The sequence below is a fragment of the Saccostrea echinata genome, unplaced genomic scaffold (genome assembly GCF_033153115.1).
Source record: "Saccostrea echinata isolate AGI-Se365-2 ecotype Australia unplaced genomic scaffold, CSIRO_AGI_Sech_v1 ptg000002l, whole genome shotgun sequence".
Lineage (NCBI taxonomy): Eukaryota > Metazoa > Mollusca > Bivalvia > Ostreida > Ostreidae > Saccostrea > Saccostrea echinata.
Genome location: NW_026889751.1, coordinates 21,778,945 through 21,881,261, shown reverse-complemented (window position 1 = coordinate 21,881,261; position 102,317 = coordinate 21,778,945). Strand labels below are relative to the sequence as shown.

Sequence of the window (102,317 nt, the reverse complement as noted above, 5' to 3'; positions counted from 1 at the left end):
TGATACATTATTTCTTAATAATATTCTAATGAGAAAAATTTTAACTTCAATCTGTGTCCATCCCCCCTTAAAGAAAAGGATGTTGAAATTGGTGCATATGTACTGGAAGTTGTGTGGAGGACCGGAAGTGTAAAGCTGGAGTCACAATTGAATTATCTCACAAGTACGGAGCTTTGTATGAAGTTTGGTGGAAACATCTTCAAAAATAGTTTTTAATAAATGAGTTAACGGAGGGATAGACAGACAGACAAACAAAAGACGAAAACGTCAAATATTATTATATGTAAAACGATCCGCTGGCAATATTTTAAAAAAAATGCTAAAGAATCTCTTGCATATAAATAAATGCTCCATGTTCCGAGTTTGCTCTGAAATGGAACAAGTCGATAGCTATATCAGTATAAACTATTTATAGGCTTTACTGCCAAATACTGCACTGACACGTCTCTGCATAATTTGATACATGTATTTGAAATGGAAAACCTCCTAAGAAAGTGTTTGAGTATTTACTTGTTGCATGAGATGTGATAAAAGAGCCTTTTTACGAGTAAGTGCTTGAAATTGTTATCTTGTTCATTCATTAAAAAAAACCAAAAAAAAAAAAAAAACCAAAAAAAAAAAAAAAACCCATCTGCATGTGTTACATTTCCTGTAACTGTTGATTGTTTGGATTATAGCCCAAGAGTTATCTACTCGTATGTTTACATTACAAGTCTGGGTGAACTTGACCTGCTTATACAAATGCGACGGAGTTCTGGGTTTAAAATTTCCAACAAAGTTCACAAAACTATGCTGCGATTACATAAGCACTTGCACAAAAAGGTCTAAACACTGAAGATCAATGGAGGACTTTTTCCAAAAACCCAAGAACTATAAAATCAACGAAGGATTCCGTTATGTCGAGGATAACCTTTATTGTGAGGAAATTCGCGTTTGTGATCTATTAGATTCTGAAGTTTCTGGACAAACTATTTCATCCCCGATATATGTGTACAGCAAACGACAAATCGAAACCAACATAAACAATTACAAGACCGAAATACAGAAATCGGGGCGGAGCATGCAGCTTAATTACGCAGTTAAAGCCAACATGAACCCCTTTATTCTGAAGCTAATGAAGAAACACGGTGTGTCTTTAACATTAGTAAGTGGTTCTGAGCTCCGCTTAGCTCTAAAACTTGGATTCGGACCGGGAAGTCTTGTATTAAATGGAAATGGGAAGCTCGATTGGGAGGTGGATCTAGCGTGTAAATCAGGTGTCCTCGTTAATGTGGACAGTCTGTTTAACCTCAAGCAGATCATAAGAGTGTGTCAGGCGGGGGGATATGTGGCCCAAGTGTTATTCCGAATCAATCCAGATATTGATCCGGTATAGTATTGCTTTTTCCCTCTCAATTTCTAGACTGTAGTGTAACAAAATGTACGAGAGAATTTCGTCTACAGGAAAATTTTAAATGCTTTCTCAAATCATTCCTTTTGCCTTACAAAAGACATGACTGTACATTGTACATTCAATGTTCATTAGGAAAAAATACATATCAATTCTCACGTGCAAGAGTTATTAATGGTCATTTAAATTGATTTGAATAAGTAAATCACCCATTGTTAATCTTATTTGTTTAACTAATTATAGGATGTTCATTCATATTTATCAACGGGACAGAATGGCTGCAAATTCGGAATAACGAGTGAAGAGCTAGAAGAAGTATTACAAATTGCGTGGGAATCAGAGAGAATTCGAGTTGTTGGTCTTCACTGCCATATTGGCTCTACCGTTCATGATGTCGAGAATTTCAGGTTCATATACCGGTAGTTGTGCTAGTAGTTTTCATACATTTTCACAATTGGTCAATTTTAACTGATTTTTATGCTTTTTAGACAAAGCACTCGTATACTTGTGGATTTGTTTGAAAAATTAAGAAACCGATTTCATGAGATGACGATTTTGAATTTGGGCGGAGGATTGGCTACTCCTTATAAAGAACAGGTAAGATATGTTTAAAATCATGTAATGTTAAATTACAGACAGCACACCGGAAGCTAGTATTTATATTAATTGCAAGACTGGATTACGCAGACTTCGTATCATGCGGCCGGTGTCGCATAATTTACGTTCCGGATACTTCGCGTTCCGGCCGGAACCTTAAAATCATAATATTGGTTCCGGATTTTACTGTAAGTTTGGTTCCGGCCATGGCTGCAATCTTCGAATCGCGGTATCTCTCAATTATTATCTGCCAGTTTTCATTCTACACTGAACCATAGATTCTGAAGTAGTATTTTCCTTGAGGATTAAGCATGGCGCAGCGGCATGCCATTTTCATGTGGCGCAATGTTCTTTTTATAAGACGTCATGCCCTTTTTGTACAGCCATTTTTAAAAATAAATGAATGAATAGCCCAAGTAAAGATCGTGAAATATACGCTTTCTGATACATATACACCGAATAAAATTTGGTCGCATGAAAGGCTTTGTTTATCTAATGCATACAAATTAAGTCCCTTTGTTTATTTAGTGCATGTCAGATGTGAATTTCTCGCTTGAATGCACGCAGACCCGGTATTTTCAGGGTAAAGAGGATAGAAGATAAACTAGACTGAGATTACAAAAGCCTAAAAAGAAGCACAATGTCAAAGATAAATTTGATCAGTAAATTTTAATTTTATAATCTGATAAAGTAAAGAATTAAATACAAAATGGTATATATGTATTTACGGAGATGCATTCTCTGTTTAAATGATATTACAAGTGTTGCGAATTCCACAATGTCGAGCCTCGAATACATGGCTTCCATTCCTCATAGATATTATCACTTGGCATGAAAATATGATTTATATTCCATTAGAAATAAACAAACATAAAAAAAAATATAATTGACTGATGAAGATAGTTATATAGTTTTTGTGATAAATTAACAATTGCTGAGAGTATTTTCAAACATAATTTTGCCGATATATAGATTACCATAGAAAACATAGTTACTATATGCTTGTGCCCCCTCTATAAAAACGTCTGATGACCTTTTTTTTTTTTTTTGCTTGTCAAGGAATTTTTGGTAGTTGATAGTGCCCCCTCAACTGAAAATGTATGGCTGTGCCCCCCCCCCCCCAATTGAAATTGCTTCCTACAGGCCTGCATGTACAAGGTTGTTTCTTTTCCACTTTATTACGCGTACGAAGAAAAATTAATTAATTTATTACGAATAAAAATTAGATAACGTTTCGGGTTACAGTTCCTGTGTATTTTCAAACATCTTTTGTTACTAGGATGTTTCTTTTTCACTTTATTACGAAGATAAAGAAGCCCGGAACTAAAATTATGGTCATAATTAACGTTCCGGGTTACAATTGCTGAGAGTATTTTCAAATATTTTTCTTACTAGGTTGTTTCTTTTCCACTTTATTACGAAGATAAAGTAGCCCGGAACCAAAATTATGGTCATAATTAACGTTCCGGGTTACAATTACTGTGTATTTTCAAACATCTTTTGTTACTAGGCTGGTTTTTTTTTCACTTTATTACGAAGATAAAGTAGCCCGGAACTAAAATTAATGTCATAATTAACGTTCCTTACAATTGCTGAGAGTATTTTCAAATATTTTTGTTACTAGGTTGTTTCTTTTCCACTTTATTACAAAGAAAAGGTAGCCCGGAACCAAAATTATGGTCATAATTAACGTTCCGGGTTACAATTGCTGAGAGTATTTTCAAATAACATCGTTACTAGGTTGTTTCTTTTCCACTTTATTATGAAGACAAAGAAGCCCGGAACTAAAATTATGGTCATAATTAACGTTCCGGGTTACAATTGCTGAGAGTGTTTTTAAATATTTTTTCTTACTAGGTTGTTTCTTTTCCACTTTATTACGAAGATAAAGTAGCCCGGAACCAAAATTATCGTCATAATTAATGTTCCGGGTTACAATTGCTGAAAGTATTTTCAAATATTTCTGTCACTAGGTTGTTTCTTTTCCACTTTATTATGAAGATAAAGTAGCCCGAAACCAAAATTATGGTCATAATTAACGTTCCGGGTTACAATTACTGTGTATTTTCAAACATCTTTTTTTACTAGGCTTTTTTTTTTTTCACGAAGATAAAGTAGCCCGGAACAAAAATTATGGTCATAATTAACGTTTCGGGTTACAATTGCTGAGAGTATTTTCAAATATTTCTGTCACTAGGTTGTTTCTTTTCCACTTTATTACGAAGATAAAGTAGCCCGGAACTAAAATTATGGTCATAATTAACGTTCCGGGTTACAATTGCTATGTATTTTCAAACATCTTTTGTTACTAGGTTGCTTCTTTTCCACTATATTACGAAGATAAAGTAGCCCGGAACCATAAATAATGTTCCGGGTTACAATTTCTGATATTATACTTTCATGTAAATTAGTTGAAACTGATTCGTCGAGAAACATTTGTTAAAAAACACGATTACCCGCTGAAGGTGTATTTCTTGTGACAAGACTTTCTCTAGGATACCAACAATTTTGACCTTGACCTTGGAGTTTGAACTATTGAAAAAAATTAACTTTAACCTTGGCCATAACTTTTGACATTTGATGCTAGGGCTTTTATATTTCACATGTATATTCCATGTGACGTGTCCTTTCCCTGGGTATCATTGATTTTGACCCTTTGAGTTTGAACCACTTTTTAAAAACTCTAACCTTGGCCATATATAACTTTTCTTGGGCTTTCATATTTCACAGGTAATTTCATTGATACAAGTCCTTTTTTGGAAAACAACATTTTGATCTCTTGACCCTGACCTTAGAGTTTAACTTGCACTTTAGAAACTTGACCCTTCACAAAAGACTGCCGTACGGGAGCATCAGTGTTTCACAAACACATTTTGTTTTTTATTACTTCTCACTTTACCTAATGTGTTTATGTTAAAGCGTTTGAACTTTTTTTTAACTATTAATTTAAAACAATTCCAGAATTTAATGTGAGCATGTAACCCTGTCTTTGACACATATATAATCTTTCAATTTTAGTCTTATAAGTTTATTATTATTTATTAATTGCTTTAGACATATATCTTATCGCATTTCAACAATTATAACAAACAGTGCCAAATAATACATAATGGCATTGTATGGTAGTTTTTATAGATTACACAATCGTCATATATAATGATTTCATGGAGAATTACCATATCATATAAGAAAAAACTGTCTCTCAGCTTAAAAGCATAATGGATATATGTCCCTAAGTTACAGAGAACATGGACGTTGTGAGCACTTAATAATTGTACAAAGAAGGTGGGCGTGTTTGGTGTGTGATCTGCAGGAATAAGGTGTACGAAACATTTATGATTAAATGTCTACGATTTGGTCGGCTGACCACAGCTGGACATACTTTACAAAGTTACGCACATAAGAAAATGTTACATTTAGTTTGAAAATACTTTGTCAAATTTAATATATCAGTCCGCCTATCTTAATAATTACTACATGTAAAACTTAGTAACGCTTCACATAAATACTAAACACCTACAGGGTATAGTTAAATGCAATTACAAGTACATGTATATATTAAAGTATCAATAGGTTGGAAAGAATTGCTTTCGCTTTCGGTGCAACAGAACCAGAATTTATCTATTTGAAAATAAATCAGTACATAAAATTAAACTGACAAAAGAATTGATTGTTTGCACAAAAAAAATATTAACGCTCTATGCGAGGATCGAACCAAAAACATTTCTTTTCATTGCACTGGACTGGTAACGAATACTAATAAGCTATCACCGCTACATACACTTTATGGTTTTTAAAGCGACAATGAAGCACCGCATTTACACATTGGATTTTTTTTGGGAAAAAGTTCATTTTTTATTGTCTCTGGGTCTTCTCTCCATTTTTTACAAATGTTAGTTAGTTTCTTTGAATTAAAATGCACACAAAGTTCGTCATATTTTGCTGGCATTACATTAATTGTTAAAAAAATAAATTTTATCCGAGCAAAAAAAAAATCCACAATTTTTTTTATTAAATTATTACAGGAAATTGTTTTTCTTCATATTAAATGCTTTATAATTTTCCGCTGAAATTAATGTCTATTCACACCTTTGCAGGTCCTTCGCCCACACATCTCCTATTATGTTCATTCATGTATTGTGATTTAATTATATATTTGGCTTTACAAAAACGCAATGGGTGTTTGAAAAAATATATATAAAGATATTAAAATATTATCCAATAATTTTTTTAATCGTTAATATAATTCTTCTATTAGCATTACCAGCTGATCAGGGTGCCCTTCGCCTAAAACTCATTTAAAATTGCGGAAATGACACAGCGATTCGCATGACTGCATATTGTATCGATAGAAGGGAGTCATAAAACAACAAGATGGGTATGTCAATGTAAACAAGTTTCACACCTTCGCGTTCTTTTGTTTACAAAGAAACAACATAATTACGTATAATTCCTTGAATTATATTATAGTATTGGTACATGTACATGTATTAAGACCGTATATTGGGACTTCTTCTAAATCGATATACGTTTAAATCCTGCTGCATCGTATAACCCGTTAAGAGAAAGAAAAAATCCAAATTATTTGTAAATATTAATTATAAATAAAGTTTTTAAAAGGGTACTTGGATGCCCGGAACGTTTATTATGGCCGGAACCAAACTTACGCGGGCCGGAACGTTTATTATGGCCCGGAACCAATATTATAGGTATTTAGCGTTCCGGCCGGAACGCTAAGTTACCCGGAACGTAAATTATGCGACACCGGGCATTCTGGGAGCTAGGTACAATCACAACTCTGCCTGCCTTTGTGAAGGGTTTTACTGATCTAATTTACAATGTTGAAGTGCATTTTGAAACAAATTACCCTTCCAGCCAAACTCCTTATACTTTTATTTCATTTAGATTATGGTACCAGAAAAGGTTAAACATGAGCTCCATCTTGAATTTGACAACTGTACGGAGCCAAATAAATTGAAATTATATGAAGACCTAATCAACAACAGGTATAATTTGCTTCGTATCACTATTATCATTTAAGGATGGGAAATACTGAACCATAATTATATCTTATTTGCAGAATTACTCTTCCCACATTCGTCAGTATGCTTCAGTCATTTTCTGGTAGAGAGACGACAGTATCGAAAATACGACAGTACCTGCACAAAGAGGTGTGTTATTATAGACAACCCTTTTTTTTGATGTACTATACACTGTAAATTTGGCTTTTATATTTTCCATTAAAATTTATGTTAAACCATACCTTATTTTTTTCTTTTATTTGTTGCAGATGGTTGTACCTAAACCAGCAGATCTGATTAATTCTGTTTCCGATATTTTGCCATCTGATACTATCGCTATTCTAGAACCTGGACGTTCAATGGTTGTCAATTCCGCCATTCTTCTATCGCGTGTTCTAGGAACGAAATTATCAAGAAAGAAAAAGTAAAACCATCATATAGTGGCATATTAAATTCATGTAATGCTATGAATATATGTGACAAAGAACTCAGTTTTATTTAATTACTCTAAGTTTTACGTTACAGTTACATCGTAATAGATGGATCGATGACAGAGATAATTCGGCCATGTTTATATGGCGCGTACCATCACATCGAATTAGCAGAACCTAGTCAAGTAAACGTTTGTCATCAGTCAGCGTTAGTTTGGGACATTGTTGGTCCAGTATGTGAGAGTGCCGATTTTCTTGGCAAGGTTGTGCTCATTCTTATGAAATGTGACCTGTTGTGTTATATATGTTTGTTTGGTCCATTTACTTGTTTGCTGGTCTATAAAATTAAGTAAACATTAAAGTTTGGGAAGTTTGATTTTAGGGGAAAATGTGGATCTGTGTAAGAAAAATAAAGATTACGCAGATCTGTTGATAAAAGTCTAGGGCAGTTGAAGTAAATACATGTATGATATATATTGTAATTTTTTTAATTATGAAAAAAGAAATCTTAAAGTGTACGAAGACTCATTAATCATTTTTACTTTGACAGGACCGTAAGTTAGTCACACCACATGAAGGTTGTGGCATCGCAGTTTTTGACACAGGGGCGTACTGTAGCAGTATGTCATCAAACTACAATATGAGAGTAAGTACATTTCCCGAAAAAAAAAAATGAAAATCTGGCATATCTTAAAGAATAATGTTTCTTTCAGTCTAACTTCGTGTTTTGTTTCCGATTTTAGGTTCGACCAGCGGAACTTCTCATAGATGGCGATAAAGTTGAAGTCATTCGAAAATGTGAAACTTTTGAAAATATGATGCACTGTTATGATGTGTGTAATACTGATTAAAATAATAATTTTGACGAATAAAATGCACGGGTAAAACTGTGTTACCTTTATATTATATTCATGTCAGAGTTGCTGGCCTTGAATTAAATGTTCATATATAACGCCACTAACCAAGAACAATTCAAAACATGCAACCAACTGCATCATTGGTCAAATCACGATTTGTTTAAACACTTTCCACGACTACGTGTAATAGCAAACCACCGAGAAATTAAACTTATGAGAAAGGACATTTATAACTTGTAAAAAATGGTTTGATAATTCTGGAAATGGGTAGTAATTCATCTGCTCAAGGATCTTCGCAGTCAAATGTCAAAAAGCAAGGCGTACAACGGGAACCGGACGAAGAAGACGTAAGTATAACGTCATATTTTTATTCCAGTGCATGTGGACGAAAATACCAGGGGAAAAAAATCAACACTCCATTTATACGAAGAAAATTTCATTCACCTATCAAGAACCTTCAGGGGACATGTGCATTTGAAACAAATAATATAATCATGATTTTAACATAACAGTAAATGTTTATACATTTTTTTCCCTTCATTTCCTTTACCTTTCTGGTCACAGGTAGACGTTCCCGAGTTTCCCCCGGACGAAGATTATCCCCCACCCAAACAAAATTCTCTGAAGAAGGACGACATTTACGAACACTGGAAGTACAAAGATGTCCATCAGCATGTCAGAAAAGTATGACAAAAAGTCCATCATGCCTATTTACATGTAGATAAATTTTTCATATCCCTGGGAGGGAGGGAGGGGGCATGTCGCTAGGGAGCTAGAAAAGTATATTCAGCTTCACAGTCACTGATGAAAAGGTTTTCATTTTTACTGCTGAATTTTGTACATATACTCCAGGACCTCCAGATCGTGGCACAAAATTTTGTATTTGTTAAATAACGACAGATACTCACAATATTTTTAGCTAATATGAAATAATTAATATGTTAAATAATATGAAAATTTTCTCAAAGTAAGGAGGAGAGGGACTCCGTGGCCCCCGCTCCCCCCTCTCAATCAGCAACTCTGCTTGATTGCAATATCACCATTTTGCTTACAATCTTTTGCGAACAATTCATTGACCAATCAAAGTTAATCTAATCACAAGTACCATTTTCATCGGCATTTAGTCATCGTTATTAGTCTTGCTGTAGCAGAATATATGTACGTTTATAACCAAGTTTTAATGACTAGAATTCTTTTCCAGATTCCTGGTAAGATCGACCTGTCTTTCCAGCAGCTCCTTGACTACCTCGTGGTTCCATTCAGGACTGACATGCAGAAGGTGCGCGCGCTGTTCATGTGGCTGTGCGTCCAGCCAATCACAACAACCAAATACAAAAATTTGGAAGGATACCCTCCAGAAGATCTCGCAAAAACACCCAGAGGATTCATGAAACTCATCAAGGAGGGAAAAGCCTCATATGCCTCACTGTTTGCCGTACTCTGCAGGTAAAAATCATGAGCTTAAATTGTGCAAAAAATCAAAAGTTAAAAACTATTCAGAACACGTGCTTATAAATTTACTTTTTTATCTACTTTTAAGAGGGTAATATTTTGTAGAAAATCGGGAATAAAGTGCGCGATAATAAAAGGAGTGTGCAAAAGTGCTGGATACGAAGTAGGAACCTCAGAAACACTGAAGGACCTCAGGTCCAAATGGAACGTGGTTTGGGTCAAGGACAGCTGGAGGTTGATCCATCCATTGTGGGCGTGTCAAACAGTAATTGGCAAATCAGGACTGGACAAATGGACTGCCTACGACGACGAAGAGGAAAACACAGAAGGATGGACAATACAGAAAATCAACGAGTTTTTCTTCCTCACTGATCCGCATGACTTCCTGTATTTCTGCTTCCCAGACGACCCAAAATGGCAGCTCTTGACGGTTCCGTATGACCTTAAACGCTTTGTCCGCGTTCCATTTCTACAAGAGGCATATTTCGGACTTGGTTTGAAGCTTATCACCGAACAAAGCTGTATCTTACACGATATTGATGGGGTTGTTGAAATCGCGTTCCGAGTTCCCGATGACTACCCAACACAAATGAACTATGACCTACTTTTCAAACGTGACGAGTCTGAGGTTGACCTTGACAATAAAACACCACTGAACAAATATGTCATTATGAACTATGATGATAATATTTGGACTTTCATTGTTAGATTCCCAGTTCCAGGTGTGTATAAACTATCAATTTTTGGTGGACATGTCGACCGAGAAAATGTTCCATGGATTGCCGATTTTCGCCTTATTTGTGAAAATCCGCGAGAAAATTGTGTACCTTTCCCCGACGCGCCATGGATCGGTCTTGGTTATTCATACGAGGCTCAAAAGGGTGGGCTTATTGACCCCTCACAGAAATCAGGACTTCTCGTCATGAAACCTCATCAAGAAGTTCACATTACAATTATGACAGAAACTTACCTTAGCATTAAAGTCAAGTTCTTACACATCCTTCTAAGTGAGAATGAATTAAAGGAAAGATTTTATTGCAAGAAGAACGTTGGGAGGATAGATATTATGGGTAAAATTCCTCAACACGGAGACTACTTAATCAAAATTTACGGTAAGCCTAAAGATGTGAGAGGAGAGATGAACAACATCTGCAATTACATGATCTGTACGGAGGACCCAAGACCCTCAACCAAAAGGAGGAAGGGCTGGGAGGTACAAACATAAGTAATGTAAACAGGCTTATTTTCGCCCCCGTGTTTTTTTTCGCCCTAATCACACTTACAAACGAATGTGTCCTGTTTTTAATCCACCCATACTCCGTTGTTGAGCTGAGTTCATTTTGAATTTGCCCACTGACGACGATGGCGAAACGGACAAAGATAAAAACGGGGGCGAAAGTATTCCTTGTATGCAGTGACAAGACATTTATATCTTGTGTTGACCAACTTGAATTAAATTAATATACCTAAATTCATTGCAAAGAATGTAAGCAACAAGCGCTTTACACTTAAGTTTATGCTTGGTAAAAAATTACATTATCTATGAAATTTCTATACCTTTATTTAAACATTTCAATGCGTTCTGTATGTTACAGAATGCTCGAGAGAAGCTGTTGAGAAGGGGGGTCAAGGAGGCCACTGCAGTGAAGGACATTGATCTACTAAAGGTGACCATTGATAAGTTTGTCAATGCAGGATTAGAGGACCGCGGGGATTACACGAAAGCCAGCACTAGGCTAGAGTTTTTGGAGGTCAAACAAAGTAAGGTCAATACATGAATGTTTAACCCTTTATCATATGCAACTATGCACAATTCGCCAATGACATCCTGTTCGCGATAATTCACGTTAAAACTTAGATTTGTTTTACATGTATAATGTCGTCTTAGTTTTAGTAGCTCAGTCGATAAAGATATTGCTCTTAGGCTAATACGCTGCTAAGATGTTGTTCATTAAATTGTCGTTTAATTAATGGTCAAAATTTGATTTGAATCAATATGTGCTCGAAAAAAAAGGAAAGGGTCATAAAAATCTGTACGAATATATGATATGTTAAATTAAAAGATGGTCATAATTAATTTAATACTACAAAAAAAAAAAAAAAAAACAAAAAAAAAACGTATTTTCATTTTTATTTTATTTAATATTATTTATTTAATTTATTTTAACTCTCTTACAACAGCTTTGATAAATGCAATCAACAGAAGAAACGATCCTTGCTTAGTCAGGGCGATCTCGATGGCCCGGGGGTCGGGATATGTGCACCGCCTGACCACACTGATTAAACAAGCAGAAGATCTTTTGGCCGAGTTACGCCGTCTAAAGGGGTTCCAGCACCCGATTCCAGACCTCAACAAACCAATCATAGCGGAGTTGATGAACTACCAAAGCCCACTTCCGATGGTCCATGACGTCATGATTGCCACCTTCTTGTTGCTAGGTGAAAAAGAGGAAGATCTCAAGGTTATTTATTTCATCTGAAAAATGATTGGGGAAAATGTAAACATTTGAAAAATATAGTTAGTTGTTTTAGTTATATTTCTCTTTCCTCATCCTGAATTATTATGACAACACTGTGATTTACCTTTTTCAGTTTTGGGAGTACATTCAAAATCTGATGAGAAAGACCGGAAAAAATAGTCTTCTACACAGGTTTCAAAGGTTTAATATTGATGATGTACCAGAAGAGGTGAAAACCAAAGCGCAAAATATGTTTATGAGGTTTACTGAAGATGACGTGAGAAAGACCAGCGCAGGCGCAGCGTCTTTCTTTGTGTGGGTGAGTGTTCAGATAAAAGCATTTTGTTTTAGTAAAATAATTCTGTGATATTTTTTGCACACCTCATCAAGAACCTTTAAAAAAGTAGAATGTTTACTAAGAGATAATTTAGATATTTTTTTTTAAAAGAATGAAATATTTTTAGCAAAACCTTTGGTACTGTAGTTAACTATAAACTATAACTGTAAACTGTAGTTTACTTCATATTTTTGTTAGGGTTGATCAAAATTATAATTATTTTTGGAAATACATGTTACGATTTCTGTTCAATTGGATTGTCAATTATTATAATTATTTGAGTGAATATATAAAGGATACACTTGCAATTGAAAGAAAAATCACTAACAGTAGAAATGGTGTTTTTTTTTTTCAATGTAATCTTATGACAAAAATTGCATTTAATATCAAATGTAAATTAAAAGATAATGTCCACTGTGTAACAATACTTCTAGTACTTTGATTTCCTCTCTTCTTAGATTCAGAAGGTGATGAAAGAGCCTGATCCACCCCCTGAAACAGTAGTGTCCAAAACCAAAAAATCCAATAAATGACGAACAGATCATGCAATATCGAACTATTCTGACATTATTCAGTATAACATTACAGCGTGTCATGTTTCAATTTTCGTTCTTCGATTCCTTGGGTCTTAAATGTTTATTTTTGTTCATACTTATTTAAAAGCTGTACATCCATTACAAATTCATCTTTCCTTATTGTAATTTAATTTTTATGATGAAATTTAATGAAAGACATTTCCAAACATTGAAGAGTTATAATAAAAAAAAGCGAAATAAATCATTGAAAATCATCTGAACTTGTTAATGTGTTTCCGTATAAGTTATTAAACCTATGAATGTTTATGTACGCATTGTAACATACTTTTGTATTTTAAATGAATTGATGAAAGGAAATCGAATGGAAACAAGTATACCCAATTTCAGGACCTAGAAAAAAAATCATTATCCACCTGTCGATTAAATTATTTAAAAAACCAGATCATCAGAAGCTGTACAGGTTGATAGAAAATTAGAAATCTATACCTGAAATCGATTTTTATGACAACACATATCTCAGTTTCCGATCTTTTTTTCCAAACTCGAGCTGAGTTGTGCAACACTTCCGTCGTGAAGCACTTCCGGTCTGATGTCAACCCTCTATATGTGACGTCACTTGATTCCCTCTTAAGTAACCAAGGTAAGTTGTTTGGGCACAGTTTATCATGTTCCTGGTCCGTTCTATTATTAAACTTATTGCTGCGCTTAACATCTGATTAACAATGTAATAAACAACGTCGAATAATTCGAGAAAAATTACAGAATTAATATAGTTTAATGTCGAATTTTTATTTCATATAAAAAGAATTTTCAATAATTTTACTAAGATTAATTAATTTTACTCTTACGTAGCACATTAAGAGGGATTGTTTATATTGTTACTCCAAAGTAGTTTTAAATCACTCTTTTCTTAGGAAGACTTGCATCTATTTACTTAAAATGGACATGTCATGATATATATGTATAGGTGAAAACACATGAATTAACCGAGTTTTAAAGTTTAATACTATTGATGCAGATATCAGTCAATTTTTGGGGGGACATCAACGTCTACATTTTACCCCCATCCCCCATCCAACACACAAATGCTAAATTTGGGAATCTTCCATTTTATATGATACTGCCCCTTGTAGTAAATTGCAGGAAATGAACATATACTTTACTGTGCATTATAGAAATTCAATATATTCGGAAATGTGGTATAACTTTGGAAGGAATATTATTACCGCATATTAATTTTTCTGGAAAAATAAGAGATAACAAAATCAATTTATGTAAAATAGTAATTTTTTGTCAACAGGTTCACGAACAAACTAGGCGTCATTTAATATTTATCAATAACATTGTTCAACCTGAGATTGGGTAAGTTCAAGTATATGTTAAAGACAGATGATACAAACAAACTTTTAAAAAAATCATGAAAATACTAGTAACAACTAAAGCCATGTTTATATGACTAAAATGATAAGTTATGCCGCATAGATTTTAATGTTTCATTCAAAGTTTATACAATAATGATCTATAAAGTAATGAAAAGTTGTATACATTTGTAAGAGTGACAGTAAAAAGGTAGAATTTTGATCACCAGAGAAAGTTTAAAATTTAAGAAATTTGATATTTGCATCATTTACAATCAAAATAGGTCCAAAAATATACATCAATCTAAGCATCTATTTATTTATTTATTTATTATTTGCTTGCTGCATTTGTCCTTGATAAATATTTAAAGCAAAGCTGTTAGACAAAATACTGAATTTAATATGTTTAAATATAAAGTAAAATGTATATATGTTTGCTTAGCCACAGATATGGGTATTTCTTTTTCCAAATTTCTCAATAATGTTCTATAAAGTGATAAAAAGTATAGATTTATTTCGGCTACGTCGAAATTTGAACATCATGGAAAGCCTACATCTCTCAATATTTTAGGAATTTGATATTTGCATCATTTACAACCAAAAGTCCTATTTTTTTTTTTTATTGTAGCGAGGGTATTTAATATGATGTGTTTCATAAGCATTATAGCAGTATTGCCTGTCCTAAAATAACTTCAAAGCCGTGCTCGATCTGTCGCAAAGATCTTTCTTCTAGATCGAGATAGGGATCAGCCAAGTCAACACAATCGATGAAAAAAATAGTTCAAACCAACCAAAACTTAAGAAAATTGTTAATTGCCCAATCGATTTAATTGAAAAGCTAATAAACCCCATTCCTTATGCTACAAAGACATAGAACAGTCAATATTAACAGTCGGCTTTACAGAATAAAACCCAAGATTTACTTAATGTCTCAAAAGTCAATAAAAAAGAACAACAAAATGATAAAACCCTGTACCAAGTCAATTAAATCCCTCAATCATGATCATTTAAAAACAACAAAAGACATACATAATTGATAAAAGATTATTGTTTTTAAAGAGAAATATATACATTGGAATTAGTGGTACATGTACATGATCCAGTTTGTAGAGGGGTAAGCATGGTATTTCTTCTACTTAATTCTTGGTTCTGAGATGTCGGTTTCAGAGTAAATATTTCATATCTAATATTTCATTTTGCATATGGTTGAGTACAATTTTTTGGTTGAAAATTACTCTTTTTAGTGTTAAAATTTCGGGACTATTATGGGAGGCGGCGCTAGTAAACCTGCAAAACAGAACACGAGTCCGGAGGAAGCAAAGCCTCGGGGGCCCACTGAAGGCGTGGGTGGGTCGTCCTCACGGAAAACGGCTGAACAAGGTCCACAATCTCTGGGACCCCCACAAGAGGAGGAGGCAGAGGAAAAGCTCGATATCCCTGACTACATTGACATCCTCCAAGAAAACACTGATGATGTGGTAAGTTCCGGTAAGGAAATATAGGGATGGATCAAAGTAGGTGGATCTTTTTCCAAGAGAAAGATCGATTGTTGAATAGATGCCATTTATCTACATATTTCAGTACCTAAAGTAAAAGTATTTAGAGTGAGCAATGGAGGGATACATGAAATATTTTTCTACCTTGTATGATGCATATCACGTTTCTCCAAATGTTCAAGTAATTTTTTCAATGATAGAAGATCTAATTTGATAAGACTTTGTTCTTTAATGTATCCCGTCATATTGGTATTTATTAAGATGATTATAATAAAAGGTAAGCGAGAACACAATTCGTAATTGGCGAATATATCCATTAAAATTATAATCAAGGTACCTGTATGCATGTTTATTTATACATGGATATATCAAGCTTACATTTTAATTAATTTTTTCTACGGAAATAATGCCAATATACTGGTACCTGTATTTTGACATCAGTATGAGACATGTTCATACACTTATTGATAGGTTTCTTTACTTTCTTAACGTAGGCCTAATATCATAATACTAGTATTAACATGTATAAATATTCATAAACATCGTCAGTAACTGATATAACCACAACAACAAAGTCCTTTTGTAAAAAATAAATCTAAAAATGTTTGCAAAGATGTTCCATAATATTTACTGATTATCTTTTTAAAATACCTTAAATTATATTCTTGTGGATTGTTTCAGATTGACATACCTGTTGTACAAGATGGTTATCCTCCTCCGAAACCGGCTTCAAACCGGAAGTCAGACATCTTAAGAGCAGCTGATATTGCCGAGGGAGATAAAAGAGCTAAAAAGGTGATTTATTTTAAAAATGTACCATGAAAGAAAGATTGTGGTAATCACCTTTTTTTCTTAGATACTGCCATTGATATATTCAATTTTAATTTTAATTTCGACTACATATCAGGGAAAACTTTCAGATTAAACCAGAAGATGCAACTACGTTTGAAGATCTCGCAGAATTGCTAACGAAAGGAATGTCACGTGACGTCCAACAAGTTCGCGCGATATTCTCCTGGGTCATCGGACAGAATGTTCAAGAAATAAAATTCCCTGAAAATATGATAATCAATTCCCCAATGCAGATCCTGAAACGCATGAAAGAAGGAAAATCATCATATACCACGATTTTCACCCTACTTTGTCGGTAAATGTGAAGCTTATTTTGATAAATTGATTTCAAGTGTAAATGCATTTGATTATTTATACGGAGCACTGTATTATTTTAATCATAGAGCAGCGAAAATTCCTTGTGCCATTATCCATGGGTTTGCTAAGAGTGCTGGATATGAAGTTGGCCAAACAGAACTGGAAAATCTCCGGAACATGTGGAATGCAGTTTACGTAAATGGCGGATGGCGTTTTGTCTTTCCCTTATGGGCGTGTAGGGTAGTGGTTGGACATAGCACAGGAAAATGGACTCTTGTGGAAGCAAAAGGTTTCTCTCTCTTAAAGAAAGGCGCTATTTTAAAATCTTGTTTGTAATGCCTATGAACCAAATGTAAGATATTTAATCGTAAATATTCTGAACATTGTGGAGATGTAGAGGTGAATGGTATGCGTAAGCTAATACTCTTGTTTTGAAGTCTTTATCGTTGTCAACCTACAGTTGTTTGACATGTATGTACTACTAAATTAGCTATTGTATTCTAAAGGTAAAGGAGTTCGGGAGAAGATGCCAGCGTCCACAGGAGAAAGTGTCAGTACACTTAATGACTACTACTTCCTGCCCGATGCAGAGGAGTTCGTATTCCGATGTTTTCCGGACAACCCCGAGTGGCAGCTACTGAGAAAACCTATCTCAAAAGATGAATTTGTAGAGATGCCATACTGCCGACCATCTTTCTTTGACTTTAAGGTAAAGATTGTAAGTAAACCCAAGTGTGTTCTGATTTCTGAGGACGGGCTGTGCAACATATGCTTAAAGAGTTCCATCATCGAAGACATAATGATGACGTATGAATTATTCTACAATGACGAAGAGTCGGGCTCCCCGATTTCCTCGGAAATTCAGTTAGACAAATACGTAGCTGTACTGAACCAGAATGGTAAAGTGGCTTTCAATATTCGATTTCCTAGTCCTGGAGTTTATAAAATTGACGTTCACGGGATTTTAAAAGGGGATGCTATGTCATGGTTGTGTTCATTCAAACTCATATGCAAAAATGCGAGGGTGGACATTAAACCTTTCCCATGTAATCCGGATGTTGGATTTGGTCCAAATTTTAAAACTGAACTCGCAGGACTGAAGGCTGAAACACACCATGATAGTTTTATAAGCTTTCATAGCAAACGGGAAACGGAAATAAAATTTACAATGACAAAATATGTGCAAGTACAAACTAAACTGGTTCACCACAATATGAAAAGTCACCAGTTGAAGGATTTTGTCTCCACGAGGGTGGTAGGGAACCAACTATGCATTGGACTGGCAATCCCACAGAAAGGGGAGTTTGGTTTACAGATTAACACGAAAGGGAAAGAAGACAGAGAATTTCAAAATGTTTGTAACTATTTACTGGAAGCGCAAGAAGGGGAAAGGAAACACCGAACCTACGAGGTATTCATTGTTATCAAATAAAAAGTTACTGATAGATAATCAGCTCCAGGAAGTTTACACCATTCATGTTATTTGCTCTCTCTCTCTCTCTCTCTCTCTCTCTCTCTCTCTCTCTCTGCGTATGTTTTATACTTTGGTTACAAATACTATGTTAGACCTAACATTTAAATGTAATATGGCAGACTGCGTCAGAGAAAAAAGCGAGGGCTGAACTAAAGGGGTCGCTGCAATCAAAAGATCCGATTGTTATCAAGCGTGCAATTGACCAATTTGCAAAGTTTGATCTGGACGATAAAGGGGAATTAAAGAAAGCCAAAGACAAGATTGAATTTCTCACGCTATCAAAAGGTTTGTTGGTTAGATATAGAAGGAAGTCACGAAATACATATAAAACGTTCGTTTCTCCCACTAATTTAACAGATATATTAGTTTTATGCGTGGTGCTTGTTCAATCCAATGTCATTTCAAAGTTTATCACCACTTGCACTATTTTCACAAATAATCTTAATCTAAAAGTAAAATAAGCAATAAAATGAACAAACACAAAAATTCTCTTTTCTTGAACAGTTATTTACTTTACAAATTTCTGTCTCCTAATAAAATTTATGAGGAAGAATTGTTCTGAGCTGAACGGGTACTTGTTCAGTCCTGTGCCATTTTTAGCTCTGATATTTGAAAATAAAGAACACAACACATGCAGATATTTAAAAACAAACAGAACACACAAACACAAAGATATCACGTTTTAAAAACATCATATATATATATATATATATATATATATATATATATATATATATATATATATATATATATATATATATATATATATATATAAGGATTTGTCTCTGAATATAACAGGATTAAGGGACAGCGTTAACAGAAGGAATGTTGAAGCTCTGGAAGAAAGTCTCCATCAGGCAAAATCTTCAAAATTCCAACACAAACTACAGTCCCTCATCCAGAAAGCCGAAGATGTGTTGATGGATCTACAGAAGACAAAGAAGTACGCCCACGAGATCCTTGAAATGAACCAGGTGACCATTACGGAATTGCGTAACTACCAGACTCCAAAACCCATCGTGCATGACGTGATGAAAGCCACGTTTACGTTACTAGGAGAGCGACAGGAAATGTTGGAGGTATCAGTTGATGGTTATAAAACAGAGGGTAGGGAGTGGGGAGTGATTTTTTTTAAAACAGGGGGTTGGTGGGGGTATATCTCTTGCTTTATTGAAATTGGGTTTTTCCATACTAATTACTGAACCTTTTATAATATATGGTAATCAAATGTGTATATTGAAGGATTGGAGAGATGTCCAGTATTTGATGAGAAGGACCGGAAAAGGGTCCCTGATGAACAGGATAAAGAAATTTGATAAGGTCCACGTCGAAGAGAACTGCGTTAATTTGGCTTCACAGTTTTTGAAGCCATATGATGAGGACATGGCACATGGAACCAGCGCCGGATGTGGAACATTTTATGTTTGGGTACTTATAAATGATAGCATTTCTGTATGATATTATCATGATCATAGTTTTCTTAAATTTAATTCGATTTTATTGTTAACCAACAACCACTGACTTACAACTTGAGAGGTTATTACCTTTATTGTAACTTTCAGGCAAACAACATAGTTTCTGATTTTACGAAAGCTGAACTTAATGATGCTCGGCATCAGGCACCTAGGAGTCGTACAAGACATCATTCAAACATAAATTCCTCCGCGGTGGGTCCCAAAAATGAGGAAGAGGATGAAGGCGTGGTTAGTGATCACGGACAGTCCGGTCAGTTCAGTGACGAAAATGTTGACCAATCAGGCGAAAATCAAATTCAAGAACTAGACGATGGGTATCAGTCGTGATGTGCTCAAATTAATAGTTATATACTAATAAGCCATTAAAATAGAGATGAGGTAATATGAATTATTAAAATGCAGAAGTATTTGTAAAAAATTTTTCAAGATTAGAAATAAAAGTAATAGCCACATTTGTGTTTGGTTTCGTTGATGCATTGATAGATTAAGAGAAGTGTTTAGAGTGTTTCTGGAGCACATTTTTGTGTGGATCTGACTTGAAATGGCATGACATGTATTTAAAATCCAATGAATGTGAACTGAAGAGGAGTAATGAAGGGATAGGCAATTAAACATAATATTGAGTATACCAGGAATACACACTCTTAAATACTCGTCTTGAGTCATGAATATTTATTTAATAAAAGTCCCTTTTCTAGTCAATCACTCGTTTCTTGGAATGTATGATTCAAACAAATATTACGTCAATGGATGGTTGGAAACCGTCCTTTCTCCTGCAATAAACATCACAGACCAGGTGAGAATTTCTTCTCTCGACAAAATTCATCCAACGAAATTTTGATATTGGAAGTTTTTTGAAACTATAATTAAAAAAGATTTTTCAGTGTCTAGATGGAGCCTTCTCGATATTTAAACCAATTCTTCTTAAACAGTTCTTCTCCACGACAAGAGGATAGGCGGTGAAAACGAGACATTTGATTCAGTCCTGAACAAGCAAACAATTTTTTCCCTTCAATTTTGACAAATCAATCCTTGTTAAAGAATTGTTCGCATTAAGGATAAAGCCACATGGGTTGCGGAGGATCAACGTCTACAAATTTAAAAGGAAAGGGGGTTGACGAAAAGGAGGATGACTATTTGAGAGAACCAGAAATTGACTCGGTAATTTCCGTAATTAAAAATTTGTATGTGTTTGCAAAAGTGTAGCGATTAACTTATATCAATGATTTAAAAATGTAATGTTCTTAGACCAAATTGTTGATGTCTCAGTCATGTTTTGGGTTATTGATAAAATGGGTGCATGAAAGCAGTCTGGAATCAAAGGAGTATACGTGTATTCCTTTCGAAGGAAGTCATCGGGATAGTTATACTCGGGTGTTTATTATTCCTCAATTTTCAATGCAAGAAACGGTACTAAACGTGCAAAACGTAGTTGGAAGCCTCAAGAATAAACTTTTCCTAACATATTATGTTCTAATAAATGCTTCCTTAAGCAACAAATTAAATTTACCTCAAAAGAAAACAACTTTTCCTTTCCTATCAGAGATATAGAATATTTTTGAGGACTATTGAGAAAACGTTTTCATTAACTCCATATTTTGTAACTTTTTGTCTCTCTTTCCATCTACGTTTCTGTACATCTTACAGGTAGACTTAGAAGACATAGTAGTGGGGTACCCGCCACCAAAACCAAGTTCCAACAGAAAAGAACATATATTTACTGAACAAGATAAAAATACTGCTGATGCAAGGGCAAATCAGGTATTCTTTTTTATCTTCTAATCATAAAAACGCATGAAACAATTATCTCGCTTAATAAATTGTCAAGTTTAAAGAAGATATTTAACTATATAATGTTTAATTGAAGAAGAAGAGTGTGCATGTATAATCAGATCTTTAAAGTATTTTATATTATTTCTACTACGAACTAATGTTTAATTTTCAGAGGGGTGTCGGGAGGGTGAGAGGGAGGGTAGTTCCTTGCAGTCTTTGAGGTAGAGATGAGACACAGAGACATTGTATCCCCACCATTTTCATTAATTTAAAAACGTAAAAAAATCACATGAAAAGCTTTTTGAATAGAATATGTAGGCAAAAAGATAACATTTTAAAATCTTACTGGGATTATTTATCTGGCCTTGTATTCTAGATGTTGAAACTCCTAGTTAAATGGAATCTTTACTTATTGATGTCAGAATGTAAATAGATCACAAATAAATGTGGCAAATTTCTATGTAATTCTTAATATAGGTTTTATGCTAATGTTACTAAAATTATCAAACATATTAATATGATTTTTGTAGATATTTAAGAAATATGTATTATGTTCTCATTGTACATTTCTTTAACACAGTTACGGCGAATGTCCCCTTACTGGGTTTTCAGGGAACTTCGATACGAACAATTCTGAAATGTTAAAGAATATTATCTATTCATTTTTAAGCAAGAGTATACCATCTATTAGCACAGATTGTATATGTATAGTGAATCCATAGTAGTAAAAAAGATGTATTGATTAGGGATTTTTTTTTTAGCTTTTTAATTTTTACTTTGATTCAAATGTCTAGTATGTGAAGATTTAAAGTAAAATGACTATTATCACCCATGAAAGTTTTAGCTAGGAATAGATATTAAAATTCAAAAGATATTAAAGATGTTGCAATTTGTTTCTCTCCTTTATAAAATAATCACCAAAGGCAATTTTGCAGCAATTAAATATCCGTGTTCTAGGTCAAGAGCAGGTATACATGTAACTAACCTTATATCGATTGGTTTCGATGAAGAGTGGGACAATTTCACCTGTATTCCATAAATACTTTAAGTGTTATTTGTTCAGTGGTGTGTATGACAACTCTTGTTGTTTAGATAAATGTTGAAGATTATCAGACCCTTGATGACATAGCACGTGCACTGACGGAAGGATTAACAAATGACGTGCAAAAAGTGCGAGCTATCTTCACCTGGATTGGTTTACAAGGGTCAAAGAGAAACCAATCGAGTAAACACGGCAATAAAAGCCAAGATGTAACTTCACCCCAAACCATTGTACAACAAGTTATACAAAGAAAACTCTCATACAATTTCTTATTCATTAGCCTGTGTAGGTGAGTTATGAGAGATAGCAAGAAAGACTGTTAAAAATTGTATTTGTGTATATAAATAAGAAGTATACAAATGATACATGCATATATATGTATTTCATAAATTTCAATTTCCAATCAAGGGCTGCCAAAATTCCATCTGTACTTATACGTGGATTGGGGAAAAGTGTGTCCTATGAGGTTGGTGACAGAGATGTTGACAATCTGAACAACTCATGGACAGCAGTATTTGTAGCTGGAGGTTGGCACTTTGTGTTTCCACTTTGGGCTTTCTCAGTAGTAGTTGGTCACTCGAAGGGTACATGGACTCTGGTAGAAACCCAAGGTATAAAATTTTATGATAAGAAAGAAACAAAAGCGATTGTTTTCTACATTATACTGGATTAACTGTTTATCTTTATTAAAAATGAAATTTTACTCTCTTAAATTGATAAAAATCGTTCTATAGACATAATTAACGTAATGTGCATTTTGAAAGCAACCACTATAATATTGATTAAACGATTTAGGCAAAGGTGCAAGAGAAAAAGAAGAAAAATCATCAGGTCAAACAATCAGCCATATAAACGACTATTACTTCCTCACAGAGGCAGAAGAGTTTATCTATAGGTGTTATCCCAATGACTCAAAATGGCAACTTCTAACGCGGCCATTCACAAAACAGGACTTCATAGAAATTGCATATTGTAGACAAGCCTATTTTCAGAATCACTATAAAATTACAACCCCAACTAAATGTAGCTATGCATCTGCTGGTGGTGTATGCGATATTGGTATGAAGAGGTTAGACAAGAAGGAATGTTCTTATGCATATGAGTTGTACTTTAACCATGAAGTATCAAAGACAACTCTTTCATCTGAAATACAGCTAGACAGATATGTAGCCATATTTAATGAAAGATCCTCTATGAGGTTTCGTGTCCGGTTTCCCATTGAAGGTATATATAAGATGGAGATCTTTGATGACTACTCGCTTCTTTGTGCATTCAAACTTGAATGTAACGAAGATGTTAACTATGTAAAACCATTTCCTTGTAATCCAGAGTCTGGGTTTGGTCCAAACTCTCTAACAAAAGACGCAGGGCTCAAGGCACAGTCTCATAAGACTGGCTTCATCAATATCAAACAGACGAAGAATTTCACTATGAAATTTAACATTACAAAGAACGTGTTAGTGCAAACAATCTTGATACACAATAATATGGAACAAGAGACGCTGAAAAAACACGTGAACCATAAGATAAAAGGTCAGGAGCTGTACATTGATCTAAATTTGCCTCAAAAAGGAGAATATGCTCTTCAGATCAACACAAAGGACAAAGATTCCGGTGGTTCATTCAAGAATGTCTGTAACTACCTTTTGACCTCAGAAAACATGAACAAAAATCGGAGACCTTACGAGGTAGGTGGTTCTACGATCATTCTGGATATAGTTCGAAGAATATTGTATCATTATTTCCCAGCCATTATTCTTTATTCAAAGAATGCGATCGAAAAAAGAACTAGGAAGGCATTACAAGATAACACCTCTTCCTATAATATAAGTGCTCTCCAGAAGGCTCTTGATGACTTCGATAAGGTTGATCTGGAAGACAAAGGAGATCGCCAAAAGGCAGAAGAAAGATTGACATATCTGAGCCTGCGTAAAGGTACACAGATACTAAATTTGAAGCATTAGTAAATTTTAGCTACTGTTAGATTGTGATTGTTTAGAGTGTAGGCAGACAAACAGGGAAGTTAATATATTTTAAAGATTATTCAAAATAATTTTAAAATAATGCAAGTAAAAAAAAAAACCTATCAATCTATGAAAATTGGGAAATAAGTTAAATTTTAAAAGTAAAAATGTATATGTGTATGAAACAGAACTGAAAAATGCAATTGCAAGAAGGCATGGTGAGAAACTAGAAGAAGCAATAGAAAATGCGAAATCGTCCGAGTATGTGTCCAGTCTTAAGAAACTGATTGAAGAAGCAGATGATTTGTTATCACAGCTTCGAAGGCTGAAGAGATTTGCTCACGAGGTTCTGAAAATGCAACAACCAACTATATCTGAAATCCACAACTATAAACACCCAAAACCTATGGCTTATGATGTCATGAAAGCCACATACATCCTTCTAGGGGAGGAGGAAAGGCGTGTTGAGGTGAGTACAGTTGGCATTTATTCATAATTTTTTTTTAAACAAGATCTTACTCATGTAGATGTATAAGTTTATCTTATGGAATACATGTATTGTTTAAAAGGAATGGGAACAGATACAGGCGTTGATGCGTAAGACGGGAAAAGAAGGGCTGCTAAGGCGCGTGCGTCTGTTTGACACTGTCCAGGTGACCGAGAACATGGTAAATCACTCCTCTCAGATACTCCGACCATATGACGAAGAGAGGATACGAGCTTCCAGTGCGGGCCTCGGAACATTTTACAATTGGGTAACGAAGACTCTTGTTTTTCTATTTTCTCTATTAAGTGATTGTCGACTTTAAATGATCTCTTACTTGTTTTGGCAATGAATTTATACATGCACTTTATAATTTTACAATAATTTCAGGCGAGGAATGTTATTGAAGAAATAAGAAAATAAGAAAATTCGAGAGAGATCGAGAGGTCCAGGAAAATGTACCTAAAACAAAAATATAGTCATTAGCAAAGTCATTTACACCGTACCTACTTCAAATTATGCTAACAAGTGTATAGAATAACTACACCAAACACATACAGTTTAATCTTGTATTGCAATAAATGTCTACTGTAGAAGCACACATTTTCTTGGGGATAAAATTTCGTTCATTTGTCATCTAAAAGGGTTTCGTGGGCATTTAATTTCGTTGTTTCAAAAGGAACCATATTCAATATATAGTCAAATAAAAATTTCGTGTGGGATTTATTTTCGTTGATAACTCTTAACAACGAAATAAACGAAATTGAATCCCCCACGAATATTTCTTCTTTTACAGTATTTACCGTATTTTTATTGATAAAATGAAATTGTAGGAGCTAACGGTATACTGACAAAGACGACATATAGCGTAGATTTGGATACGTGAAAGCTTGACATAATGTTATTGCCAGGAACAATATAAAATAAGTAAGGCTGATAACACATACACGGGTTATCTTTCTTTGTGATCTTTAATGTATTGAAAATAACAATTATCAATAAATATTAGTACAAAGTTATGCTTAAACACAACAATAAACACATGTCAAAATTAAACATCAACAAACTTCCTTGTCAAACTGATATGAAGAATTGATTATGTACAGTTATATAATAAAGACAGCAAACTGATCAGGTAGAAGAGATTAAACTAAACCATCTATTGATCAAGGTTTTGTCTTTTCATTTGTATGACAAGCTTTTTAATAAACTTTAATAAATTATTAGATTTATTTATTTCAATGCTTGAGACATAGTTATTGTTTTCTTTTTTTGAATTTTTCTTCGGATGAGACAGTATAATGGTTGAAATATTGCCGAATCGGCGTTAAACAATAAACATTCAGTCTAAGCTTCAGAGAAGTATTGTTTACTGGAATCATTTATCATAATCAAGATCGTTTTGATAAAATGAGCAAGCCCTGATGATATGTATAACACTACCACAAATCCATGAGGTTTATCAATCCTTTGAGAACCACACTTGGTCGCTAAATGATATTTGTATTGACTACTTTTACTTTATTCAAATTCAAATTAGAACGTAAAAAAAAAAACAATGCAATAACAATATATAGGGTTATTGAACTTATATTGGTGAATATTGGCACGAGTTGGCTGTACAATCACACGATCTTCAATCACCCTATATTATTTGGCATTAACATTTCCCATTGATAGATATTTATTATTTTAATTAAATAACCCAAAATTAATGAGGATTTTTCAATATAGGTATTCAAATTAAAACTTTCTAATATCAACTTCTTCCTTGTAAGTGTTCAATGTCACAACATTTCAAAGACCCTACCAAGCGTTATGATTTACTAATTGAGGTTTTTATTGAGATTAATAGGTAATAAATTATTAACTAATAATTTCAATTTTGAAAAAAAAAAAAAAAAAAAAAAAAAAAGAAACATTTTACCTAGCATGCTATTAATTTGCATTAATATTGTCGTTGAACGATTTACCAGAAGACTTTTTTTGTTTTACAACGGGGCGTTCGATATTGAAATGTTGAAATGATATTTTTAATGCTAACAAGGACTCAAGGAGAAACTGCTCTACACAGCACAACACAAAAACTAAAGCGAGTCACCAGCGTGGCGCAGTGGTTAGAGCGTTTGCTATAGAGTTGCAGAGTAAGGAGTTAATCCTTACGTCGCGTATTCGAATCCCACTGGACGTGGAGACAAGTCCTTCGAATGAGGCCATACAAATATGGTCCCGTGTTTCAATAGGTGCAGGAGCGAGAGAAAAAATTCCTCACTGCTCAATGGCCATGAGTGCAGAGCATACAGCCCCGCGCACTTTTTAAGCTCAAATGGTTTTTCGCAAAAATTAAGGTCACATATTACAATAATAATAATTCACATTATCGAACAAAAGTACGACAAATGAACCCTGAGATACATTTGATATCTTATGTCAAGGGTATACGCCCTTAAAAATATTATCGTAAGTATTCAAAGTCGCTGTTGTAAAGGCCGGTGAGTTTATCAATAAATGGTGCGATGTAACAAATTTGATGATTCTGCCATAGGTATTTAAAGATAAAATCAATCGGGCTTTCTTTGATACTATTTGGTTGCATTTTTTAAACTTACATCTTGAAGATAATATTCTTCTAAGTACTTCGATAATTTATCATACTCGTCTCGATTTTATCGAAATGTAGTGCCGAAAAGGGACATAACTGGAGGTGGAAACCATGTCAAAAGGTAATATAATATAACATCGCCTATCTTTAAAATATGATAAATTGTTATGATTGAAAAAAAAACTTTTATATTTAAGGTGTAATGTCCCTCTGGTAAGAGAGATAACTTTACAAGGAAATTATTTCAAGCAATGTAATGAATTTCCTTACAAGAGTTTAATAATGAGGACCATTATATAGTCAACTCATTCGAATCTGAAGTAAGTTACAAATATTGGTTTCTATTTTCTATTGCCAATATTTTTGTTAATTACTTTTAATAGTTTCCCTAAAACATTTATACTCAGATCCTTTAAACTGTTGAAATTGAAATATTTTTATCTCTTCACATATAATTCTTTAAATTGTTATATAAATTTCAGATGCAGAATTTTTTTTATAATCAATTAATGAATATTTTTTCACTAAAAATATTTTGAATAACGATAACTTCTGCAGATGGAATTTTATTTTACAAGCACAGAAAACAATGTGATATTCTGATTCAAAAAGCAACGCTTCATTATGTTTTCTAATGTGAATTAGATAGGAATGATAGTAAATACTATTTTCATATATACCTCAAATTTTTAATGTTATGTTGAGATCTATTCACCATATCAAATTTTCTTCATATCATGATTAGACATAATATTCATTTTTGAAAAAGTAAGCAATGCTTCATGCTTCAAACTATTTTCCATTTGAATCTAATGCTATTGTTGTTGATGAAAATCAATGTTGGGAATTTAAAAAAAAAAATGGTGAAATTCGTAGCAGAGGTATATTTCACCTTAAGAATTGAAACTTTGTAATTTTGCAGTAGGACGGTGCTTTCTTGAAGCTGAATTTCAGATACTTACTTTGAAAAAAATGCCATTTTTTGTTTTTTGGGGGGTTTTTTTGTTTGTTTTTGTTTATTTATTTTGTTTTAACATTGATAGCAGTCAAACAGATTAGAAATACTGTGTTATCAACTTGCGCTTCTTGCTGAGTCATGTAAATGTACATAAAATAGAAGCTACAGTTACTGTGTCTAGACAAGAAAATAACGGGTCATACATAGTCAAAAGAGAATCTTCAAGAATTGAGCATTACAAGAAAGGCGAATCAGTTCGAGAGTTGAAGATGGAAAGGATTGTAAAATGAAACATGATATCCCTAATTAAGTAAAACAGCAATTTTATTTTTTACAAAAAATATATAATGGACAAAACTGAAGAGCTTCGCTCTAGCAAAAAGCTATTTCTTTCATATGAACGGATACACAGACGGCTGCTTTGGGCAAGAAACCACAAAACGATTGGGAATACCGGGGTAGTTATATTTCCAGCCAAGAGTACATCCAAGTCCTACCAAATATTATTTGTGAATTTTGTTATTTATTAGTGACATAAAGAGAAAATAAGATAAGAAAAATAACCTTTAAGTATATTTTGTTGTCTCGTTACATAATTAATATCACATTGTAACAATGTGACTTTAATTTGTGCAAAAAACCACGTGAGCTTAAAAAGTTCGCAAAGCTGTAGGTCTAACATTTGCAGCCCTCCACCGGCGAGTGATGGCATCTCAATATGAGTGAAAAATTCTCGAAAGGGGAGTTAAACAAATCAAAACTAAAGCGCTATCAGCCCCTTCAGAAAGACGTATGATTTCTTAATGGCATCCGTGAAGGTGAATGAAAATGCTAATTTGAGATAAAATGTTTTTATTGTTGGCAATATAAAAATTATTATTATTATTTTTATTTAAGTAATGTCTTTATGAATGAAACGTTTAAAATGTTTCTTATTTTGTAAAACTATATATACATGTATATTAAATAATTCTTAAATTCATGGGTTTTCCATGTTTTAAGGATCCGTTTTTCCTCTAATGTCAATTTTTAATGGTTAATTGACACATAATTACTGAATGTTTTCATCAAATCATTTGGGAAAATGTAAAATGTCGATCCTACTAGCTATAGAGTACAACACCATGGTAAATAAAGCGAAGAGTAAGTGAGAAAATCGTCTAAGAAGCATTACAGGTCGTTGAGACCCGGAAAGTCTGTTACCTCGTCTTTAATCATTCAATATTAATCCTTATTCTCATCCAATTAAAACAAATATTACGATACTGGATAGCTGGAAACCGATACTTCTCCTGAAATTTACATCACAGTCAAGGTAAGAAACGTTCTTCTAAAAACATCTACATACTGGATATTTCTTAAAACTGTAAACAGATTTCCGCACATCTATATGGAACCTCCCTTTATGGATATTGAGACAAATTATATTTCAAATAAACAATTTCAAATGACAAGAGGGTAGGCGATGATAAAGAGTTATTTCGTTCAGTCCAAGACAAGTAAAACGTTACTACCTGTTTAATTTTGAAAACGTTACCCTAAAAATGTTACTCCCCGGTCAGTTTTGTACTTTAGCTGAATAAAAACACCAATGAAACAAAAACATTAAAAATAAATGTCAATATGTGATGTTAAATTACTGAAAAACGGTGGTAGATTGTGCTATATTAGACATTAATAACCGAGCAGCAGATTTATATAAGATAATTATTACTGCAGACTGTATTTAACTTTCAAAGGGAATTGGAAGAGACTGGAGGTAATTCGCATTGATGAGATAGAAATGCCTCAGAAAATTGTTCTCCCATCCTTTTCATGAACATCAAAATCCCAGCATGAAGTTTAAAATGTAAAATGGCCATTATCACGTCTGAAAGAAATATTTTAGAGATTTTATTTAAGAAAGGTATTCTCTTCCGTTATTATTATTATTATTTAGTCATTATAGACAAATACAGTTGCAGCATTTAGAATAAGAAAATTGAACTTTCTTGATCTTTTTGGATGGCATTTTTTCAGTAGTGACGTTAATCTCTCTATATTTGTATCACTGAAAACTAGCACATTGTTATTTACTAGAATTTGATTTTTCTCTGGCGTTTATTTTCAAGAAAGTTTATATCACAGTTCATTTGTTAGAATAAAATTGAAGTTTATCAGACCATGGACGATTTAGCACATGCTCTGACAGACGGATTAACCAATGACGTGCAAAAGGTGCGCGCAGTCTTTACCTGGAGTTGGATCGGTAAAAAAGACAACAGGGGGTCGTAACATAAAAGATACTTAAGGTAGTATGGGATACCTCCACGTTATGACGTATTTCCGTTTGAAGTATTGTTTTGATTTGCAGGAGTGCTTATTATCGGGTCAAAATTTGTAGATACACCGTTGAAAAGAACACTCTGAAGCCTATTTCAATGCAAGTTCTCACAAGTCGGCATTTTAAGTAAAAACAGACAAAAAATCTCAAGTATATAAATTTACTTATAATTGTACAACGGACATTTAAAAAAGCAAACCCCTGTAAAAGGTAGTTTCAACATTGCTGCTTTTGAACACTTTTAAGCAAAAGCTGTATTTCAATTGTTTGAGTAACTGTACAGCACCTTGTGTGCGGTGAGGCATGGATAAGTGCGATTACTTCACATTGTGCTGAATTATCACCAATCAATTATCACGTTAACCAGAGCTGGACTTTTTTGTTATTTAATTCAAGAAGTAACTGTTTGGTCACAAATCAGCTACCTGTTGTATATAGTCCCAAAACGTTCAGATGAATGCAATTGCTCTGAACAAGACACGTCCTGGAAAGCGATTGTCCATGCATTGTTTTCAAAACCGCTCAAAGTTGAAAACTACAAAGTGCGATTTTTTTATGGTTGGGAAAAAATGCTCATCATTTCTAAAATAGCACCCAGGTTTTTTCAACCCTTGGAAAATAAAGAAGGATAACTCTTCCGCTCGGATCTTTTAATTCAAAAAATTTTTAATGCATTTTATATTTTCCATTTATATATATATTTTCAATTTGTTTATTTCACTTTGCTAACATATTAAGATACATTCTTATTGTAGACTTTCATGAAATGTTATCCGTCTGTTTTCAAGAAATAAAGTTTTCCCAGTTTTTTACGCTTATTTTTTGTTGAAAATTAAAAAAATACTAAGACATATTTCTTGTCATTTTTGTTTTTATAAACACTTTATATTAGCAAACGCCTGTCTATAATATTAAGCTTATGAAAAAAGAATTATGCAAGAAAAAAAATCGTTTTTGTATTTCTCATTAAAATAATAAAAAAATTATTAAAATTACACTTTAATATACTGAAAGGTGGGGGTATTTCAAATCCTTCTAATTTGGGTACATAAATATGTAGGAGAAGTTTCGTTTGGTATCCCATACCACCTTAAGTCTAAGACCATACTTCAGTAAGACATAAGTACGTTTTTTGACTTAAGTCCGTATCATAAAGGATGCTAAGAATTACAAATCTTAGCAAAACTTAGGCGATCAACATAGGTGACTTAAGTAGGTTTTAGACATAACATTAACACATCATACAGAAAACTGTTAAAATAACTATAAACAATCAGTACGTATTTCATTTGCTACTACTTAATAAGATACACTAATACCTCTTCAAGTGAGTAAAGAGTCATTATGTCCTGTTTATACAAGTATATAGCAATATAAACATGTTCATTAAGCAAAAACACATATGTACATGTATGTACATATTATAATTATAAATCGAGGACAGGTAAAGTTGATAAACACACTTAGAAACTGTGAGTAGTACTCAGAGGTCTGTGAATAAAGACATTTAAACACTATTCACAATAGATGTTAAAAGTAAAGTTTGAATACACAATTATTGCACGAATGGCGGCGGCTTATATATTTCTACAAAGTGGGAGGAAAAAAAGAAGTTTTAAGACCAGAGAAAATCTACATGATTATGATGACCAATCTTTGATAGAAAGGTATCGTTTAGACAGACATCTAATTGAAAATTTGTGTGAATTGGTCAGAGATGACTTGGAAAGACCAACGAAGAGAAATGAAGCTATCAGTGTTTCGTCACAGGTATTGACTGCATTGAGATTTTACGCTACAGGTAGTTTTTTCAGCGTTTTGGGCGATTCCCAGGGGATGTCGAGAATGACCGTTTCTCGAATATTTGATGATGTGTCATGTAGCATCAATAAACATGCGGGTGATTTTATCAAGTTTCCTTCTGTTAATGCAGATAAAATCTATGTTATGCAAAAATACTATCAACTGTCTAAATTTCCCAATGTTTTGGGATGTATTGATGGAACACACATCCCTATAAGATCACCTAGTAAGGATGAACATTTGTATGTAAATAGAAAATGTTTTCACTCAATAAATGTTCAGGGGGTGTGCGACGCCGATCTGAAATTTACAAACATCGTCGCAAAGTGGCCAGGGAGCAGTCATGACTCATTCATATGGACAGACAGTGCTCTTTCAACAAAGTTTGAATCCGGTATGTAATAATATACATGTACTCTATTCCTGATAAAAACAAAATGTACTAGAGCGTATTGCCTCGTGTATTATATATATATATATATATATATATATATATATATATATATATATATATATATATATATATATATATATATATATATAAAATGAAACACTTTTATATGAAAAGCACCATTAATTATTATTTATAAAATTGAATGTATTTTTGATAAAAGTTTTATGAATATTTCATTCTTGTTTAATATTGAAGAAGGGATTGTGTTAGAGAATTTAATAAAATTTAATTTAAAATGTCATTCTTTGAAGAAAAGAAACACACACACTTTATGAATAGTATTATGCAGGGACATAGTATCGTTTATCATTTTTTAAAATGTGGGCGCAAAATCTCTATTTCAAGGAGGATGGTGGTGTTGGGTTCCAACTTTTTCAACCCAATATTTTTCTAAAACATTAAGAAATTACCATGACTAAGGTATGATACAATAAAAAAGTAAAATGTTCTGTTTGAAAAGAAAGTGTGTGTGTGTGTGGGGGGGTCCTCATGCCCCCCCCCCCCAATACTACGTGCCTACTTTTTATACGTTATTTAACATTTCACTCACAACATGATATATATTTTATAATGTTAATAGCGGTATGAATATTTTATATAGGTGAAATTAGCGAGGGATGGCTCTTGGGTGATTCAGCATATCCACTTAGACCATTGAATGATGACCCCATATTTACAGCCTTCTACTCCCTCGGAGCATCGCTATAATGCTTATCACATGAAAGCAAGAAACTCTGTTGAAAGATGTTTCGGCGTGTGGAAGGGTCGTTTTCGCTGTCTGGATAAAACTGGAGGTCCTCTGTTATTTCATCCTTCGAAAGCATGCAAGGTATAAACCAATAGTTTTATGGAAATATGAAATGTATACTTTTAAAATCCAATTTTATGATTTGACAAAATCTTCAAATTTTAGGTGATAGTAGCGACAGCGGTTTTGCACAACATGTGCATCAATCACAGAATAGAGTTGCCTGAGTCCGAAGTACTTCATCCACAGGATAATGATGACCTATGCTATAATGGTGCAATGAATGACAGAAGAAGAACAAGGGAAAGCGTTGCCTTAAGATTTATTTAATTTTATGACATAAAATCCGTAAAGCCTGCAGGTACAATATAGTACTTAAGCACTTTTTGAGAGTCACACACCATAAACCCCCTGGAATGCCTCTCTACCTCCAGATCAAATCTTCTCTGTTCCAGATCTAGTCTTCTTTCTTCTAATTCCAGCCTTTTTTTTCTCTACCTATTAAAGTATAAGTAAAAAACATATGACAATAATAACTTGTATATTGTACTTGCTTTTATAATTGTACTCGTGGAAAATAATATTCATTCAGAAAAAAAGAATTATACAGTACTGATATTTTCATCAAATGTACCTCTAATCTCTCCCTTTCTATTTCCACTAGGTCGTGTGCCTCATCATTTCCTGAAGATCTTTTCCGTTTCCTGGAAGTGTTCTTTGACGTGGATTCTATCACACTCTCTTGTTGGTCGCTGAATGGAAACAATGTAAATTAAAGACACTTATGATATTTGTTTGGGAATAAAAGTATATTGTGTCATGGTGAAAATTCATTTATCTTATAAATTTAAAAACACATTGATTATTACCTATCAGCAACAAAAGTTTCCTGAAGACTTGTATTGGAGGAAGATGGGCCAGCTGTATCTATTCCTCCAGGAATTCCTTCTGTTGCTGTCTGTCCCATTGTCTCCAATACTCTTACGTCTGTCGCACTCGGTTCCACTGCTGAAGATGGCCCTCCTCCTGTTTTGGTAGCCTCCTTCCTCGCATACGATAACCTTTTCTTTGAGTCGCTGGAAACATTCCTCCATTTTTTCTTAACATCTTCGGCCGTTCGCATCACTCCACTTACCGAGCTTACCTTCATTTTAAAGATTTAAAAAAAAAATAACTTCCTAAATTATGATGTAAGAATATGTATATAAACATAAAATATAATTCTTAAATTAAAAAAAGATATATATATATATATATATATATATATATATATATATATATATATATATATATATATATATATATATATATATATATATATATATATATATATATATATATATATATATATATATATTTCACATGTATTTTGCTACAAAATGTTTGGAAAACTATACGGCATTCAAAACACCATATTATGCATATAACTGAATTTTCCGTAATCAGCGTTAATAGAGAGAGAGAGAGAGAGAGAGAGAGAGATTTACCTTTGATACCACACTGGCCCATGCTCTTTGTTTTGATGCGTTTGTAGAAGTGTTGTTAAACGAAGAATTAAGCACTTCTTTATGATTCTGAAATTCTTCTATCAAAGTTTCGATTTTCAGACTGGAAAAATTTGGTTTTCGAGCCATTATCTTCCGTAAACGAGAAGCAAATCCCAGTGAAAAAGACCGTGGCAGATTTGTCCCTTGGGACAATTGTGACAATAGCCAGGCGTGATTCAAGACATAAAAATATTCAGTCTGTGAGTACATATCACACTCACATGTAATAACCAACGCTACTTGATGTACTTTCATACTGTGTAATTTTTTAATTCAATACATAAGAATGACTTAGCTAAGACCTTGCTTAGTTCGCTTTATGTTACGGTATAAGACATACTTAAGTAGTACTTAGACAGGTCCTAAAAATGTGCTTAACACTTACTTAAGACCCTACTTAAGTCAAAAACTTAGCATGCTTTATGTTACGACCCCCAGAAACTAAGATGTCAATTCGCCCACCATCATTGTACATTAAGTTGCACAAAGAAATCTCTCGTACAATTTCTTATTTTAAGCCTCTGTAGGTGAGTTTAATTAGATCACATAATTTATAATAGAAAACTTACGATGTACATGTGAATGATAAAAGTGCGAAGCGGTTTATAAAAAAAGCGTAAACTGTTTCAACCCACTTTATACCTTATAAATTGGGTAGCTATTAATTTCATTCCTTATAATTTAATTTTGATTCATTTAGTGTAAGAAAAACGCTGATTGCCCTTAAAAATGACTTCAATTTGTACAAAATTTAAAAGTAACGTCAAGCGGATCGATACGTTTTTGACGCAAGTCATTGTGACGTAGGCAACCCAATTTATACGATATAAAGTAAAAAATTTTATCCAATCAAATACGGCGTTATAACCAGGATTAAATTATTATTGTTTCAATTTCAAGTACATAGACGTTCGAATGACAATTTGAAAGGAAGTGAACATTTGTCAAAACAAAAGAATAACAGCAAAAGGGAAACTGAAAACATCCCAGTCTCGAGTGATAAACAATGTTCACGCATTTACAATGAATCACTATTGCCACTATATGACCGTGCGATATTTGTTTTCAAATATTCAGAATAAACAGAATTATATACTTTTGATACGAAATCTAATCTAATCTAGCTAAAACCATTAGGTAAGGACTTCAACTTTATTATATGTGTAATTAAAAACGTTACTAAATCATTTTTACAAATATATGTACATTGTATAAGTGAAAAAAAAATATTTTGAACATAAGTTTGACTTAACTAATTAAGACCTAGCTAAGTCCACTTTTTGTTACGGTTAACGACATACTTAAGTAGTACTTAGGCAGGTCCTAAGATTGCACCTAAAACATAATTATGACCTTACTTAAGTCAAAAACTAAGCAAGCTTTATGTCACGACCCCCAGGACCCTAAGTCTTCGTCACCATTTATGAAATAAAAATCAAAAGTTTTTCATTCATCAGTCCATTAGGTGGACTTTTGTATTTCATGGTTTCATTTTGTAATCTTTAACAAATTATTATCGACCGAAGCAGCGCCCGATCTATTTGTGATTGTGTTGGAATGTGCACATAGTAATTGAGAAGTTATTTTTTTATTGCTTTGAGTGAAAAATTATTTATTAATAACATACACAAAAGTTACAAATATAAGTTTTAAAAATGTGTTTAATATGAAGTCTGAATGGTTGTTATAATGTTTCAATTTGTTTTTCATTCACCATTAACTATTAATTAATTCATGATTTTATAAAAAGTTGTTACTCGATCTGCTCCCCAAAATGGGAGTGCGTTATATATATATATATATCTATATATATATATATATATATATATATATATATATATATATATATATATATATATATATATATATATATATATATATATATATATAAAACGTATAAGGTTTCCGGATATGAATTACAGTAACTAAAATAATTGAATAAATTATAAGAAGTTTAAGAAGTAGTGAATTTGTTTTGATACTTTTATACCTTTTCTTGGTGAATTTTTAGAAATATGAATCCATTAATGTATGTATCACTAATAAAGTTTTGATATACTTGTATTTTCATTATAAATTGCTGAATACTTCACAAGGTTTCTCTCAATTGGTAAAATTGAGAGTTTCGACCCTTGCAGGATAATTACAGTATGGTAAATGACGCAAAGTAGTAAGTGAGGAAAAATGGCAACATGATGCGGTTTGGTGAGCTCCTAATCTTATCTTTAATCATATTTCCAATACACCTTTGATTAGGTAATGATATATTGCACTCATTACGCGATCCATAAATGCGTATTTAAAATCCAGTGAATGCGTATTGAGGAGAAAAATTGAAGAGACAGGCAATTAAACATTAAACTGAAAACCCCAGGAATACACACGCTTAAATACTCGTCTTGAGTCATGAATATTTATTTAATAATAGTCCTTTTTCTCGTCGATAATCATTCGGTTCTTGTGCTGCATGATTCAAACAAATATTATGTCAATGGATGGTTGGATACCGTCCCTTCTCCTGCAAAAAACATCACAGACCAGGTGAGATTTTTTTTTCTCTTGACAAAATTCATCTAACGAAATCTTGATATTAGAAGTTTTTGGAAACTATAATTAAAATAGATTTCTCAGTCTCTAGATGGAGCCCTCTCGATATTTAAACCAATTCTTTTTTAAGTAAACAATTCTTCTCCACGACAAGAGGGTAGGCGGTGAAAACGAGACATTTGATTCAGTCCTGGACAAGCAAACAGTTTTTCTCTTCAATTCTGACAACTCAGTCCTTGTTAAAGTTTATTTTTATGAAGAATTGCTCGCATTAAGGATAAAGCCTCATGGGGTGTGGAGGATCAACGTCTACAAAAACCGATGATGGTCATGAAAAACCCGGGGGAAGGGATAGTCATGAGAAGCCAAAAGGAAAGGGGGTCGACAGTAAACCTAAGGAAAAGGAGGAGGACTATTTGAGAGAACCAGAAAATGACTCGGTAATTTCCTTAATTAAAAACTTGTACGTGTTTGCAAATGCATAACAGTTGAAGTACCTAATATCAATGATTTAATAAATGTAATGTTCTTAGGCCAAATTATTGACGATTCAGACATGTTGTGGGTTATTTATTAGATGGGTGCATGCATATGAAAGCAGTCTGGAATCAAAAGAGTACGCCTATTTCTTTCAAAGGAAGTCTTCGGGATAGTAATACTCGGTGTTCATTGTTACTTAATTTTTAATGCAAGAAATGGTACTAAACGTGCAAAACATAGTCGGAAGCCTCAAGAATGAACTTTTCCTAACACATTATGTGCTAATTAATGCTTCTTAAAACAACAAATAAAATTTACCTCAAAGGAAATCAACTTTTCCTTTCCCATCAGAGATGTAGAAAAAATTTTTTGGGCTATTAATTTCATTTACTCCATATTTTGCAACTACCACGTCTCGCTTTCCATCTTGTTTTGTAAATCTTACAGGTAGATTTAGAGGACATAGTAGTGGGGTACCCGCCACCAAAACCAAGTTCTAACAGAAAAGAACATATATTTACAGAACAAGATAAAAATACTGCGGATGAAAGAGCAAATCAGGTATTTTTGATCTTCTAGTAAAAAGAATGCATAAAATAATTACCTTGGTTTAAAAAATTGTCAAATTTGAAGAAAAAATATATGTTACTACAATATACATATAATGTTTAATTGAGGAAGAAGAATGTGTACAATCAGATCTTTAAAGTATTATACATTATTTATGCTACCAACTTAAATTTCAGAGGGGTGTAGGGAGGGTGAGAGGGAAGATAGGTCCTCGCAGTCTTTGAGGTAGAGATGAGTCACATATAGACATTATATCCCCACCATTTTCAGTGATTTGAAAATTTCATATAAATTGCATGAAAAGCTATTTGGATAGAAAGTATCAGCGAAATGATAATCTTTTCAAATAATACTGGGATTATAAATCTAGCCTTGTATTCCAGATGTTGGAAATCCTGGTTGATTGAAATCTTTACTTATTGATGTCAGATATGTAAATAGAACAGAAGTAAATGTGATAAATTTCAATGTAAATGTTAGTAAAGGTTTTATGTTTTTTTTACCAACTTATCACATATTTCAATCTGATTTTCGTACCTAATTAAGAAGAATGTGTTATTTCACTGTACATTTCTTAAACACCATATACGGCGCATGTTCCCTTCCCGGGTTTTCAGTGAACTTCGATATGAACAATTCTGAAATGTTAAAGAAATATTATTTATTCATTTTCAAGCTAGATAGAATACTAACTAGTAGTGCAGATTGTATATAAATAGTGAATCCATTTTGGTAGAAACACGTATTGATTAGCTTTTCATTGTACTTTGATTTAAATGTCTAAGTGAAGATTTAAAGTAAAATGGTTATTTTCACCCCTGAAAGTTTTATCTAAGAATAGATATTAAAATTTAAAAAAATAAAAGATGTTGCAATTTATTTCTCTCCTTTATAAAATAATATAAAACCAAAAGGCAATTTTGCAGCAATTAAACATCAATGTTCCTTCTACAGATCAAGAGCAGGTATAACTAACCTTATATCGATTGGTTTCGATGAAGAGTGGGACAATGTTATCTGTATTCCAAAAATACGTTAAGTGTTATTTGTTCAGCGGTGTGTATGACAACTCTTGTTATTTAGATAAAAGTTGAGGATTATCAGACCCTTGATGACATAGCACGTGCTCTGACGGAAGGATTAACAAATGACGTGCAAAAAGTGCGAGCAATCTTCACCTGGATTGGTTTACAAGGGTCAAAAGGAAACAAATCGAGTAAAAACGACAATAAAAGCCAAGATGTAACTTCACCCAAAACCATTATACAACAAGTTATACAAAGAAAACTCTCGTTCAATTTCTTATTTATTAGCCTATGTAGGTGAGTTAGAGATCGCAAGAAAGACCATTAAAAATTGTACTTGCAAATATAACTTAAAGGTACACAAGTGATATATATGTTCTAAAATACAATTTCAAATCAAGGGCTGCCAAAATTCCGTCTGTACTTATACGTGGACTTGGGAAGAGCGTGTCCTACGAGGTAGGTGACAAAAATGTTGACAATCTGAACAACTCATGGACAGCAGTATTTGTAGCTGGAGGGTGGCACTTTGTGTTTCCACTTTGGGCTTTCTCAGCAGTGGTTGGTCACTCAAAGGGTACATGGACTCTAGTAGAAACCCAAGGTATAAAACGTAATGATAGAAAAAGTAGAAAAAAGAGAGATTATTTGTATGTTATACTGATTAAACTGTTTATTTTTATTTAAAATAAATGAAATTTTACTCTCTTTAGTGAAAAAAAGTCGTTCTATTAGACATATTGAACGTAATATGCATTTTGAAAGCAACCACTTTATTTGTTAAATAATTCAGGAAAAGGTGCAAGAGATAAAGAAGAAAAATCATCAGGTCAAACAATCAGCCATATAAACGACTATTTCTTCTTCACGGAGGCAGAAGAGTTCATCTATATATGTTTTCCCCTTGACTCAAAATGGCAGTTGCTTACAAAGCCATTTACCAAACAGGACTTTATAGATATCGCATATTGTACACAAAACTATTTTGAGAATCACCATAAAATTACAACACCGACTAAATGTATCTATGCGTCTGTTGGTGGTGTATGCGATATTGGGATAAAAAATTTAGACAAGGAGGAATGTTCTTACGTATACAAGCTGTATTTTAATCACGAGGAATCAAAGACAACCCTGTCTTCAGAAATACAGCTTGAGAGATACGTTGCCGTATTCAATGAAGGGCCTTCTATGAGGTTTCGTGTTCGGTTTCCCAGTGAAGGTATTTATAAGATGGAGATCTATGGTGACTATTCGCTTTTGTGTGAATTTAAACTTGAATGTAACGAGGATGTAAACGATGTAAAACCATTTCCCTGTAATCCAGAGTCTGGATTTGGTCCCAATTCTCTAACAGAAGAAGCAGGGCTCCAAGCACAGTCTCATAAGACTGGATTCATCAATATCAAACAGACGAAGAATTTCAGTATGAAATTTAACATTACAAAGAATGTGTTAGTGCAAACAATTTTGTTACACAATAATATGGAACAACAGACGCTGAAAAAACACGTGAATCATAAGATAAAAGGTCAGGAGCTGGATATCAATGTGAATTTGCCTCAAAAAGGAGAATATGCTCTTCAGATCAACACAAAGGACAAAGATTCTGGTGGTTCATTTAAGAATGCCTGTAACTACCTTTTGACCTCAGAAAACATGAACAAAAAACGGAGGCCTTACGAGGTAGGGGTTTTTACTTTCATTTTAAACATAGATTGAAGAATATTGTATCATCATTTCCAAACCATTATTTGTTTTACAGAATGCGATCGAAAAAAGAACTAGGAAGGCATTACAAGATACCACATCTTCCAATGATATAAGTGCTCTCCAAAAGGCTCTTGATGAGTTCGATAAGATTGATCTGGAAGACAAAGGAGATCGCCAAAAGGCAGAAGAAAGATTGACATATTTGAGCCTGCGTAAAGGTACACAAATACTAAATTTGTAGCATTAGTACATTTTAGCTACTGTTACATTGTGATTGTTCAGTGTGTAGGCAGACAAACAGGGAAGTTAATATATTTTGACAAATTATTCAAAATGATTTTATAATAGTGCTAGTATATAAAAAAACTATCAATCTATGAAAATTGGGAATTAAGATTAAAACGTATATGTGCATGTTTCACATCACTAGAACTGAAAGACGCAATTGCAAGAAGGCATGGCGAGAAACTAGAAGAAGCAATAGAAAATGCGAAATCGTCCGAGTATGTGTCCGATCTTAAGAAACTGATTGAAGAAGCAGATGATTTGTTATCACAGCTTCGAAGGCTGAAGAGATTTGCTCACGAGGTTCTGAAAATGCAACAGCCAACTATATCTGAAATCCACAACTATAAACACCCAAAACCTATGGCTTATGATGTCATGAAAGCTACATACATCCTTCTAGGGGAGGAGGAAAGGCGTGTTGAGGTGAGTACAGTTGGCATTTATTCATAAATTTTCTTAAAACCAGATCTTACTCATGTAGATGTGTAAGTTTATCTTAAGTAATACGTGTATTCTTTATTAGGAATGGGAACAGATACAGGCGTTGATGCGCAAGACGGGAAAAGAAGGGCTGCTAAGGCGCGTGCGTCTGTTTGACACTGTCCACTTGACCGAGAACATGATAAATCACTCCTCTCAGATACTCCGACCATACGACGAAGAGAGGATACGAGCTTCCAGTGCGGGCCTCGGAACATTTTACAAATGGGTAACAATGACTCTGTATCTCTATTTACTCTATTCTTTAAGTGTTTATCGATTTCAAATGATCTCTTTTACCTATTTTGGTAATGAAAAAAAAAAATACATGAACTTTATAATTTTACAATTATTTCAGGCGACGGATGTAATTGAAGAAATAAGAAAATCAGAAAATTCTTCGAGAGATCGAGAAGTCCAGGAAAATGTAACCAAAAGAAAAATATAGACTTTTGCACATTAAAGTTATTTATACCGTCTCTGCATCACAGTATGCTAACAAGTGTATAGAATTACTACACAAAACACATGTAGTTTAAACTTGGAATGCATTAAAAAACCATTTACCATATTCTTATGGATAAAATGAAAATTTAGCAGCTAACGGTATACTGACAAAGACGAGAAATAGCGTAGATTTAGATAAGTGAAAGCTTGACATAATGTTATTGCCAGGAACAATGTAAAATAAGTAAGGCTGATAACACATACACGGGTTATCCTTCTTTGTGAACACGAGAATTGTAATCGTGACCTAAAAACAAATTTACAATTTTTAAAATGTATTTAAAATAGCAATTTTCATTAAATACTAGAACATAGTTATGCTTAAACGCAACAATAAATACGTGTCAAAATTAAACATCAACAAACTTTCAAACTGATGTGAAGAATTGATTTTGTACAATGATATAATAAAGACAGCAAACTGATCTGGTAGGAGAGATTAAACTAAACCATCTATTGATCAAGGTTTCGTCTTTTCATTTGTATGACAAGCTTTTTAATAAACTTTAATAAATTCTTTGAGTTATTTCAATGCTTAAGACATAGTTTTTTTTTCTTTTCTTCTTTTTTTAATCTTTGAGTATGCGTTATTCCGTTTAACGTGAGGTATACGTAGTGCTCACGACGGTTGTGACAAGTTTACAGGAAATGCTAACTCCTATGCATCTGATTCTACCTGTTTGTTTTCAGGGTTCCATGTTTTTACCTTGTATATTAATAGTTTCACATTTCATATAGTTTACAAGATTTATGTGACCTATATATTTATATTTATATGATATATATTACAATACTCTTAAATTCATGGGTTTTCCATGCTTTAAGGATCCGTTTTTCCTCTAATGTCAATTTTTAATGGTTAATTGACACATAATTACTGAGAGTTTTCTTCACATTTCATCAACTCATTTGGGAAAATGAAGAATGTCGATCCTACTCGCTATAGAATATAACACAGTGGTAAATAAAGCGAAGGTGAGTGAGAAAATCGTCTAAGAAGCATTACAGGACGGTGAGACCCGGAAAGCCTGTAACATCGTCTTTAATCATAATTTAAATATGCCTTTGTTAATGTGTTGATGTTATCCACTCAGTACATAATCAACAGATCTGAAGTTTAAATTCAATCAATGTGTATTGGAGAGGAAAAAATTAAAAGATAGGCAGACAGGATACCTCCGGAATGCACATTAAATACTAGTCCTTAATCATTCATTCAATGATAATCCTTATTCTTATCCAATTCAAACAAACATTACGATACTGGATAGCTAGGAAACCGATACTTCTCCCTCAATTTACATCACATTCAAGGTAAGAAACGTTCATTTAAAAAATCTAGATACTGGGTATTTTTTTTTAAAACTGTAAGCAGATTTCTGCATATCTATATGGAACCCCCTTTCTGGATATTGAGACCAATTATATTTCAAATAAACAATTTTCAAGTTCTCCATGACAAGATAAAGAGTTATTTCGATCAGTTTAAGACAAGTAAAACGTTACTACCCGTTTAGTTTTGAAAACGTTATTTCAGAAAACGGTACTCTCCGGTCAGTTTTGAAGGCGTTACTCCCCGTTCATTTTTTGGTCCTTGAAAGCAATTCTTCAATGAAGATTTACTTACATTAAGGGCATAACCACATGGGTTCCGGGGGATCAAAATCAACAAAAACCAACGATGACCGAGACCATCATCCTGAGGTCAAACGAGAGGTGAGTCCTGAGGAGTCCAAAGAAGAGGAGGTGGAAGAGGACCTAAGCGACGAGGAGGAGGATTATTTAAGAGAACCAGTAAATATCTCGGTAATGTTCCTTATCAACTTGTATATGTGTTTGCAAAAAAAGTATTGCAATTCATATCTATCTTTATCAATAAAAGAATAACTGTTATGGTCTTAGAAAAAATTGTCAATGTTTCTGTGATATTTAATATATGTTTTAAAAATATATGATTTTTGAATGCATGAGAGCTGTCGAAATACAAAAAAAGCATATTGATTGTAAAGGAAATGACCAAGAGTACACGAACTATGTTTACCATTGCTAATAATTTAACGAAAGGAATGATGCCAAATGTCCAGATTATTCAAAAGTTTCTCGAACTTTTCTCTAAACCTTACACACAAAAGGAAGTATAAAACATTTTGTACACTTACAGAAACGTATTAATTGATTAATAATGTTCTCATGTTTTCCCACCACTTTGTGTCGCTCCATCTCCGGATCTCTACGTCTTCTAGGATGCTTTAGAGGACATTGTAGCTGGGTACCCTCCACCGAAGCCGAGTCTCAAGAAGAAGAAAAATATTTTTACAGAACAAGATAAAAATTCTGCAGATGCTAGAGCCAAACAGGTAATACTGTACTTTAGCTGAATAAAACACCAATGGAAAGAAGAAGTTTAAAATAGATGTCACTATATGATGTTAATTTACTTAAAAAAGTATTCTTCTCCGTTATTTTTATTAGACATTAATGTATCACTGAAAAGTACATTGCTATTTACTAGTACACGTATTTGAATTCGTTAATGGGTGTTTATTTTCAAGGAGGTATATATCACAGTTCATTTTTTAGATTAAAGTTGAAGATTATCAGACCATGGACGATTTAGCACATGCTCTGACAGACGGATTAACAAATGACGTGCAAAGGGTCCGCGCAGTCTTCACCTGGATTGGTTTACAGGGGGCAAGCAAAATTAAATCTAAAATAGACAACAGAAACCAAGATGTCATTTCACCCCACATCATTGTACAACAAGTTGCACAAAGAAAGCTCTCGTACAATTTCTTATTCATGAGCCTCTGTAGGTGAGTTGAATTAGGTAACACAATTTATAATAGAAATCTTAGGATATACACTAGAATGGTATAAGTAAGTCTAAACATTTGATTTTATAATATTTAATGTCCAAGGGCAGCTAAGATTCCATGTGTACGAATACGTGGATTGGGGAAGAGTGTGTCCTACGAAGTAGGTGACAAAAATGTTGACAATCTGAACAACTCATGGACAGCAGTATTTGTAGCTGGAGGGTGGCACTTTGTGTTTCCGCTTTGGGCTTTCTCAGCAGTGGTTGGTCACTCTAAGGGTACTTGGACTCTAGTGGAATCCCAAGGTATGAAATTTAATTGAAGTTGAACTTACAAAAGTAATCATGTGTACATTATACTGCATTGACTGTTGGTCAAATGTAACATCAATTATTACACTGATACTTTAACTATATATAGGTATCGTTTCAGAAAGAGTAAGTGAAAGGTGCATTAATAAACTGACAATGTATAAATTAAATGATTTAGGTGAAGGTGCCAGGGAGAAAGAAGAAAAATCATCAGGTCAAACAATTAGCCAAATTAATGACTATTACTTCCTGACACATGCAGAAGATTTTATTTATAATTGTTATCCTTTGGACAAAAAATGGCAGCTTCTTGCAAAACCATTCACCAAACAGGACTTCATAGATATCGCATATTGTACACAAGACTATTTCGAGGATCAGCATAAAATTACGACACCGGCAAAATGTGTATATACGTCAGTTCGCGGAGTATGCGAAATTGGGATAAAGAAGTTAGACAAGGAAGAAAGTTCTTACGTATACAAGCTGTATTTCAACCATGAGGAATCAGGCACAACTCTTTCTTCTGAAATACAGCTAGAGAGATACGTAGCTATATTCAATGAAGGACACTCAATGCGATTTCGTGTTCGGTTTCCCAGTGAAGGTATATATAAGATGGAAATCTTTGGTGACTACTTGCTTCTTTGTGCATTCAAACTTGAATGTAACGAGGATGTTAACTATGTTAAACCATTTCCTTGTAATCCAGAGTCTGGGTTTGGTCCAAACTCCCAAACGGAGGAGGCGGGGCTCAAAGCACAATCTCACAAAACGGGTTTCATCAATATCAAACAGACAAAGAATTTCAATATGACATTTAATGTTACTAAGAATGTGCTAGTCCAAACAATCTTGATACACGATAATGTGGAACAAGAGACGCTGACGAAACACGTCAACCATAAGATAAAAGGCCAGGAGCTGGATATCAATGTGAATTTGCCTCAGAAAGGAGAATATGCTCTCCAGATTAACACAAAAGACAAAGATTCCGGTGGTTCATTTGTGAATGCCTGCAACTACCTTTTAACCTCAGAAAACATTAACAAAAGCGGAAGCCCTACGAGGTAGTAGGGTTTGCATATAAATTTCTCAATTGATACTGAAGAATGCCTTTTATTTCTTACTGTCCTTATTTTTTACAGAATGCAATAGAAAAAAGAGCCAGGAAGGCATTACAAGAGAAAGCTCATTCCAATGATATAGAGACTCTGCAAAAGGTCCTTGATGACTTCGATAAGGTTGATCTGGAAGATAAAGGTGATCGCCATAAAGTAGAAGAAAGACTGACGTACCTAAACCTGCGTAAAGGTAGCAATCACACTGCATTTTATTGATTATTGATAGATTGTAAGTTATTTTACATCCCATTTTAGAATATATCACTTAAATAGTCACCATATACCGATTTCAAATTAAGACCCATACTAGATACTTAGGGCTGTTTAGCTGTAAAGGTTCTTTATCGTGCCAACGCCTACCGTGACACGGAACCTCCGTTTTTAAGGTTTCATCCACAAGATGAATTTCATTTCTAGTGCCAGGCGCTTGGCACTGCCAGTCACTGCCTATGTTTACGTCTTAGGTTGGACGCGGCGCCGGAAAGGGAATCAGTACTTCCCTATCACGAAGCAAGCACCATACCACAAGACTACTGCAGGCAATTTCTCTGATGCGGGCAAGATAAAGATAAAGATTCAACTAATTAATTTAAAAAAAAAATACAAAGAGAAACGCAAAGGTTGCATGTTATCAAATGTGATATGTTTTCTTTTAAAAAAAGCAAACTGAAGATTTCAAGTTTTTATTTTCAAAGTACAGAAATAAATATCACCAGGTTAAAGCAAGGATACGCTTTCCAGTCATTTGAATTTTACAAAAATACCTGTATATTTATCATCTGTTGGGTACTTTTTTTTTACATTGTCTTGTAGTATAAGGGATGATATCTGTTAGGTTTTTTCACACCAAACTCTGTTTCGATTCACCTGATATGAAATTTTATTACTATGTATCATCTTGAACCCAGTCAACACCATCCTCTGTACATTCTAATTTAAAGTACTAGACAGATTGTTGGAAAGCTGTTGTTAGTAATAAAAAAATAAATCAATCTAAATTTACAAAAAAGGAAAATAAATGAAAATCTGGATGGAAAACAGGTATACATTTATGTATATTTTTGTCTCATCAGAATTAATAGATGCCATTGCAAGAAGGCATGGTGAGAAACTAAAAGAAGCAATAGAAAATGCGAAATCATCCGAATACGAAGCCAATCTTAAGTTTCTGATTGAGGAAGCGGAGGATTTGTTAGGGCAGTTGCAACGGCTGAAAGGATTTGCTCACGACATTCTAAAAATGCAGCAGACAACTATTTCAGAGATCCACAACTACAAACGCCCAAAACCAATGGCTTATGACGTCATGAAGGCTACATACATCCTTCTAGGGGAAGAGGAAAGGCATGTTCAGGTGGATGACAAAAATGAATTTCTTGAAATAAAATATTATTCGAATTGAATTATTAGTATTTTATGAAATATTTCTTGTTAGGAATGGGAGCAGATACAAACATTGATGCGTAGGACAGGAAAAGAAGGGTTGTTAAGGCGCATACGTCAGTTCGACATTGTCCACGTGACTGAAAATATGATAAATCACTCCTCTCAAATACTACGACCATACGACGAAGAGAGAATACGAGTTTCCAGTGCGGGTCTCGCTACATTTTACAAATGGGTAACTAGGATTTGCTTATCATTCTTGTAAAGATAAATAGATTTTTTTAGATGGTCGTGAATTAAATGATCATTGACGTGTAGAAAACATTGTTAACGTTTGTAAAAGAATCATTTAATTGGTATTTTTATTATTTTAAAGATTGCTTCCAATATCTTCTTTCTACACTAATTTGAATTCAGTTTAAATCAGAAAACTCACTTTCAAAATGGTAGTTTAGGGAAATAACTCATTGTGAAAATATATCATACGAAAATAATAGTGGAAACTTTGACAATGTAGAAACGTTGTCGAAATTGACGAATTTCTAATAATCGTCAAAGTTTCCACTTGCCAATTTTCACAATACTATTAAAGATCACTGTTAAATACTAGTAGATCGCTAAACTTCCCACTCGTCATTGTTCTAAAACATTGAAAATATCAAACCTATAGCCCTTCAATATGACCATTTGTACAGTAAATTGTTTTTTTTTTCAAAAAGAACCTAAGGATTTGCTTTTACTCACATTATATTTACATTAATTTCAATTTCAGGCGATGAATATAATTGAAGAAATGACAAAATAAAAGGATTATCCGAGAGACCAACAAGATTAGGAAAATATATTCCAAGAACAAAAAAAAGTCATCACTAGAAGCGCCAAGTTTGAAATGTGAAGGATATCAACACAAAACATAATTATGCACATCGAGCTATGAATCCATTAAAATAAATTTATTTACTCTTTAATACAGACCAGTTAACATGCAGGGTCCAATTAACGTTTAAAGAAAAAAACAAGATGTGATTTAGATAAAGATAAGAGAAAGCCTGGCTAAAGATCTAGATTTTTGTCAAATACAATAATAAATTAGTTCATAAGAAAGCCTGAGACACAAATAACAAATCTGAACACAGTCATTTTAATTATGATGTTTAATACAAACTGATTTACTTATCTATCAATCAAAAGTTTTGAAATTGCATCGAACCTGGATTTTTTTTTTTTTAATAAAAACCGATTCTAAGATGGCACATGGGTATAATATTCATGGATCGCTTTAAACCAATATCAGATTTGTCCGTAGATATCTGTATATAATTTATTGAACGGCTTGCTTTTCAATGGTGGGGTTTCGAATTATGCATATTAGCTACAGTGTAGACCACATCTTGGTTGGGTAAATTCCTTTAAACGCTCACCACAAAAATGCAGATGGTTATTGGTAGCATGTTATATTTCATAGCCAAAAATTCAAAGAATTTGCATTTTAAAAAAATACATTTAAGGTATTTTAATTTTCTATATACTGGAATTGTTATATAATGCATCGTGTAAAAACTTGTACTATCATTGCAAGGCATTATAGATCACTTCTGATTTCAAACCACGGGAACAGATGGAGTGGTGTCAGACTTCGGAAATTAGGGCACATCAAAAATCGTTTTCATTGAAAAAAAAATCAAATATTGACACCGATTTTTCTCATTAAAAATCCCAGTTTTGAAATCATATTCTGAAATTGTAACGACATAATGAAGATGTTTGCAAAAGTGAGCATCGGACGAGGATACATGATTCCCGGAATAGATTTTCAATGTAAGCTTTGTCGATTTATTTATACAAACCAGAAAGAACTTCAGATGAAGGCACGGAAATGGGACAAACTCAATCATCAGGTGTAAAGATGAAGAATTTTAAAGGTGATTTATTTCTCAGATTATATAAGTATTGAAGTCTGGGCGTCGTGCAGAATTTCAATAATTCTAACACATGCATATGAGCTAAATAAAGAGGAATGTATTTTCTGCATATATTGTGTAAATAAATGTTTGTTTTCAATGCATTTGTTTCTTTTATTGGTATTTAAATTTTATTTAAATCCAAACTTTATATTCTAAAAATTGAAAGATATTTCTCAATTCAGAGAAAATCCCTGACATCCATATTACTTCAACAATTATTACCACCTCAAAGATGGAACAAGGGACTGTATCATGAACACATTAATGTGTGTTTTGAATATGAAATATGAGATTAGGAAAAAATAAATTTACTCGGTTATAAATCGCAGAATATTAATACGTTTAGGTACTTCCTTATTTTTCGTGTTCAGAGCAGGACCTAACTCTTTGTCGCCATTTATGAAATAAAAATATAAAGTTTCTCTTTCATCAGTCCACTACGTGGACTTTTGTATTTCATGGTTTTATTTTGTAATCATTAACAGAGTATACGTATTTGTGAAGGTATGAATTAATAGTTCTTTGAAATATATGGAGATAACGAACAGTATTCAAGCTCAAAAGTCCATTATACAATACAAAATAGGAGCAGAGCAAACACGGACCTCCAAACATCAGAGGTGGGATCAGGTGCCATGGAGGAGTGAGCATCCCCTGCCGACCGGTCACACTCGCCGTGTGCTCCTTGTCATGATCGGGAAATAACTGAAAAATCCGTCGACAATTCAGTGTGTAAATAATGGCCTAACAATTAGTATGAAAAACGTCAGTCAGCATTTGACTCAATGATAAATTGTATTTGCTGACAAGGTCATTGTATCGACCATAGAACTTACGAAATGATGACTTTAGACGAGACAGTTGATATTCTTGTTTCATCAACTTATTTGTCAATAATTTACCTCGTTTTAGAAATTGTACATACGTAGAGCATACTCTTGCGTATCGAATCAACTGAGAGATATATACCCCGTATGCAGGTGATGAAGGTATATTGCTGCATAAGTAAGGGAAGTTGACGATTGAAAAGTTAAAGTCATCACGTTTATCATAAAGCTTGGTTGTTAGATTACCATTAACGTCTTTTTCAAGTAAAATATCCAAATATGAAACAGATGTGTCGGACTCTGTGGTATCTTTTATCTCAAGTTCACCAGGATATATCGTATCGACATAAGAATGAAAATAGCCATTGTTAATTGACAATACGTCGTCGATATATCTAAATGTCGAGTTGAACGCCGCAGCAAGTGATTTCTTCTTTTCACGTACAAGTTTTTGGACAAATTCTGCTTCATATGAATACAAAAAAAGGTCTGCTAATAACGGGGCGCAATTGGTACCCATTCCAATAGATTGTTGGAAGACCTGGTCTCCAAAAACCACATAGATATTGTCAATCAGAAACTCAAGCATCTTTTTAATGTCACCTTCAGAGTACTTGTGTGTACAATCAGAATGTCAGAATCTTTTTGATCAATTATTTTAGAAAATCGATAAATCACGTAACATCAGAACTAAATTTTTTCATATTTCTGAACATATTTGGTTGATTGAGTCACTATTTGGGGGGGGGGGGGGGATATAAAATAAGATACACATGTATATGCAGAAAATTACAGTAAGAATATAATTATGGTAACAAGAGTTCTACTGGATCTCTCAAATTCAAATTTTAGTCGAGTCATTTTAAATGCAGTCAAACCTCGTTATCTCGAACTCGATGGGACCAAGAAAAAAACTTCGAGATATCCAAAGATTCGAGATATCGAGGGTAAAATACATAAAGAATAATTGGTTGGGGCCTCCAAATCGCTTCGACATATCAATGGTATTCGAGATATCAGTGTTCGAGTATCGAAGTTCAAAGATAACGAGGTTTGACTGTACATATTGCAGCATTGACCAAACATAAAAATCATGGCTCGATGTCCAAAGATGTCAGCAATCCCAAATTAAGACCTTTTGGAAAAATGGACGTGAGGCGTTCAAAAAAATTTTTTTTTTCAATTTATCATATGCAATGGCGAACTTTTTAATTGTAAAACTGTGAAAAATAAAGCAATAAAGATTATGCATTCTAGATATTTTTAAAACAACTTACTCATTTCCTTTTATATCAGGAATCTTCACTCTAAAAGGCATCTAACTTTGTCCTTTCAATCTCGTAATAATGCTGGATATCCATGCTCTAGAAATACTTATTATTTGATTGTTTTAATACATAAATATTAGGGATGGCAATCGAATACAGAATCGCTAATCGGTTAACCGCAAGACGTTCCGACCGATTAGTCGGTTAATCGTATCAAAATATACATTTTTGTACATTTTCTCCCAAGTAGCTAGTAAGAAGACTTAAGAACGTTAGAAGTTAGAAACATTCTGTTTATCTTACCAGTAAACTGCATGTACATATATTTTATTTCAATTTCAAAAGACAAGAAAAAATTAAGAAAAACATGAAACATGCATGCTTGTAAAATCAGACATTGATAATTTTTCAGAGAAGATGTCAAACAACTTCATTTTGCATTGTCACCATAATCAAAACTATGTCTGAACTTCCACTTATTTTACAATGTTTGTCTAATAATATTATTTAAAAGATTACGACAACAGACAGCCATACTAATACACAGTGCTCAACGGTAATTTATTCAATATCATTAAAGAATTACAGGACATCGGGATACCGACATGGTGTTCACACTTCACAAACTAACCAATTACCCCGAGATCGTAATCCGAAGAGCCATTATTACTACCAAATTACTACCAAAACGCTAAATTATCAAGGTTTATGCTTAGGTTTCTTTTATAAAAATGAATTGAGTTTAAATTTACATATAATTTTTTTTTCCGAGTAAGCGATTTACAAATTTTCTAACCGATTACCATCGCTCCGACCTAATAATCGGTTAACCGTATACAAATTGCAATCCCTAATAAATATATACATGTATTTCCAATAACTCTTACCCCTAAGGCAGGAAAGAAAGAATGTGAAAAAAGGATACAAGAGGAAATGAAAATACATGCCACTAGGAATAAACAAGAAACTACAAAAATAATCTTTATTTTTATTTAGATTCATCTTTGTGTCCGCTAGGCGGCGTTTTGTGTTACCACTTTGGTCGTTTTTAGCAATCGTCAGTCACAGTTCAGGAACATGGGCACTCATCGTAAAAATGATATAATTATTTATATACACATTGTCACATAGCGTAAATCTAATGCAATTTTAATAATGGAAATATCCAACTTTTTAATATAGATACTTGTAAAAAAAAAAAAAACAAACAAACAAACAAAAAAAACAAGAAAACATCAGGAACCACTGTTAGCGATTTCAACGACTTTAAGTTCCTCACTGAGTCAAAGGAGATCATTTCCCCCCAAGAAATTCCGTGGTTTTTGTTTATTTGTTTGATTTTGTGTTTTGTTTTGTTTTGTGTTGTTTGTTTGTTTTTTACTTGAGTGTAACAAAAATGTCAGTTACGTGAAGCCATATCAAAGTTATTTTGAAATAGGATTTGGTTCTTTTCCATTAATTTCTGAACCCTAAGACTACATTTGGATATCATATTTTACATGCATGTATACAGAAAGAAAACCTTCAAAAGATCTTCTCCAGCAAAACCAAGATAAGACTAAACTATACCAGAATTATACAAAGTTGGCCTCATAATTATATCTTTAATCATATTTTAGATATGTTTTTTGGTTATGTTTTGATATTTAGGACTTATACAAATACAAATATATATTTTAAATTCAATAAGTGTGTACTGAAGGGGAAAAAGGAAGATATTTGCAGACTGAATACTTTGGCAAAACACTTAAATACTAGTCGTTGGTCATGAATAGTTATTGAATATTGGTCTTTGGTCTTGTTGATTACTATCCGAGTTGTGTATTTCAAACATACTTTAAGTCATTGGATAGTTATATCTCAATTTCTCTTGTAAGACATATTACAGCCTTTGTAAAGAAAAGTTATATCATGGAATTAAGATATCTGGAATTGGAAGGGTTTTTTTTTTTGAAAATTGTAACTAATGATATTTTAATATTGGGTTCTATTAAAACATAGTTTCCATGTGTCTTAATAGAATTCCAAGATTAAAAGATATTCTTCTTAATGTAAACAATAACTTTCTATGACATCGGTGTAGACAGAATGACAAGTAAACAGATTTTTCTTTTCATTTCCAAAAATTCAGTCCAGGGTATAATCATTTTTTCCATCAAGGATTTAAACAAATGGGTAGCGGGGGATCAAAATCAAGAAAAGCCGACGATGAGCAACTAGGGATCAAAGAAAAAGAGATCACCGAGGAGCCAAAAGATGAGAAAGACAACGAAAAAACAAATGAAAAAGAGGATTATTTAAGAGAACCAGAAAATGACACGGTAATTTTTTTTTCTTAATAGTAATTTATACATGTGTGGGCGAACATATCATAATTTTAACTTTCTGTCAAAATAAGTATTTGACTAAGTTAGGCCAAATTGTTGATATTTGGGTAATATTTTTTGGGTTTGTGCATTATGATTTAACCTCTCTGTCCAAATAATAATTGGATTTACCCAAATTATCAGTTTTAGTAATATTTTGAATTGCGTTCATTTTTTCAGTTACGTTTACTAGTCCTACACCTTTTTAACACGAGATATTGCATAGAATAAGCAGAATCATCGAAAGCTTCATGACTAATTTTTTTTTTTTGGTCTTAAACTTCTGTGTACTAGTTACTGAATTCTAAAACCAAACTCTATCAAAAACATTTTTCTTCTGTATCAAAAGTGGGGAAATATTTTGCGCCTAAAGAGAAAAACATAATTGGTATATACTAATCTTGCCATGCTCTTTTTTTCTTTACGTCTAATAGGTAGATTTAGAAGACACACTAGAGGGATACCCTCCACCAAAGCCAAACTTCAAGAGAAAGGAGCAAATTTTTACAGAACACGATAAAACTGCAGCAGATGCTAAGGCCGAACAAGTAACACTTCATAATTTCAATAATCTGCACAAAATGTTTGAGTATAAATACATATGTCACCATGTCATGTTTAATAAGTAATGTAATATCTGAAGTAGGAAGTTTAATTTAGACTCAGGCTTATAGACTACTATTGTTTTGAAATCTTTTCAATGAAAAGAACAAATAAATATAAATAAAAAAGGTTTAAAAGTTCAGCCGCACAAATTCCATTTTTCATTCAATTTTTTTTAATATTGTCTTATTATAAGGGTGATGACCAAAAAAGAAAAAAAATGAACATCTGTTTTTCTTTTCTTAATATTCTAAAGCTATTATTTATGGATCACCAAAAACCAAACTAAGTCCAAAAACATATACTAAATCCCTGCATTCGATTTTCAATCGTCGCATGTTTTATTATGTAAAGTATCAGTTAATAGATTCATTAAACATAATGATGATTCTTGCAGAAAATAACTACAGTATTTAATGAGCAATTTGCAGTTTTTGAGGAAGGAAGACTTGTCTCAGGAAAATTGTATTCTCACCTTTCTTGTGATTTTGAAAATAAATAACGCTTAATTTATTAAATGAAAGTACTATTAACTCATTTGAAAATAAGTATACTTTGAAAAATGAAATTTTAAAATAATATATCAAAGAAAGGATATTTTTTCCTGGGCACTTAAAAAAGAACTGATCACCAAAGACAAATAGAATAGAAGGATTCAAATAAAAGTCTTAAACTTCCTGGTCCCCTATGGTTTACATAATAACAGAAGAAGTCCTGTATCGACTGGTATCAGTGACGAGTGGGGCATTATTTGTATATTGAAATATATCACGTCTATTATGTTTAGATTGAAGTTGAAGATTATCAGTCCTTGGATGACTTGGCGCATGCTCTGACGGACGGATTAACAAATGACGTGCAAAAAGTGCGCGCGATCTTCACTTGGATTGGTTTACAAGGGTCAATGGAAAATACATCTGAAGAGGACGGCAATGAAAACCAAGTTGTTACCTCGCCAAAAGCCATTGTACTACAAGTTACACAAAGAGAACTCTCGTACAATTACTTATTCATAAGCCTTTGTAGGTAAGTTTTGAGGAATCATAGGAATGTTTCCTACATCTGTAAATGCCTGAATCGTACCTGTAAACAATATACGTAAGATGTAGAATATTTGGTTATATAACTTTCTAATCTCCAAGGGCTGTCAAAATCCCATGTGTACTAATACGGGGAGTGGGGAAGAGTGTGTCTTACGAGGTAGGGGACAAAAATGTTGACAATCTGAAAAACTCATGGACAGCAGTGTATGTGTCTGGAGGGTGGCACTTTGTGTTTCCACTTTGGGCTTTCTCAGCAGTGGTTGGACATTCAAAGGGTACATGGACTCTAGTAGAAACTGAAGGTATAAAACTTAATGGTAAATAATTGAAACAGGATGATATGTGCATTAAACTGAATATTTTAGATAATCTTTTAAGAACATTTGCTATGTCACATTTTAGTATATACATGTAAAGATTGCTTCAAGAATAATTTATAAAATATGCAATTTAAAAACAAACAATCGGGGTTCTATTGATCGAATAATCAATATAGGAAAAGGTGTTAGAGAAAAAGAAGAAAGATCATCAGGACAAACAATTCTCTACATAAACGACTATTACTTCCTTACGGAGGCAGAAGAGTTTATCTACAATTGCTATCCCGAGGACTCAAAATGGCAGCTTCTCACGCGGCCGTTTACCAAACAGGAATTCATAGAAATAGCATGCTGTACACAAGGCTTTTTTGAGAATAACTACAAAATTACAACACCAAATAAATGTCTTTATAGATCAGTTCGCGGTGTATGTGAAATTGGAATAAAAAAGTTAGACAAGGAAGAAAGCTTTTACGCATACAACTTGTATTTTAATCATGAGGAATCAGACAAAACTCTTTCTACTGAAATACAGCTAGAGAGATACGTAGCCTTATTTAATGAAGGGTCCTCAATTAGATTTCGTGTGCGGTTTCCCAGTGAAGGCGTATATAAATTGGAGATCTTTGGTGATGGTTCTCGTCTTTGTGAATTCAGACTTGAGTGTAACGAGGATGTAAACTATGTAAAGCCATTTCCTTATAATCCAGAGTCTGGGTTTGGTCCTAATTCTCTAACAGAAGATGCGGGCCTCCGAGCGCTGTCTCACAAGACCGGTTTTATCGATATCAAACAGACAATGAATTTCAACGTTATATTTAATATAACAAAGAAAGTGTTAGTTCAAACAATCTTGATACACGATAATATGGAACAAGAGACTAAACACGTGACCCATAAGATAAAAGGTCAGGAGCTGGATATTAGTGTTAATTTGCCTCAGAAGGGAGAATATGCACTTCAGATTAACGCAAAAGACAAAAATTCCGGTGGTTCATTCAAGAATGCCTGCAACTACCTTTTGACCTCGGAAAATATCAACAAAAAGCGGAAGCCCTATGAGGTAGGTAAAACTGCGATCATTTTTGATAGATTTTTGATGACTGAGCTTTAATTTTTCTGGACCTTGTTTTTTTCTTCGCCAGAATCCAATAGAAAAAAGAATCAGGAAGGCATTACAAGACGTCACCAGTTCCAATAATCTAGAGGCTCTCCAAAAGGCTCTTGATGACTTCGATAAGATTGATCTAGAAGATAAAGGGGATCGTCAAAGAGCAGAAGAAAGATTAGCGTACCTGATTCTGCGAAAAGGTATCACATACATTGCTTTACTAATTTCTGTTCACTGCAGGATGGTTTTATAGAGATTTAAAGAATGTATTTAATAGTTTTCGTATAAATAAAAATACAACAACCAATTTTCATTTTAAAAATATTGTAAAAGTAAAAGCATTTATATCCATATTGATATTTTTTGTATCATCAGAACTGAAAAATGCAATTGCAAGAAGGAATGGTGAGAAACTAGAAGAAGCAATAGAAAATGCGAAATCGTCTGAGTACGAGTCCGATCTTGAGAATCTTATTGAGGAAGCAGAGGATTTGTTATCACAGTTGCAAAAACTAAAGGTATTTGCTCACGATATTCTGCAAATGAAGCAAACGACAGTCTCCGAAATCCAGACTTATAAACACCCAAAACCTTTAGCTTATGACGTCATGAAAGCCACATACATCCTTTTAGGGGAAGATGAGAGGCAGCTTGAGGTATGAGCAATAAGCCTGACAATTTACAATTAAATTTCTTCACCTTACATAGTACTGGAATAGATTCTTTAAAATGTTTATGAGTAAAATTGTGTGATAGGAATGGGAACAAATACAAGCATTGATGCGAAAGACGGGAAAAGAAGGGCTGTTAAGACGCGTGCGTCAGTTCAACACTACCCAGGTGACCAAAACCATGATGCAACAATCTTCTCAAATACTTCGACTTTACGACGAAGAGACAATTCGAGATTCTAGTGCGGGTCTCGGTACATTTTACAAATGGGTAACTAAGTCGCTTCTTGCAATAATTATCTGCCTTAAAAAATGTATCATGCTTGCTTTGGCTATATATTTATTAATAATTATTCATATTTCATGGTTTTTTCATCACAATTTCAGGCGTCGAATGTTATTGAGGAAATGACGACATCAAAGGATTCTTCGGGAGACTGAAAGACTTAAGAAAAAATACACAATATGCTCAAAAGATAAACTTTTGCAAAACCATTTAACTACACTGATTAAATCTATTAGGGGTTTATAAAAATTATATTAACAAATAGACATGATAATGAATATCTAGGAATATATTAAACGCATATTTACTTCCATGATAAAGATCGAATAAAAATGCAGGGGCAAAAGATTTACTTATCAAGACAAAACATAGCATAGATTTAGAGAGAGTTGGAGTCTTTGTTCACGTTTGTTGTGAGACTGTATCTAAAGATAATTCAATAAAATGTGTTTCATGTAAGAAGCGAGTGACAAAGACACATTAATCCAATTTATGATCGGTATTGGTAGAGGTTATGTTAGAAATTGCACACAGGGAAAGGATTAAATAGAATTCTTTACTGATAACGTTTATAAATTTAGCAATAAAAAGTTTTAAAACTTATATTAAACCATATTGTTATTTATTTTTCTTTTTTATCATATAATATTAATTTAATTCCGCATTTTTGAAGTATAACGTGGAACAGGGTCTTTCAGATATATAAGCAATTCCTTGTGAAATTCAAGATATCAATTAAAGAAGAAAAATAAAGTAAAAATTTGGCAGGAACAGAAAGTTTTGCTTGAATATAAAAAGCTGTCAATGAAATTTATCATGCTCTCAGCATGCTCTTCAGTATCGAAACCAAACATTACTGGATATCTACGCTCTAGAAATACTTATTATTTGATTATTTCAAATAACGTTTTAGCTCACATATGAGCTGAAAGCTCAAATGAGCTATTCTGATCACCCTTTGTTCGTCGTCCGTCCGTCCGTGTGTAAACTTTTCTCATTCTCAAATTCTTCTCAATAGCAACAGGGTGAATTTTAAACAGAGTTGGTACAAAGCATCATTGGGTAAAGCGGGGTTTAAATTGTTAAACTGAAGGACCAAGCCTCATTCCAAGAGGAGATAATCAAGAAAAGATAAAATAGAGCGGGGTAATTAAAAACTCTTCTCAAGAACCACTGGGTCAGAAAATGTGAAACTTATGTGAAAGCCTGTTGACGAAGTGTAGACTCTAAATTGTTCAAATCATGGCCCTCAGTGGTAAGATGGGGTCAAAATAGGGAATCAAAGTTTTACATTGAAATATGTAGAAAATCTTTAAAAATCTTCTCGTGAACCGCAGGGCAAGAAAAGCTGAAACTTATAAGGAAGCTTCCTTGGGTAGTATGGATTCCAAACTGTTCAAATCATGACCCCTGGGGGTAGGGTGGGTCCAGGATAGCGAATCAAATTTTTACATTGAAATATATAGGAAAAATCTTTCAAAATCTTCTCAAGAAGAACTGGGCTAGAGAAGGTGAAACTTAGGCAGTGTAGATTCTAAATTGTTCAAATTATGAACCCCGTAGGTAGGTGGGACAACAATAAGTATTACATGTACAAGTAGGAAAATCTGATAAAGAACAGCAGGGCCAAAGTTACTCAGGTTAGCGTTGTGGCCCATGCGTCTCTTGTTTAAAAAGAGTCACAACTCTTACCATAAAGAAGGACGTTTAACATTCTAAAATAAGAAGATATGCTCTACAGATCAACATAAAATGAAAAGGGACATTAGAACCTTCCAATAACAATTACCTATATTGGCATAGGAGGACATGAATAAAAGAAAAGATCACACGAGATAAAAATAATTACTTTTAGCATTGGCAATATTGAAACTTGCAATATTGTCTTTTAATCAATACCTTGAACAATTTAAAGTTTGAAGTAAGTTTCTGAAATTGTTAAAATTTTCTGAAAATTTTAACTCATCTGAGACAGAAGCCAAAAAGACTTTCAATTTCGAATTTATCTGTTTTGTATTGTTATCGATTAGATGTATAATTTCACATTTCCAACTTCTTTTTCAGAGCCACTGGACCAATGTCAAATAATTTAATTCTGATTGTAACGTGCCATTTGATTGGATAAAAAAACTACTTTATATCGAATAAACTGTGTTCCCTACGTACATCACAATACGTGCGTCAAAAACGTATCCATCCGCCCGATCAATCATTTAAAAATTTGAAATCATTTTAAAAGGCCAATTGTCTTATTTTTTTCTACTAATAGAATGAAAATTAAATTATAAGGAATGAATTTAAAGGTGCTTGGACACAGATTTGAAGTTAATATTTTCTCAAATTTTCTGTATGTATAATTTCATGACTTATATGTTGCTTTAGCATTTCATACTAAAATATAATAAAAATCTTATTTCATCTCGTAGTTATAGAAACTTCAAATTTCTGAACGCGTTTGATTGACACATCCTTGCACTTTCACAAATTTTAATTTTATTCTTAATACTTAAGAAAAGTGGCAATTTTGTTGTGTATTAATGAAAAAATATTAAAACTATAATCAGAAAACTCAGAGTAGAAATATTCGAAAGCAAAACCCACTCACAGTATTGTCAGTCCGTGCTCAGTGGTGTGTGCAGAATTTAACAATTGAACACACCCGGTGAATCGTAAACATTAACAATAACAGAGCTCGTGTCCTGTTTACAAAAACAGTTTACGTTTCACGGGTGTATTCACTTTGTTAAACTCTGTACACAACACTGAGCACGGGCTGACGATATTAGTGAGGGGGTTTGCTTTCGCACTTTTCTACTCTGAATTTTCTGGATTATAGATGTAATGTTTTTCATTAATACACAACAAAATCACTTCTTTTCTTAAATGTTAAGGATAAAGATAAAATATGTGAAAGTGCAAGGATGTGTTAATCAAACGCGTCCAGGAATTCGTAGTTCCAATAATTTCCAGATAAAAAAAGCATTCTGAGAGTATTGCATTAGCAATACTAGTCCCCTACCGGCAAGTGTAATCTGGTTCCCGTTAAGAATTGAAAATGCCATAATTCCGTCAAAAATTAATGAAGCGGGACGAAATGCAAACTTGATCTATAACTAATCAAGGTAATGCCACATACCAAAAATCAGCTCAATATCTACAAGCGTTTGAAGATAATTGCGGAAAATCCGTAAAAATTGAAAAGGCCGTAATTCCGTCAAAAATCAATGAAGCGAAACGAAATGCAAACTTGATCTGTAACTCATCAAGATACACTCACATACCAAAAATCAGCTCAATATCTGCAAGCGTTTAGGAAAAAAGTGAGGAAAACCAATTGGGACAGACTGACAGACAGGCAGAGGGACAGACAGACGGACAGACAGACAGACAGACGGACGGACAGACTCAGAGGAAACCTATAGTCCCCTCCGGTTTCACCGGTAGGGGACTAATAAGTTTTTAATTATATTTTCGTGTGAAATGCTATTGCAATATATAAGTCGTGATATCATACAGAAAATTTGAGAAAATATTAACTTCAAATCTGTGTCTAAGCACCTTTGATAGCAACCCAATTTATACTGTATAAACAGGGATGGGACAGTGTACGCTTTTCATATTTTTTTTGGGGGGGTGGGTGCTTTTAATATTCATTCAATTATTTAAATGAAAAGACATTCCTGTCTCCCAATAGGAGATAAGAAAATGAAAAAAGTCAAAGGGTCATTTCAATATATGCTTTTGAACTACTGGACCAGAATAAAGGAGATTTATGTGAAGGTTTAATGCCAAACTAGATTCAAGTTTATTTTAATTATAGTACGTGGGGCGTGGGATAAGTGTGGAGCCATAATACAGAAACGTAAAACGGGAATATATAGTAAAAATATCTATAAAAATCTTTTCAAGAGCAGCATGACCAAGTCATCAGAAAGAATCTTCAGGAAGTGCAGATTCAACATTGTTCAAGTCATGGTCCCAAGGGGAACGTTGGGGCCACAATAGAAAATTGACATTTTACATGTGATTATACACGGCATCTATACTACTATATTAAAATAATAGACTCGAATTTTTGGCCTTTAATACCGATAAATCGGAAGAGTACTGTCTTTTGTTTGATATATTTTAAACATCATTGGTACTTGAAGATTACCAATTTGTTTTTATTTTTTCTCAATTAAGCTTCGCTAATTAATAATCAACGAAAATTCCTCAAAAAATTCCAGATATCATCTGGATTTTTTGGATTTTACAATCTTGCGCGTGCGCATTACATTCATGCTAAATCACGGTGTTCAAATAAATCTCCCTTGCAGAGTTGTCGTTCGTTTCTCTCTCATACACGAATGTATGAGCCGTTGGTCGACAGTGTGTTCAAACCAGAGAAGACAAAAGTAAATACTAAGTAGATATATATTTGTTATTGTATAATTTTTCTAATACGAAATCAGTAATATATATGAACAGAATATACAGCAAATTTCCAATGAAAATTTACATGTATTGTCATAGGGGTCGGAACGGGGGGGGGGGCTAGGGGGCTTAGCCCCCCTTTTTTTGCAAAGATAGACACAATATAGGCATTGAAAATTGGGGCTTACCTTTCTTCGTTGGTTAAGCCCCCCCCCCCCAACTTTCAAATAGCCACCCACTTTCAATTTGCTTCTGACGCCTATGTTTGTATTATCGTAATCGTTTCTGAGTTTATATCCATACAAATGTGATATTGTGGCCACGTGGGTAATCATTCGCCATCTCGGAGACACATTTATTATATGTTATTTATATCTCTGACCATCTCAACGGAGGCAAAAAGCTCATGATCGTAGGAGCAACATTAATGTAACTAACCGATTTATTTTATCCCTCCTTTCTTTTATGCTTTTTTGAGGGGAACTGAAGGGGGGGTGTTACAACTCCAGTTAGAATCACATCTTAGTGAAGTAGGCATTCTTTTTCCGCCAAAAATTACAATAATAACTACTATATAAAAATCATAGACTCGAATTTTTGGCCTTTAATACCGATAAATCGGAAGAATACTGTCTTTTGTTTTATATATTTTAAACATCATTGGTACTTGAAGATTACCAATTTGTTTTTATTTTTTCTCAATTAAGCTTCTATTTTTATTACTTTTTCTATGTACTAATTCAAGGATATTACATTAATTTTTATCAAAACAGACAGTCTTTTACAGATCATATACCTGTCTATTACCTGTGTATATATAAAGTATATGTATTAGCCGTGCTTAACTCTTTTATTGTTGAGGTCATATTTTGAACAAGTTGAGACCTGCAGTGTTAAAATTGTTACAAAAATTTTTACACCCTTACTTTAATAACTGATTGTGTAAAAATACCAGCTTAGCACATTTCTTCATTTTCATTACTTTGCTTGATATGTATCAGCAGTGTGCTCAACTCTTTGCTGTTGTCATATGTTCAATGAACATCCATAATTTCTTTTATTAAATTTGTTTGGAAGGGTGCAATTTATGTAAGCTCCAGCGTGATTCGAACTCAAGACTTGATTTATAGCTAACTGGTGGTCAAACCCATTCTGCGCTACGCCGTTACGCAACAATCAAAAAAAACAAAAACAAAAACAAAACAAAACAAACACCAAAAAAAAAAAAAAAAAAAAACAGAATTATATTCACATTCATTGTTTATTTAAAAAATACCTTACAATATGAATGTGTCGATGTATCTATTTTGTAAATGTCCGATATGCACATGGATGCATTCATAACAATGTCAACCCGTGTACGCACGGGTCAGAGTCTAGTAGTCTTTAAAAATCTTCTCAGAAAGGCCACGGTTACTCATAATAAGCTAGCAACCTCAGGTAGTGAAAACTAAATTTATTCAAATGACGCTGGGATAGGGTAGGGCAAAAACAGGGGATGAATTATTTTTTACAATGGGATACATAAGAAATGTATGTAAAAATTCTTTTCAAGAGTAGCAGGGTTACACTAAATTATGCTTATATGCAAACATTCCCAGATTGTGTGGATTACAAAATGTTATTTAAATAATAACAGGGCCAAGAGAGCGTTGTGGCCAATTCAACCTTTTCAATTCCCTAAATTAGGAAAAATCCGGATTTCAATCCTAACAAAATAAGAAAATGCTTCAGAAGACTCAAAAAGTGTGTGAAAAAAAATATCAAATGTTCTAGATTGTTGTAACCTTATCTTGTATCATATTTTACATACGTTTCCTGTTTAATTATTAATAAATTATACTAAATAAATGCAATCTACAAATATGTATTTCAAATTCAGTAAGTGTGTAATGAAGGGGAAAAGGGAAGTAATTTGTAGGCAGAAAAACGCTTAAATACTGGTTCGTTGTCGTGAATAATTATTCAATATTAGTCCTTAGTCTTGTTGATTACCATTCAGACCTTGAGTTGTCTGATTCAAACAAACACTACACGGAGAGTTGAACTGATACTTCTCCTGTAATTCTCATCACAGTGTAGGTAAGGAAATTCAACTTTTGAAATCCGATTAAGGTAGTTTTCTGAAACCCTAATTTAAAGAAAAAACAATTCACCTGTCTACATCGAACCCCCCCCCCCTATTTTTCATTTTATATTGTAATTAAACAATTCTATGTGTGACATCAGGGTAGATAGTGACAACGATTTAGCCAAGGACAAATAAAAAGTTGTTTCGAAGTTTTTACGACACATACCGAGTAAAATTACATTTTCTGATTTTTTTTTCGCTTTAAGGAGAGAGCAACATGGGTTGTGGAGGATCAACGATAATTAAAACCGACGATGGTCATGAAAAAGAGGATTATTTGAGAGAACCAGATAATGACTTGGTAATTTCCTTAATTAATAACTTAAAAATGTGTTCAGATTGTGGATGTTTCAAACATTTTTCCGGGTTATGTAAGATTTTTTCATGAAAACAACCTGAAGAAAAAAGTACACAATTATTCATTTGATTGATTGATTGTATGCTGTTTTACGTCCTATAACAGAATTTTTCACTCATATAGAGACGTAACATATACCGGTGAAGGGCTTCAAATTTTAACCTTTACTCGGCACTCAGGGCCATTGAACAGTGAGGGATCTTTATCGTGCCAACGCCTGCTTTGACATGGGACCTCGGTTTTTAAGGACTCCTAAGGACCCACAACTTTCACTTCAAAGTGCCGAGCGCATAGCGAAGGAACAGTTGCTACCCAGTTTTTATCGACTTAGGTCAGTCGCGGCCAAGATTCGAACTTACGACCTCCCGATCACTTAGCGAGCGCTCTACCGACTGAACTACCGTGAACGGTCAATTATTCATTTGAAAGGAAATGATCGGGAAGGGATATAGACACAAGTTGACAACGTTCAAAAGTTTGGGTAGAATTTCAAGACTTCGAGAACGTTTAAGCCTGGTGTATGATAAAAGTATGTACGCTCTCAATTTTTTTTTTTTTTTTACATCTAATAGGTAGATTTAGAGGACTTTGTAGAGGGGTACCCACCACCAAAACCGACCTTTAAAAGAAAGAAGCAAATTTTTACAGAACAGGATAAAACTACGGCGGATGCTAAGGCCAAACAAGTAATACTGTTCTCGATTACTTTATTGCTTGAAAAAATATGATCTGAAGTAAAATTTTCAAGAGTAAATATATTACTGTAATAATATAAAGATATATTTCTATATAAAAATGTTAAATCAAAGTTAAAATACATATGTCACCATGTAATGGTTCAGTGCTGATACTACTTGCAAGGTGACTTATTACAGATTTAAGGACATATGCTACAAGCAAACTTTCAACAGCAAAAAAAATAATAATGACAGCGAAATATTTGTTTACATTAATGGGATATTTTCATTTGAAATTTCTCAGAAATATCCTCTAAAGTAAATAAAATTGTATAGATTTATACAGATGATTGCAAAAGGAAAAAATAAATTAAACAACAGAGAAAGCCTACATTTTTTTATATTTAGAAACATGATATATGCATCATTTGCAACCAAAATAAGTACAAAAGTATATACTGATTTACGCAACCTACTATTTGTTTGTAGCATGTATCCTTAGTAATGTTTAAAAGTTCATTATAGGCTCTGTATATTTGGATATTTGTTTTAGTGAAAATGACAAATTTTTACGATTGCAAATAAGACACCCGAGAGCTTACTGAAAATGCCTACTAAAAAACTCGCATAAAACATTTCTAGCAGAGTTAAGTAGAATAATTATTTAAGAATTCGATAAAAGAAAACCTTTAATTTATGACAATTCATTAATATTTTTACAATCTATGATTTAAATCTTAAAGATATGTTTTTACGTAATAAAAGAATGTTCGACAATCATATATTTCAAAAAGATACTATTATGAAATTGCAAAACTAAGAAACAATTGAAGATTTTTAAAATCTGAGACGAATTTGAAAAAAAAATCTATAGGTTAAATCTTAAAGATATGTTTTCACGTAATAAAAATTAATTGAACAATCATATATTTCAAAAAGATACTGTTATGAAATTGCAAAATTAAGAAAAATGAAGATTTTTAAATTTGAGACGAATTTGAAACCAATTCCGATTGAAATGAAAAAAAAATTAATATCAATCTGATGCAGTTACTACGGAGAAATCACTTGCTGAATAATAATTTCAATTAATTTGTGAAACGCAATGAAAAGTTTTGTGAAATTGTGAAATATTTCTTCTTCATACATTTCCATTCGGTATCAATTTATTATATATTTGTAAAAAGGTAAAGGTTTATTGAACATTTTATCCAAATATCTAAAGATATGAACAAATTATGATTTTAAAATTCATATATAATCCTTTTTTTTAAATAAAAGAAGTAAAATGTATAAAATGTCCAAATGCCTATTCATGACCTTTTTATATTATGCATCACTTAAAAACAACTTTCGAGTGTCTTATATGCAAGTTAAATTGAAGTTATATTAGTCTTAAGCTTTCAATGACAATGAAAATATCTTTCAAAAGATATATTAAATATTACAGAATAAAATAAAATTAAATTAAATTAACCTCTGGAGTCCGTCAATATACATCGATTAAAAAAAATAAAAGTTTGGTTTGGCATAACTCTTTCAAGTTCTTTTTGGACTTTTGCGAGAAGCGCTGACTTTTACAGTCGATGATTTACTTTTACACTAGCAAATATACCGAAAATCTTTTGCGATATAAATATTTAGATTTAAAGTTAATTAAAAGATAATAATGGGCCATTTCAAAGCCATATTACGTTGTCCAGGAAGGGAACGGCAACCACCATATCCTCATATTATATTATTTTCAATGTGTGTTAGAAGGGGTAGCTTTTTTTTTTTTTTTTAGGTAGAAGTGTATCAGAAATTGTATCCCCACTCTTTTCATAAGTTTCAACTTCATTGCGAAATTTACAAAGTAAAATTATTTTAAATTCATAATATTTTTGTTAAAAAAGTGTAAGTCTTCATAGTCTAGACAAATCAAGTAGAACATTCAGACAATAGTTTTTAACTTCCGTGTTCCCTGTGGTTTAACATTATTGCAGAAATAGTCCAATATAGATTGGAATCAGTGACGAGTGGGGTATTGTTATTTGTATAGTGTATATCGCAGCAATTATGTTTAGATTCAAATTGAAGATTATCAGACCCTGGGTGACTTGGCACATGCTCTGACGGACGGATTAACAAACGACGTGCAAAAAGTGCGCGCGATCTTCACCTGGATTGGTTTACAGGGGTCAATGGAAACGCATCTGAACAGGATGACAATGAAAACCAAGTTGTTTCCTCGCTAAAAGCCATTGTGCTACAAGTTACACAAATCAAACACTCGTACAATTACTTATTCATAAGTCTTTGTAGGTAAGTTTTGAGAAATCATATGAATAATGTTTCCTATATCTGTAAATGCCTAAGATGTACCTGTATACAATATACGCAAGGTGCAGAATATTTGAATACATAATTTTCTCATCTCCAAGGACTGTCAAAATCCCATGTGTACTTATACGGGGGCTGGGGAAGAGTGTGTCCTACGAGGTAGGAGACAAAGATGTTGACAATTTGAACAACTCATGGACGGCAGTGTATGTGTCTGGAGGGTGGCACTTTGTGTTTCCGCTTTGGGCTTTCTCGGCAGTTGTTGGATACTCTAGGGGTACATGGACTCTAATAGAAATCGAAGGTATAAAACTTAATGGTGTATGATTTAAACCATGATGTGTGCATCAAATATTTAGGATAATCTTTAAAAAAATATTTGCTCCGTCACATTTTAGTATATAGATATCATTTCAAGAATAATTTATAAATTGTGCATCTTTAGAACAAACAATCTAATGATTGAATAATTAATATAGGAAAAGGTGTCAGAGAAAAAGATAAAAGGTCATCAGGCCAAACAATTCTCTACATAAACGACTATTACTTCCTTACGGAGGCAGAAGAGTTTATCTACAATTGCTATCCCGAGGACTCAAAATGGCAGCTTCTCACGCGGCCGTTTACCATACAGGAATTCATAGAAATAGCATGTTGTTCACAAGCCTTTTTTGAGAATAACTACAAAATTACAACACCAAATAAATGTCTTTATAGATCAGTTCGCGGTGTATGTGAAATTGGAATAAAAAAGTTAGACAATGAAGAAAGCTTTTACGCATACAACTTGTATTTTAATCATGAGGAATCAGACAAAACTCTTTCTACTGAAATACAGCTAGAGAGATACGTAGCCTTATTTAATGAAGGGTCCTCAATTAGATTTCGTGTGCGGTTTCCCAGTGAAGGCGTATATAAATTGGAGATCTTTGGTGACGGTTCTCGTCTTTGCGAATTCAGACTTGAGTGTAACGAGGATGTAACATATAAAAAGCCATTTCCTTATAATCCAGAGTCTGGGTTTGGTCCTAATTCTCTAACAGAAGAGGCGGGCCTCCGAGCGCTATCTCACAAGACCGGTTTTATCGATATCAAACAGACAATGAATTTCAACGTAATATTTAATATAACAAAGAAAGTGTTAGTTCAAACAATCTTGATACACGATAATATGGAACAAGAAAATAAACACGTGACCCATAAGATAAAAGGTCAGAAGCTGGATATTAATGTTAATTTGCCTCAGAAGGGAGAATATGCGCTTCAGATTAATGCAAAAGTCAAAGATTCCGGTGGTTCATTCAAGAATGCCTGCAACTACCTTTTGACCTCGGAAAATATCAACAAAAAGCGGAAGCCCTACGAGGTTGGTGGAAGTGCGATCATTTTGATACATTTTCAGATGAATGAGTTTTAATTTTTCTGGACCTTGTTTTTTTCTTCGCCAGAATCCAATAGAAAAAAGAATCAGGAAGGCATTACAGGACCACACTAGTTCCAATAATCTAGAGGCTCTTCGTAAGGCTCTTGATGACTTCGATAAGGTTGATCTAGAAGATAAAGGGGATCGTCAAAAAGCAGAAGAAAGATTAGCGTATCTAACTCTGCGAAAAGGTATCAAATACACTGCTTTACTAAATTCTCTTCATTGCAAGATGGCTTCAGAGAGATTGAAGCAATGTATATAATAGTTTTCATCATAAATACAAGCAATTTTTATTAAAAATAAATTCTTAAAATAAAAGCATATATCCATATTGATATTTTTGTATCATTAGAACTGAAAGATGCAATTGCAAGAAGGCATGGTGAGAAACTAGAAGAAGCAATAGAAAATGCAAAATTGTCCGAGTACGAGTACGTTCTTGAAAATCTTATTGAGGAAGCAGAAGATTTGTTATCACAGTTGCAAAAACTTAAGGTATTTGCTCACGATATTCTGCAAATGAAGCAAACGACAGTCTCCGAAATCCAGACTTATAAACACCCGAAACCTTTAGCTTATGACGTTATGAAAGCCACATACATCCTATTAGGGGAAGATGAAAGGCGACTTGAGGTAGGAGCAATAAGCGTGATAATTTACATTTAAATTTCTTCACCTTACATATTACTGGAATAGATTTTTTTTTAAAAAAAATATTTATGAGTAAAATTGTGTGATAGGAATGGGAACAAATACAAGCATTGATGCGTAGGACGGGAAAAGAAGGGCTGTTAAGACGCGTGCGTCAGTTCAACACTACTCACGTGACCAAAACCATGATGCACCAATCTTCTCAAATACTTCGACTTTACGACGAAGAGACAATTCGAGATTCTAGTGTGGGTCTCGGTACATTTTACAAATGGGTAACTAAGTCGCTTTTTGCAGTAATTATCTGCCTTAAAAGATGTCTCATGCTTGTTTTGGCTATAAATTTATTGATAATTATTCATATTTCATGGTTTTTTCATCACAATTTCAGGCGTCGAATGTTATTGAGGAAATGACGACATCAGAGGATTCTTCGAAAGACTGAAAGACTTAGGAAATAAAATACACAATACGTTCAAAAGATAAACTTTTGCAAAACCATTAACTACATTGATCAAATCTAATGTATTAGGGGTTTATAAAAATTATATCAAAACAAGTAGACATAATAACGAATATATGGGAATATATTAAACGAATATTTACTTCCATGATAAAGATTGAATAAAGATGCAGGGGCAAACGATTTACTTTTCAAGACAACACATAGCGTAGATTTATAGATAGTTGGAGTCTTTGTTCACGTTTGTTGTAAGACTGTATCTATAAGATAATTCAAAGAAAAGTGTTAAATGTAAGTGACAAAGACACATTTATCCAATTTATTATCGGCAATGGTAGAGGTTATGTTTATGTTAGAAATTGTACACAGGGAAAGGATTAAATAGATTTCCTTATTGATAACGTTTATAAATTTATCAATAAAAGGTTTTAAAACTTATCTGATATTAAACCATACATTGTATTTGTTATTTATTTTTCTTTTTTATCATATAATATCAATTTATTTTCGCATTTTTTCATGAAGTATTACGTGGAACAGGGGTCTATTAGATATATACTAATTCAAGATATCAAAGAAGAAAATAAAGCAAAAATTTGACAGGAATAGAAAATTTTGCTTGAATATGCAAAGCTGCCAATGATATTGATCATATCCAGAGCATGCTCTTGAAAATTGAAACCAAACATAAATGGATATTCATGCTCTAGATATACTTATTATTTGATTGTTTTAATAGAAAAATATATACATGTATTTCAAACATCGGTTTAACTCATCTGAGCTGGAAGCTCAAATGAGCCACTCTGATCACCTATTGTTCGTCTGTCCGTCCGTCTGTAGTCTTTTCACATTTTCAACTTCTTCTCAAGAACCACAGGGCCGATTTTAAACAAAGTTGGTACAAAACATCCTTGGGTGAAGAAGGGTTTAAATTGTTAAACTGAAGAACCAAGTCCAATTCCAAGGGGAGATAACAAAGAAAAGATAAAATAGGGTGGGGTCATTAAAAAGCTTCTCAAGAACCATTGGGCCAGAAAAGCTGAAACTTATGTTGAAGCATCTTGACGTAGCGTAGACTCTAATATGTTCAAATCATGGTCCCCATTGGTAAGATGTGTTCAAAACAGGGAATCAAAATTCACATTGAAATATATAGTAAAATCTTTGAAGATCTTGTCTTGAACCGTTGGGCCAGAAAAGCTAAAGCCTATGTGGAAGCTTCCTTCGGAAGTGTAGATTCAAAATTGTTCAAATCTTTGCCCCTGGGGGTAGGGTTGGGCCACAATAGCGAATCAAATTTTTACATTGAAATATATAGGAAAAATCTTTCAAAATTTTTTCAAGAACTACTGGGCTAGAGAAGGTTAAACTTATGTGAAGTCCTCCATAGGTAGTTTTTAAATTGTTCAAACTATGAACCCTTGAGTTAGGAATGTTCCACAATAAGTATTACATGTACAAGGAGGAAAATCTGATGAAGAAGAGCATGGTCAAAGTTAAAACAGATGAGGGTTGTGGCCCATGGGTCTCTTGTTTAAAAAGAGTCACAACTCTTATCCTAAGGAAGGACATAGAAAATGTAAAAAAGTAATTCGAGAGAAAGTGAAAATGCATTCCACAACGAATAAACAAGAACCTCCAACTGTGATGATTTTTTTTATCAAGAGTTGTCTTTATGTCCGGTTTAGCGGCGCTTGGTGTTTCCATTGTTATTATTTTCAGGAAAAGTCAGTCACAGTTCAGGAGCATGGACAGGCATCGTAAAATTTTATGTAAGGAAAGAAAAAGTGAGCAAGCTCACATACCCCACGCTCCCCCAAAACTCGACAATGCTATACGTAATGAATGACACAGTGCATTTTAAATACACACTATAATTCAAAAAGGGGCATTACTTGCAAAGAATTATCACATCAAAAATTCCTGCATATAAGGACATTCAAATCTTTGTATGTTACAAATTTAATTTGGCTGGAGTTTCTAGATAAATAATGGAATCAAAATTTCTTGGTAATATACAAATCTATACATTATGTCTGAAATACCTACAAAGTTTCAGGAAATTCAGTGCAAGAGTTATGCTGACAAACTGTTAATTAAATTCCTCAGTGGTTTTGATTTGTAATTGAGTGTAAGTTCATGTCCAACACATGACAATTTACACATTCAAATAATTGATGGAAACAAAATTATGATGTAGTCATATGAATTTGTTTATATACTGTACTTATGAAATTATTTAAGGCAAAGTACCAATTTGAGGGGGAGTGAGAGCTATCCAAGATTGTGTGTGCGTGTGTGTTAAATCATTAATATTTTGATCTCAAAATCAATAGGGGTCTTTTAAGGTCATAAAATATTTCACATAAAATTTCATTACAAAAGCTGATTTCAGTGGATTTCTTCATTACCTAAGCTGGAAAGTTTCTTAAATAATAGGCAAAACTCTTAGGGCAAAAATAATGGAATCGGAATTCCCTGGTAATATGCACATCTACACACTGTGTACTAAATATCTGCAAAGTTTGACCAAATTCCGTGCAGCGGTTTAAGAGGAGTTGCGCCGACAAACTGTTCATCTCTATATTCAATATATGGCCAAAAATTCTGAAATTGTTAAAAAAAAATTTTTTGAAAATTTTAACTCATCTGAGACAAAAGATTAAGTAAGCTTTTCAATTTAAAATTTATCTGTTTTGTGTTGTTATCGATTAGTCGTTATAATTTCATATTTCAAACTTTTTTTTTCAGAGCCACTGGACCAATGTCAAATAATTTAATTCTAATTGTTATTTCAAAATGGCAATCGTCTTATTTTCTTATGCTAAATGAATGAAAATTAAATTTTAAGGAATGAATTTAATAGCAACCCAATTTATACGGTATAAACTAGGTTGGAACATAAATATTTTACGCTTTTCTTATTATTTGGGTTGCTATTCAAATTCTCTCCTTAATTAAACATGGCACAAAGTATTTATTGGTAAGGAACTCAATTATTTAAATGAAAAGACATACCTGTCTCCCAATGGAAGATAAGAAGAAATGAAAAAAAATCAAACGGTCATTTCAATATATTCTCTTGAATTACTGGACCAGAATAAAGGAAATTTATGTGATGGTTTAATGACAGACAAGATTCCAGTTTATTTTAATCATAGCCCCTGTGATAAGTGTCGAGCCATGAAAGGGAATCAATCGTTAAAATGGGAATAAAAAGTAAAATATCTTGAAAAATCTTCTCAAGAACAGCAGGACCATGTCACAAGAAAGACTCCTCAGGAAGTGGAGATTCAACATTGTTCAAGTCATGGTCCATAGGAATCCTTAGGCTACAATAGGAAATTATTATACACGGCATAGTCTTTAAAAATCTTCTCAGAAAGGCCACGGTTACTCATAATAATAAGCTAGCAAACTAGATTCAAGTTTATTTTAATTATAGTACGTGGGGCGTGGGATAAGTGTGGAGCCATAATAGAGAAACGTAAAAACGGGAATATATAGTAAAAATATCTATAAAAATCTTTTCAAGAGCAGCAGGACCAAGTCATCAGAAAGAATCTTCAGGAAGTCCAGATTCAACATTGTTCAAGTCATGGTCCCAAGGGGAACGTTGGGGCCACAATAAGAAATCGACGTTTTACATGTGATTATACACGGCATAGTCTTTAAAAATCTTCTTCTCAGAAAGGCCATGGTTACTCATAATAATAAGCTAGCAACCTCAGGTAGTGAAGATTAAATTTATTCAAATGACACTGGGGTAGGGTAGGGCCGTAACAGGGGATGAATGATTATTTCCAATGTCATACATATTTTATTCAAGAGTAGCAGGGTCACATTAAATTATGCTTATATGCAAACATTCTTAGATTGTGTGGATTACAAAATGTTATTAAATTTGAATAATAACGGGCCAATGTTACTCAAGTAAGCGCTGTGGTTCATTGAAGTCTTTAGATTCCCTTAATTGGTAAAAATCCGTATTTCAATCCTAACAAAATAATATAATGCATCAGAAGACTCAAAAAGTGTGTGAGAAAAAATATCAAATGCTGTAGCTTGTTGTAACCTTATATTTTATCATATTTTACATACGTTTCCTGTTTATTTGTTAATAAATTATACCAAATAAATGCAATCTACAAATATGTATTTTAAATTCAGTAAGTGTGTAATGAAGGGGAAAAGGGAAGTAATTTGCAGACTGAATACTTTGGCATAAAACTTAGATAATAGTCGTTCATTATGAATAGTCATTCCTTATTAGCCTTTGGTCTTGTTGATTATTATTCAGCTCTTGAGCTCGAGGTGTCTGTTTCAAACAAAATTTAGGAAATTGGATAGTTATAACTTAGCTTCTCTTACAAGTAAGACTTATCAGAATCTAGGTAAGGAAAATTTATATATCTGGTATTGGAAGATTTTTTCTCTCCAAAATTATGACCATGTTTTAATATTGGGGTTCTATTAAAAAAAAATTTCCATCTGTATCAATAGAACCCCAATATTGAAACATATTTCAGAGTAAATCATTATTTTCTATGACATCAGAGTAGACAGTGAAACGATTCTGCAAAGACAAGTGAACAGTTTCTTTTCTTCATTTTCAAAAATGCAATCCTGTATATAAAAACACTTAAATACTGGTACTTTGTTGTGAATTATTATTCAATGTTAGTCCTTAGTCTTGTTGATTACCATCAGTTCTTAGGTTGTCTGATTCATACAAACACTACGTCATTGGATTAATGGTACTTCCCCTGTAATTCACATCACAGTCAAGGTAAGGAAAAATCAACTTTTGAAATCAGATTTACGTAGCTTTTCTTAAAACTTTAATTAAAAATAAATTCTTCTGTCTAAATTCACCCACCTTCCCAATATTTTAGAAATTAAACATTTCTATGTATGACATCAGGATATAAAATAAGTTTTTCCTCACTCACTTTCGGTGACACATTCCGGGTTAATTTATATTTTCTGAAAAAAAAAATCTTCGCTTTAAGGAGAGAGCCACATGGGTTGTGGAGGATCAACAACGAATAAAACCGACGGTGGTCATGAAAAAGAGGACTATTTGAGAATACCAGATAATGACTTGGTAATTTCCTTAATCAGTAACTTGAAAATGTGTTTGCAAACTTATATGTCAAAATAAATGAATGAATAAGGATCCGATTGCTGATGTTTCCAACATTTTTCGGAGTTATGTAAGATTTTTTTATGAAAACAGCCTGAAGAAAAAAGTACACAATTATTCATTTAAAAGGAAATGATCGGGAATGGGTATAGAGACAAATTTGAAGTTGACAACGTTCAAAAGTTTTGGTAGAATGTCAAGTCTTCAATGTTTCGAGAACGTTTAAGCCTGGTGTATGATAAAAGTATGTTAAAACTTTTAAACTGAAATTTATCAAAAGTACGAATTTGAGGCGTGCTTGATTTCATATATCCTTGCACTTACAGTACTTAAATTTATCCTTCATATTTAAGAATCTATGGTGTATTTATAAAATTATCAAGACTTAAATCAACACAAGAACAGAAATGTAGGAAAGCAAAACAAACTCTTAAGTGGTATCAGTTTGTATTCAGTAATGTTTACAGTGTTAGCAAATCGAACTCATCCGGTAAAAATAACAGACCTCTAGCCATGCCTCAATGGGGGATTTCCAAACAAACATATTAGTAAGGATGCATTGGCAAACATCCTCATCCTGTCGTTTGCGTAATTTTTTAAGAGCCTCAGACGCTCAGAAGACGGTCTAAACTACGGTAGTGAACATTCTTTGTAATTAAGAATGTTTGGATAAAAGTTAAAAATATTGCCACTGCTTGTGAATAAATCTGATTTTTTATTAAATTTTGATATTATTATTATTAAAATATTAAATTCAATTTTCATTAGAATAAAGTTATTTTAAAAACTATTGAAGAAATTTAAAATTGTTGGCATTGTGTACGTTTGTACTTAAACTTTAATCGAAAATATGTTTCGAAATAAGCAAAAACATCCAAGGCTCAATAATGGAGTTTTACTAATATGGAAATAGTGAACAGTAACCAAGCTCAAAAGTCCATTGTCAGATTTAGAGGATTTATAGTGAGGTACCCACCACCAAAACCGAGCTTTAAAAGAAAGAAGCAAATTTTTACAGAACAGGATAAAACCACGGCGGATGCTAAGGCAAAACAAGTAATACTGTTCTTCATTACTCATTATGCTTGAAAAAATGACCTGAACTAAAGTTTTAAAGAGTAGATATATAGATATACTACTACATATATTTAAAAATTTTAAATCAAAGTTAAAATACATATGCCACCATGAAATAGTTACATGTAAGTGATGATTCAACCTTCAGGGTGACTCATTACGGATTTAAGGACATATGCTACAAGCAAACTTTCCAAAAAAAAAATAATGACACCGAATTTTTTATTTGTTTATATGGGATAAATTAGTTTCAATAAATATTTTCATTCGAAGTTTCTCAAAAATGTCATATAAAGTGATAAAAATTGTATAGGTTTATACAGGTGATTGCAAAAGGAAAAATAACTTGAACACAGAGAAAGCCTACAATTTTTTAATATTTAAGAGACATAATATAGGCATGATCTGCAACCAAAATAAGTACAAAAGTATATAGCGATCCACGCAACCTTTTGTTTGTAGCATGTGTCCTCAAGTAATGTATCAGTGAACAGATTGATTTAGGTAGTTTGTAACACCAAAATATTTATTGGATGTCTATGGTATCAAACTGACGTATGATTTTATCATTAAAAGATCATTATAGGCTCTGTATTAATTTGTATGAATATCTTGATTTTGTTTTGGTGAAAATAACAAAATTGTTTCGGTTGCAAATAAGACATCCGAGAGCTTCAAATTTGCTACTAAAAATGCATACTAAACACTCTCATAAAACATTTCCAGCAGAATTAAGTAGAATCAGGTTGACATTTTAGTTGTTTTTTTTCATTATTTACGAATTCGATAAAAGAAAACCTTTAATTTATGACAATTTATTAATACTTTTAAAATCCATGGTTTAAATCTTAAAGATATGTTTTTATGTTATAAAAAATATTTGACAATCATATATTTAAAAGAAAAATACTGTTATGAAATTGCAAAATTAAGAAAAAATTGACAATTTTTAAATTTGAGACGAATTTGAGACCAATTCCGATTGAAAATTTAAAAAAATAACAAACTTATATCAATCTGTGCAGTTACTTCGGAGAAATCAACTTGCTGAATAACAATTTTAATTAATTCGTTAAGAGTAATGTAGAGTTTTGTGAAATTGTTAAATATTTCTACTTACATACTTCCAGTCAGTTTCAATATAATTGAGATTGGGATATGTTCAAATAAAGATGTCGAAAATTTCTCTTTAAATTCGCACTTTTGTTTCAATTTCTTTTCAAAAATAATATGATCGTTAACTTTATAATATTTTTGTATAAAGGTAACAGATTTTTGACAATTTTATCCATATATTTTAAAAAATGAAAAAGATATGATTTTATTGTTTGTTTGTTTGTATATTGTTTAACGTCCGTATCGAGAATTTTTCACTCATATGGAGACGCCACCACTTGCCGGTGGAGAGCTGCAAATTTTGTCCTATACTCAGCACTTACGGCCATTGAGCAGTGAGGGATCTTTTTTATGAGTATAAAGGCGCGTGCATCTGTTTGACACTGTCCACGTGACCGAGAACATAGTTAATTATTCCTCTCAGACACTCCGACCGTATGACGAGGAGAGGATACGGGCTTCCAGTGCGGGCCTCGGTACATTTTACAAATGGGTAAAAGACTCTATTTAGCATTCTGGAAGTGTTATTTAATTTCAGATGAACCCTTTTACCTGTTTTAGACAATGATTTTTTTTTAATTACACACTGATTTCAGGCGACGGATGTTATTGAAGAAAAGAGAAAATCAGAGAATTCTCCGAGAGACCGGGAGGTTCAGGAAAATGTACCCAAAACCAAAATATAGTCATTAGCAAAGCTATTTATACTGCTTTCATCGTATAATGCTAAAAAGTGTATAGAATAACAAGACAAAACACACGCACTTTAAATCTTGGAATGCATTAATCGTCTTTTCTCCCATTTTTATGGATAAAATGAAAAAGCAGGAGCCGAGGGTTTACTGACAGAGACGACAAATAGCGTCGATTTTAGATAAGTGGAAGCTTGACTTCAGTTTTTTACCAGAAAAAATATATAAATAATGAGGCAGATAACACATACACAGGTAGTCTCTCTGTGTGAACACGAATTGAACTGAAGTGGCTTTATTAGAACATATTTACTAACTTTTTTCATCATGTATTGGAAATGGCGATTTTCAATTAATACATAGTTATGTTAAAACGCAAAAATAAACACATGTCTACACATGAATAGACTTCAATTTTCCATGTCAAGCGGAAGTTTTTTTTATTTACAAGCATTTAATAAGGAGAGCAAACTGATTTAAAGGGGGGTAGTGAATTGTACCACACCCAATATTAAACTAGATCACCTTTTCGTCAAGGTGGCATTTTTTTTTCATTCAATCGACAAGCTTCTAAAAAAAATTTAAAAATTGAGATATTTTAATCAACGCTTGAAATAAAGTTTTCCTTATTCCTTCCTTTTTTCTAAAACTATTGACCATAGACTATTCCGTTTTACCTGAGTACTACAGACGTCTCACAACGGTCGTGACTAGTCCACAGGGGATGCTTATTTCTCCTATACACCTGATCCTATATCTTTGCTTCCAGGGATCCGTGTTATTATCATTTAAATTCATGTTGTTCACACTTCATATTGCAGATTTTATGAGATCAATGGCTTTCGTTATCTTTATCCTTTTATGTTAAAAAATTTATATGATATAATCACAATGTGATTTAAAAAATTTGTTACATCTATGCTGTTGGATCTTTCCCATAATTACAAATAAGACTTCAGTTGGAAAGAAAGCAAAGTGAAGATTAAGGTATTTCAGTTAGTGTTTGCTTTCCAAACTTATGAGAAATAAACCTTACCTGAATCATTTATCATAATCAATATAGCTTTGATAAAATAAGGAAGTAGTACTATTACAAAGCCATGAAGATTATCCTTGGAGAACCACACTTAGTCGCTTAATGATATTAGTATTGACTACTATTACAATAATATGTTGACGGTGCGACCGTTAGGGCGAGCGCAGATACCTTTCAGTTTTAATTAAAATCGGGCTCGTCAAACCGCACGTGACATTTGCAACGTCTAGACTATGACGTCATATGACGTCGTATGTGCATTACCCAAACGAAGTTTGAACAGTGCTAATCTTAATCAAAAAATATTTTATCTACTATCTGTCTGCTATACATGTGTATCCATTAAATCAAGGTGATTTTATTTTTTGTTGAATATTTTTGTTGCTTCCGCGAGAATGAAGTTTGCGACGAGATGCATTTCGCTAAGCATTATGGGACCACAGGTAACTGCGGAAAAAAAAATCATTTGGATCAATGTGCAAAGTCCGAATTTTCTCTTCGCCCAGGCGTTGCTTTAAGAGCTCGCAGTGACGAGTGGCGCTTCGCGCCGCTCGCTGCGCTAGCTATTATTCTATAAAAAGACAGTTTAAAAAACAATGCAATAAGATAATTTATTAAATCGTATTCGTTTTGCTTCCGAAGAAGAGCAAGAAGAAAAGAATAGGCTATTATAGACCCTTTATAAAGACATCTAATTACTCACTGACATCAGAGTACGTGAATAAAAAGAAATGATCATTTGAGATATATTTTTTTAATTATTGGCATAATGTATTTTCTATTAATCAATGTCTTTAAGAATGTTATGTTTAAAATCTTTATCTGATATTGTAAAACGTTTATGTGCTAATTTTTTCTTAAATTCATGGCTTTTGAGGATCCATGTTTGCTCTGATCTCAATTTTTAATGGTTGATTGGCATAATCACTGATCGTTATCTTCACATTTCATCAACTCATCATTTACAAATTTTGTAAAATTGAGAATTTCGATTCTTCTAAAATATAACGCTTTGTTAAATAAAGCAAAAAGTGAGCGCGAGAAATGTCTAAGAAGCATTACAGAATGATGAACCCGGCGAGCGTGTCATCTTTCATCATAAATTCAACATGCCTTTGTTTATCTGTTGATATTTTCCACTCATTACACAATCCACAAATGTGTTGTTTAAATTCAATGAATGTGTATTGAGGAGGAAAATTAAGAGATGGGCAGACAGGAATACTATTCCTTAAGCATTCCATATTAGTTCTTATTCTTGTTGATAACCATTCCGTTTTTGAGTTATCCAATGTAACTAACATTACGTCATTGGATAGTTTGAAATCATTAATTTTGCTGCAATACACAACACAGTCAATTTCAAGGTAAGGAAAGTTCATCTAAAAAATCCAGATATTTGATTATTTTGAAACTGTTTGTAAAAAACAAATTTCCGCATATTTTGATGGAATACCCCTTTCTGAATATTTGGACCAATTATATTGCAAGTAAATAATTCTCAAGTTCTCCATGACAAGGAAGTAGACGATGAAAGGGGAATTTCTTTCAGTCCATGATAAATAAAACGTTATTTCCTGTTCAGTTTAGAAAATCCGGTGCTTGGAAAACAATCCTTCATTTACGATTTACATGTACTTACATTAAGGACATACCCATATGGGTTCCGGGAGATCAAATCATTGAAAACCATAAAAAAGAACCACATTTAGTCAGTAAATGCTACTAGTATTCACAACTTTTACTTTCTTATTCACAAATAGTAAAAAAAGGCAAGGCAATAAGGCTATTCATTAAATGCACACTACGTTTTGCTTCCGAAGAATAGCGAATTACACGTATAATGTTAATGTACCCAAAGAAGGAGAAATTTCTCTACAGCTCAACACAAAAAACTAAAGGCTACTGTGGAATCATCATTGTTTGTGGGGGACCAATGTTCATGGATTTCGTGGGACACCCTCACCCATGAATTTTCATCCCCGCGGCAATTTGTAAACAAACTGATTCATTGAATCTACCGTATAAACGAGTAACCCACAAAATCACGACCCCACGAACAAGTAAAATTTTGCTTGCCCACGAACATTGATGCTTATTTCTCCTATACATCTGATCCTATATCTTTGCTTCCAGGGATCCGTGTTATTATCATTAAGATGAGTAAAATTTTGCCTGCCCACGAACATTGACCCCAACGAATGAAAATGAAACCACAGTATTAGAATCTTTAGAAAGATGTATAGTTACTCACAGACATCACAATACATGAGTATAAAAAAATAGTCATTTGAGATAAATTGTTTAAATCATTTGCAATATAAAACATGTTAATATTTTCAATGTTTTTAAGAATGTTACGTGTAAAATTTGTATCTGATATTGTAAAACTTTTACGTGCTAAATTTTTCTTAAATTCATTGCTTTTGAGGATCCATGTTTGCTCTAATCTCAATTTTTAATGGTTAATTGGCATGATTACTGATTGTTATTTTCACATTTTATCAACTCATTTGATAAAATTGCAATTTCTACTAAATTTTCGACTTCCTACTAAAATATAATTCTATGTTAAATAAAGCAAAACGTGAGTGCGAGAAGTGTCTGTTTTGTTTGTTTGTTTATTGTTCCTCTGGAGAATCTTTCACCCATATGGAGACGCCACCACTTGCCGGTGGAGAGCTGCAAATTCATACCTATACTCGGCACTCAGGGCCATTGAGCAGTGAGAGATCTTTTTCGTGCCAACACCTACTGCGACACGTGACCTTGGTTGATACGGTCTCATCCGAAGGACCGCGAGAAAAGTCTGAGAAGCATTACAGAATGATGAGACCCGGCGAGCCTGTAATCTTGTCTTAAATCATAATTTCAATATGGTTCAATGTGTCATAAACAACAATCAATCAATCAATCAATATTCCTTTGTTTACGTGTTGATACATAATCCACTAATCTGTAGTTTAAATTCAATGAATGTGCATTGAAGAGGAAAAATTAAGAGATGGGCAGACAGGATACCTGCAGAATGCACACTTAAATACTATTCCTTAATCATTCATTCAATATTAGTTCTTATTCTTGTTGATAACCATTCCGTTTTTGAATTGTCTGATTAACACACATATATTTAAGGATAGTTTGAAACCGTTACTTTTCCTGCAATACACAACAAAGTCAGGGTAAGTAAAAGGCATTTGATGACATCCTTAATAGATTAGATATATTTTGAAGCTATAACTAAAACAGATATTCTAGATTGAATACCCCTTTCTGGATATATAAACCAATTATATTTCAAGTAAACCCTTGCAAAGAAATACTATAGTAAACTATAGTTTACTATAGTTACCTATAGTAAATCAAAGTTTCAAAGTTATCATTATAATAAATCAAAGTTTTCACAGTTATCACTATAGTGTCATAGTGATCACTATAGTAAATCAGAGTTTTCAAAGTGATCACTATAGGGTCAAAGTTATCACTATAGTGAATCAAAGTTTTCAAAGTTATCACCATAGCAAATCAAAGTTTTCATAGTGATCACTATAGTATTTCAAAGTCTTCATAGTTATCAATATAGTCATCGTGATTACTACAGTTAATCAAAGTTTTCAAAGTTATCACTATTGTAAATCATAGTGTCAAAGTTATCACTATAGTTAACTATAGTTCTCATAATGTCAAAGTTATCACTATAGTTAACTGTAGTTCTCATAGTGTCAAAGTTATCATTATAGTTAACTGTAGTTAACTATAGTTTACTATAGTATTTTTTTTGGTAAGAGAACAATTCTCAAGTTCTCCCATGACAAGGGGGTATGCTATGAAAAGGAGGAATTTCGTTCACACCATGACAAGTAAAACGTTACTTCCCGTTCAGTTTTGAAAATTCGGTCCTTTGAAAACTTTCAAAATTCTTCAAATTAAGATTTACTTACATTAAGTATATAGCTATATGGGTTTCGGGGATCAAAATCATTAAAAACCATTAAAAACCATACTTGGTCGCTAAATGATACTAATATTATTTTATTATTCAAAAATAGTTTTAAAAAAGAAGGCAATAAGATTATTTAAATAAACATTTCGTTTCCAAAGAATAACAAAGTACGCCTACATTATTTATGTTAATGTACCCAAATAAGGAGAGACTGCTCTGCTCTATACAGATCAACACAAAAAAATAAAGGCTATTAGACCCTTCAGGAATGCGCATAAATTTACTCACTGGCATCAGAGTATATGAATAAAAAAATGATTATTTGAGATAAATTGCTTATACTGGTATTAGTGGCAATATCAAAATATTAATATTTTCTATTAATCAATGTCTTTAAGAATGTTATGTTTAAAATTTGTATCTGATATTGTAAAACGTATACAAATCGTTACCTTCATATTTCATCAACTCATTTGGTAAAATTGAGAATTTCAATCCTACTAAAATATAATACTTTGTTAAATAAAGCAAAAAATGAGAGCGAGAAATTCTAAGAACCATTACAAAATGATGATATCGAGCCTGTAATCTTGTCTTAAATTATAAATTCAACATGCTTTTGTTTATCTGTTGATATTTTCCACTCATTACACAATCCACAAATGTGTTGTTAAAATTCAATGCGTGTATTGAAGAGGAAAAATTAAGAGATAGGTAGACAGCATACCCCCGGAATGAACACAAATACTATTTCTTAATCACACATTTCATATTAGTCCTTATTCTTGTTGATAACCATTCCGTTTTTGAGTTGTCCGATTTAACTAACATTACGCCACTGGATAGTTTGAAATCATTAATTTTCCTGCAATACACATCACAGTCAAGGTAAGGAAAGTTCATTTTATGAAATACATATATTAGATGTTTTTTAAAACTATGACTAAAACAGATGTATGCATATATATACCTAGATGGAATCCCCCTTTCTGGATAGTTAGACAAATTACATTTCAAGTAAACAATTCTCAAGTTCTCCATGACAAGGGGGTAGGCGATGAAAAACAGAATTTTCGTTCAGTCCATGTTAAGTAAACGTTACTCCTCGTTCATTTTGGAGAATTTGGTCCTTGGAAAACAATTTTTCAAATAAGATTTACTTTACATGAAGGACATAGCCACATGGGTTGCGGGGGATCAAAATCAACAAAAACCAACGATGGTCATGATGTTAAACGAGATGAGAGTCCTGAGGAGCCCAAAGAAGAGAAGGTCGAAGAGAAACAAAACGAAGAGGAGGAGGATTATTTGAGAGAACCAGAAACAATCTCGGTAATGTCCTTAATCAACTTGTATATGTGTTTGCAAATCTTTTGCAATTCATTACAGTGCTACCTCGGTATATTGCCAACTTTTGTCCAAAACAGATTTTGGCATTTAAGCGAGAGTGGCAATATAACGAGCTTTGTCATCAATTAGAATGCAGTGAGCCCAGCTCAAGATCGATACTTAATTCATTTCAATTACACTCAAATGCCATGCTTATGAACATACATGTACATTTAAGCACAGCTTTCATTTCTTCCGGAAAAAAGTCATTTATTTATTTGTTTACAAGAATTTTGACTGAAATGAAATAAAAATTTCAGAATATTAAAACACTTATCAATTTCCTGCTCTTTCGCTCTTCTGTCATTATCCAAGAATTTAATAACCCGATGATAACGGTGTCAATAGCATTTATAGTCTCACGGTATAAAAAAAAAGAAGGTTTTTGAGGTTTATCGTCAATTTCATCTGAATCAGAAGAAGATTATTTCACCATCTCAAGAATCACTGAATCAGTTAAAAAGTTCAGTAGGTTAAGCGCCATGCATGACTGACGAATGGAAAGTCATGTGTCAGGGTACATGTCTAGATCTTCATGAACCTGTTGTAATATACATGTATTCTCATGTTTACTAGTACCTGAGTACTTTCTCCTCCTATTCTGTTTTGATATTTATCAATCAATCCATTATGTGACCAACAATTTATGACTGATTCAGAGGTAACTAACGGAATCCCATGCTATATTCAACTTGCGGAATTTTAGTAGTCTAAAATAGAAATGGGGTTTCCTTTTGATCGATGGAATGGATTCTTGATCTAAGGGGACAAAAATTTATTTCATCTATTATGGCTTGGTGCATTGTCCGTGATAAGAAACAACCGGCGAATTACAGTTAAATAAAATGTTGTACAATTATTTTTTTTCTCCTTTCTTTTGTAATCTAAATTTGCACGCTTTCTCCTCCCCACTTTTCCATTATTGTGATGAAATAATACTGCTATTTTATAAAACAACACTAAAAACATTTGCTACTTTTGAGTTTTATAAAACAATTATCTTTAATTTAGCTGATTTCCTTGATCACTCAGTCACAATTCACTGCAAATACTGTCAAAGCACGGGCGTGACGTCCAAATTACCCACACGCGCTAGATAATTAGCATTGTTACCGAGGGTTTTCCTTATGTAATTTGACCTTTTGTTTTCCAAAACCAGTGGCGGACGGCAATAAGCGGGGATGGCAATATAACGGGTGTATTAACACAGGGGGAAATCTGTTCTTCGAAATTCCTGGCAATAAGCGGGGGTAGCAATATAACGGATGGCAACATACCGAGGTAGCACTGTACTTATCATTATCAGGAAAAGTATAGTTTTTATTCTCTTCGGCCAAATTGTCAATGATTCTGTCATATTTAATGTATGTTTCAAAAATTCATGTATTGTGTATGCATGAAAGCAGTCTGAGCTAAAAAAAAAAAAAAAAAAAAAAAAAAAAAAAAAAAAAGGTGCATATGTAATCCTTTTAAAGGAAATGATCAAGAAGGATGTACGTTCACCATAGCTGAAAATGTAAAGCAAGAAATGGTACAAAATGTGCAGAATAATCAAAGTTTCACGAACTTGTCCCTAAAACCTCACGTGACCTGGCTACTGTTTCTAAAACACCAATGAACAAATCAACACATAAGAAAGCTTAAAAAATTCTGTATACTCACAGAAACGTATCAATAAATGTACACCATGTTTTCTAATCTTAGTGTCGCTCCATCTCTCTATCTCTACGTTTTATAGGATGATTTAGAGGACATTATAGCTGGATACCCTCCACCAAAGCCGAGTCTCAAGAAGAAGAAACATATTTTTACAGAACAAGATAAAAATTCTGCGGATGCTAGGGCCGAACAAGTAATATTGTACTTCACATTAATAATGCAACAATCATGACAATGAAACAAAATTTTCAAGTTTAAGATTGATGTCACGATATAATGTTAACTTAATAAAATCGGTAGTAGGGTGTGTTGGTTCAGACTTAAATAACGTAACATCAGATTTATTTAACACAATTATTTCTGCAGCCTTTATTTAATATTCGTTTTTCAAAGGCGATCGAAAGGAACCGGTGGCAATGCGAATTGTTGAGATAGAAATGCCGCATCAAGAAAACCCTTTTCTTGAACATTAAAACCCCAACATGAAGTTTAAAATGTAAAATGGACATTATCACACCTGGAAAATACATTGTAGAAATAATATTAAAGAAAAGTATTTATTACTTTCCTTTATTAATGTTACACATCAAAGACACATACAGTTGTATCATATAGATAAAAAGAATTAAACTTATTTGTTTTCTGTTGGATAACATTTTTACAGTAGTAACATGAATCTTGCTCTGTTTGTATCAGTGAATAGCAGGGTATTATTTGTTAAGGACATTGGCAAGGTTCCTGGTTATCATATAGAATTTTTCAAGAACTCTTGAGTAGGTTTAATTGTACTAAACAGGTTATATTCTGGATTGCGGCTTCCTTCATACAACCTAGGAACTGATCTCAGTCTGTCTACCTTTCCGCATACGTCACATCTTTGCCCTTCACAGCATACTGAGCATAACTATGGTAAATGACGACCTTTTGGCTCTTTTTCCCCTGAATACAATGTGCAACAAAGCCATAACTACTTTTCTTTCTGTATAGATGATTCTACCCGTTGAAGGAAGTACACGTGCTTTTGTTTACCTCTGTAACATACGCTTTATTGGTTTTCACCGCTTAGAGAATTCTACATGGGAGATCACTCTTAATCACTATTTAATAAGTGAAAAAACCCATGTATTAAACCCTTCTTCTCCGGAAAACCCTGACTTGCCAATGTCCTTAATTTAACTTAATTTTTCACTCATATTGAGACGCCACCACTTACCGTTGGAGAGCTGCAAATTTAGACCTGTACTCGGCACTTACGGCATTTGAGAGTGAGAGAGTTTTTTCGTGAGAGCACCTACTGCAACCCTGCAGTGTAAGGATCAACTCCTTACTCCCCTGCTCTAGAGCATATGCTCTCACCACTGCACCACGAGGGCGACTAGTAGGGCATTATTATATATACTTGAATTCTTCTTCAAATTTGCAGTGAATTACATATCACAGCCCTTATTTTTAAGATTAAAGTTGAAGATTATCAGACCATGGATGATTTAGCACATGCTCTGACTGATGGACTAACAAATGACGTGCAAAAGGTACGTGCAATCTTCACATGGATTGGTTTACAGGGATCAAGCGAAATTAAATCTAAAAAAGACAACGGAATACAAGATGTCACTTCGCCCCTCATCATTGTACGACAAGTTGCACAAAGAAAGCTTTCGTACAATTTCTTATTCATAAGCCTCTGCAGGTGAGTTTAAAAAGATAACGTAATTGATAATAGAAAACTAAGGATGTACTATATATATATATATATATATATATATATATATATATATATATATATATATATATATATATATATATATATATATATATATATATATATATATATATATAGGTAAGTGTGAAGATTTCATTTTATAACGTTTAATCTTCAAGGGCAGCTAAAATTCCATGTGTACGTATACGTGGACTGGGGAAGAGTGTGTCCTACGAGGTAGGTGACAAAGATGTTGACAATCTGAACAACTCATGGACAGCAGTATTTGTCGCTGGAGAGTGGCACTTTGTCTTTCCGCTTTGGGCTTTTTCAGCAGTTGTTGGACACTCGGAGGGAAATTGGACTCTAGTGGAAACCCAAGGTATGAAATTTAATTGAAGATGAAATGACAATTTTAATCACGTGTGCATTTTACTGCATTGACTGTTGATCAAATATAAAATCAATTTTTGCACGACACTTTTAACTACATACGGATCGTTTCAGAAATAGTTAGTGAAATGCGCATTTTTAAAACAGCCCAAGCACTAATTGAATGATTTAGGTAAAGGTGCCAGGAAGAAAGAAGAAAAATCATCAGGTCTAACAATCAGCCATATTAATGACTATTACTTCCTCACGGGGGCAGAAGATTTTATTTACGTTTGTTATCCTCATGACAAAAAATGGCAGCTTCTTGCACAACCATTCACCAAACAGGACTTCATAGATATCGCATATTGTAGACCAGACTATTTTAAGAATCACTACAAAATTACGACGCCGACAAAATGTATCTATTCATCTGTTCGCGGAGTATGCGAAATTGGGATAAAGAAGTTAGACAAGGGAGAAAGTTCTTACGCATACAAGCTGTATTTCAACCATGCAATATCAAACACAACTCTTCCTTCTGAAATACAGCTAGAGAGATACGTAGCTATATTCAATGAAGAGCACTCTATGCGATTTCGTGTTCGGTTTCCCAGTGCGGGCATATATAAAATGGAGATCTATGGAGGCCGCCCGCTTCTTTGTGTATTCAAACTTGAATGTAACGAGGATGTAAACTATGTAAAACCATTTCCATGTAATCCAAAGTCTGGGTTTGGTCCAAACTCCCTAACTGAGGAGGCCGGGCTCAAAGCACAATCTCACAAAACTGGCTTCATCAATATCAAACAGACGAAGAATTTCAATATGATATTTAACATTACTAAGAATGTATTAGTCCAAACAGTCTTAATACACGATAATATGGAACAGGAAACGCTGACTAAACACGTCAACCATAAGAGGAAAGGTCAGAAGCTGGATATCAATGTTAATCTACCCCAAAAAGGAGAATATGCTCTTCAGATTAACACAAAAGACAAAGATTCCGGTGGTTCATTTGTAAATGCCTGCAACTACCTTCTGACCTCAGAAAACATAAACAAAAAGCGGAAGCCTTACGAGGTAATTGGCTTTGCACATCAATTTATCAATTTCTCAATAGATATTGAAGAAAATGTTTTATAATTTACTGTCCGTATTTTTACAGAATGCTGTAGAAAAAAGAGCCAGGAAAGCATTACAACAGAATGCTCATTCCAATGATATAGAGACTCTGCAAAAGGCTCTTGATGATTTTGATAAGGTTGATCTGGAAGATAAAGGTGATCGCCATAAAGTAGAAGAAAGACTGACGTACCTAAACCTGCGTAAAGGTAGCAGTCACACTGCATTTTATTGATTATTGATAGATTGTAAGTTATTTTACATCCCATTTTAGAATATATCACTTAAATAGTCACCATATACCGATTTCAAATTTAGACCCATACTAGGTACTTAGGGCTGTTTAGCTGTAAAGGTTCTTTATCGTGCCAACGCCTACCGTGACACGGAACCTCCGTTTTTAAGGCTTCATCCACAAGATGAATTTCATTTCAAGCCAGGCGCTTGGCACTGCCAGTCACTGCCTATGTTTACGTCTTAGGTTGGACACGGCGCCGGAAAAGGAATCAGTACCTCCCTATCACGAAGCAAGCACCATACCACAAAACTACTGCAGGCAATTTCTCTGATGCGGGCAAGATAAAGATAACGATTCAACCAATTAATTTTAAAAAAAATACAAAGAGAAACGCAAAGGTTGCATGCTATCAAATGTGATATTTTTTTCTTTTAAAAAAGCAAATTTAAGATTTTATGTTTTTTTTTATATTCAAAGTACGGAAATCAATATCACGAGGTTAAAACAAGGATACGCTTTCCAGTAATTTGAATTTTACAAAAATACCTGTGTATTTATCATCTGTTGGGTACTTTTTTTTTACATTGTCTTGTAGTATAAGGGATGATATCTGTTAGGTTTTTTCACACCTAACTCTGTTTCGATTCACCTGATATGAAATTTTATTACTATGTATCATCTTGAACCCAGTCAACACCATCCTCTGTACATTCTAATTTAAAGTACTGGACAGATTGTTGGAAAGCTGTTGTTAGTAATAAAAAAATAAATCAATCTAAATTTACAAAAAAGAAAAATAAATGAAAATCTGGATGGAAAACAGGTATACATTTATGTATATTTTTGCCTCATCAGAATTAAAAGATGCCATTGCAAGAAGACATGGTGAGAAACTAAAAGAAGCAATAGAAAATGCGAAATCATCCGAATACGAAGCCAATCTTAAGAGTCTGATTGAGGAAGCGGAGGATTTGTTAGGGCAGTTGCAACGGCTGAAAGGATTTGCTCACGACATTCTAAAAATGCAGCAGACAACCATTTCAGAGATCCACAACTACAAACGCCCAAAACCAATGGCTTATGACGTCATGAAGGCTACATACGTCCTTCTAGGGGAAGAGGAAAGGCGTGTTCAGGTGGATGACAAAAATGAATTTCTTGAAATAAAAAATTATTCGTGCAAAATTATCAGTATTTTATGAAATATTTCTTGTTAGGAATGGGAGCAGATACAAACATTGATGCGTAGGACAGGAAAAGAAGGGCTGCTAAGGCGCATACGTCAGTTCGACATTGTCCACGTGACTGAAAATATGATAAATCACTCCTCTCAAATACTACGACCATACGACGAAGAGAGAATACGAGTTTCCAGTGCGGGTCTCGCTACATTTTACAAATGGGTAACTAGGATTTGCTTATCATTTTTGTAAAGATAAATAGATTTTTTTTAGATGGTCGTAAATTAAATGATCATTGACGTGTAGAAAACATTGTTAACGTTTGTAAAAGAATCATTTAATTGGTATTTTTATTATTTCAAAGATTGCTTCCAATATCTTCTTTCTACACTAATTTGAATTCAGTTTAAATCAGAAAAGTCACTTTCAAAATGGTAGCTTAGGGAAATAACTCACTGAGAAAATATATCATACGAAAATAATAGTGGAAACTTTGACAATGTAGAAACGTTGTCGAAATTGATGAATATCTAACACTAGTAATCGTCAAAGTTTCCACTTGCCAATTTTCACAATATTATTAAAGATCACTGTTAAATACTAGTAGATCGCTAAACTTCCCATCGTTCTAAAACGTCGAAAATATCAAACCTATAGCCCTTCAATATGACCATTCGTACAGTAAATTGCTTTTTAAAAAGAACCTAAGAATTTGTTTTTACTCACACTATATTTACATTAATTTCAATTTCAGGCGATGAATATAATTGAAGAAATGACAAAATAAAAGGATTATCCGAGAGACCAACAAGATTAGGAAAATATATTCCAAGAACAAAAAAAGTCATCACTAGAAACGCCAAGTTTGAAATGTGAAGGATATCAGCACAAAACATAATTATGCACATCGAGCTATGAATCCATTAAAATAAATTTATTTACTCTTTAATACAGACCAGTAAACATGTAGGGTCCAATTAACGTTTGTTTCTTTTATTGGTATTTAAATTTTATTTAAATCCAAACTTTATATTCTAAAAATTGAAAGATATTTCTCAATTCAGAGAAAATCCCTGACATCCATATTACTTCAACAATTATTACCACCTCAAAGATGGAACAAGGGACTTATCATGAACACATTAATGTGTGTTCTGAATATGAAATATGAGATTAGGAAAAAATAAATTTACTCGATTATAAATCGCAGAATATTAATACATTTAGGTACTTCCTTATTTTTCGTGTTAGAGCAGAACCCAACTCTTTGTCGCCATTTATGAAATAAAAATATAAAGTTTCTCGTTCATCAGTCCACTACGTGGACTTTTGTATTTCATGGTTTTATTTTGTAATCATTAACAGAATATACGTATTTGTGAAAATATGAATTAATAGTTCTTTCTGATCAATTATTTTAGAAAATCGATAAATTATGTAACATCAGAACTAATTTTTTTCATATTTCTGAACATATTTGGTTGATTGAGTCATTATTTGGGGAAAAAATATAAAATAAGATACACATGTATATGCAGAAAATTAGATTATTATGGTAACAAGAGTTCTACTAGATCTCTCAAATTCAAATTTTAGTCGAGTCATTTTAAATGCAGTCAAACCTCGTTATCTCAAACTCGATGGAACCGAGAAAAACTTTGAGATGTCCGAAGATTTGAGATATCGAGGGTAAAATACATAAAGAATAATTGGTTGGGGCCTCCAAATCACTTTGACATACCATGGTATTTGAGATGTCAGTGTTCGAGTATCGAAGTTCAAAGATAACGAGGTTTGACTGTATATATTGCAGCATTGACCAAACATAAACCTCACGGGCTCGATGTCCAAAGATGTCAGCAACCCAAAATTAGACCTTTTGGAAAAATGGACGTGAGGCGTTCAAAAATATTTTTTTCAATTTATCATATGCAATGGCGAACTTTTTAAGCTGAAAATTTTTAAACTGTGAAAAATAAAGCAAAAAAGATTATGCATTCAAGAAAATTTTTAAAACAACATACTCTTTTTATATAGGAAATCTTCACTCTAAAAGGCATCTAACTTTGTCATTTCAATCTCGTAATAATGCTGGATATCGATGCTCTAGAAATACTGATTATTTGATTGTTTTAATACATGAATATTAGGGATTGCAATCGAATACAGAATCGCTAATAGGTTAACTGCAAGACGTTCCGACCGATTAGTCGGTTAATCGTATCAAAATACACATTTTTGGGCATTTTCTCCCAAGTAGCTAAGAAGATTTAAAAACGTTAGAAGTTAGAAACATTCTGTTTATCTTACCAGTAAAGTACATTTACATATATTTTATTTCAATTTCAAAAGACGAGAAAAAATTAAGAAAAACATGCATGGCTGTAAAATTAGACATTGATAATTTTCCAGAGAAGATGTCACACAAGTTCATTTTGCATTGACACCATAATCAAAACTATGTCTGAACTTCCCTTTACTTTACAGTTTTTGTCTAATAATAAAATTTAAAAGATAACGACATAAGACAGACATACTAATACACAACGTTAATCTATTTAATATCATTAAAGAATTACAGGACATCGGGATACCGACATGGTGTTTCAAAAACAGTAATGAACACTTCACAAACTAACCATTTACCCCGCGATCTTAATCCGAAGAGCCATTAGCTTAAGTAGATAAATTATCAAGGTTTATGCTGAGGTTTCTTTTATAAAAATGAATTCAGATTAAATTTACATATAATTTTTTTTTCAGACTAACCGATTACAAATTTTCTAACCGATTACCATTGTTCCGACCTAATAATCGGTTAACCGGTTATTACAAATTGCCATCCCTAGTAAATATATACAGTCATGTATTTCCAATAACTCTTACCTCTAAGGCATGAAAGAAAGAATGTGAAAAAAGGATACAAGAGGAAGTGAAAATGCATGCCACTACGAATAAACAAGAAACTACAATAGTAATCTTTATTTTTATTTAGATTCATCTTTGTGTCCGCTAGGCGGCTTTTTGTGTTACCACTTTGGTCGTTTTCAGCAATCGTCAGTCACAGTTCAGGACAGTTTAGGGCACGCATCAAGCGTAAATCTAATGCAATTTTAATAATGGAAATATCCAACTTCTCTTCTTTTTTATGTAGATACTTGTAAAAACAACCAAGAAAACATCGGGAACCACTGTTAGCGATTTCAACGACTTTAAGTTCCTCACTGGGTCAAAGATCATTTTTCCCTAAGAAATTCCGTGGTTTTTGTTTGTTTATTTGTTTTTGTGATTGTTTTGTTTGTTTTGTTTTGTTTTTTACTTGAGTGCAGCAAAAATGTCAGTTACGTGAAGCCATATCCAAGTTATTTTGAAACAGGATTTGGTTCTTTTCCATTAATTTATGAACCGTAAGACTACATTTGGATATCATATTTTACATGTATGTATTCAGAAAGAAAACCTTCAAAAGATCTTCTCCAGCAAAACCAAGATAAGACTAAACTATACCAGAATTATACAATGTTGGCCCCATAATTTTATCTTTAATCATATTTTAGATATGTTTTTTGGTTATGTGTTGATATTTAGGACTTATACAAAGACAAATATATATTTTAAATTCAATAAGTGTGTACTGAAGGGGAAAAAAGGAAGAGATTTGCAGACTGAATACTTTGGCAAAACACTTAAATACTAGTCGTTGGTCATGAATAGTTATTGAATATTGGTCTTTGGTCTTGTTGATTACTATCCGAGTTGTGTATTTCAAACAAACTTTAAGACATTGGATAGTTATAGCTCAATTTCTCTTGTAAGACACATTACAGCCTTGGTAAAGAAAAGTTATATAATGGAATTAAGATATCTGGAATTGGAAGGGTTTTTATTTTAAATATAACTAACGCTATTTTGATATTGGGTTCTATTAAAACATATTTTCCATGTGTCTTAATAGAATTCCAATATTAAGATATTCTTTTAATTGTAAACAATTATTTTCTATGACATCGGAGTAGACAGCAAGGACAAGTAAACAGATTTTTCTTTTCATTTTCAAAAATTCAATCCGGGGTATAATTATTTTCTCATTAAGGATTTAGACAAATGGGTAGCGGGGGATCAAAATCAAGAAAGGCCGACGGTGAGCGTGATGAGCAACTAGGGATCAAAGAAGAAGAGATCACTAAGGAGCCAAAAGATGAGGAAGACAACGAGAAAACAAATGAAAAAGAGGATTATTTAAGAGAACCAGAAAATGACACGGTATAATTTTTTTTCTAAATAGTAATTTATACATGTGTGGGTAAACATATAATAATTTTACTTTTCTGTCAAAATAAGTATTTGACTGAGTTAGGCCAATATTTGGGTAATATTTTTGGTTTGTGTATAATTATAAGTTAAGCTCTCTGTCCAAAAAAAATGGATTTGGCCAATTATCAGTTTCGGTAATATTTTGGGATTGCGTTCATTTTTTCAGGTACGTTTACTAGTCCTACACCTTTTAACACAAGATATTGCATAGAATAAACAGAATCATTGAAAGCCTCATGACTAATTTTTTTTTTGTCTAAAACTTCTGTGTACTAGTTAATGAATTCTAAAACCAAACACTATCCAAAACATTTTTCTTTTGTATTAAAAATGAGGAAATATTTTGCGCCTATAGAGAAAAACATAATTGGTATATACTAATCTTGCCTTGCTCTTTTTTTCTGTACGTCTAATAGGTAGATTTAGAAGACATGCTAGAGGGATACCCTCCACCAAAGCCAAACTTCAAAAGAAAGGAGCATATTTTTACAGAACACGATAAAACTGCAGCAGATGCTAAGGCCAAACAAGTAACATTTCAATAATCTGCACAAATGTTTGAGTATAAATGCAAATGTTGCAATGTCATGTTTAATTAGTAATATAATATCAGAAGTAGGAAGTTTAATTCAGACTTAGGCTTATAGGCTACAATTGTTTTGAAATCTTTTCAATGAAAAGAACAAATAACTCCGATCTATGTTTAAATAAATAAGGTTTAAAAGTTTAGCGGAAAAAAATCCATTTTTCATTGAATTTTTTTAATATTGTCTTATTATAAGGGTGATGACCAAAAAAGAAAAAAAATGAACGTCTGTAAATTTCCAAACTAAGCCCAAAAGCATATACTAAATCCGTGCATCCGATTTTTGTTCGTAGCATGTGTTATGTTATTAAGTATCACTTAACAGATTCATTAAGCATAATGATGATTCTTGCAGAAAATTACTATAGTATTTAATTTTCAAACAAATGAGCAATTTGCAGTTTTTGAGGAAGACTAGTCTCAGGCAAATTGTATTCCCACCCTTTTTGTGATTTTGAAAATAACGTTTAGTTTATTAAGTGAAAATACTATTAACTCATTTGAAAACAAATATACTTTGAAAAATGAAATTTCAAAATAATATATCAAGGAGGATGTTTTTTTTCCTGGGCACTTTAAAAAGAACTGATAACCAAACACAAATAGACTAGCTGCATTCAAATAAAAGTCTTAAACTTCCTGGCCCCCTATGGTTTATATAATTACAGAAGAAGTCCTGTATCGATTGGTATCAGGGACGAATGGGGCATTGTTATTTGTATATTGAAATAGATCACGTCTATTATGTTTAGATTAAAGTTGAAGATTATCAGTCCCTGGATGACTTAGCGCATGCTCTGAGGGAAGGATTAAAAAATGACGTGCAAAAAGTGCGCGCGATCTTCACTTGGATTGGTTTACAGGGGTCAATGGAAAACACATCTGAACAGGACGACAATGAAAACCAAGTTGTTACTTCGCCAAAAGCCATTGTACTACAAGTTACACAAAGAGAACTCTCGTACAATTACTTATTAATAAGCCTTTGTAGGTAAGCCTTGAGAAATCATAGGAATAATGTTTCCTACATCTGATTCTGTAAATGCCTAAAACGTACCTGTAAACAATATACGCAAGATGTAGAACATTTGATTACATAACTTTCTTATCTCCAAGGGCTGTCAATATCCCATGTGTACTTATACGGGGATTGGGGAAGAGTGTGTCCTACGAGGTAGGTGACAAAGATGTTGACAATTTGAAAAACTCATGGACGGCAGTGTATGTAGCTGGAGGGTGGCACTTTGTGTTTCCGCTTTGGGCTTTCTCAGCAGTGGTTGGTCACTCCAAGGGTACATGGACTCTAATAGAAATCGAAGGTATAAAACTTGAGGGTATATTATTGAAACACGATGATATATGTGTATTAAGCTGAATATTTTTGATTATCTTCAAAAAAAATATTTGATCTGTCAATTTTAGTATATAGATATTGTTTCAAGAATAATTTATAAATTGTGCATCTTTAGAACAAACAATCTAATGATTGAATAATTAAATAGGCAAAGGTGTCAGAGAGAAAAAAAGAAAGATCATCAGGTCAAACAATCCTCCACATAAACGATTATTACTTCCTTACGGAGGCAGAAGAGTTTATCTACAATTGTTATCCAAAGGACTCAAAATGGCAGCTTCTTACGCGGCCATTTACCAAACAAGACTTTATAGAAATCGCATATTGTTCACAAGACTATTTCGAGAATCAATACAAAATTACAACACCGAATAAATGTCTCTATACATCTGTTCGTGGAGTATGCGAAATTGGGATAAAGAAGTTAGACAATGAGGAGAGTTTTTACGCATACAAGTTGTATTTGAATGATGGGGGATCAAATACAGCTCTGTCTACTGAAATACAGCTAAAGAGATATGTAGCCATATTTAATGAAGGGTCTTCAATTAGATTTCGTGTGCGGTTTCCCAGTGAAGGCGTATATAAATTGGAGATCTTTGGTGATGGTTCTCGTCTTTGTGAATTCAGACTTGAGTGTAACGAGGATGTAAACTATGTAAAGCCATTTCCTTATAATCCAGAGTCTGGATTTGGTCCTAATTCTCTTACGGAAGAGGCAGGCCTCCGAGCGCTGTCTCACAAGACCGGTTTTATCGATATCAAACAGACAATCAATTTCAACGTAATATTCAATATAACAAAAAAAGTGTTAGTTCAAACAATCTTGATACACGATAATATGGAACAAGAGACTAAACACGTGACACATAAGATAAAAGGTCAGAAGCTGGATATTAATGTTAATTTGCCTCAGAAAAGAGAATATGCGCTTCAGATTAACGCAAAAGACAAAGATTCCGATGGTTCATTTAAGAATGCCTGCAACTACCTTTTGACCTCGGAAAATATTAACAAAAAGCGGAAGCCCTATGAGGTAGGTGGAACTGCGATCATTTTTGATAGATTTTTGATGACTGAGTTTTAATTTTTCTGGACCTTGTTTCTTTCTTCGCCAGAATCCAATAGAAAAAAGAATCAGGAAGGCATTACAAGACGTCACCTGTTCCAATAATCTAGAGGCTCCCCAAAAGGCTCTTGATGACTTTGATAAGGTTGATCTAGAAGATAAAGGGGATCGTCAAAAAGCAGAAGAAAGATTAGTGTACCTGACTCTGCGAAAAGGTATCATATACATTTTTCCATAATGTACCTGTAGTGAATACTGTAAACGTGGTTATTTTGACGAGTTGAAAAATTGACGATTTTTTGTTTACGGAAATTGACGAGTGTTAATTTTGACGAAATATTGAATCAAGAGTTATGTATATCTTTGATTTCACAAGATTAAAACAAAAATAAATACAAAGAACTTCTTAAAAAAAAAAAAAGAAGTTTCAAAACTAGTAAGTTCGCCAGAAGCTAGAGGACCAAAAACTTGATGGAAACATTGGCTTAGTTGGCTTGAGAACGTCTACGATTATGCCGCTCTGTGCGAGTTCACGATGTTATAAGTAAGGACCGCGACTTCCTCGGGAACTCATTTACAAGCGTTCTCATCAATAAAAATTAATTTCGCTTGTAAAAACCATATACAGTGTATAAGATTTGATTGAATTAATTGCTCTTTTGTATTTTGTTTTCATTATACGAGGCCGATTGCCTGAGGTGACAAAGTAGGTTAAACGCGGCGTGGTGATAATTACGCAAAGTTAGAATGTTGTGACCATGGGTAATAATAGTATATGACATAGTCAATGGTTTTTAAAACTGTGATTATATGTTTTCATAACTATTTACAAAAAGATTAAACAGTAACTTTGATCTAGTTTTAATGGGGGACGTCGAGAAAATTAAGAGGTAAAGTTGTACAACGGTCGATGTTTGTTGTGACGCTATATATATGATATGAAGTTTGACGAGTGGAAATTTTGACGAGAAAAGAAAAATCGTCAATATAGTCAAAATTGGCACGTCGTCAAAAATTTCCACGTTTACAGTATTCTATTCATTGCAGGATGGTTTCAGAGAGATTGAAGGAATGATAATAATATTTTCGTAATAAATAAAAATACAACGACCAATTTTTATTTAAAAAAAATATTCTAAAAGTAAAAGCATATATCCATATTGATATTTTTGTATCATCAGAACTGAAAGATGCAATTGCAAGAAGGCATGGTGAGAAACTAGAAGAAGCAATAGAAAATGCGAAATCGTCCGAGTACGAGTCTTGAAAATCTTATTGAGGAAGCAGAAGATTTGTTATCACAGTTGCAAAACATTAAGGTATTTGCTCACGATATGCTGCAAATGAAGCAGACGACAGTCTCCGAAATCCAGACTTATAAACACCCAAAACCTTTAGCTTATGACGTCATGAAAGCCACATACATCCTTCTAGGGGAAGATGAAAGGCGACTTGAGGTAGGAGCAATAAGCTTAATAATTTACAGTTGAATTTCTTCACCTTACATATTACTGGAATAGATTTTTTAAAATGTTTATGAGTAAAATTGTGTGATAGGAATGGGAACAAATACAAGCATTGATGCGAAGAACGGGAAAAGAAGGACTGTTAAGACGCGTGCGTCAGTTCAACATAACCCACGTGACCAAAACCATGATCCAACAATCTTCTCAAATACTTCGACTTTACGACGAAGAGACAATTCGAGATTCCAGTGCGGGTCTCGGTACATTTTACAAATGGGTAACTAAGTCGCTTTTTGCAATAATTATCTGCCTAAAAAGGTGTATCATGCTTGTTTTAGCTATAGATTTATTAATAATTATTCATATTTCATGGTTTTTTCATCACAATTTCAGGCGTCGAATGTTATTGAGGAAATGACGACATCAGAGGATTCTCCGGGAGACTGAAAGACTTGGGAAATAAAATACAATATACGCTCAAAAGATAAACTTTTGCAAAACCATTTAACTACACTGATTAAATCTATTAGGGGTTTATAAAAATTATATCAAAACAAATAGACATAATAACGAATATCTAGGAATATATTAAACGGATATTTACTTCCATGATAAAGAATGAATAAAGATACAGGGGCAAACGATTTACTTTTCAAGACAACACATAGCTTATATTTCGAGATAGTTGGAGTCTTTGTTCACGTTTGTTGTGAGACTTTATCTATAAGATATTTCAAAGAAAAGTATTAAATGTAAGAAGCGAGCGACAAAGACACATTTTTCCAATTTGTTATCGGCAATGGTAGAGGTTATGTTTATGTTAGAAATTACACACAGGGAAGGATTAAATAGAATTCCTTGATGATAACGTTTATAAATTTATCAACAAAAGGTTTTAAAACTTATCTTGTACATGCATTAAACCATATTTGTTATTTATTTTTCTTTTTTATCATATAATAT

The 102,317-nt window shown here is 33.1% G+C and overlaps 8 protein-coding genes and 2 pseudogenes across 8 annotated transcripts; 9 read left to right on the top strand and 1 right to left on the bottom strand.

The window, feature by feature from the left end:
• The first annotated feature begins 700 nt into the window (after window positions 1-700).
• Window positions 701-8,326, top strand: LOC133174333 (uncharacterized). The gene is made up of 9 exons (XM_061309444.1): window positions 701-1,369; window positions 1,634-1,797; window positions 1,879-1,987; window positions 6,893-6,993; window positions 7,068-7,158; window positions 7,278-7,432; window positions 7,534-7,702; window positions 7,990-8,085; window positions 8,183-8,326. The coding sequence occupies exons 1-9, from the start codon at window positions 842-844 to the stop codon at window positions 8,288-8,290; spliced, it is 1,521 nt and encodes a 506-aa protein (XP_061165428.1). The 5' UTR covers window positions 701-841; the 3' UTR covers window positions 8,291-8,326.
• A 1-nt stretch (window position 8,327) lies between these two features.
• On the top strand, window positions 8,328-13,304 carry LOC133174329 (lim and transglutaminase domain protein ltd-1-like). The gene is made up of 8 exons (XM_061309430.1): window positions 8,328-8,643; window positions 8,861-8,980; window positions 9,498-9,742; window positions 9,854-10,961; window positions 11,344-11,509; window positions 11,930-12,210; window positions 12,341-12,526; window positions 13,003-13,304. Exons 1-8 carry the CDS (start codon window positions 8,560-8,562, stop codon window positions 13,075-13,077), a joined length of 2,265 nt encoding a protein of 754 aa, XP_061165414.1. The 5' UTR covers window positions 8,328-8,559; the 3' UTR covers window positions 13,078-13,304.
• Window positions 13,305-15,703: 2,399 nt separating this feature from the next.
• Window positions 15,704-20,387, top strand: LOC133178148 (lim and transglutaminase domain protein ltd-1-like). Its single transcript, XM_061312900.1, has 9 exons — window positions 15,704-15,916; window positions 16,616-16,729; window positions 16,855-17,081; window positions 17,170-17,372; window positions 17,590-18,494; window positions 18,677-18,842; window positions 19,356-19,636; window positions 19,800-19,985; window positions 20,120-20,387. Exons 1-9 carry the CDS (start codon window positions 15,704-15,706, stop codon window positions 20,357-20,359), a joined length of 2,535 nt encoding a protein of 844 aa, XP_061168884.1. The 3' UTR covers window positions 20,360-20,387.
• A 2,836-nt stretch (window positions 20,388-23,223) lies between these two features.
• On the top strand, window positions 23,224-25,718 carry LOC133178147 (lim and transglutaminase domain protein ltd-1-like). Its single transcript, XM_061312899.1, has 6 exons — window positions 23,224-23,458; window positions 23,643-24,535; window positions 24,617-24,782; window positions 25,000-25,280; window positions 25,381-25,566; window positions 25,686-25,718. The coding sequence occupies exons 1-6, from the start codon at window positions 23,224-23,226 to the stop codon at window positions 25,716-25,718; spliced, it is 1,794 nt and encodes a 597-aa protein (XP_061168883.1).
• An 8,900-nt stretch (window positions 25,719-34,618) lies between these two features.
• LOC133178146 (uncharacterized) lies at window positions 34,619-35,817 on the bottom strand. The gene is made up of 4 exons (XM_061312898.1): window positions 35,671-35,817; window positions 35,053-35,327; window positions 34,818-34,935; window positions 34,619-34,681 (listed from the first exon to the last, which is right to left on the bottom strand). The coding sequence occupies exons 1-4, from the start codon at window positions 35,815-35,817 to the stop codon at window positions 34,619-34,621; spliced, it is 603 nt and encodes a 200-aa protein (XP_061168882.1).
• A 2,747-nt stretch (window positions 35,818-38,564) lies between these two features.
• LOC133178145 (lim and transglutaminase domain protein ltd-1-like) lies at window positions 38,565-43,281 on the top strand. The gene is made up of 9 exons (XM_061312896.1): window positions 38,565-38,717; window positions 39,205-39,318; window positions 40,411-40,649; window positions 40,754-40,956; window positions 41,146-42,038; window positions 42,118-42,283; window positions 42,496-42,776; window positions 42,877-43,062; window positions 43,192-43,281. Exons 1-9 carry the CDS (start codon window positions 38,565-38,567, stop codon window positions 43,279-43,281), a joined length of 2,325 nt encoding a protein of 774 aa, XP_061168880.1.
• A 1,703-nt stretch (window positions 43,282-44,984) lies between these two features.
• On the top strand, window positions 44,985-59,594 carry LOC133178144 (uncharacterized). The gene is made up of 15 exons (XM_061312895.1): window positions 44,985-45,086; window positions 45,921-46,156; window positions 46,262-46,464; window positions 46,649-47,530; window positions 47,608-47,784; window positions 48,668-48,948; window positions 49,030-49,215; window positions 55,840-55,953; window positions 56,796-57,034; window positions 57,151-57,353; window positions 57,548-58,434; window positions 58,517-58,682; window positions 58,858-59,138; window positions 59,239-59,424; window positions 59,541-59,594. The coding sequence occupies exons 1-15, from the start codon at window positions 44,985-44,987 to the stop codon at window positions 59,592-59,594; spliced, it is 4,197 nt and encodes a 1,398-aa protein (XP_061168879.1).
• A 6,609-nt stretch (window positions 59,595-66,203) lies between these two features.
• Window positions 66,204-71,865, top strand: LOC133178143 (hillarin-like; annotated as a pseudogene).
• A 14,213-nt stretch (window positions 71,866-86,078) lies between these two features.
• Window positions 86,079-93,352, top strand: LOC133178141 (lim and transglutaminase domain protein ltd-1-like). Its single transcript, XM_061312894.1, has 10 exons — window positions 86,079-86,118; window positions 86,176-86,228; window positions 88,024-88,137; window positions 89,399-89,634; window positions 89,826-90,028; window positions 90,212-91,104; window positions 91,190-91,355; window positions 92,240-92,520; window positions 92,602-92,787; window positions 93,320-93,352. Exons 1-10 carry the CDS (start codon window positions 86,079-86,081, stop codon window positions 93,350-93,352), a joined length of 2,205 nt encoding a protein of 734 aa, XP_061168878.1.
• Window positions 93,353-96,669: 3,317 nt separating this feature from the next.
• On the top strand, window positions 96,670-101,894 carry LOC133178140 (lim and transglutaminase domain protein ltd-1-like; annotated as a pseudogene).
• Window positions 101,895-102,317: the final 423 nt, after the last annotated feature.

Coding starts and splice junctions, on each gene's coding strand:
- LOC133174333 (XM_061309444.1), top strand. CDS start 842: ATGGAGGACTTTTTCCAAAAACCCAAGAACTATAAAATCAACGAAGGA. Junction 6,994..7,067: donor GAAGACCTAATCAACAACAG/GTATAATTTGCT, acceptor TCTTATTTGCAG/AATTACTCTTCCCACATTCG. Junction 8,086..8,182: donor CATCAAACTACAATATGAGA/GTAAGTACATTT, acceptor TTCCGATTTTAG/GTTCGACCAGCGGAACTTCT.
- LOC133174329 (XM_061309430.1), top strand. CDS start 8,560: ATGGGTAGTAATTCATCTGCTCAAGGATCTTCGCAGTCAAATGTCAAA. Junction 8,644..8,860: donor GGGAACCGGACGAAGAAGAC/GTAAGTATAACG, acceptor TTCTGGTCACAG/GTAGACGTTCCCGAGTTTCC. Junction 12,527..13,002: donor CAGCGTCTTTCTTTGTGTGG/GTGAGTGTTCAG, acceptor CTCTCTTCTTAG/ATTCAGAAGGTGATGAAAGA.
- LOC133178148 (XM_061312900.1), top strand. CDS start 15,704: ATGGGAGGCGGCGCTAGTAAACCTGCAAAACAGAACACGAGTCCGGAG. Junction 16,730..16,854: donor GAGATAAAAGAGCTAAAAAG/GTGATTTATTTT, acceptor GAAAACTTTCAG/ATTAAACCAGAAGATGCAAC. Junction 18,495..18,676: donor GGAAACACCGAACCTACGAG/GTATTCATTGTT, acceptor GTAATATGGCAG/ACTGCGTCAGAGAAAAAAGC.
- LOC133178147 (XM_061312899.1), top strand. CDS start 23,224: ATGTATTTCATAAATTTCAATTTCCAATCAAGGGCTGCCAAAATTCCA. Junction 24,536..24,616: donor AAAATCGGAGACCTTACGAG/GTAGGTGGTTCT, acceptor CTTTATTCAAAG/AATGCGATCGAAAAAAGAAC. Junction 25,567..25,685: donor TCGGAACATTTTACAATTGG/GTAACGAAGACT, acceptor CAATAATTTCAG/GCGAGGAATGTTATTGAAGA.
- LOC133178146 (XM_061312898.1), bottom strand. CDS start 35,817: ATGGCTCGAAAACCAAATTTTTCCAGTCTGAAAATCGAAACTTTGATA. Junction 34,936..35,052: donor GAAACTTTTGTTGCTGATAG/GTAATAATCAAT, acceptor GTTTCCATTCAG/CGACCAACAAGAGAGTGTGA. Junction 34,682..34,817: donor TAGAAAGGGAGAGATTAGAG/GTACATTTGATG, acceptor ATACTTTAATAG/GTAGAGAAAAAAAAGGCTGG.
- LOC133178145 (XM_061312896.1), top strand. CDS start 38,565: ATGGGGTGTGGAGGATCAACGTCTACAAAAACCGATGATGGTCATGAA. Junction 39,319..40,410: donor CGGATGAAAGAGCAAATCAG/GTATTTTTGATC, acceptor CTTGTTATTTAG/ATAAAAGTTGAGGATTATCA. Junction 42,777..42,876: donor AGGAGGAAAGGCGTGTTGAG/GTGAGTACAGTT, acceptor ATTCTTTATTAG/GAATGGGAACAGATACAGGC.
- LOC133178144 (XM_061312895.1), top strand. CDS start 44,985: ATGGGTTCCGGGGGATCAAAATCAACAAAAACCAACGATGACCGAGAC. Junction 45,087..45,920: donor AGGAGTCCAAAGAAGAGGAG/GTGGAAGAGGAC, acceptor TTCATTTTTTAG/ATTAAAGTTGAAGATTATCA. Junction 59,425..59,540: donor TCGGTACATTTTACAAATGG/GTAACTAAGTCG, acceptor TCACAATTTCAG/GCGTCGAATGTTATTGAGGA.
- LOC133178141 (XM_061312894.1), top strand. CDS start 86,079: ATGGGTTGCGGGGGATCAAAATCAACAAAAACCAACGATG. Junction 89,635..89,825: donor TTATTCATAAGCCTCTGCAG/GTGAGTTTAAAA, acceptor TTAATCTTCAAG/GGCAGCTAAAATTCCATGTG. Junction 92,788..93,319: donor TCGCTACATTTTACAAATGG/GTAACTAGGATT, acceptor TTTCAATTTCAG/GCGATGAATATAATTGAAGA.